The following is a 105,000-nucleotide window of genomic DNA, read 5'->3' as shown; positions in this document are numbered from 1 at the left end:
AAGGACGATTGATAAGTGTGATACCGGTTGCGAATGGTTACCCAGTAGAGATACAGCGGATAAGATGCACGTTATAGAATCAACTTTGCGTGAACATACATGCATACAAACATGTTCGGTGAAGTACATTCACATATTATTATAAGAGGAGAGGGACTTAGATCTTAGATGAAGCAGGAAACCTGTACCCAACCAAAGGTTCCAATTCCATCGCGGAGACTGATCACTACTATTTGCGACTAACACCAAGTACACAACGTGTTTACCTCTTTGTCGGCTATGGGTTCCATGCACTTACAGAGTACCTGAATATTGAGTATTACTGTTCAAAAGGCATGGAGTTGTTTTGAGAATGGTTCAAAATAGAAATACCTAAGCATCAGTTCATGCTTCACTTGTGTGTTGTCGGTGTAATGCTAAAAAATCATGCATTGTACATGTACATAGGAGAACATGGACTCGAATACTACCTAAAGTCTTCAGTTGCGATCTGCATGGGGATTGCTTTCGTCTTTGGAGGGATATCATAATGACCACTAAGCGAGACTTTCTGTATATAATTCTCTCGTGGTAAATACATGTATTTGAAACGCGAATGATGCATGAGAAAGTCGGAAGTTTGGTGTTGATCGAACGGCTTCATCTGCCCCTGTGTCATTCCAGTAACATAAGGAACAGATGAACACTGTGGGTATCATTCTCAAAACCATAATCTACGCACTCAGAAGGCACAACGCGACACGCAGAAAGTACAACGCGACACAATGCCCTTCTTTTTCCCTGGCCAAGACCATGTGTTTATTGATGCACGGAACTATTTTGAAACTTTACACAAAACTTTGGAAGCCTGACATTTCCGCATGAATTGATCTCCTGCAGTGCATGAATCTACCATGAATGTACTGAGGAAGTCTGGGACGCACGTGAAACGGGTGCCAGGACATCATTGTCAGTTGAGGTTGCAGATTCCCGAGAAATGCGTACCTCTTGAGAAAGGATGCACTGCTGCTGGATTGATAAACAACGAATCTGAACTTCAGGATGCGGAAAGAGTCTAATTGGTAACCTCTGCAGAATTCCGCATTCCTTCTTCAACATCTATTTTGGGATGTTTTGAAGACGGCAATTTGTTCTGCTACGGTGACATTAAGTGGTGGCAGACCCCTTGAATCATCAGTACCAGACTGGGACGAACACAATTGACACGACTGAACCCTTTTGCGGAATGTTGATAGCTTGGCGACGGATATTTGCTTCCAAACCTTCACAAGTAAACCATGCACAGACTTATACCGCCTTGCTTCTGCTGTGCCGATCTCGGTCCGCGTGCGTTTTTTGGCATGCCAGACAATTCATAAAATTAAGCTGGGCATTTCTCCTCCTCATGCTCTCTCCTGCCTAAACTGGTTTGTTCAATCTCAAGACATACGCACCAGAAACTCTCTCCGCTTCCCTATTGCGCGGTCTGCCTCTATGAAAACATCTCCTCTCTTCCTTGGTTACCGCCATTGGTCTCTCCTCCCTCAAAATCTAAAATACTGCCAATTTTACAATACATTCACACAGCTACTGCAGAATGCAAAATACTAGTTGATATCCAGCCCTGCCCTAGCTCCTCCGCGCTTCTCTTACTTTTCAGTTCCCCTTTCATTCTTTTTCTTTCTCCCCTCTAGCTCTATTACCGCCATGGCTGGCTATCGCCCACATCACCATTTCATTGGCTGGCGCCACGTGATTGTGAATAAATAATTAAATAATAATGCTGTGAAGATATTTTTGTTTAGCCAACCGTACCCTCATAGCACAATCCGTCCATGATGTCCGCCCAAATACTATCTATCTTTCCAGGATTGCGGCTAACAGTGTTTGCAGAAAGGGTTTACACTGTAGATCTACATATACGAACAGATGGTCAAATCGATTCTCTCCTCCATTCGGTACGTGACGCTTTGATAAACAATCATGTGCATGAACATGTGCATGGACATGTAAATTGACATGTAGTGCATAACATTACATGTACGAGTCTTGTACATTGCTTCTTTGCTTTGCTGTGTTTTCTTGTGCATAGCGCTCGGATTAGAATCCAGTCAAATTCTTTTAGTGGTCAAAGCCGCTCCTACCAATCTATACTGTACATGTACATGTATATTCCATCACTGCCTTTCTGCAATGTGCCAGTTTGTATGAAGTAACTGGTGTAAGACAAAAATATTGGAAGATACATGTACATGATTGTACTGTGGGAGGTTACTTAAAATGTTCCCACAGTTCAACTCGGCTCTTTTGCCTGTTGTAATCTTCTAGTATTACTCTGCTCAGGGTTAGTCACAAACAGGTTTCTGGCCTTGTTGGGTTCTCTCTCGAAATGAGTCTACTTTTTGCTCAACCCCGATTAAAACCCCGAGAAACCTACATCTGCATCTACATGTACATGTACATGTAGATGTACGTTAACAACGACATCTACATGTACATGTACGTTATTATTATTACGCACACACTCATGGCCAAGGCCAATCAAGAAGGAGGTGAGGGCGATTATAGCCAGCCATGGCAAAAGAAAGAAAGAAAAAAAGAAAGAAAAAAAGAAGAAGAAAGAAAAACAAGTGCAAATCAGAACAACAACAATAAAAGAAGAGAATGGGCTGCAAATCAAGTTGTATTATTAGGTAACAACGACATGTATATGTACATGTACATGTACATGTACGTTAACAACGACATCTAGAGCTCAGTTTGAGCCAAGACTGCAAGAATAGTACTATAGTAGTAGAATTGATATTTCGGAAAAGTACAAATTGTGATACAGCCTAAATCACGCCAGATACAATAATTTCCTGAATCCAGTAACCCCCCCCCCCCCCCGAAGAATATTAATTTTCAATCTGCAAGTAGTATGCATGGTATTAGAACACAGTGCCCTCCACCTTCTTTTCAAACTGCTGAGTGCTGTCAAACTACCAACACATTTATCGTATTCATGTACTTGTACAATCATGTACAGTACATGACTGTTTAATAATAATTTTATTATAATAATAAGACAGATACGCATACGCGTACAACATGCACAGCCGTGCAATACTAGTCTTGTACACGCTTCCGCTGCTGTTCTCTACTGTATGCTACTAATATCCCTTTTTACATGCCGCCCAACCCAACCCAGCCCAGGGCATTATTTTTCAATACACGGCGATAACACGTGTGAGTCACTTTAGCTAATCGACTAGTGAGGGTATCCCTGTGAAACCCTGAGCTTGTCGTCGTTAGCCATCAACCCCCAAAGCCCTTATGATCAATTTTCCTCCATTCTCCTACGAATCCCATACTGGTATGATGTAAGGCAATACCACGAAATACATGTACATGTACATGTATAAACAAAATGGTCTGTTGAGCTCGAAACAAGCCACCTTTGGCTTTGGTGAGAGCTGAGAACTGGGCAGACGAGTTTGTTTGTTGTTTGTTTGTATTCTTTATTTAGAGTGGGAAGTCCAAAACAGGCCCTATCCTAATAACAATGGTCCCACTAGTGTGGGAATGCTGCATATCTATGCATAAGGATCAGTGAGTGTAATAGCAGCTAGTAGGGAAAGAAAAAGAGAGAAGAAAAGCAACTCAAATCAGGAGTATTCTCAAATTCCCAGGGTTGGATCTGGTGTCAACGCAAATTAAACGCCTTCCGCATTGCTGGCATACACATGTACACTTTAGAGTTTGGCGGGTGCTTTTTGACATGCGATCTTCCACTTCCAACCGGTGGTGATTGCAACTGGAAATCACATACACACATGCCAACATTTGGTATCGGGGATACTGTGTTAGCTGCCGAGGTCTGGTCAGCAAGTCTGGTTCCTTTGCTAGTATCACGGTGATAAGACGGGAGTTGTTCACTGATGGGAGTTTCACCAGAGCGTCTCCGGATAACCAATGCAAAGGCACATTCGTGTTGCTGAAGTAACCAAAGTCAACTACGGTGCTGCTACCTGAAATTCCATAGTTGTGTAGTTTCTGAGGTCTGCGATAACCGAAGGGACATGAACCGTTTCCGTACTGACTGCCTGTTAGCTGATAATAGAAATGTCAAGCAAATAGTAGACGGGTAACTGTTCACCCAAAAACGTTTCACATTATTTCGGTACATGTATCGGGGAAGGAAGTGTATTGACTTGCAGAATGGTTCTCTCGCACAAGAATTCCTATCTTCCAATAATAATTGGAATCCTCGCAACTGGTGACATTTCACATCATCTATCAAAATATTATTGTACAGAAACATCCCAACTATCGATGCACAACAGATGAAGGATACGTAGGCGGAAGGTGGATGTGTGGAAGTTTCAAAATCGTCACAGCCTCCTGTTTTGCTGACGGCAGCAACACCTCCACCACCACCACCACCACCACTGCCACCACCGCCAAGTACCCAAGAAATCAACACACTAAGATTGTTGTGGTCTTGTAATCTGTCAAGCGGCTTGAATCCGGACACTCTGTGTCATGCTGCCAATGTTGTGCTGCACGTGGGCGTGCGTACTTTACTACCACTCAGAAGCGTAATTGCGTAATTGGCTTACCTTCGGTCATACACATTATGTAATTATGATATGGAGCTAGCTCTCGGCGGGCCTAGTGCTAGTGATCGATTGGACATCAGGTAGAGGCTGGCCTGTGTAGAGAGCTAGAGTCATTCGATGTGTTACTGTTATCGCTACTTGAAGTTAGGCAATTTGTCTGCATCTTCGGCGTGCCATCACTGGCATCAGCCACTTGAGAGAGGATCTTGCGAACTATCATACCCTTTAACCCTAGTCCAATGCTAGTGGCATGAAGTAATGCAGTGCACACCTATGAGGCTATGTGCTTGTAAATCATTGCTCGTCTCACCAAACAGTTAACTAGTCGTATGTCACGGTACGTGTGTGCTTGTGTGTGTGTGTGTGTTTGTGTGTGTGTTTGTGTGCATGTGTGTGCTTGGGTGCGTGTGTTGTTTTCTGATCACACGCTGCGCCTGCAGGTTTTACCAATCTGCTGTCACTGATGGGGTTTACGCCCACGCGCCAGAAGTAGGGGTGACAGCTAATGTCGTGTGTACACTGTACACTGTCTAGTAATGAGGTAGCAAAGACTTTAAGTGGACACAATTACATGCATGATTATGCACAACTTCTCCAGCGGTTTCTGCCCATCCACACAACAAGCCCTTGCGGTTGGCCGAGGTCACACTTAGAGGAACACATTCAGACACAATGTATATTATTCTATACACGCTGCTCAAACCGCATGTATGCACAGGTAGAGGTACAGGTACATTGTGTGCAAGCAGAACTTTTCCGCTGTTTACAATAATCACACACAAGAATAGAATGAAATATTTGGCGAATGCTCATGGTCATTCCCACAACAGAGCCGATCGCCGATCGGGGCAGCTCGAAGCAAAGTGCTCGATGCACACATGTGCAACGCAGTACAGTAATGTACAAACACATACACAAGTATTTAATTCCCGTAGCTATGCAGAAGACGTTACTTCAGTAACGTCTGGCGCTAGCCAGGGTCCACACAGCTTTAATTTGGTGTTTGTGTGTTTGTGTGTTTGTGTGTTTGTGTCACGCCTGGCGCTATCCCGTATCTGTCCCGTACCGTACCGTACCATCAAACACAGCTGGCGACATACCGTTGGCCGCAATATTCAAATAGGGCTTTCAAACGCAAGATCATAACGTGAAGCAACTTGGTAGAATGAGTATGAATGCGAAGTGTATGGGGGAATGCATGTAGGGCGATAGTGCGGGTTCTAATCCCAGGTTATGCTAAAAAAATAGGAGAATTGAAAAATTTACAACATCTCTATGCTTTTTTTGCCTAAGTCATCAAGGTGGTAGACGGTGTCGTATTACCCTCGACCGTACCTGTCCGGTACCTGTCCCGTACCTGTCCTGTATCTGTCCCGTACCGTACCGTGCTATCGAAGACGGCTGGCCACAATGCATATTCAAATAGGGCTTTCCAATGCAAGATCATAACGTGAAGCAACTTGGAAGAATTAGTTTGCATGCGAAGTGTATCGGGGGATGCATGCACGGCGATAGTGCGGGTTCGAATCCCAGGTTATGTCTTTAGAAAAAAAGGAAAAATTTATATGAATTTATAACATACGTATGCTTTTTTTGTCTAGGTCATCAAGGCAAAAAAGCATAGCGCAGGGCCCTGAGCTTCCAAGCTCTCTCGTTAATTTTAGAAGTGTGAAGCGTGTGCGAATGGTCAAAACAATGTCCAGTAGACGCCCTACTCTGAGTTTCCTCTTCGCAATAATCAGAAGGCTCATGGATCACTTTGACCAGCCCTCAAGGATAGTCCTGTACATTTTAACATGTCTCTTTCTTACTGTTGTTACTTTCCGAGTTTACCTGGCTCACTTCACGAAAACATGTACAGGTGTACTTGTAGCTTTCAAACGCCTGGTCTCAGCGTGGACTTCGGGGTTGAGAAGTACAGTTGCCGATATTTCTACAAGTGCTTCGAAAGTAAAAAAAAGCTGAGCTAGGTTCCCTGCACTGCGACCTCTTTAGACCACATTCCAACCTTAGACTGTAAACACAGGGTGGGGTGGCTTGCCTTGAATGCTTCGCCTGGTCCAAGTACGAAATTCCAGCCTTCCTTACAACGTATGGTCACAAGTCTGTCTACCTTTGCAGGCATGCATTAGTAAGCACACTATTATGACCTTCTGTTTGAAACTGCTTTGTGGAATGCGAACAGCGCACTCTAACTCTAAGCCAGGTTCTGAGTAAGTATGATGGAATGCGGAATTTGATAGACAGAAGGTCGCCTAATGAGTAAATGACACTGCCACGTGGCGATTTTTGATTTTCTTCAATGGCCAGTGATTACAGTGCGTATATGTAAATGTAATTCATTACATGATGTCGTCGATGAAATCGTCCTATGATCGACACTAGCATAGTCTGTTTGTTTCTTCGCATAATCGGCACGAGTAGCTGAAACTTTAACCATCGAAGGATTAGTAATTTATTCCACATCCCATACCATGCAGTTGGTACTAGTAGTCAAAGGCGAGGGGGTGGAAGCCAACCACCGCTGTGTATAAGTGTTTAATGGTGATGAAGCATGTTATAAAATTATTGATGACATCCCTCAGACTGCCTACTGTCCTGCACGCGCATGTGCTATGAGCATACGTGTACATTTACATAATACAGTGTACGTGATTTGTGAGTCTTCAGAGATTGCCTTTTCAGTGTTCTTGTTCGTCATTTTGGTTGGAGAAAAAAAATTTCACGGTTCGCGTGAGACTCGGCCAAAGGCCCAGTTTTCCGCATCCGCAGGAACGCCACCACCCTCTTGGATCAAGGCGCAGATGCAGCTCCTAAGCGGTGGGAGGTGATTTGTGAGAGAAAAAGACCATAATAAATTGAGGATCGATAAATCTTCTGACTGACTGTGTAAAAGAGACCTAAAAACTTATCAGTGTTGCCATACATGTACATGTACATGTACATGTATATCAATATTCTGTTAAAGATAACGCACAATAATCCAGACCACGGCAAAGTTGAGAATCCCCGGTCAAGACTTTACAGTGACAACAAGAACTCCACAGTAGAGAATCCACGGCAGAGAATGCAAATTGGATAAAACACACTAGAGATTTGGCAGTTCAGAATCAACAGTAGAGAATTCACACCAGAGAATCCAAACTAGAGAATTGACAGTACAGTCTCTACGGTGAGTAATCAACGGTAGGGAATCGAAAGAAGACGATTAACATGTCCCTCCATATGGCTCTGTTCTTGGTTAAAAATAAGATGGTGTCGTGTAGAGTTTTGTAGCCTTTCATAATACTTAACTCTCACTAACGTACATTGTATTTTCACACTAGTACACGAAACGTAGCAACCTTCCCAGTCACGCTAACCGTAACCCATTATAGTGGTCTATTCCTATCAGAGCACCTGGATCCTTGCTTCCATAAGAAGGACACTACATGCGTCTCGCATATCTTTTTGGCTTCATAATGATCAGTTCCCTGACTTAGACCTCACCTTTGTGGCATGTGGTATTGATCCGTGTGTCGCGCCAGCGGTTGATACCTCTCTGGGTAGGCAGTTTGCTCTTCCCACATATTCCCCATTGAGCCCCATTGTTGTGGACACTGTCAAGAGAAAACGTAATTAGTAATGACGACGTCATGTAAAGACGTCATAACTGGACACGCGAACTTGACGTTGGTGAAAAATTGCTCACGTAAAAACAAGGCGACATTCTGCTCGTGAGCAGGAATAGTGTTAGTAAGGCGATTCGGCGTCGTCTGCTACTTAACCCTCCAGCCCTGAAACGTAGTCATGTACATGTACTTGCACAATGTACTTGAAAAAGTCGCGAGAAAACCCTGTTTCCCTTCCTACCGTCTAGATTGTCATCGCAAACCTTAGTGTTAACATCCAAATGTCAACTTCTTAATTCGTGTTAAGTACAGTACCTGTGTGTACGCTGTATGTTCAAGTCAAAATACAGCATTCTTTTCTAGTTATTATGACTATTTCATGTCCGAACGCCAACCCCTCGTGCCAAAATGGGTATCCACGTCAATGCTCGTGTCACAGGAGAACGCGAACGCCAGGAAAGCACGGCACAGAAGATAACGTTAGTCTTTGGCAGACCTACATGTACAGTACATGTACATGTTCTTAATGCTAACTACATGTACATGATTGTACATCTACATCTACATTGTACATGATTGTAATAGTACTAATACCACTGAGAAAAAGGACACACTTCAGGCTCTTTTGGGATGATGTTGAAGAGCCTGAAGTGTGTCCTCTTTCTTAGTTGTATTGCATTCTTGTCTCCGAGGAAACTCTGCATGATTGTAGGCTACAAGCAGCGAATACATGGATGTACATTGTATACATGAACATCACGCGCGATTGGTTGAGAGACTCACCTCCTCTCCCCTGACTCACTTGTGAGGTCTGCATTCGCCACTAAGGCGAAAAGGCATAGCGGTGGCCTGCAGAAGCGAAGGCTGTATACCTTGTGTGTTTCTGAACATTCAAGTGATGCTAACGCGGATCCCGCGGATATCATTATACAGGTACATGTATGTGGGTCATAATGGAAGTGTTTCCAGTGAGGGGCACAGTACATGTATTAGTGATGTAGAGACATTAGTCCACTACACAGTCTATCCAATAATTGCAATGTTGGGGGATCGTGCTTTTCCTTTTCAGACCACTACAACACGTGTGGATATCACGGGCTAGGAACGGGTTGAAACCGATCACATGGTAACGCTTGACAATGATTGCAGGAACTTGGGTATAGCTTAGTAAACAATAAATTTAAGTCATCCTCAACTCTCTACTCTGAAGATGCAAGATAGTGAACGAGTAATCGTATTGACTTCGCGATTTAAATGTGCATGTATGTGAGTCAACATTGTATACAAAGTTTTAACTAGAGACTGGTTGTGTGCATAAACGTATTGATATCAGGACTCAGGATCCAAACAAGAAAATACCGTGCTATGACGAATACTATTACTACCGGTAGGAAGACAGAGGTTTCCCTTTTTCTCTCTAGCTCTTCTCTTGTACCTTCTTGCAATTATTCACCTAATGCGGGGCTTTGAATCAATCAAGTCACGTACTAGAAAGACAGAGGTGGAGGCCCGGGTGGAGGGAGAGGGGAGAGAGAAACAAAATAATAATGATTCCTTTTGAAAAGACTTCAAGACCTCCATACTGACTACCAATGTGATGCCAATGTTTACTAATGTGAGCCACTGCAAGGGTTAATGGCTGCAGGTGCTCAAGTAACACTACAAGCAGCAATTGTGTAAGAATGGCTGCATGAAAACAGGCCAATTGTGAATATTCATGTAAGTGTACGCGTAGCTACATGTACATGTACATACGCTCTTCAAGGTGCCTTTATTAGGCAGAGTTTTAAAAAAAGAGTCAAGCGAGAATGTGGAAATTTGCCTCTAAGCCAGTTAGGGGTCCTGCGGGATATCGTTTTAGACTCAAGGAGCACAGATGGATATACAATGTAGCTCCGGCACGTTCACTACATTGCACAACCATTTTGTTCCTCAACGGAGCGGTGACTGCATAAAGAGAAAAACGCACCATGTAGAAATTTGGTGTAGCAAGTTCGGTCCCTTTGCTCTGCTAGTGTTCATGCAGTGCCGATATGGGTACATGCAAGTTTGAACCAGCAAACCTAAGTCTGTTCTGATCTTGTGCAGATGAAGGTAAGTGCCCGTTTCTTGCAGCAATGGTGCGTTGCGCACTTGGTCAGGTTGAACACGTACATGTCGAGGGCAATGTCTACAGCTGATGGCCAGGAGTTTATTTCTGAAGCTTCATGCTCATTCCACGTCTCATCTTCCTGGGTCAATCGTCCGCAGTTCCCTAATATACGAATTCGCATGCAGCGAATACCAGGTGGGAAACGAGGTGACTCCAACGTACTTCACAAATTCACTCAAGTGAAAGAGGGCGAGAGAAGCGTTGCGGAATATCCTTGGTTCGCGTGCGACGAACTTCCAAATCAGCTCACTTAATCGGCACGCAAAAACGCGAACAGCCTTCTCAATGTATGCATGTACGTGTGTAGACAAGGAACAATAATAAATACACTGCCTAAAGAAATTGATCATTTTCAGCCTTCAGGAGAGTTCTACCATCTCAAATTACAACTTTTCTTCAAGAAGGCATTGGACAACAGCGTTAGGCATAAGAGTTAAATTCTAGTCGTCACAGATACCAAAAGAACGGGCACTGAGCAAGGTGAAGTACCACCGAGGAAATGAACAGCACCGAAACATGAGAATAACAGTCATGCAATTTGAATCTTGCTCATCATGTGACTATAACTACAGGGCAGGCACTAACTGATCATGTGGAGTGACACAGAGCCATCTCTTTTAGACGGCGGCGAAAGCTACTCTTCAGACAGAGGTACATGTAGTAGTCTCACATGATTGTGAGACACCCAGCAGCTTTGTCTGTGTGGTGCTCCTTTTCTCTTGAGCGCAAGTACTAGTGACTCAACATGGTAGCTGAAGTGTGCAATCATGTCATTTGAACGATCACTTGAATTATCAGTAAGGTTTTCTCAAGCTGCAGAAGAGCTCACGCATGCTATGGAATTACTTGAGTCTACAACTGTTGATTATGTCTGTTCGTTGAGGCTTTGCCAACCTTTTCCCCCCACCCACAGTCAAATCTAGGTAATAGTTGGACGAACTTCTTTTAAATATTGTCTCCGCATGCTTCTGTATCATGTTATGTTATACCTTTATTTTACTAGTACAGTGGTCCCTCTATAATCCGGCACCATTTGTGCCACGAAAATCTGCTGGATTAGGGAGGGTGCTGGATTAACAAATCTGATTTACTGCTGCAATGTGCATGAAGGGACATTTTGGCTACTGAAAATTGTGCTGGTTTATCGAGGGTGCTGGATTATAAAGTGCCGGATTAGAGAGGGACGACTGTACTTCACCATAGGTGCGGAGGGGTGTCTGGATGTGCGTTAGTGTGTGCGTTTTGTCTTCGCGTTTGGTCTCAACTACGATGCAGTACACTATGTGCGTACAGTACTGTCGGTCGCCTAAGAACTGGGGGGGACAGCCTCCTAGCCTAAACCGTTCTTATTTTCATGTAATACAGTCTATGCACAGTTGAGTTACCCTGTATACATTGGGATGCTGTGCTTGGTAAAATTCTAGCCTGATCGTTCTTCGGCGCTCTGTTCTTCGGCGTCCGACAGTACTGTAGTCAATGTCGCGTCCTTGCACTTGTAAACAGAGCATGTCACGATGCTGTGGTGTAGACGTTTGGCCGTTTGGGAAGTCTTCACCATTGACCATAAAGCTAGTGGAAAAACCAATATTCTAAAGCCAATGAGAAAGGCTAGTGGAAATGATCATGATAATTCTACGTCATCTTCTTCTTTCTTTTTTTTGCGGTGGAGAACTTGGAATACTATTTGTCTTCCTCATTTGGGAAACTTGCAGGAACAAAGTTAGCCCAAAGGTCTGTTGCACACCTGCTTGGTTTCTCGCAGAGCTATTGGCTTCATTGAGTCAGTGAGGGGATGACGGAGCATATCTGATTTCACACTTTAGCCGAAGGGTAAGGATCAGACTACCCTGCTAGGCCAATGGTACATCATACATGACAATAGAAAACCGATCTTGTGTACTGGTCATTAGATCAGCTAACCTGAGAACAAGAGCGGATCGCTAGGACTAGTTCCAGGTGATCACCTATTGCGTTGATTGCTCGTTTCCGCTGAGGGGACCAGGCCGATTTCTTTATCCTTTAGAAAGGTTCAGGAAGCAATTGCGGCGCAGAGCGGAAGGCGTCAGTTTGGACAATCAACAAACCATCGCTTCATCACAAATCCCTGCCAAGTCTTCTCTCTATTATGTTACACGTACTACTGTATTCGTGCTATCATGTTGTCCATCGTGCTGTGGCCAATCTGCGAGCTGTGTATCCACTCGTGTAGTACACGTCCTTATGTACAACAGGTGTAGAGCGCCACTGCACTGAAAGCAAAACGCAGCTTATCAGCGGAGGGCGCCGGCGTCAGCGGCCTCCTCGATGACTTGGAGCGACCAACCGATACATTCGCCGGTCAAGTAGAGAGGGAATTGTCCACACACACGCTGCTCAGGTAGCGAGCGCCATTACACTTCTCGGGTTTGAGCTAGGCCCGGGGCAAGCACACTGCATTGTGACTGGAACACAGTACTGTGGATTGTGCCCTCGGGCTGGTGTGTTCTCGTCAACAACTAAGTTACTTGCCAGCCAAGTCGCTCGTTGTTAGAACCTACATTATTATACCATGGTGAAACGGTACTGTACCTCAAACCGGTCGTGTATTTGCTGCACATCATACCAGCACACAATACCCAAACCTGCCCAAAACAAGCTCGACGCCATAGCGTCCCTCGCCTCACTAACTGCGATACGCTATGGGGCTAGCACCGCTATGCAAGCACTATCGGCCCTGGTTAACGCCATGGAAAACGACTTCAGCTATTTCTGGTCGGCGTGCCCGATGACCAAACCATCCCTGCTTGCAGAGTACAGGGGCACATCTCTACCGTTATTGGGTTGGGATTTGACAAGTAAGCTACAAACATCAACATCAGTAATGCCTCTGAGCGCATAGTTTTTAAACACACATCGTAGTGTCTCATACGGGTAGATAAATGCTGGCTGGTCGAAAGGTCCCATGAAGAACGGAATCCAACAAGTTTCACTTCACACGGTGAGAAACACTTGTAAAACCTGCCACAACGTTTTGTTCGCGGGTACGCTTCAGACTTCACTGTAACGACACTCCCTAGGCCCTATCCATGCACATGTACATGTAAGTTTAACATCAAGACCACTTCTACATTGTACATACTGAATGGAAATGTCCCTACTGAAACTGCAACACTTGCAGAAATAATTTCCTCACTATAATACGATTGGGTAGAGCGTCCTTCAAAGATTCGAAGAGATCGAGGCAACATGTACTGTACAATCAACATACAGTACTTTCAATTGCCATATTTGGAATTTCCCGCTGACCGACAAGTGCGACATTCTCCATTACATTAGTACCGCTGCCTATGCTGCTGCAAGTCGAAAAAGGGACTGCATACCAGACGATGTTGGAGAAGTCTACTAAACTTCGACTCCACAAACTATACTAGAATTATGATAACATCGCCTCCACTAATTTTATTTGCTCAACAAATTCACGGTTGTGATCAAAGTGGAGTCCTCAGCTAGGGATAACATTGTCTGTGTACTGGGCCACTCTGGGGCCGGGCAGTGGATTTATAATACAATCATGCTCTCTGCACTAAGCAAATCTCAACACAGGTGATGGCGGGTAATCACACCTGAGCTATCACACACACACAATATTCAGCGGAGAAATACGGCAGAATTTGTGTGCTATGCTCAAACATTGAAGTCCGCCATCGGATCCTATCATACCGGTATGTGCAAAATGGCAAGGACGAAGTGAAACATTTTCTTTCACTAAAATCATCCGGGAAACTACATGCACACGTACTATGATGTAGCTGATTTGATGGAAACGTATTCTATGCCGTTTGAAATGAAAAGTGCCCCCATATGATTCTGTGGGAAAGCGTTGAAATACGTACAATTACATGTACATGTACATGTACATGTAACTCCGGGGAGGATTCGCAACCCCTGCAACGTGATTATGTTTTGTCAAAGAAACACACAGATATTATTTGCACCAATTTAATCTACCAGTAACTACCGCCGATTACCGGTACCTACTGATAGATGTACAATGCCGTGAGCAATACTGGAGGTCATTTAGGACTCCCAGTACACCATGTCTTTCCCAGTAACTGAAATCCAATTGAAATTCAATCTGGTAACGGGATCACATTGTCAGTACTTCAAAGAATTCCCCTGAGCAGTTCAGTAGGTTGCATTCAAACATTCGCACAATATTTCCCACATGCGACGGCTCCAAACGTGACCTTGAAACCCTTGGACACCTTCCAAGCGCTCGTCTTGTTAAGCTCTTGCACGATTCTTTAAACTTAGAGACCGGAATTGAACATGCGGCGTTTCATCAGCGGATTAGTCGCCACTTCCTGGTTCCAACCAATTCCACCTCCCCTTGCTGGCATTGCAATGTGTACAGCACGGGTATATCAAGGAACGATAAGCGTTTCATCCCCAACCATCTGCAGCGAGCAAGACATGTGTTGCACTTGAATAAGCATTCATCTCTAAATTGTGTTACAAGTTTCGTTTTATACATTGTAGGCCCTGTATCTAAACCGTCCTCGGTTAAACGCTATGGTGAAATGTGGCTTCTGAAGTTCCGTGGAACTATCTGTAACTGGTTTCTTGAATTGATAGACTACGGATTCGGCTTCCGACCCACAATTTATATTGGCAACGGGACATGGTCAACAAGTCAACACTAATCGGCGGCATACAGGTAGTTTACAGCGAGCAAATTTCAAACAAAACATTTCAGCAACTTCCCAAGTTCGTTTTTACTGCCTGCAGCAACTCTAGGATACTCCCACTTGATGGTCAACAATTCAATTGATATTCGATCCCTTGACATGAAATTCGTGTGGATTACACAGAACTGGATGCATTAAACCCTGCTATGATTGTACTTTGGTAGGGGAAGGCGGAACGATAATGCGCTCCCAAATGACACAGAGGGGGACCGATCGCCAAAGTCTTAGAGGTCTATATTCAGCAAGAATGCCCTTTAACCTCCGGTCTTGGAACATTGTTATAGCTTGCACTCTTTTTAGAAGTCCAAGTTTTACCGGCAATGGCAGCCTCTCGAATCAGGAAGCCAGTCCTGAAGAGGTTGGCCGAAATAGACTTCGCAGGAACTGCCGAGTCCGAGAGAACATTTCCCCAAACGATAGTCCCCGTGGACGTCCCGTTCCAACTTTTGAGGGCTTGATTCAAAGGTGCTATGGTACGGCCCTAGGCTAGGAAGACAAAAAGCTAATTGATCGTTTTCCATTAGAACTGTCCGCTTTGGATGCTTCCTTGAACTAATTGTAGGCCGAATATGTTCAGTGCTCAGGCAGCACCAGCACCAGCACCAGTGCAAGTAAGTAGTTACTGCAGACCCTGGGCATGCAGTTTCACAGTAGCTACCACCACTGCACAAGTCCCAAGGTGATTTTTTTTATTTTGCCTGACAGTGCTGCCCGTCGATTGCCACCCACTTTGACACGTTGGCTGCTCGGATGTGTCGCCATTGCTTTACTCCCACGCACTCAAGTTGTTGCTGTCATCGATCGTCAGCATACATGTAGTGATGCCCTTTGGGCTGGCTTTGGAAAGGTGAGTTGCAAGCTGCACAGTGATGCCGCTTTGCTCGATCTACTTGAGTACTGTGCCAGTACAGTGGACTGTGCGTACCGAATACCAACTCTGTGACGTTTTCACTGCACTCAACTGGACTACATCAGTACATGTACATGACTGCAATGTATGTTTAGACTGCACTGGGCAACTACTAGTACTGGTGCACTGGAATAGTCAAGTCTACAGTTCATTGGTTGCCAGTTGGTTTGTACTGTCATGTACTGTACAGTGTACTTGCAACACAGGTAAAGACCGTCCAATGTCCGACTTTTCTAGCCCTACTGCGTAGCCCATCCCGCCGTTCTCAGTCCATGAAGTGGTGGCTCAAGTGGACACTTATTCCACGCTCTGCATACCCACGATGTGGGGAAAACCCCACAACGTCCATTGGGAGTTACTGGTATAATGCTGTCAGCACTGCCACACATGGTGGTTGCTCGTTTTCAGTGGAACTTTACGAAAGATGCGGGGGCTGACCCAAGACAAGAAGAAGTTTGAATGAGTCGCCAGAAGTCGAATTGCGCAGTAACTTCCACACGACTCAGGTACGCAGGCGCGTGAACATCTGCACGTTTTGCTTTGTTTTGCTTCGACCTTTGCCAGTTGTGGTGGTTGTAACTGGTGTGCGAAAGGCCCGTAGTGGATGTGGACACTGTGAGTGTCGCCATGCTTTACGCCTGAATGAAAGTCCCCCGTAGCAATCTCACATGCATTGGGACTTCTTGAAACTTAGCTTCCCACATTTTCACCACATTAGACAAGCGCGAACGTTGCGCCAATGCTGCGATGCTGCTGACTTCGCAGACTCTCGGATAATTAGATGGTGAAGCGTGGGCACTAGCTGAGGAAATTCATGATTCCTAACTGCCGTCACGACTTGCACATGACCTGAACAGAACCGCAAAGCAGCGGGCAGGAGAGTCTATGCTTCGCTTCAATTGAAACAAGAAGAGAGGTTTATCGGGCCACTGGCAACATAAAGCAAGAGAATGGAAGTGGTGGGAGGTAATGACGAAATTTCGAGCTTCACTGCCCTCGGCGTTGATGTAGCATGTCTTGGCTGGTGACTAGATTAATGTTACTGGGTGCAGGTGCGCAAGTAGCCGCCTGCCCACGCATCGCACACGATGTGCAATGATATTGCAACAAATGGAATGAAATCATCAACACTACCACACCAGCTTCGACGATACCATAGCGTCGGGAGAAAATACTTTATTTTTAGGTAGAATGTTTGCACTCGCATTTCTTCAGAATCACTACAGACAATTTACTGGAGATTACCAGTAATAATTGTCCCAGGGTTTTGCAGTTTGACACATGATCCAAACACAACACTATCGTATGTCCTTCTTTGCATTTCCACTTTTCTCAGTACGCCTCCTCTTGCCCCTAGGCACAGGCAGTTACTTGGGGCACGGGGCAGAAAACATCCTGCCGGAATGGACGTGCAGGAGCACAGCCTTTCTCCTCAACCAGTTTGCGCATTGGTCATACATCTACAATGGATGTGTGATTTAACCCACACAGGCCTCCTGGCATCAGGCTCGAAAAACGGAACAGTCTCGTTCACACTACCCTCAGATAATGCACTATCCAAATACATGTATTGTTCGCCGATTTGCTCTGCTACCTGGGTAGCGTGTCGACCTTCCCCCGCGCATTGAGAGACAGATCATATTGATGTTCGCAGTGTAGTACAATACATGCACACGATGCTAGTCTTTATCTCGCACACTCACCGGTCGTTGGCAGCTATCAACCGGTTCCTGTGACATGCAATACTACCATAGATCAGCATGTCAGAGATGCTGTTTTCCCCTCCAGGTATTGCCAAGTCGCGACGAACACCGTGTACATGTTGTTGCACTTCAGAGGTATCATGTCGAGAGGAGAGGAGTGATTCTTTCCACGTACGAAGAAAGCAGTAGGTGACCTCAATCATGGAGACGTTGAACGAAGAGAGATTTTGCTGCTGGCACCCAAAACATGAAGGCGAAAGGATACCTATAATTATGTGTAGATGTAATCTTTAATGTAACTACGTTATCGACGTTATAGATGTGTAGATACATTGGACGGGTTACTTGACGTTCACATACATGTTCATGTACATGTACATGTGCATGTACATGTATTTACATGCACGACTCGCTACAAAGTACAATACTAATATTGTCCATATTCACGGCAGGTGCACGAATTGTGTATTGCCACAGTACACCGCACAGCTAGTACAGCCTGTGCGACTGTGTTTCTGCAGAGGTCTAGTCGAAGGTCATTGCCGAACCGCGTGACGTTCTTCCGGCCTGATACTCGCTCTGCGCGCGCTCTTGACGCTCATGAGTGCAGTGATGCATCTCCCCCGTACTTGTCCAGTAGTTGAAATCCTGCAGCTGTTCCAGTCGGGCCAGGCCAGGGCTCAGATCGGAGGCTTCTGCAATCTCTTCAAGTCTTGTACAATGTACCTTGTACGGTCGTTGTGTCTTCCGCACGTCGAGAACTCATCGGAAGCTGGTGTGATTGCGTACGCTTGACCGATTATCTGACGTGAAAATTTACAAGAACTTTACTTGGACAGTAGTCAATCGGCACGTGAAGCAGATCAGGCAGGACACGGGTATGACCATTGGTATTTCACTTCAGATCTGATGATAGTAGTGCCCCTGCTAGACTAGTGTGCTCCACGCCTGCGATCATCGAAGGTTAGAACACTGTTCACAAGATCATGGTTTATCCCTTGATACCTCCTATACATGTACATGTACATGTAAATGTGCATAGCACATTTATCAACTTACGTTTTCAACCTTATGCACCCAGCACACCAAAGTGATGATGATTCATGACTCTTGTCAGCATTTGCAATGGATTGGTAACATTTCTTAACATTTCTTATCTATTTATACAATGTATTTCGAAGTACATGTATACTTGTAGGAAACAAACTCGCACTGCTTCCAAAATTTGGAAGCAGTGCGAGTTTGTTTCCATACGTACATGTATTTGGAATCCAAATACATGTAAAATGTACGTATACATGTACGTATTAGGCACTAATCCCTATTACATGTATACATGTACATGTATATGCAGGTTAGAAGTAACGTTAGTTGATCGAAGCCAAGTGGACCATGGCATTAGGGCGTACAGTGTACCTTTTCAGCTACGCCACATGCGAAGGCTACATTTTTACGCGAGGAAGTGGTCATGGACGGCAAAACGACAGCCAACAAGACGCGCTATGTTTCACAACGTGTCTAGTCATGTCCAATGTCTGGCCAGTGGCGGGCATCAAGCACACCGCCCGCAGCTACACTAGCCTACAGCGTGTCTCAGGACACACACCAGCACGACAGGCATAATTATGTAATACTGTATACAGCTGGCTGGTATGACCATCTAGGGTGCAGCTGCAAAGACTAAGTGGAGAGACTCTGAATTATTCCTGCCAAAACTAAAGTGCCCTTACTACGACCAACTGGATCCACTGTTGCTGTGCTCTAAGCGCCTACCGCAGAGTTGGTTTGTGCCACCTACATGTACATGACTTGAGAGGAGGGACGAAAAGCGTTTCTTCTGTGACTCAGAGTTTCACGGTTTTAACCGATCATCAGACAGCAACTTGACTACAATTTTCAGAAGATAATAATTATTATGATTGATATAGGCTGCAAGCTTGGATCACAGCGCCAATGGATGATCCGGGCTGATAGTGTAATTATAAAAAATTGATTGCATGAGTTGTACATGTACATGTAGATGTATGTCCCAGTCATACCCTTGTAACCCTAGTACCCTTGTAACCCTCCCTGCCATGCACTTCAAATTTCCAGTTTCTACCACACCTTTGTATTGCAGTACAGTATATTCCTAGGCACCTAGTACCTGGAGCATCTACTAAGCCTCTGATGATAACCCCCTTTGCCATGAAACTCTGCGAAACAACAAGGCGAAGTTTCCGTCCATTGTGAACTTCTGTCACAGGCTCCTCTTCGTGGATTGGGCACTTTCGCAAGTCAGCGACGACTCCGATTTGAGTTGTATTTGACACCTGGTTTATATCTGATTTTGGAAAGACAAGAGTAGTTTTCATTGCTCTAAGGTTCGGCTTCATTTTCACTCCGCATCGCTGACGATTCCACAAGTAGTTGTCCTAGTATATCCTATTCTCAGTACAATTGCCTTTCAGTCATCATACATGTACATGTACATAGAAGAATTCCAAATCTATTGGTTACTGCCTTCATTTCCTGGTCTCTGAATACTGGCACCAAGACAATCAGTGCTGGCAATTGGGCAGAACGATGATGCCCTGCATCCCGGTACATATACACGGGCGCCAGGGCCAAACTGGGCGCCAGTGATGAGTCATGCTATAAGCTCACACAGGAGACCACGTTTCAATATTTCAACGTCGACCTCATGGCTAGATCCTACATGTACATGTATAATGTGTAGGGACTACACGTACATGTTGGTACATACATGTGTATACTGTAGAATAGTTTACCTACATTCACATGTATGAACATGTTTGTTCGGTGACAGCACGTACCAAGGTGGACGACACCGTATTCGGAAACAGTGACCTTTCTGCAACCATCCAAAGTCATTTACCTGCATGCATGTCGCCGAGGTCAACCAGGAAACACAACTCGTTACGTAAATATACAATATTTATGTACATAACAAAAAAACATACATGTACATGTACAATGTACCTGAAATTCCGACATGGATGATGATGGTTGTGACCTTTTTAGTGACTACTGCTTTTTCTTGATCAGCCGCAATTGTGAAAGGTAATTCAGATTGATGAATTATTCGTCGTGAACGATAGATATCCGTTGTTGATACTTCAGAATTCAATACTTATACATGTGCAAACGTAATGTACGTGTACATTGTATCTGTATTGCTCCCACTTTCAAGGATGATGTGCAATGAATTGTTGTCAACGCCATACATTCATGGGCGAACAGAAACATGGAGAATTGATACCTGTGAGGCTGTAGCAATCACAGCACTGATGCGAATGTGGATGCGCTGGAAGAGGAAGGATTTCTCACTTTATGAAGTTAATCTTGGTCATCTAACGCCTTCCCATTATTCTATCAGCGCGCGTGGTGAGCGTGATTTCTGAGACTGAAGTTTCTAATGCGTACATTGTACATGTGTCAGCTCGTTGAACCTCTATGCTCAGGATGGAGTCTCTAATATTATAAAATGTGTCAGAACGTTGAACTTTCGTGACCAGGATAAAGTTTAGCTGTATAATGTCTCTAGAGGTACAGGCAGAAGAATGAAGCAGTTTGTGATCAAGGGCGATTAGGGACGGCTTGAACAAGGGCGGGCTGATGTGTCCCAAATCACGATGGGCCCAAATTCCCGTATCTACTGCCTGTCCTCCTTCTCAAATTATTTTAATCGTCGTGTAGATTGTGGAGTTCTGAAGAAACGTTGTGTACATACATGTACATGTACATGTATCTATACAAAAAACAAAACTACAGATAAAAATAATATGCAAGCGCGCATGTACAATGTACATTGTACATGTACATGTACATGTACATGTACATACACACACGTACGCACGCACACACTCGCACACTTGGAAAAGGCACCACGGATGGCACAAGTACGATTCGGCAACAGTGAAACATGAATTATGTACACTGTACATGCACATGTACGTGTAAGACAGAACGTAGACTGCGAGGAGCATAAGCGATTAAGCGTTGCTATTTTAGAGTGTGTAACGATTGAATGCTCATAACAATAGCTCAAAAATGCGATGATACGAAACGACTTTGGCAAGGACGGAGAGTGAGTAGAAACGATCAGGACGAGTGGAATAGCACGTCTTAGTCTTTCAGAAACAAAGGTCATCGCATAACAAAACCGAAAGCTACGCTTCCTTCCTTCACAGAACCCCACTGCATCAACTTGATCAAGTGCATGTGCGTAGATACATGACTACAGAGTACAGTACTTCATAGCTGCGTACGTGGGCGTATGGCAGTAGGGTAAATGCTAGAATTGCCTAGGTAATCCTCTTTCCAATCGAGAATTATTGTTATGATTTGAACAAGCCAGCTTGGTGCGTTGACCCCGTTCTCATCTCTCCTTTGCGCTTGATCGATCTAGTGACTCAGCGTTCACAATACATGATGGACAAGAAATTACACCATGCAGTCCTAGTAAGTAGTATCAGTAATGACTAATGCAGAACGCGTTACCGTGGCGGGGTGGGTGATGGTGTAGGAGGTGTTAATGCTATTGGCGGTTACCCTAGCCTTGCTCTTGCTGACCGATGTTGTTTTTGTTGTTGTTTTGGTTTGGGGTTGCTGTCTACAAGCAAGAACAGATGGCCGTGTGGGTGCTGGAAGATACGTGGACGTGATTAGAAACACAATGTTATCCACAGCATCAAACTCATAGCTGACTTCTCGTTTCTCAGGAACAACGTCTGCACTCTAAATTAATGCGAACATGATGTGGTGCTAAAAGTACATGAACATGTATGAGCACACACGTGACGTATTAACACCTTCCCATGCCCAGCGTAAACCCGACGAAAGGTCAGGCGCTGTTCAGCACGCAAGCTGTCATCAAGCGATAAGCTTGCTTCTTGGGTAGCCACTGACCTCGCCATCACCCCCCGAGTCTACCCTTCTCTCTCTATTCCTTTCTTCCCAGTATGCAATAATTCTGACACCGTCCGATGCTGTAATGCTGTAATGTGTAGCTTGTGGGTTAATTTTAGATAAAGTTATGTTATTGGTCAACAGTACAATGCCGTGATTTGTATGGTTTTCCTAGGAGTTGTTTGTCGGTGTTGATGGTAAAGCCATAGTCTAACCTGTGCCGTTCCTCAGGGTCACTAGCCTCTAACAGCATGATGGTGTCACCATCGCTGGTCTGTGTCTCGATGTGCCAGTGGTTACAAAATGTCACTTTGTCCGACCGGAAACCGAATGGTTGTGGCTACCCCGACTCTGCCCTGTCTTTCACCCCTTTACCCGAGCACGTTTTCTATTCCATGCGTCCCCACAGCTTACTTCGATTTAGGTCATACGCCCATCTCGCGCTTGCGTGCACCGCAAAACTTGCAACGGCTAATACGAAACGTTCTGTTCGTTCGGCGGATGTCGGTCAGCACCGCGAAGGGCGGCAGTGTGAATATGTGCGTGTCACATCTGCTCATTGCAGTGGATGGAGGCCCAGCAAGTCGTGCTGAACTATCGCCGATGCACGGTTCCTGACAGAGGAGCAGCTTACCTAACTCCACCATACATACAGCACACACCCAGTGAACGGGCACTTATCTAATTACTGCCAGTGTCACTGGTTTGTTGGTGCATCTAGCAATACAGAGCAATATCTTTTGGACACCCAATGGTAGTCCCTGTCACCTCTCTTATCTTTTCTGTGCTTCGCCAGGCAGAGGTCGCTATCGGTGTGTGAGTGACTACTTCCAAAGCCTGTCGCCTGAAATCAAGAGAGCGCATCACTGCCAGGCCGCCTTGGCCACTCGAAAACGCCGCTGATGTTCCACCAGCACGTTACACACCTATCGCTGGGGCCGATATTGAGTCATGTACCTTCAACTTCATGGTGGTATGCTGCAAACTCTGCATCACGCCTGTCTCCGTGAATCATGGTTCTGCAAACTCCTAACGTTACTCCAATACAACTACAGTGTAAAACTAAAAGCTTCTTGCCAGGCTTGCATCCTTATCTTCGGAATAACGGTTTCGGGATGCACTTTTCCATGATTGAGTGTCTTTGCAGCATAGTGTATGTATAGCCTAGGCTATAGTGTAGGCACATCGTGCTGTTTGAACTGGAGGTGCACCATACAGATTTCAGGGCCATACTCCATAGTACATGGTGGTATTCATGTACGTCTCCTAGACGCTCAATAGTGATCCGCACTGCAGTACATCAAGTCATCATACATGGGCATGGACCTAAATTCACGTGACTGGCGTTGTAGGGAAAATGGCAGGAGACAGTAAGATCGTTATCAGAAGTTCCTCCAAGTTGTCTTTAGCTGTGGCACGGGATTGCAGTGTTGCCCTTTGCCTGGCCGATAAGACCCTCGGCAGAATTCACGCTTGACCTACGCCACTCAAAACATGGGAGTGGCTGCTATGCTTCGTTATGTCAAATCAAACACTGCTCTAGAGATCCGTGCATACAGCGACTGGACATTTACGTTGTTTCCGTGTCCCTGCTGCCAGTTATGACCCGTAAAAAGTACCGTAATCTGGCGTAGAAGATGAAAGGGTTGCCATATCAGTTTGATATCAACAAATTATTGTATGAAGCTAACCAACCAGTCACAAGGCCGTCTTCCTAACACATTCGTTCTGCGTGCCTGCACTTCGCTCAGCCAAAACTGGGAACACTGCATCAGTGCGTGTACTGTGTAGCAGTACTAGCACGGCATGTACAGTCTACACTAGACCTGCATTGCACATGATTGTATGGGGAAATTCCCATTGTGTGTGTTTTACGCATGCATGATGCGCAACACAGTAGTACTGTAGTCTAGTAAGTGTAGCTTGATTCTAACAGCGTGTTGCGTTTCTGACGTCATATAATTTAGCGCTTCTGAAAGGCTCCAGAAATTTTCGGAATCTTTCACAGCAGTGCGGAAGAAGCCTAGAAAGTAACAGACATGATGAGAAAACGCACTAAACTTCGCATCCAGTGAACTCCAGATGTCCTGGCGTACGGGCGTGTTACGCAACACATTGGCATGCACTCTTGTGACACTAAACCAGTGCTGCACTACGTATCACAGTAGCATGCACAGGCAGTAGCGTGCAGTCAGACTCAGAGGTGAAATAGCTGTCGCAGTATGCAAGCCATGCCTCAAATTCTCCATGCTCTTTCCTCAAGCACATGTACTAGTGCCTGTGCAGGATAGCTGGTGCAAAACGGCAGCACCTGTCCAGAGCCAGGCTGCCACTAGCAGTACCCAAGGGTGAGTCTGTGTTCGAAGATCTCAGCAGGCTCGAGCCAGACATATCCTCATCTATCCAGTTCTGGGCACCGGAGTTCTCAAGGCACGGTTCGATGATGACAAATAAACAAAAATGTATATGGGGTAGAAATCCGAAGAGCCATTTAGGTATGCGCACTCCACGGTCCCCTGCTGATCGCTAATCAAGATACTACATGTGGAAGCAAAGCTGCAGTAGAACACACGTCTCCACAATACCTTCAAAGGTTTATCGCAAATAAGCGTATACAATCATGTACGCATTACTGATTAGGAAGGGCTGAGAGAAAACGTACGATGTACTTTTTATGATAATCAATGCGCCATTTATTGCTCAGTGATCCCAAACGTTGATTTACATGTTGAGGACACAGTCGTAGCTTGGCCAAATGCAAAATTGAATCCGATCATGACTTCTTTACCGTCATTATAGCACTGCAAATACCCAAATCAGCAAATAAGTCGAAGAGCCATCTCACAGTGTACCGCAAATTCAGTATGTACATTAGATCTCGAGCCAAACTACAGATAGGGTAACCATTATCAGGTTCTGTCTCCCAATGGAACATGTCAATTGACTAATTCCATTGCTCTACTTTTTTTCACTGTCTCGCTACACACACACACTCTCTCTCTCTCTCTCTCTCTCTCCCACCCATAGTCCGCATAGCTAGGTGGCCTTGAAGTCGAGAGCCTAGATCGGCGAAGCTCTCGCGAACCGATCATAATAATGTTATCCCGATCCACCTCCCGCTCGCCAAGCACGCAGAGCTGCAGGGGGCTAGTGCTCAGCATGATTTTCATGCTCGCGCAGTCACTGCATAATGAGTTTTGCGCTGGCTTTGTCACTGCCACTGGACTGCTACGTACGTACGAACGAACTGAGCAAGTGCTTCGTGCCTGGCTGCCCTGTCCGCACCAGGTCAGGAGTTGACTGGCTGCAACTGCCCAGATGCGCGTGCACACGACTTTTTGCGTCACCAGTGTGGGGGCGTCTTGCGGTTTTAGACATGAGCTAGCCTAGCCTAGACCTGTGGCTGTGCATCGGATCAAGTCCTGCACTCTGCGCGCGCAGCCTACACAACCGTATAGGGTTCGATAAGCTCAGTATTGCCAGTGCCAGTGGGCTGCTTGCGTACAGATCATCAAGTGGGCCACTACGGACTACTGCCTAGTACTGGTAGCGGGCCTGGCGCTGGCGCGAGCTAGCTGCTCCCCTGAGGATATTATGCAGGTCGACTTGCTGTGCGCTGTTTACGGCACGGGGGCCCGCTGACAGTATAAAAGGGGAATGAGCCGCGACATCTAGCAGCAGTAGAGCAATTACCAAAGATTGTCCAGTGCAGTGAGACTGAGAGAGTGATAACAGGTTTTATTCATCGCCATTTCCCTTTGCCAGCGTGTGCACTAAACTGTTCTGTGACTCAGACCAAGTACTGCAAATACAATCAGCCAGTATGTGTATCGGAAATGATGGAGGTCCTTGGCAAAACTGCCGCAAATGCCAAACGTCTACAACTGGCGACAGTGTGAAGACGATGGCGTTGACCAGTGTAGATTCCTCTAGCATCTTAGATGTAAAGCTGGAACGACCAATGACTACCGACTGCTTTGCTCCCAATGAATTTCTTACGACTTCTCCTCGGGCTTCGCCTGCTCCGATCAACAACGAAGAAGAGCAAGTGGATGCCGTCCAGAAGCCTAAGAATGTTCGCAAACGCAAGCGTGGTGACGATGATCGAGTCCGACGGCCCATGAATGCATTCATGGTCTGGTCAAAGGACGCAAGGAAAGAATTGGCTAAGCAAGATCCCAGTGTACATAACGCGGACCTGAGCAAGAAACTCGGTGAACTCTGGAAGTTGATGTCAGAGGAGGAGAAGCGTCCGTACGTGGAGAAATCCGAGTCGCTACGGGCCATCCACCGCCGTGAACATCCCGACTATAAGTATCAGCCACGTAAGCCGAGAAAGTCGGACTCCACATCTTCGCAAGACAGCAGTGCAACGGGTTTGGACGAGCCATCAGCCAAGCGCACCTGCTCATCACCGTCTGTTGCCTATTCGCAATCCCTGGGTATGTACGATCTGGCCCGACCTGGAAGCGCAGTGGTATCGCGTTCTGCAACACCAAGTCTGTCGGCATGCGGCTCTGTGACTGGTGGCAGCAGTGACGTGGATGTGGACTGGCTGCTGAAGGACACCATCCAGACATGTAAGGTATCGCCATCCATGTCACTGAACTCCGCATGGCCTATGCCAACACACAGCTCGCAGCGTAACATCTCATCTGCATCCTACATGGACGCTCCGCCATTGAGTCATCCTCCTCATCCAACGAAACCCATGTGGAGGGCAGACCTTGGCACGCAGCCATTCCAACCCGCTTGCCCAACGCAAGCACAGCCCCTCAGCTTGACGGCTAGCTCCAGTTCCATCGCATCATCGTCTCTGGTTTCACCAAGCAGTGACAACAGCGACGCATCGCTCGACTACATTCTCCTGGACAATGGCTACCTTCAGAAGTCTGCAGATTTCGCTCAATCCTTCAGCCTGTCCGCCAACAGCGCTAGCAGTGAAGAGTTCGGAGGCCTGTTGAGCCAGTATCTAAGCGGCAAGCCTGTTCAACACCATTGGCAATACGAATACCTACCAAGATATTCAAGCCCCTGATAGCACACTGGAGGACTACCAGCCATATTCCCAGTTCAGTTTTCCCCAACAGAGCCTGGAGCCACAGTACTCTGCGCTCTCAATGCTCTGAGACATCAATGACTGAGCAAACACTGCTTTAATGAAAATCAACCATATCCTGTGCTTTACTTGATTCCAAACTCCTATCAATTTTCTTTGCATCTCGCCTCGGCTTGTTGTTGTTCATATCGTTACCACTTTTGCAAGCGATTGTTGATGATACTTCTGCACAGTTGAAGCCTTGAATGTCAAATAATTATATTTACCAGTACATCTGTGGATGTGATCTTGTGATTCACTCCATAGCCTCGTTGAGAATTCGCCTCTTCCAGAACACCCCATTTGTCATCTTCTGGCAAGACCACTTGACTGCATTTTGTTGGAGAATATTTATCCACTGTATGTACAGTACAACCGAATATCCGTTGGTTATGTGATTGAATGGGTGCGAATGTCGGTGATGATCACCATGGGAGAGGGGGACTGGGAGAAGAGCATGCGGAGACTGAGTGGGTATCGGCGATAGTCAGGGGAAAGAAGCATGCTGGGAATAGTTATTGTGTTTGAATGGGTGCTGATGATCACCATGGGAGAGGGGGACAGGGAGAAGAGCATGCGGACACAGGAATACTGGTTCCCGTGTACGTGAGTGGATAGTGGCGATACATGTAGATAGGGGAAAGGAGCATGCTGGGAATGCACACAACCATCCGCTCGTGGGGTACAACTGTGTAGATCTACTAGGGATGGCGAGGGAGGGGTTCTTATACACACAGGCACGCACACGCGTCATAATATACTTTGATTTGATTGATTTTACTTGGATTCCCGAGACCAAACGAGCAGGAGTGCTCAATAACAGGGTAGCGAATGGGTGAGTTAATAATGATAGCTTTCCTACAGTTAGAGTATTACCGCTGCAAAAAATATCCTTCGGTTTACTCAGATAATCAGCCCCAGACTATTCTACTCAGATTAACGCCGGAACATGCCCGCTAGTTGACGCTCGGAGTGTAAGTGACGCTGGGAGTGTAACAACGCTCCTGGGCAAACCCATTCTGTTTCAGTATGCTGTTATACATACATGTACATGTACATGTATAGCTCCATCTCATTCCGTCCCACTCGCGACACGTAATTCTAATGTAGTTCAGGATTCTGGATCGGTTTCTTCACGTCGACGCACGGCCACTGTACACTCCATACATCAATGACCCAATTTGGCACTGCTGTTGAATGCTGCGGATACAACAAAAGGCGAAATCAAGCGAAGCGTGTTGACGGTCTGAGGGAGTTTCTCTCGTCTTTATCGCCTTGCGAACGCTTCATACTCCTTTCCCACCAAACACGGTAAATGTGTGGTTAGTGGTGTAGATGTGACTATTTCCACCCCTTTCTTGCAGGGAGCATAATTTTAGACGAAATTATCAATATTCATGGCTACAGACGTGCCAAGTGGTCTATTGTGTACATTGTATACATGTAGTTATTGTAGTCTATCCTGCAGACATTGCCATTTTTAGTCTGCTTATCTGAACTGGTGCTGTAGCTTGCTTGACAAAGGCAAGTATGCAAAACGCTAACACCGTCGGACCACGTGATTGCAGTTACTCCACCACTGCCCCGTGGTGATTGCATTTATGTATTAAAATTCTATTTGAATTTACAAGCACAAATGGGATACAAGCCCAATACAGGACAGCAAAATTACACTGATAGCCTGTTACTGCTCTAAAATGAACAGAAGTGATCGAAACTCAAAATGAACCGAATTGATGCCAGCAAGGAGGTGCAAGGAGGTTTGGGTGTTGGTTTGATTCCAGCCATTCTGGAGAATTCTCCCGCCCGTGCCGGGGCAAGTTCAAACACGTTCACTGAGGTTACTAGTGGTTTTTCTCCTTGCTTTTTGCCTTGGTCATGTACACTACACTGACAGCACGTTGTGAGCTGAGATGCTGTTCATGTACATGTACATGTATGTACATGATTGTATTCTATACGTACTCAGTATGGACCACGGACTAGAGCGAAGTGCAGAGATTACGGAATGCCTGGTGGGCCGAATTGCTGGTTCATTGTTTGCACAGTGACCGTTGATAGTCCTGGCAACCCTGGTATGGCACCGGATTGTGGAAGAACTTCAAGAAAAGTCTGTTGTAATCTGGGTGGTCCGATGAGAAGGGCATCCACACATTTCAAATTCCTTTCTATCTTTGTGTGTCCTGCCGACTTCCGAACACGGACTGAGAGCTTGGAGTGTGTTCGTGTTTCACGAATGCACATGTGCATGTACATGTATGATCGCAGTCGCAGTTTTAAAGGGGAAGTCCGGTGAAAAATTTAAATTTCACAGTCCGTAGAGTTCGGGGCGCTGAGTCGAATGGTCTTTGTCCGAGGAGGCTGCGGCCTATGGTTCGTCAGATACGCCCAATCGAACATGCGCGAATTTGAGCGCGCCTCACCCAAATCCAGGTGATGACGTCACAGCGTGCAGCCAGGTAGCCACACCATCTAGTTGTGTACAAAATGGCCAAATTCGGAGCGCGTTCGATTGGGGAACCGTTTGTCGCAGTTTCTTCGGACCAAGACCATTCGATTCAGTGTTACAAACACTACGTACCCTGTGATTTTCAGCTCGGTAAACCTCGAGGTTATACCGTATTTTAGCCGTTTCCGAGTTGGACTTTTTCCGTCAGCCTGCAATGCGAATGGCCTCTGTAGACTATGGGCATGGCTCTAGCAATGCGCTGCGTGCAGGCTAGCTGTAGTGCAGTCAACAAACTCATCACACACGGAACTACTCCCGCAGTGCCGTGCTGGGGTAGCTGCAACAAGACTCGAGTCACAAGACTCAGAAAACTAGTCAACACACAGACTTGTCATGTACTACACTCGTATCAGTTCATGTAGTCAGAGAACGTGCGTTTCTCCTTGCCGGTGCCGGTGGTTGTGCTTTGAGAAAGAAAATTTTAGTTTTCCACTCCAGTCCCACCTCATTATTTTATGCTACAGCGATGAGTGCACAACCGTGACAAGTGACAAAACAGCGAACAGCTCCCGGACCTAGAACTTTCAGATTCCATAGCGTTGCGAGCGAAGAGCCGTGCCCGTGGTTCAAAGAGCCTGCACTGTTCTCCAATTGAGTAGTCGGAAATATGCCAAGTTCGCACCAAAACATCACCATGTGCCAGGCTACTGGAGTCTAAGCGAATCGGTATGGAACAACATCTAGAGTACTCGCATCACTCTTCTCCATTTTGGCAACCCTGCTCTCCAGCGATCTGATAATTATATCAGCCTCGTCTGCAATAGCTGCTGCTTCTTCATCAGTCGGAAACTCAGTAGCGCTCACTCTTGACCGGCCGGCGCGGCCATTTCTTCAGCTGAATACCGAGGTTCTCAGCCCCAGACCAAACTCATGAAGGTCAGCCATGGCTGCATCCTCACTCTCACAAGGAGTTAGGTCTTCGGGGTCGCTTGCACCACCTAATATCAGTCGCCAAATCATTTGAAATAGCACTGACACTATTGCTTTCACGCACTCCTTTTGACCTAGCTGCACGCTATGACGTTGCGGAGGGTGTGGCGCGGCCGCATGACGTCATGGCGCAGCCCCCGAAACTCAGTTTTTCAAACGGAAATATCTCGAGAACGCTTTGTCAGAGACACGTGGGACCAACACCATTCGACTCAGCGCCCAAAACTCTACCGACACTGAAATTTAAATTTTTCACCGGACTTCCCCTTTAACGTGTTTTTGTTTTTGATCGAGCGATTGTTGTTGTTGACTACTGAGTACTGTTCGGGAGAAGGTGTCTTTTCTCTGCCTGTTTACGCTTTACCGTTGCGTGCATGCACAGTATGCATGGCAACCCATCCACACCGCCCCTATCAAACTAGGCTGGTCTACTAGCGTCTAGGAAATCAACAGTGCAAAAGTACGTACACAGGCATGAAAATGCATACCAAGCCCATGCGAATGTATCCGTACTTCGAGAGCATATGGGTCAGTGTGGGTTGATGTGATGCTGTTACGTGGGCTTCGCTCGGCTGATGCCTTGCAGCAAGCAACATGTTTGCGCCGCTAGCAACGAATCTGACGCGTGGCTGACACCGCGGACTTGTTGGTCGTTGCCGCAGTGTGAGTTGCCAACACAGCAATGCAGAGTGCCAGAGACTTGCTAACCTGAACCTGTTGATACTAATATTACTACTAGTATAAACGGATTCGTGTTACCATACTGATGCATACTAGTACTACTAGCATTCACAGAGATAGATATCCACACATACATGTACATTGCTGGCAACTGAAATCCGACCCCCTCGGATTTCAGTTGCCAGTACTGTACATTGTACAAGTAGCAAAGATCTAGAATCTAAAACTAGTACCGTTTAAACAATAGTAGTGGAAAAAGAGAACAGTGTCGATCGAAATAATAATTCGTCTGAAGTGTACATGTAAGTTGCAGTGCAAACCAACTAGTATCCGCCGTCCAACATGCCACTATAACTCTCTCTCTCTCTCTCTCTCTCTCTCTCTCTCTCTCTATCTCTCTCTCTCTCTCTTTCTCTCTCTCTTTCTCTCTCTCTCTCTCTCTCTCTCTCTCTCTCTCTCTCTCTCTCTCTCTGTCTCTCTCTCTCTCTCTCTCTCTCTCTCTCTCTCTCTCTCTCTCTCTCTCTCTCTCTCTCTCTCTCTCTCTCTCTCTCTCTCTCTCTCTCTCTCTCTCTCTCTCTCTCTCTCTCTCTCTCTCTCTCTCTCTCTCTCTCTCTCTCTCTCTCTCTCTCTCTCTCTCTCTCTCTCTCTCTCTCTCTCTCTCTCTCTCTCTGCACAGTCTATAATTATGTACAGTGTACCTCTGACTGTACATTGTAGGTACTCCTCGGTTCACTAGTAATAATTATTACTGTGCCAGGCATCGCTATGTCAGTATGTGTATCCCTGTGCGTTTTTGCCGCCGTTTGCACCATGATGGTTTGTGGCTATCTTGTAAAAAAAAAGAAATAGAAAAAAGAAGGTCATCGCAGTGTTCTTGTTTAGGCATACAATCCTACATGCATTAGTCCGGCGTTATCGGACTGGTGACATGGCATGAGCTTGGCACAATAGAAATGCGACGCGCTCCCTGTCACAGTCGCCTGCACCCAGTGACGCCTTTCCGCCGGAGCCCTGAAGGCAGTGAAGCAATGTGTCTGCTGACACAATCGACAGGTCTGGCGCTGGGAGAGAGCTAGAGCGTCGCCAGGGTGTCAACATCGCGTGACTACCAGCATTGTGGATGCTCCAGTTTATCGCCCTATACCTCAGCCTACCTGTCCACCTGTCCGTCCTGTTACTGCAGTCAACATCCCATGTTGTGAGTGCGCTTTATGTTCTAGATTTCACACGAATATGGCAAAGCGAACTGGACGACACGAGCACGACATGCGCTCGATTCTATCTCCTATCATCTTTGCAACTGGTCGCCCGTCGACCGTCTAGGAAAGCTGTCATTAGTACAATGCAGGTCTACGGTGCTTGGTTTGGAGGTTCAAGTCAGCACTGACTTGCACACTAGGTCACTAGGAAGGTCGTAAACCCGCTCGCTATGGCTTTCAGGCCAGTGCTCCTAAAGGCACCCGATGTTTGATCTCCATGTAAAGTTCGCTGGTTTACTGTCTAGTACCGGGGAGTCTGGGGTGCGGCTATCACATGTACGTATTCCTGAAATACAGATTGTATTATACATGTAGATTATCATAATATTATTATAATACGTATATAGCATCACGGAATACATGTACTTGGCTGACAAGTTACCCATTACTAAAGTGTATCTTACATGGTGTTGGTATGCAACGCTGAGCTCCATTATCGATATGGCGCTGTGATCGTGGAGTCCATGGTAATCGTTTTGCACTACACTACCCACAGGCCATTCCGGATGACGACCATGTAGATGTGCTTATTAGGCAGTGCTGTACTCATAATCTGCGAGACTATACACCTGCGCGGCTGCAGTAGTAACGCCCGTTCGCTTAGTCCAGTCAAATATGCACAGTACGCGGAGCAGGAAGGCATGGATAATAGTTGCATGTATGGCAAAGGGTTTCTCCACTCCGCACAATTTTAACCTTTCACACGCCACCAGAGCTACCTATGCATACTAGTGCATGTGCGTGTACATGTAGAATGATGTGGTGTTATACAAAATAGCAAAACCATGCTCTGCTCCCGTCTGCTTTGCTACAGCTTTGCATTCTGTTTTATGTACATGATTGTACATGTACATGTAAGTTGTGTCACGATGTAAGCAAGCCAAGGGGAAAGGGCTTCGATACTTTTAACGTGGTAACCTTGCTGAATCATTGTAGGAGATGGACACAGTCAGGAACGAGACCAAGTGGTAAACGAGTTTAGACAATGTAATGAACAAATGGCTGTGTCCAGTTAGGGAACAGTTAGACCCGCTTAACCAAGAAATCCTGAAATGCACTCACTGATCCTTGCAGTGTCCTAATCGCATGCGCTATAAGCTGCAGGAATGTGTTTCCTTTAAATGATCCCCACGAATACTGTTACACAAGAACAGACGCATTTCCCCGGAATCTGGACCTCTGCCGTCTTGGGAGTCTCTCCTGCGTTTCCGTTGGATCAGCATGGAAGCATCGTAAGCTAATCAACTGAATCACCTGAACCAACCATCTGACTCCATAATGCAAGCTACATGTACATTGTACATGTACCGGTGATCAATTCCAAATCATAGCGATGAATGAATCCGCTGGACGGGTTTGACTTCCGACTCCTTTCCTCACTACTGGTCGGTCATCTAAAGACAACATTGGCGTTCGACCTTTGCCCAGTTGCCGTCTCGTCTCGTGGTATAAATCGATTGTGGGCGTCGATAGGAAGCAAGATTGTGGTCATCCGAACAGATTCCACGATTGCCGGCTAAGTAAAGGTCAAAAATTCTCATTTCTGCTGATGCATCCTTCCCAGCCATACATGTATAGGCATGCCAAGCCTACCGATTAGATCAAGCCATAAGGCATAACACTAGCTGTACTGCAAGTGCGGACTGTGCTGAGAGTCCCAGCTCCCCTAGACTGAGCAACTCACGACAGTCATGGCTGTCAAGAATCACAGCCATGGGCATTGCGATGGCTGCACGATGACACCGCGTAGGCGTTATGCTGCCTCATGGGTAGGTTTCAAGACTGAGCTATCTCTGGCTGCTGCCACATAGCCTGTCATTAAATTAACGCCTCCAACACAACATGCTACACGCCGAATCCTAGGGTTACTCTCAACGGCCCATAGTGTTTGCAGGTTACCCATACCAATACTGCAATAGCTACGGAGGGAGGCCAGTACCATGTCCGCATACCAAGACTAAAGTCTATCCACGGGCTTGTCCGCGTGAACATCATCCCCCGACCCCAGCAGCATGCACTCGCATCATAACCTGTATGTATGCTTGCTGAAGATCCCTTAGCCGCAGATAACGTCACAAGCATATCAACATTCTGACACACTGACAATCATACGCAGCAAGGACTGACGCTGCAGAATGCAAAAGATCGGAACAGTAGGCAAACCCACATTATGCGTCAGCCTTTAGTACAGACATGAAGAGCTCAAAATGGAAGTCGGATTATTGGCGTGAATGAATTAGTTGCTGCTCTGATTGATATCCTAGATTTTTTCTCAGAAAATGTGGGCGAGATTCGATGTCACCAAAGCTCTCGATCTTGCTAGTAAAGTCTGCCCAATGTGTGGTGTATTTGTATAAGTGAGGGGAGTGTTGTGTTGTGCCTGGCGTCAGCACTCCCATAGTGTTCTCTTGGGATAAGCTTAGGAGACAGTCAAGAGCGAGGCTGACCTCTCTGGCCCGCGGAGTGGTATCAGGCACAAACATCATGGCAGGAACGGAATGAAACGCACTGGGGATGAGCTTGATTCCTCGACAGACATTGAAACGGGCGCCTCCATTTCAATCACACATTCGAGTTGCCGAAGAAATGTGTCTCTTATCCCCTATCTGCTGCAGTTTCTCCAACCGTCCATGCACCATTAATTGCCTTGGCCAACCACTATAATTGAAGAAAATTGAAGCTAATTTGCCTCGGACCAATTACATATTCGGAGTGACCGTGCACTGAGAATGTGATACGGTGCGCCTTTTGATGTCGGTATCACCCCCACAAGGTTGGAAATAACGAAGATGGTCCATTTTGACCGACACTCAAGTGTATACGCCGTCTCGACAAGGGACATAATGTATTGGCTGCTACTGCCATGCTTCGATTCGGACCCAAGCTAAAAATGAATACGAGTGTTTAAACTTGGGTCGTCGAATGTCGCAATATCTCTGTCAGTTGTGTGCTTTGTTGTCGTACGATCTGACTGTACTAGACCTCATTACCTTGGAGAACTGTTAGACTGTTAGTCATAAAAATTGCTCTGCTCAATACATGTACTCTAGAGTCTAGTTGTTCCTGGCGGCACATGTACATATCTCTCAACACATGAAACAACGCAGCAAGAGCACGGAGCAGCCCGATAGTGCAGCACTGTACAGTTCAGGAAGGCGTCTGATCCTGAGAACAGGCACTGAGGCAGTGACGCCGGAACGCGGCCCTGCCTGTAGGATGTGTGTCCAGCCATCTTGCTGCCAGGAGGTCAGTGAAGCATACCTACCTAAAAATGCACCTGTACAAGAGTACAATGACATGGACATTGTATACTGCAGGTCCTCAATCTGCTGTAACCTCACTACATAGTGGTCTACATGGTGTAGTAATCATATTTTAACGCTGCCAACATTGTGTCTTACATGTACTTGTGCAGACGGCATTAGTATAAACTAACTGCGACACACTGAGCTGTTGCCCATACCTCTGCCAACTATTGTCTTGCCCTACATTCAAGCATGACTGCGGGCACCAGCGGAGCCGACAATGTGGCGTCACAGGTATCTGTACACAAGACTTGAGATCCCAGCGGTTAGGTCACACACACACACACACACACACACACACACACACACACACACACACACACACACACACACACACACACACACACACACACACACACACACACACACATGCTCTTCTGATCACTGGTTGGTCTCCCATCTGTCAAGAGTTGATGTTTTCTTATCAAACCTGGCGCCGTAGGCAATCTGTCCGCAACGCCATCCCGACTGCGGGTGTCCGCAGTCTGACAGTATGTCCTGCGTCAACACAACCTGGAAATAGTCCAGGTCTCTGTCACGCGTGAATTACTTGATTGACATGTCTCTTCTGTGAGATAGTTCGCACGTGTGATCGTGTCCGCACGGGTCTTGACGGGACAAATCGCCGCGTGACCATTTCCCTAAGCCACCCAACTACTCGGAGCAATGACAGTAACATGACCTTCATAACATAGACAGTATCGAACAGGTCCCCTTCCGTTTTATGCTATCAATTAAAACCAAAAAAATGATCCAACACTATTGTTGAACTATTGCTGAACATCGTAGATTACAATCAGTACCCAGCAACAGTCTCTCAGCTTCAAGACTGCCCCAATCATTGCTTTGGTCCAAGCTCTTGACTGGAGCAAGACCGTCGAGGGAACAAGAGACGCCAATGTGTGCGTGGGCAGTGCAGCCTGCAGGATTGGATCCTGATTTTAGGGAAGATGCGTGTTCCCTACATGTACATGTGTGTTGATGTCCTTGTCAGGAAAATAATCGGGAAATTTATTTTTGGCTTTTCTCTTATGAGCTTTGCCTCGAAGCTTTATCTTGAAGCACCAATATTGTGTACTATATGTACTATATACATTATTGTATATGACTGTGCACATGTACAAAAATGTACATGAATATGCTCACAGATAAAAACTGGTAGCAAGTACTTTGCAACACTAACGGATTAGTCCCCTTTGTCGATTGATGGATCAATCGGTAGATTCGGCTCTGTTTTTCTTCCCTTTCTTTCTTGTTTTGAATTGTACGTTGAACTCATTGGATTTCTTTGTATTCTGTATCTCGTTATCGTTATATTTCCCTCTAGCCCTCTCGCTTAGGATGAGCTTTCTTTTTTATGGCAGCTTAAGCGAAGGCTATATACCTGCTTTATGCAGGTTGATGCCAACGCGAACAAGCAAAATAATAATAATAATAAATAATAATAAGCAAGTACATGTACGTACATGTATGTACTGTATGTGCTCTTCTTTCACCCGTGCACTGCACCGGCTCCCTGCATCCTTCCCTTGTGGCCAAGATGCACTCATTGTGACGCGTTGTGGTGGCGCTTTTCTCCCTATGATCAGAAAAAAACGTCGCCTCCATCTGCGCGGTCGTTCCTTCCATCCTTCCCGTTTGGCTAGATTCGAATACATGTCGCAGAAACGTTGACGCTTGATGGCGGTGCTACTTGGTTGTGCGTCGGACACCTAACCACCTGCCGCTACAGCAGGACAGGAAGAATATGGTGCGTTACAAAACACACTTGTACATGTACTTCCGAAACTGATGTCTGGGTCACAATTGCTCCAGTCATCGGGCCAGGAAAACTGTGTGAACGCGTGCATTTTACATTGGGTTTGGTCACTGCATCACCCTGATTGGGTTTCTCTAACCACAGACGCACTTTCTGCCGGACATTACAAGTGGTACAATTAGATACATGTATATGCAACATTCTGCGTTGGTCCACGCCTTGGTCAATACGCCAGAAAGAAACTTATACTTTCCCATCATCAGCGTACAGACACTCACATGAACAATTATCTCTGATGTCTGGAAAACATTCACGGTTCATACACGTACAAATGTACAATGTCATGTACATACATGTATGTACATGTAGAATCATGTATACATGTAACATCCTGTCCGATGTTGCGTGCTATGCTTATACGACCATTTCAATGTAAATCCCATCACTTGGAGAGTTCTCGTTGCACCAAGCGATGTACATCGTACCAAGAGTGCAAAGGAAGCTGTCTTGCTCTTTAAACACGTACATGTACATGTGAACGTATACATGTACATGTACATGTATACGTTCACATGTACATGTACATGTGGCGCGTAGCTTTGTTCAGCTATAGCTGTTGGGCCCACACCGGACCTTGGCGGATAATGCTCGAAAAATTGACAGATTCTACCAGAACAGCAGTGAAATTGGCAGAACCATACAAACATTATGTCAGGCACCTCCATTTCTTTATTCACATGACAGCATGCATGAAAAATTGCAGGATAGCAACAAATTTGACTATCTTCTTTGCCGGCATTATCCGCCATGGACTAATGCGCAACAGACATTCATCCAGGAAGGCAATGTGAAAATGGGAGTAACGTACGTTAATAGCCAAGTTTCTCTGATGGAAACATCCTCTCTGCACTATTGGAATGTGTAGAAATACAAGTTGTGGCCCTGTCACAAACCACATCCCAATGTTGTCCTGAATCTGAGAGTCTGATGACGCTGGGATCTCCAATGCCATGAGCAGGCACATGCATGTGTGACGTCGTGGATACGTTGCCGAAAGGTCTAGGGCAGCGACCACTTCCTGACATGTGGTGCAGTTCCTTCCTTTGAGGGTAGCAAGCGTACACACACCGTTCACATCTTGTAATGACGGGATCACCATGTGCACAATCCAGTAGTATACGTATAGATACATGAAACCAGACGGCAATCGAGTTTCCGCTCCGCATTCAAATACCGCCTGTATACTCTAACGTCTGCAAGACTTCCCTGAAACGTCTAATGTGCAGCTGTGACTACTCTGCTATGAAAAACGGACGGACATGTACGGGTTGTTGCAACTAGTTTGTGTTAATGATGGTCTGGATATAGAGGCTCTGGAATTAGCTACAAAAACGGCAGGCACTGGGGCAGGAATGTTTTTCGGAAACTCTGGACTAATGTGATCAAGACTACCATAAGAGTAGAAGTTGTCTGAATTTGATAACACTGGTGAGTTTACTGTAATCTGATAACACGGGTCAGTTTACTGTAATCCAGACGAAATCATCATGAAGGTCATTTCCTGTGCATGTGCACGACATGCATGATTTCTCGTTCAAGACGAAGGTCAAATTGCCTCCACTGCTTCGGCTGCCAGCGCTACATGTATGTGCATCTCTTTGTGTTTTTGCCGGCGTTTGCACCATGATGGTCTGTGGCTATCTTGGTCTTCACTTCTTCTTGTAAATTACCTACACGACCACACTTACATCCTAGATTACGAACAACTGAATGAGACAGTCAGGTTATAGCTGTCGAAGTAACACAACTACATGTACACGTGTACAAGTAGCTTCGGTAACTGCGAACAGTCACAGTCTCGGATGTTCTGGGCGCCTGCGTCAAATTCACCACTTCGGCGTATAGAAGCCGGCAGGGGGCACAAAAACAAAACTCCAAGCCAAAATGGAACTTTTCTCAAGGTGCTAAATAGAACTGATTCAAGTTACCAAGATGAGGTTGGATTTTAGTTGCATGAACATGTCTACGTCGTTGCTGCTAGGACTCCAGAATGATAACACACATTCCAGCAAACTCCAGTTGCTACATTGGATCCTATTGCATTTTCGATTTGACGTTGAATGTAAACTTTCCTTGGCGCTGGCTGCTGGATTGGATGTGTGGATAGAGCATCAACAGACAGCAGGAGACTTTTCCATTGTACCAACCAGCCGTCGCATGATCTCATCAGCGATGAATGGCATCAACGAGTATTTTGCAATGCGTTTTTGATAGACGCATGTGCATCACGACGTCATAATTTGAATTGTTTGGGATAAAACACCGAATAGGTTTGACATTTGCCTTCGAGGAGTCAACATGTAGAGCATTTTCGAAACCGCAGAACGCATTCTTTCGTCTTGCGTAACTGCCTACTAAACGGCGTTAGCTAGAGTACTGATTCTGTCTCACTGCTGTTTGGAATTCCCCATTTTCCCAGGCGGCTAAACTACCACGTACGTCATAACCAGACGAGTTCTGGAATCCGTGACGTCAGCCGACTTTGTCCATTGCGCGTCTGTCCATGTCTTCATCTGGGCTTGCACTCCCAAATTGGGCTGGGTGTGACCAGAGCGCACGGGGTTTGACAGTTGCATGAGAATCACGTGCTCTTCGACATGCGTTGTTGTTGGACCTGAGAAATCACTTCAAACAGTATGGGAAGAGTTCGAAGAGTTCAGGTATCATCTACTTGCTCAACTAGAACAGCAATCCAAACACTGCTGTACTACGCTGCTGCTGGTAGTTTGTACTTCGAAGTAAATTCGATTCCAGAATTCGTCTGATGATTCTTTTTTGAAACACGAAACTCGGAGTTACGAGACAGATTTTTGGTCTCTGTTGTTCTGCCCTGTGCGATGCCAGAATTCTACATCTCGGATTGTTGAGTACGCACTGGGAATAGAAGCGACTCTTGCTGAAAAAGTGATCGATGTGCTGAAATCCGAGAGCCGGTCGCGCAATATCATTTTGTTGGCTTATGATCACCAGTGTGGGTTGCTCCCTATGTGGCAGCTCGTGCTTTTCCTGCCCGCCTCAATGCTCACCTGACACACTCACTACAGTACTGCCATCCAGAGCACACGAAAAGTCCATCGAACCGTGTGATGATCATCATGGCATGAAACTCAGTCGTAGACGCACTAAAGTAGTCCTAATGACCTAACTACAGTAGGTAGTAGGTACATGTACGTTACGTTCGGAGTGCGGGAAACGTAGCATTTCTATCTTTTCATCAGACTGTGCCCAATGACTATGTGCCAGTCTTGCCGTGTGACTGTTCAACGCCTGAAGGCACCGGAACACCCGTTTACAGTTGCAGAAGCCACCTGCACCGTAGAAACAATGTGCCGAACAGTCCATGAAACTGGCAAGGATCCTAGGCCCTATGCACGTCTGTTCTATAATCCATTGCTCTCTCTCTCTCTTGGTGCACATGTATGCTGCGAGACCACATCAGACTTTCTGACAACAAATTTTACGTGAACGTAGTAGGTTTGAGGCATCCTGCAGCTTCGTAACGCAAAGAGAAATGGTGAGCATACATACTCATTCCCTGGGCACTCCATGTTCACAACTCATTTCATTTCACAGAATCATTTTCGACGTTTCAGCCATCGACGTTTTCTGGAAAGCACTGACACGGTCACATTCGTGTCTTAAGATTAATAGCGAGAAACCTGTTCAAACAATTCTCAAGTTATCTGGTGACATCTGCGCAGCGCTAACTTACGTGTTATTACCAACACCCATGGCCCAGGACATGAGTGAACGCTTGTGATGTTTTACTAGTTTTAGACATTATTCCTACCAAAGACGTAACATGTACAGTTATAAAACAGTCTGGCTGTCTGGCTGTCTGGCTGGCTGGCTGTCTGGTTGTCTGCATCATTGAGCATGTACAGTCATGGAAAATCATCAACACCTATAGCACCAAATCAATATTATAACTGTCCCTTGGCAGACTTTCACTTCATATTTCATCCTGATGATGGCAATTTGCCAAAACGTCGAGAATGATTCTGTGAAATGATTTGAGTTGTGAATTTGTAGGGAATGAGCATGCTCCAATGCACCAATTATCCTTGAATTTTTACCTGGTTGCCTTTGCTTAAACCACGCCAGTGTTTTCCTTTCTGACCTGATGTTCACGCTGCTATCTAGGCGCATAATACCAGAAGCATAATATCTTTCCTGCAGCGTTTTCACGCGACAATTTTGGCGTATGAACCGACATCGCACAAATCACTCCATGTCTGGCGGTCAATGGGCTACCCAGGAGTATTGCCATTGTCGCGGTTTCTTCTCCTTCTTTCTAGCAGGATTAGTACACGATTTAGATTAGCTTAGCTTAGCACATACGCCATGTACTTGTTTACCCAAGCCAATATTTTCACCAAGAAACAAAATTAGTAAAGATATGCATACAGCGTTGACAACGAAGATACGGACCAAAAGCATTTAGTTGTTCTAAATAAATAAAATTCTGTAAACAAGAGAAAGTAAGAAGAAAAAAGGCAACGCTCAGCTGTGAACAGTAGCTAAACAATCTAGAGTTGTGGGTGCAATCCACATAATTATCACTATGACAACTGAAATCAATGAACAGGATCGATAAGAAAAAATTACGAGATTTGACCAGAGCATTTCAAGGAACATTACCAGTGGACGACGATATCCCTGGATTCATGTTACTGATGCAGACAGACAATGGATACATAAACTGAATTGCAAAATGTGAATGGGCGGCAGTCATTAACTTCAAAAAGTAAGTATTTCTGATAATCAAACAGGCATACTCGCTTCTTCAAAGTTTATAATCATTACTGAAACCACACCGCCCCAAACCTAACCATTAGTATGATCAACAACAGTATACGGGAAGGTGTTTTACTTGTCTGCCTTACGGCTCTAGGGCGGTAAACAGGTGGTCGAGTTCCGACCTTTGCCTAGTTCAGTAACAATAAGTAGATTTTAATAGCATAAAAAAGGCCACTCCACAGTCACAGTTAAGGTCACTGCAATGATATACCGGTAGGCCACAGTCGTTCCCACTCACAGTCTTGATGCGTGTGTTTAACGCTGGCCCCAGGTACCCGGAAGCATCGGGGACAGACCAGCCTGCGTGGACTGGAATGGAGAGCATAACTCTTCCTTTACCTTGGCTTGCTCGGATTGACTGCTGCCGCCGGCTGCGAGATGATAGGCTAGACTGCCTTGCGGCATGCTATGGGTTCGGGAGTCGTACGCGCCAGTGCCTTGGCTTGGCAAGATCAAGCTCTCGATGCTACAGATATCATTTTGAGGTTGCTGCTGGTGAGGGTGGTAAAAGGGTGCTACAGGCTGTGGCTGCTGCTGGTGTAATGCCAGTGTAGGCATGGTGGTATCCTGCTCAGTGCTATAGTCACTAGTCGGGTAGTGGTACATCGACGACGTCGTGGAGTATGCACTTGCCGACTTCACGTCCGTCTCCACGCCAGCCGGACTTTGCGCGATCGGTGTGGAATGGCCTCTGCCGCCAAATGCGTTCTGAGCATGTAACGGCAGCGACGAAAATGGACTTGGTATGTTAGCGTTTTGACTTGGCGCACCAACCATGGGGGCTCCTCGTTGACGGCTTCTATTCGACGCTCCTTCCATTGAAAACTGGTTGGGAAGCTGGGCATGCAGACTGGACACTATACCTGAAGCAAGTGACTGAGAGCGTGCATTCGGTGAAGGATTGCTTTTAGCCGGACTGAGCAGTGACATTGGTGGACAGGCTTTCTGGGGCGTAAAAGGCGAGTGCGGTGTTGGAATTGCTGTGTGAGGTGAAGTCAGTGGGCTTTGCGGAGTGGGACCGTACTGGTAGAGGGATTGCGTTGAAATAGGCAGTTCCAACACTGGTCGCGAGTCTTTCGAGAAAATACCGGCGTTGTGAGCGGACACAAGTTGACTAGGTTGTGCAGCATTGGAGGGGTTGATCACATCTGGCATGCTGACTATTGCGTTGGCCGGGAAATCCTCACCAAGTATTGTCGACGTAGCTGCTGCTCTGGATGCTGGAGTACTCTCACTGTACAGCAAGCACTGTGAGAGGTGCTGACGGAGATTCTGCTGCTGATCCGCACGGAAGTTCTCGTGCTGCGCTAGATACTGAAGTGTGTCGGACATGCACTCCCGATAGCCTCGGGAATGGTAGTCTTGAGCGATAACTGTGCACCCACAGAACACACAGAGTGATGACAACGGGAGAAGAAGAAAGTTTGCTCAGCACGAAAACACCATTGTAGACATATCGACGACATAGCTGCAAACCCTACACAATCCTGAAAGCAAGTGGTCTCTTTGCTGAAGCCATCCAAATCTGATGTTTGATCAGGAGCCAATATCAGGGCCCTACAGTCCATTTCAAAACTATAGACGCGTAGGGTTTTTGAAATATTTCAAATTTGGCTGGAACTTTTTGAAAATAGTTTTCGGAATATGGCTCAGGTCCGCTCCGCAATTTCTCTCATAATAGTTCCTAAACGATTGGATAACAGACGCCCAATTTGGGAAAAATTACGCACAAAGTGATCACAGATTTTATGTTGTATAGATGCTGGCATAACGGTTTTTGCCTAGGTACGCGTCTATAGTTTTGAAATGGACTGTAATGATGGGGTGTTTTGAAGTGACTGCAGTGGAATTTGCAAACCCCAGTCTGTAGACTACCGGAAAACTACTGTACTATGCACACAGCACAAACAGAGAAAACGAATTTCTGTGGCAGCTTGGATTGGATGGGGTCAGCAGAATGTGCTCCTAATTCGCAACATTGCTAGTAGTTCAAAGCATAAACACCACCACCCCATTACCACCAACAACACCACCACCATTCTTCCCCTCTCCAAAGGAACGAAAATATGATAGCTTTCCCAGTTGGCATGCTGTCAGTATTCACGTACATGCAACTTCTACGAACAGACATATTACCGGTATATCTCAAATGATGTGCTTAGACACATAGTTAAAACAACACACAACCGGATCTTGGAGAGAGGGTTTATCAGCAAGGTCGCAAGATCTCTACGTACCCACAGCCCCCATAATAAATATGCAATCCAGCAATTATACAACATGAATTCTCAGTTTATAAAGTAATCGGCTAACCTTCATGAGGTGCCAGTCCCCTTGTTGTTGCTCTGAGGAACTCTACGGTCAGGGTGAGAATCTCTGCCTTCTCAACTTTTGTATTGCCTTTGCGACTCGCCTCCGGAATCAAGCTCTTCAGTTCTTCCAGGCAGTTGTTGATGCGGTCTCGGCGCTTTTTCTCGATCTCCTAGGCAAAAATCACACAAAGATGGGAAGAGGCAGATTGATTGTCTTGCGAAGTGAGCTCATGTATCATCCTGAGCACCTCTTTTCTTCTTTTTTTCAGCCCATCACGCGACATGGCCAAATTTCCGATTTCGCTCAAAGTTGGCTCCTTTTATCCCTAGGTGGACATCATTCACCCACTATGACAGTTTTGTCCAGAAACCCTCTGCTCTTTAGATATTGACCAAAATCAAAAAAACTGATACAATACGAACCGAAACACCTTCAAACAAGGTAAAAGAATGACGGTACAATGCTGCTCACAACAACGCAGCTCAGCACAACCAACTATGTTCGCACACCGATCCAAGTTACCTAGTAATGTTTAGCCATCCAAATTTCGATTGGCGACTTGCTGAATCCCTTAAACGAATCGATGAATTCAGCCTGTCTATTGGCGGCCATGCACTAGCCGAATCCAATTTCGTCACAGGAAAGCACACACAGAGCGTCTCCACATGCATTTTCGCTACGCTATCACCACTGTGATATCATTGGCATAATCACTTCCCTCGCCGAAACCCGAATGATGCCGCTACAAAGCGTCACTTGCTGTACAACTGCCCACCATGACGAGAAAGAAGAACTGCTCCACAACAAAAATCAGCACTAACTTCAACAGTTGATCGGGCCAGAATGATCTCTTGTGCTGGTCTGCTAGTGCACGTGAGTTTCACAGGCCTACCACGCTCTCATCAAAAAATTCAAAATTTCTCTCAGGTTGCTATGAGCCTATGTACTTTCGGTGCTTGCGCTGTTACATCCTGCATTTTTAGGTACAGGAGGGCCGTGGCTATGCCCCGAAGAGAACTTTTCAATGGATATCAATGAACACGTGAAACTCGCGTGCACGGGCTGCCCTGTATTTAATTTGGGCCATCTAGCGAAAAAGTATATGGAGGCTTTCCTGTGTGCTTTCCGAGGTTGGATTCGGCTAGTGCTTGCCCGTTGGCGAGTTCGAAATTTGAATATTTCCCCAAGACATTGACTTTTAGTGGATAACTTTATTGAAGACCACTTGTTGGCGCTTGGGGACATGTTGTAGCAGGCTATGGTGGTCTACTCCCAATTTCAGGGCATAGCCCAGCTGCTACTGGCCCTTGAAGATGGCCTTCGTAACGGCCGTCAATGGAGAGGCTGAATTGATCGATTCGTTCGAGGGAATCAGCAAGTCGCCGATCGAAAGGTGGATGCCTAAACTTTACTAGGTAACTAGTCGTGTTTATGTTGCCCAATATCCAAAGAACTTTGGTCTTTGGATCAAACTGTCATAGTGGGCGAACAAGGTCCACTCTGGGATTAAAGGAGGCAACTTTGAGCGAAATCGGAAATTTGGCCATGTCGGGTGATTTTTGGTCGTTAGAGACATTGATTTTTAACACAAATATCACCCGACATTGCCAAATTCTGATTTCACTCAAAGTTTGCACCTTTTATAGCTAGGTGGACCTCATTTGCCCACTACGACAGTTTGGTCCAGAAACCCTCCGCTCTTGAGATATTGACCAAAATCAAAAAATCGATAAAAACACGAATTTAAACACCTTCAACCGAGGTACAAGAACGAGGGGTCCCTGCTGGTCCCTGCTGGTCCCTGATGCGAGGGGTCCCTGCTGGTCCCTGATGTGAGGACTTCCTGCTGGTCCCTGATGCGAGGACTTCCTGCTGGTCCCTGGGTGCGAGGGGTCCCTGCTCCTTGCTTAAACAGGGAGTGGTGCTTTCTTGCAGGTTTGCCGAGTGGAAGGTGCGACTTGCTCCTTGTGTGCTCCAGATGGCAGTCGTGAGTCAATCAAATGTCAAGTTCGGCAAGAAGCGTGTGTTCCTCGTTGGAACAACCAACTTCATGACTAATACCGCCAAAGTCGCAACTTCTAAGTTCACTAGGAATCACATGGGAAAATATTCAAATTCCGAATTCTGCAACGGCCATGTACGAGCCGAATCCAACCTCAGAACAGAAAGGCGTACACAGCCGTTATAATTATACCTTTTCGCTATGCTGCCAGCAGTGAGACAACATAGGAGCAATCCTTGCCCTCGTAGAAACTCGAATGAAGCTGCCACTAAGCGTCACTTGGTGAACAACAGTGAAGAGAAGGAAGAACTGCTCCAGAACAAAACCAAGCAAGGACTGCAACAGTAACGCAAGGTGGCCAAACTTTTTCTCTTGCACTGGGCAGCTAGTGCACGCGTGTTTTACGTGTGCATAGACGCCTCGTTGTACTTCCAAGTAAAAGTAGAAAATCACGATGTAGCAGTTGAGCACTCGAGGATTTCAGGTACGCATTGCAATTGGAAAATCGAGAATAAAAAAAGTCCTCTTTAGTGCACAGCCGCGGCCCTCCTGTGCCTATAAAATGCATAGCGTAACCACGCATGCACCGGTAATACGCATGCACCGGTAATACGCATGCACCGGTAATACGCATGCACCGGTAATACGCATGCACCGGTAATACGCATGCACCGGTAATACGCATGCACCGGTAATACGCATGCACCGGTAATGCGCATGCACCGGTAATACGCATGCACCGGTAATACGCATGCACCGGTAATACGCATGCACCGGTAATACGCATGCACCGGTAATACGCATGCACCGGTAATACGCATGCACCGGTAATACGCATGCACCGGTAATACGCATGCACCGGTAATACGCATGCACCGGTAATACGCATGCACCGGTAATACGCATGCACCGGTAATACGCATGCACCGGTAATACGCATGCACCGGTAATACGCATGCACCGGTAATACGCATGCACCGGTAATACGCATGCACCGGTAATACGCATGCACCGGTAATACGCATGCACCGGTAATACGCATGCACCGGTAATACGCATGCACCGGTGATACGCATGCACCGGTGATACGCATGCACCGGTGATACGCATGCACCGGTGATACGCATGCACCGGTGATACGCATGCACCGGTGATACGCATGCACCGGTGATACGCATGCACCGGTGATACGCATGCACCGGTAATACGCATGCACCGGTAATACGCATGCACCGGTAATACGCATGCACCGGTAATACGCATGCACCGGTAATACGCATGCACCGGTAATACGCATGCACCGGTAATACGCATGCACCGGTAATACGCATGCACCGGTAATACGCATGCACCGGTAATACGCATGCACCGGTAATACGCATGCACCGGTAATACACATGCACCGGTAATACGCATGCACCGGTAATACGCATGCACCGGTAATACGCATGCACCGGTAATACGCATGCTACGGTAATACGCATGCACCGGTAATACGCATGCACCGGTAATACGCATGCACCGGTAATACGCATGCACCGGTAATACGCATGCACCGGTAATACGCATGCACCGGTAATACGCATGCACCGGTAATACGCATGCACCGGTAATACGCATGCACCGGTAATACGCATGCACCGGTAATACGCATGCACCGGTAATACGCATGCACCGGTAATACGCATGCACCGGTAATACGCATGCACCGGTAATACGCATGCACCGGTAATACGCATGCACCGGTGATACGCATGCACCGGTGATACGCATGCACCGGTGATACGCATGCACCGGTGATACGCATGCACCGGTGATACGCATGCACCGGTAATACGCATGCACCGGTAATACGCATGCACCGGTGATACGCATGCACCGGTAATACGCATGCACCGGTAATACCCATGCACCGGTAATACGCATGCACCGGTAATACGCATGCACCGGTAATACGCATGCACCGGTAATACGCATGCACCGGTAATACGCATGCACCGGTAATACGCATGCACCGGTGATACGCATGCACCGGTGATACGCATGCACCGGTGATACGCCTGCACCGGTGATACGCCTGCACCGGTGATACGCATGCACCGGTAATACGCATGCACCGGTAATACGCATGCACCGGTAATACGCATGCACCGGTAATACGCATGCACCGGTAATACGCATGCACCGGTAATACGCATGCACCGGTAATACGCATGCACCGGTAATACGCATGCACCGGTAATACGCATGCACCGGTAATACGCATGCACCGGTAATACGCATGCACCGGTAATACGCATGCACCGGTAATACGCATGCACCGGTAATACGCATGCACCGGTAATACGCATGCACCGGTAATACGCATGCACCGGTAATACGCATGCACCGGTAATACGCATGCACCGGTAATACGCATGCACCGGTAATACGCATGCACCGGTAATACGCATGCACCGGTAATACGCATGCACCGGTCATACGCATGCACCGGTGATACGCATGCACCGGTGATACGCATGCACCGGTGATACGCATGCACCGGTAATACGCATGCACCGGTAATACGCATGCACCGGTAATACGCATGCACCGGTAATACGCATGCACCGGTAATACGCATGCACCGGTAATACGCATGCACCGGTAATACGCATGCACCGGTAATACGCATGCACCGGTAATACGCATGCACCGGTAATACGCATGCACCGGTAATACGCATGCACCGGTAATACGCATGCACCGGTAATACGCATGCACCGGTAATACGCATGCACCGGTAATACGCATGCACCGGTAATACGCATGCACCGGTAATACGCATGCACCGGTAATACGCATGCACCGGTAATACGCATGCACCGGTAATACGCATGCACCGGTAATACGCATGCACCGGTAATACGCATGCACCGGTAATACGCATGCACCGGTAATACGCATGCACCGGTAATACGCATGCACCGGTAATACGCATGCACCGGTAATACGCATGCACCGGTAATACGCATGCACCGGTAATACGCATGCACCGGTAATACGCATGCACCGGTAATACGCATGCACCGGTAATACGCATGCACCGGTAATACGCATGCACCGGTAATACGCATGCACCGGTAATACGCATGCACCGGTAATACGCATGCACCGGTGATACGCATGCACCGGTGATACGCATGCACCGGTGATACGCATGCACCGGTGATACGCATGCACCGGTGATACGCATGCACCGGTGATACGCATGCACCGGTGATACGCATGCACCGGTGATACGCATGCACCGGTGATACGCATGCACCGGTGATACGCATGCACCGGTGATACGCATGCACCGGTAATACGCATGCACCGGTAATACGCATGCACCGGTAATACGCATGCACCGGTAATACGCATGCACCGGTAATACGCATGCACCGGTAATACGCATGCACCGGTAATACGCATGCACCGGTAATACGCATGCACCGGTAATACGCATGCACCGGTAATACGCATGCACCGGTAATACGCATGCACCGGTAATACGCATGCACCGGTAATACGCATGCACCGGTAATACGCATGCACCGGTAATACGCATGCACCGGTAATACGCATGCACCGGTAATACGCATTCACCGGTAATACGCATGCACCGGTAATACGCATGCACCGGTAATACGCATGCACCGGTAATACGCATGCACCGGTGATACGCATGCACCGGTGATACGCATGCACCGGTGATACGCATGCACCGGTAATACGCATGCACCGGTAATACGCATGCACCGGTAATACGCATGCACCGGTAATACGCATGCACCGGTAATACGCATGCACCGGTAATACGCATGCACCGGTAATACGCATGCACCGGTAATACGCATGCACCGGTAATACGCATGCACCGGTAATACGCATGCACCGGTAATACGCATGCACCGGTAATACGCATGCACCGGTAATACGCATGCACCGGTAATACGCATGCACCGGTAATACGCATGCACCGGTAATACGCATGCACCGGTAATACGCATGCACCGGTAATACGCATGCACCGGTAATACGCATGCACCGGTAATACGCATGCACCGGTAATACGCATGCACCGGTAATACGCATGCACCGGTAATACGCATGCACCGGTAATACGCATGCACCGGTAATACGCATGCACCGGTAATACGCATGCACCGGTAATACACATGCACCGGTAATACGCATGCACCGGTAATACGCATGCACCGGTAATACGCATGCACCGGTAATACGCATGCACCGGTAATACGCATGCACCGGTAATACATGAGCTCATAGCAACCTGAGAGAAATTTTTGAAAATTTTGATAGGAGTGTAGCACGCATGTGAAACTTGCGTGCTTTACAGTGCATTCATTGGAAACTGGCAGTCCAACTTTTTGGTGTCTCCCGCACATAGTCGTAGATATCATGAAAACAACAGTACCGCCTGCATTGTGTGACCAGTGCAATTACTTCTTGCCACATTTGAGGCCAGAAAAGTCCAAGAACAGGGAAATAGAAATTCAGCCAGATTTTACAAAATTAGAACAGGTATGCCATGGCAAAATGTATGGAGAAGCAGATCCCAAACCCAGATTTTTGAGATTTAAAGTGGGTTTTTGATCCTCAATTCGGCCTAAATCGGACTTTCAAAAGCCAGCGGGACTGTTTCCAATGAATGGACTGTAGCTGCCCAGCACAAGAGAACATTCTGCCCCAACCTTTCTGCGAGGCCAGGGATTACTCCCTTGATGTCTCACTACTGGTAGCGTAGCGAATAACGCATATGGAGACATATGCATGGTCGTTGGAGAGTTCGAAATTTGAATATTTCTTCAAGTGATTTTTAGTGGATAACTTGATTCAAGATCACTTGTTGGCGCTCGGGAACATGTTGTGCCAGACTATGGTGATGGTCTACCCAAAGTGTGGACTCATCAGCGCAGCACAGAGGAAATGAGGCCGAACCTGATAGCAATGAAAAATAAATTTTCCAAAGCCAGATTTAAGCCAGGCCCGAACATTCCTTGCCAGAGTATCCAAACTGACAAGTCAGTGAGCTCTGCGTAACGCAAACAGCAAAGGCACTACTCCACACAAGAGTGCTCAACTGCTACGAGAGCAGGAGCAAAATATGTATGTGTATGTATGTGTTTGTGTGTGTGTGTTGGGGGGGGGGAGGGATAGGGGGAGGGGTAGGGGGGGGGGGGGGTAGGGGATATTCTAAAAATTACAGTACTCACTCCTCGTCGTTTTCGCTGACTTTTGACCTGCTCATCATCACTAGCTCCAGAGTCCGACTCTTTCTCTCTCTCTTTCCTTGCTGCATCGTCACATGTCTCCAATAGCTCTGCAGATGATGAGGGATGCTGGCCGGTAGTGCTAGTACATGATGAGGGATGCTGGCTGGATGTGATAGTTGATGATGTTCTGCCTAGGACAAGCTCGGGTAACTCGCCAAACTCACTGATGACTCTATGGGTATCCACCATCCGAGACAGGAATGGATGTGATTCACAGACAGAATGCCGTATTGGTACACACACACACACACACACGAACGAAACAGAGCACATAGAAGATATCATTTTAATGTTCGATGTCTACAGTTGTAGATTGAGAAAATACAGTGGATTGGATATGACGACCTTGGATATAACGACAAATCGAGTTTAGCGACAAATTTCTGTTGCCCAAGTCATTTATCAAGTCCTTTCTGTACATTATAGATCAGGTGTAACGAACTCGAAAATTACAACAGATCGAATTTACTAACACTTTTTTGGTGCCAGAAAACCTGAGAATGCATCGAATACCGTACTGGCAGTATATGTTGCCGCAGTGAGGCCATGAAGCGTTACATTGGCACATGTTTGCCGCACGCAGGGCGTTACATGCAAAGTCGCACAGGAGCCGTTACACAGGTTTCTATATTGCCGCAGTCCTTTTTTTGCTATTGCCGCATCATTTTTTTTGCTTTTGCCGCATCATTTTTTCTTCACGCCGAAGGCGAATAGAGACTTCTGCATTGTCACAAGGAAACTGGTAAACACATCGCTCTTCTTCGCAAAACGACCTCGGGAAAGAAGAAACCATTGAGATCGCCAACCACTGAATGATGCTTGGGCGTGATTTTCTTCACGCCGAAGGCGAATAGAGACTTCTGCATTGTCACAGGGAAACTGGTAAACACATCGCTCTTCTTCGCAAAACGACCTCGGGAAAGAAGAAACCATTGAGATCGCCAACCACTGAATGATGCGCCTTCGAGTGTCAGGACTTCCTGCTGCGTCCAGTTTTGAACTTTTCACCACGCGGTACACGTGATTTCACAGTTTTAAGCTTTTTTTTGCAGTGCAAACTGCAATGAAAAGATCGCCGCACCCCGCCGGACGCGCGTTACGAACTCAACGAAAATTTGTCGCACTAGCCTGGTCGCGCGTTACGCCGCACCCCCCCCCCCCCCTGCGTTACGCGTTATGCGGCAACATATATTGCCAGTACGGTATAAGGACTTTCCTCCTGTATCAGGCGAAGTGGCATGCATAGGACATGTCTGTGTCACATGCCGGGACCTTTGGGTCACTCCACGCGTGCTGGTCATTGCACATTGTAGCCGCAGTGCAGCGGTGTAGTTGCTACCCATGACTTTTGGCTTTAACTATGGATGCAACACAAATGCACATTCGAAATCCAAGTGCATTATTATGCATACATTTCTGTCACTTAGATAATTATACATATTTTATACAATTGCATACTAAATCTGAAGATCGGGTTTAGTGACAGATTGAATATAGTGACATTTTGTTTTCTCCCGAAGGAGTATCGTTATAATTATCCAATCTCCACTGCACAGCAGGGATGAGAGGTGTCCAGAATGTTCTGCCTAGACCTCTGACCTTGCCAGGGGAAATCAAACATGTTGATTAATCCCAAACCATCTACCTCATTTTCCTTGGAGACAAGAATGCTATCATACTTAGAAGTAATGGACAAGTACAAAGTTTCTTTTGGAATGAACTTAGTGCGGGTCCCATTTCGAAAAAGAGTCGTATTTTAGAAGTTTCGTGGCAAGTAGGAGCTCACAATTATTTTAGAGCTGTTTCTGACTAAGTTGTGGCTGCTGAAGACGATAAAAGTATCGGCAAGTCTGTACAGTTCTCCGTTTGTTAGATATGGCGATCTTCCGCTGCATACGGAAATTGTACATGTACTCGAACCCAGTCATTCTAGGGTATAGTGGGTTTCTGCATACAGAGTCCGTCAAGAAGCATTTTGACGTTTGAAGAAAAGCTTGCTCTAGAGTGTTTTGGAGCCGAATCAAGCGGGCAGACCCGAAGCGGAACAGGCACGATCTGAGCAAGTGTATGGTGTGCCAGGATTATATACCTGACGCGCAGAACAGGCGCTTGGCAGAGAAATGTACTCAGTGCGCCACATACGAGGCAGAGTTTAGTCTGCTCGATGCTGCTCGTACACGCAGCCACGCTAGAATATTGAACTAACTTGAAAATCAGGATGGTATAGAGAATCAGATCAAGTATCACTGTAGCTGTTTTTCACTGTACGTAAACAAGAAGTCTTTGAAACGTCTTGCTAATGATGCAGTGGATTCTGATCTGGCCCAGAATGGCGATGTCGAGACGCAGGCATTCATGAAATTGTGTGAGTGGATTGAAATTAGTGTCCTGACTCAGAGTAACTCCGCAACAGATATGACTGAAGTGTGTAAACGTTACAGTCCTGGACGAACTAGGATTGATTGGTCATGTTCAGAGGTCCTTCGCGGTGAAGCAACGCCTCATGGAACACTTCGGCGACCGGTTGCAGTTCCATCAGCCGCTTGAGACAGATATGTAAATAGTTTGGTTGTCTTTTCACTTGTATTTAATTTTGTCGGCTCAGAGTCATTGCTACTGTATTCTAGTTGCTCCTGGGCTTGAGTACATGACACAGCCCATGTACTTTTCATTTTTTTGTAGCACCAATACAAAATTTGTATCAGGGATTGAGCGCCACATTACACAACTCGAAGTTTTTGACAGCCATGCCACAGATTCGCATGAAAATCAATTTGATTGTATTTGTACAGTTGCTCGCACTGACCTTGCAAGTCCACCTAAATATTACATTTTCCTTTTTTTTCAATGTATTCAGCTGAATGATGTTGTTATATATGCACTCTGATGTAATATATTATGTACTCTGTATGCATTTGTATATACTCATTGCGCATGCTCTGAATCAAGGTCTTACTCTACATGTATCCATGCCGGCTGGTAGACTCTGGTGAGCTGCGTGTGAGACTGCATGTAGGGTGTACGTGGATACACAACAAATGGCGACGAAGATGAAAATTTTGTTTTGAGATAATTTGTTTAGTTGAGTGCTTGCGAGAATTTGGTAAACCATGGCCTCTTCAGGGAAGGCCACCCTGGAGCAGTTTTCTGGCGGGGACTTTGCGGAGTACCGGGAACGGCTTGAGTTTTATTTTCTCGCAAATGACATCGGTGTTGTTTCAGCCAGTGCAAACTCATCGGAGAAAGAACGCGTACGTAAGAAGATGATTGCACATCTAATCTCTTCACTGTCGAAAGACGTCTACTCCACTTTGCGGAACCTCTGTCTGCCGGAGTCAATATCGGACAAGACCTTCGAGCAGATTTGTGACCTACTGAATGGATATTACAGAGTGGAGCGTTCCACGATGACTTCTTCTTTTCAATTTCGCGATTGCAACCAGAGACCAGCGGAAAAGCTGGTAGATTACGCAAATCGTTTGAAACGTGCGGCAGTAGCCTGCGACTTTGGGTCGCATTTAGACAGATCCCTAAAAGATCAATTTATGGCAGGAGTCTACAGTCAGGAGATCAAGCGGACGATTCTGACTAGTCCTGACAGCAAGACGAAGAAGTTTCAGGATGTGCTGGATATCGCTTTACGGGAGGAGCGCGCCATCATGTTTGCTGAGCAGCTTACTCCAGGTACTACTACTAGTACTAGATCAACATCTACGCCGTCCGAGTCAGTCAACAAGATGAGAGCTACCACTACCAGTAAATCCAAGTCAGCAAGTGCATCTAGAAAGCCAAATCACTCGCAGGACCAGAAAGGGTCAAAGTCGACGAAGGGCAAGGTTTGTTATCGTTGTACATCTGATTTGCATATGGCTGACAAGTGTCCTCATCGATCTACTACTTGTCGATACTGCAAGAAACGAGGACATCTCGAAAGAGCCTGCATCACCAAGCAGAAACGAGGTGAAATTCACCACGTGGATGACGAACCTGATGATCGAGGTGAGATCGTTTCTGATTGTGATGTTGATGATATGCCTATCTACAAGATTCGATCGGGTAGTGGAAAACACCCTCCGTATACTGTAATGGCGGAAATCAATGATGTTTGTTCACCAATTTGCATGGAAATCGATACAGGTAGTGCTGTATCCATCATCACCAAATCTGATTACGAGAAATTGGGTGCACCAGTGTCGTCTCTTGTAACTCAATCAGTCCAGCTCATTGGGTTTTCCGGTTCCATCATCCCCTGTTTAGGTGAAGGGAAATTTCCAGTGTCAATAAATGGGCAAAAGCACACTGTTCTCTTGCGCATTGTCGATACAAATGGTCCATCTCTGTTGGGCAGAGATCTTCTCTCACTTTTCAAACTAGAATGGAGGGAAATATTCTCGGTGAAGTCTGAAATTGATAATGCTCTTATACGCGCAAAGCTGCAGGAGGAAATGCTTCAGAAATTTGAGAGTTTGTTTGACACGTCAACTGTCGGCAAATTAAATTCAACTCAGGTCACTTTGCGTGTAAATGATTCAAAACCTGTGTACATGAAGGCTCGTTCAGTACCATTTGCAATCCGGGAGAAATACGAGCAAGGCCTCTCTAAACTGGAGGAGGAAGGTGTAATACGCAAAGTTGAATTTTCGAAATGGGCTTCACCTACGGTTCCGGTTCAAAAACCAGACGGAAATGTACGTATCTGTGCTGATTACTCGCGCACCATCAATGCTAATTCGGATTTAGAAAAATATCCGTTACCTACCATAGACGAAATTCGTGCCAAGTTGAATGGTGGGCAGAAGTTTACGAAGCTTGATTTATCTCAGGCGTACCACCAGCTAGAGCTTGATCCTAAGTCGAGGGGGTATACTACAATCAATACCCACCGTGGTCTGTTTGAATATGTACGTCTACCGTTTGGCATTCATTCAGCAGTCTCCATATTTCAGCGTACTATGGAGACTCTCCTGGCGGGTATCGATGGCTGCATTGTGTATGTAGATGATATTCTAGTCACAGGTCGAAATGATGCAGAGCACAAAAGAAATCTGGAAATGGTTTTGCAGCGGCTACAAGATGCGGGAATGCGTTTGAAAGCCACGAAAACCGAGTTCATGCTACCGCAAGTCTCGTACCTTGGTCATACTTTGAGTGCGAGTGGTATGGCGCCTTCGCCAGGAAGAATCGATGCTATGGTTAATGCCAATGCTCCTACGTCCGTCAGTGAGCTTCAATCGTTTATTGGGTCTGCGAATTATGTTCGCAAATTCATACCCAATTTTGCTCGGATTATGGCGCCACTTTACGCTCTGCTAAAGAAAGATACTGTTTGGAGATGGTCAGATTCTGAACAGACAGCGTTCCTTACGATAAAGAATGCTTTATGTTCCACGGAGGTTTTGGCGCACTATTCGGCGGGTCTGGAGCATGTCTTGCAATGCGACGCATCAGGAACGGGTCTTGGTGCGGTTCTTTTACAGAAAAACGAAAATGGTGATTACCAACCCATTTCGTATGCGTCTCGTCTGTTGAATAAAGCGGAGAGAAACTATTCAAATATTGAACGGGAGTCACTCGCTCTTGTGTTTGGTGCAACCAAATTTCGCCAATATCTCCTGGGAAAGAAATTTGTCCTTGAAACTGATCACAAACCTCTGGTGAAATTGTTCGGCATGCAGGAAGGTGTTCCGTTCCTGGTTTCTTCCAGATTAAAGAAATGGAAGTTATTACTTTCAGCGTATGACTACACCATCCAACACATTGCGGGAAAGGCAAATGTTCTGGCAGATTTCATGTCTAGAAAACCAATTTCTGGAAATCCTTCTACCCCGGAACTAGGTGAAACACGTGTACTTTTCATTGAGGACGAGCTCATTGATGCTCAAGTTGTATTGAATGCCACTGGAGATGATCCAGTTCTAGAGCGTGTTCGTCACTACACTTTGAATGGTTGGCCAGAGCATGTGAAAGAGGTGGAGTTACAGCCGTACTTTGTAAAGCGCTGGGAACTATCTATTGTAAATGATGTATTACTCTGGAATGAACGAGTGGTAATCCCCATGGCTTTGCGCGCGATGCTCTTGAGTGAATTGCACTCGGAACACACAGGCGCTGTACGAATGAAACGTATGGCACGTCGATATTTCTGGTGGCCAAAGATGGATGACGAAATTGAAGATACCACCAAAATGTGCGCTACGTGTCAAGAACAGGCACGCAAACCTAGTAAATCCTATGCTACCTGGTCATGGCCGTCGGGTCCATGGCGTCGTCTGCACATAGACTTTGCGGGTCCATTCATGGGCAAAATGTTTCTGGTGATTGTCGATGCGTATACGAAATATCTGGAAATTGTCCCGATGACACATGCCACATCAACGGGTACTATCAAAGCTTTGAGACGTTTGTTTGCCACATTCGGTCTACCCACTCACATCGTTAGTGATAATGGGACCCAGTTCACTAGTGCTGAATTTACCTCGTTTCTCCAGAAAAATGGAATCGCACACACTCGTTCAGCTCCCGGCCATCCGGAGACAAACGGTCTCGCTGAGCGATATGTCGGTCATTTTAAAGCTAAAATGAAAGCAATGGGAACAGAAGGTGACGACCTAGATACACGACTACAACGATTTCTAATGACATTTCGGTCAACTCCTACGGCGAATGGTAAATCACCGGCAGAAATGCTATTTAATCGCCAACCACGACTACGTTATGATGCTTTGAAAACAACACGGAATGCGGAGGCACAATCTTTCAATCAAAACCAGCATTTGCTACCAGAATACAAACCGGGTGATGCTGTGTTTGCGTTACGTTTTCAAAACCATGGTACAACCTGGGTCCCTGGTGTTGTTCTCTCTATCTGCAGTGCTATGAATTACTCTGTCCAGGTAAATGATGTGGTCTGGAAACGACACCGTAACCAACTCCGGCCACGTTCAATACCACTTTCTCAGTTAGCAGAACAGACACGTTCTGCACCACAACAGCAACAGCCTCAGCCGCAGCAGCAGCAGGTGCCACAGCAGTTGCCGCCTCAGAAGGCTCAACAGCCGACGACTTCACAGCAGAAAGAGCAGCCCATGCAACAGTCGCAGGATGAGCAGGGTCAACAGTCGTTAGCTTCTACAGCCCCAGCTGATGCTGTACCTGTTGACCGGCAGGTGACTCGATCTGGTCGGTCAGTCGTAAGACCAGCTCGGTATAACGGATGAGACATTTTATACATGTAGGATATGTAATTATTATATTATTTGCATGGATTGATTGAGATGATCGTGAATGCATGTACGTGGTTCTCTTGTTGCATTTGTATATATCAGTATAATGCTCTGTATAGTACATACCACACATAGAACATTGAACTTTGATAATTGGCACGTCAGACGATGGTACATTATTACATTGTCTGTTCTATGCTATTGTTCCTTGTCATGAAAATGTTTTGTTTTCGGTGTTACCTCTTTTTGCGAGGGGGATATTGTTATATATGCACTCTGATGTAATATATTATGTACTCTGTATGCATTTGTATATACTCATTGCGCATGCTCTGAATCAAGGTCTTACTCTACATGTATCCATGCCGGCTGGTTGACTCTGGTGAGCTGCGTGTGAGACTGCATGTAGGGTGTACGTGGATACACAACAGATGTTTTATTGCCACCAGGGAGTCGTACCCTCCTGATCCCTGACTGCCACCAACTGGAGTCTAAAACGGACTCTGTATGCAGAAACCCACTATACTCCAGAATGACTGGTTTCGAGTATATGTACAATTTCCGTATGCAGTGGAAGATCGCTATATCTAACAAACGGACGGTACAGACTTGCCGATACTTTTATCGTCTTCCACAGCCACAACTTAGTCAGAAAGAGCTCTAAAAAATTGTGATAATGCATGCGAATGGATTCATGAATCGATTCAAGTGCATAAGCGAACGCATGCAGCCACTGTACTCTAGAATGACTGGGTTAGAGTACATGTACAATTTCCGTATGTCGGAAGATCGCCATATCCAACACACGGACAACTGTACAGACTTGCCGATACTTTTATCGTCTTCAGCAGCCACAACTTAGTCAGAAACAGCTGTAAAAAAATGGTGAGCTCCTAAAGGTTACGAGTTTCTAGAAAATACCACCTTGGACCTTAGACTAACTTTTGCTAATATCCGTTAGGGGCATGAAATAACTATAGTTATTTTTTCTGAACGTTCGGGGTGACTGGCCTCGACCAAAAACGAAAATTAGCACGTAACGACCCTGCTGGTGGAGTGATCTAACGAATGATATCGTGAACGAAAATTTGTGCTTATACAGTTGGACACACATTTGAAAGTTTTCACTAGTTTACTTTCATGCCTTCTTCTTTTATTGATTGGTGTAGCCCAGAGACCATTTGGAGAGTGACGTAAAGATATGCGGGTAAGACCTGGAAAATGCATGGTGAAATCGCTCATGCACAAAAGTATGTGTGCTCTTGGCAACCTGAACAAAGTTTTGATTTGATTTGGTATGAGCGTGGAACGCATGTCAAACTCGCTTGCACTACCTGCCCAGTACATAAATTCCTTTCTGGACGATCTTGGAACAGGTGGACGCACCCCCTTTTGCAGCACAGTCAGTTCAACCAGCATAAATGTTTTCATACGAAAGTCCACTATAGTCCCGAATATGTGCGAGAAGTGGTGACATATCCTACAGGCCACAGATATACGGCTGCTAAGTGATAGCCTCTAAATATAAAAGTTCATGATAGACTCAAGTGAGGAGGAATGTATTACGGCTGTTAGCCCTCATTCCTCGACTACATATTTCCTACGACCCCAGCGCGACTGCTAAGTTGTTATTTTCTAGTTGCACGACATCACACAGATGCACATGTGAAATCAGTGTGCACTAAAAACCATGTAGCCAATATACGAGAACTTCCTGGGCGATGTCAGTGCGCTACTGTTGCAGTTCTTGCTAATTTGTCAAGTTGTTGTGAACCAGTTGTTCTTTCTCGTCATGTTGTGCTCTTGGTCAGCAAGTGACGCTTGATGTCAGCTTCATTCTAGTTTCTGCGAGGGAAGGGATTATTCCCATGGTGTCCCAGTACTGGTGGCTGCGCGAAAAGGCATATGGAGGCGCTCCATGTGTGCTTTCCGGCTACGAGGTTGGATTCGACTGGTGCATGGCCGTTGGAGAGTTCCAAATTTGACTACCCCCCCCCCCCCCACACACACACCCAGGGATTTTTAGTGGATAATATTATTCAAGACGACTTGTTGGCGCTTGGGGACATATTGTTCCAGTTTATGGTCATGGTCCACCCCAAATTTCAGGGTCCAACCTTGCTGCTACTGGCCCTTGAAGATGGCCGCCATTGCACTGACTGAATTGATCGAATAGTTCGACGGACTCCGAAAGTCGCCAGGCTAAAATTGTACGGCTGAACATTTACTAGGTAACGTGGATCAGTGTGCGAATATGATATTACAGTAAAACCTGTGACTAACGACCACCCCTTGGGGCCAGAGAAAGAGGTCTTTAGTGGCAGGTGGTCCTTAGTTAGAGGTGTCACCACACAACCATAATTGTATGTGAGACCGTCCGTGCCTGTCGCTAGTCACGGTGGTCTTTAGTTAAAGGTTTTTCTGCAGTTGGTTTGCCTGTGCTGTGTTGTTGTGCAGAACAGTGCCCCCCCCCCCTCCCCCCCCCCCCCTCACCCTGTTCTTGTACATTGTTTCTGTGCATGTTTAGTCGATTTCTCCCAATATCCAAGTAGACGGGTCTCTGGACCAAACTGTAACGTTAAGAGTAGATGAATGACTGAGGCTCACCCAGGGATAAATGGGGTCAGCTTTTGAGCGAAATCGGAGATTTGGGCATGTCTGGTGATATTTGCCTAGTACAAACATTGACTCTATAACTCTCCTCCCCCCCCCCCCTCCCCACCTGGTTCTATCTGTCTGTCTCTCTGTCTGTCTCTGTCTCTCTGATTCTGTCTCTCTCTCTGACTCTCTGTCTCTCTCTCTCTCTCTCTCTCTCTCTCTCACTCATTCTCACATAATCCTTCAGACAATACAGACTGCATGCAGCACCATACCTGGAAGCGGCCCGAGACCCAGCCTTATCAGCCCCAGAAGCAGTAGATGCGGTAGCAAAAACACGGCGGGATAGGGATGTTTGAACAACGTCTCTGCTAGACGAAACCTGCTCTGTGAGTGTTACTGCTGAAGCAGATGCTGTCCTTGAGGTGCTTATCGTCCCTGGGGAGGATGTGATGATGCTGTTTTGGGCCTGGCAACTGCGCTCAGGTGTTGCTGGAAACCCTTTGCGTGGCTGCTCATCCGTGCAAGTCATAGTCACTGTTGCGACGCCCTGGAGGTCTCTGTCTCCAGCTGCTGAAGGCGATGAAATTGTTTTCTCCGCAGCCATTGGCATTGGCTCGTTTCTTCGTGACCGCTTACTGACGTCATCATCTCCCCGATCACCGTCCACCTCCCGTCCGCGTTTCATGGTGAATCACTTACAATAGTCGCAATGTGACCGGCACACGTGTAGTTTTAGCTACTTCAAAAGTAGGTACGTCAGGAACCAGATCTCCGAGCCTGCTTCACAAACTCGTCCGGGACTTCGGAGCTCTCAGTTGTCCAGCAATCTCATTCAAGGGAACGAGTCGGAGCGTCTTCTATTCTGGCAAGTAGGTAATCCCAAGTCAAAACATCATAATGACCATGTTGGCTGATTATCTCACCAATTGAAACACCACTCATACAGTGATAAAATACTAGCTGTACACCACACTCAGCTCAACGCTGGCACTAGCAAGAAGAGCAGAGAAGTAATTAGTTGCAGGAGTAGAGTGTAGCAAAGCTAGAAACAAAAGCCGGCAGTACAAACACGAATGCAACATACAGCCTAACATAGCGTTCTTTGATAGCTAGCCAAAGCGCAGATATACGTTGCAAAGCACTCCACCTACCGTATCCAGCGTGTGCTGCGGATGCTGCTGAACGGAGCTAGCTGAGCCCGATGTCCTGGTCTACCCTCAACTAGTACCTCCACCCATTCTCAGGTGTGACAAGACTTGGAAATAATAAGCAGTGCACACGAGCACAATGCCCATTAGTAAGTTAGGCATGACTCACATGACTCGTCGAACAGCAGAGTCTGAGCAGTTGCACGGCTGTCAGTGTCCTCTTGGTGTCACTAGTCCTAGACTGTAGCTAGCCGTCTCTACCTAATACAACACGTCTTCCCTGATCACCTGATCATGTTCCCGTAGACCTCACAGTCTATTGTGCTACGCGCACTGACTACAGTTTACACCCAGTCTAGTCAGGACGAGAAGACGGTTACACTTCACTACTCGTCACCCGTCATCTTGTCATCGCCACTCTCTAGCAGTGTTTTCCTTCGCACGTTTGCAGCGTGATCGCGTGATGTCCAAGATCCAAACCATGAGTCGACTGGACTTGACTTGAAACGGGTGTGCTCAACTAGTAGAACAGCCAGAGCGACCACTAGTGGACCGAGGAATCGTCTTTACTCCGACTCCGAGGTAGAACGGCCTTGGCAACTCCTGCTGTTTTCTTGATCATGAGCAAGAACATGTGCATGTATTAGTACTTCAGTCCATTACAATTATTTTCATCTTTACAATAACTCTGCTTGTTGGTACAACCCATCCTTCGCGGACTCTGTGCTAAGGGCAGGAATCACGACGGTAATCTACTTGAAGTCTAGATTTGTGCAGGCTAGCCTACATTGTGCTGTCATCATTAGACAGGTTGGAGGGCATGGCGTTGATAACTGCCATGATGTTCGATGATTGAATTCGACAGGTCAGCTAGGGCGCCGTCCCGTTTGGCCCAGTGCATGCAGTGGATGATCATGTCATGGAGGGCTAGCTGTGTACGTGTGCGTGCGAACGCTACATGCATAGCCTGCAGCAGTGCACGAGGTGACCAACACGTCAATTTCGCACCATTGACCGGGATTTGACATGGTGACAATGCTTATGTGACATTGACAGATCCGTGCCTGCGCTAGCTGTGAAGACTACGGTCTTGATTGAACAAGTAAGGCTGTATGGCACTATGGCAGTATGGGTGCCTAACTCCACGCTTCTTGTAGGCAGTACGGTCAGGATTCACTCAGGAAGCGAGAGTCTGAATCCACCCTTCACGACCGGACGCTAGTGCCAGGCTGGATGATCGATTGGAGGTGGAGACTGGAGTGGATCTTCGCACTCGCAGTCATGAACACAGGGTAACGGTATTGTTAATTTGTTTTGTTTTGTACACTGCACATTTACATGTATCTACAGTTGTACTCCTCAGTACTACTACTCAACACACTCTTCCACTACTCAGTTGGGTTAATAATCTTCTCACACAGTTCAAACGAGGTCAGAGCTTCCTTGCAAACAGAGTGTTGTTCCACAAACATCGTGCTTGATGTGCCAGCAGTAAAGCTGTAACATTGAGCATGCCGGCTGCGCTATCATCCGGCGAAACATCATTCTCAGTGTAGCTCGACTTGTTTTATTCAATGCCCCGCATTTTTAAAAGTGAATAATACTAGCAAGAAGGCACAAGAGAAGAGCTAGAGAGAAAAGGGAAACCAAGGAGGAGTCCAGGTAGAAAAGGAAACGTCACTTGAAAGATTAGAACATTGCCTACTTTGCAGTTTCTAAATGTACATGTACATGTACATGTACATTGTATCTGCAGTGGATAGTGACAGGTGGGCACTGTTAATTTCACTTCAAGGTATGGTGTCCTGATCACATCTCACACGATAATGTTATAGTGGATACGGGACAATCAGTCTTTCACCAGGTGTGGACTTGATTTTTACTTCATCACAGACTGTACTATTACAAGTAATTTTTTTACATGTACAATGTACATGTAAGAGTCGGAGCAGTATCCACATGTACATGTACAGTTGACTGGATAATCAACTATTACTTGCTGCTGCTTACATACAATAACGTTATCATTTACAGTCATGTACTTAGTAGGTATGTCTGTATTATGCTGTTGTGGTTTGGGGGTTTTTAGAACTAAGAATTGAACTTTTGTGGAACACTAGGATCATTCAAGGTTTGGCTGTAAAAGAGACTGTAAAAATCACAAGTCAGTGTGTGTGTTTACGCGTGGTAACCACATGAGAAGGTCCGAGTTTGACTAGCCCTGCCCTAGCAGGTTGTGTGACACGACAAGCGTAGTCATGCACAGACTTGACAAGCTAACAAACAATGTACTGAGTCAGTGAACACTGTACCGGATCAGAGAGGAGGAGAAAACATGTATTATAGATGATTGTATTGTAGTTATTATTTATTTTGAATTCGGTATCTCAACAGTACAATGTGCAACTACACTGTACTTGGGAAGATCCGAATGACAAAATGACAATACATGTACTGTATACAATGTACATAAAATATAAAAGTGGGATATGAATATAATGTTGTAGGTGCTGCAGCTCGTCATCTTATCGCAAGTTTCGGGACTAAACTAATAATTATGCAAGCACACAAGAAGTACAAGCTGACTAAATACGACTGCATGACATTGGAGAAAAGCACCAAGACTAGCAGTAGCAATACAACGACGTACACGTACATGTACTTGCCACATTTCCCAAGAAATCGCCACATGTCCACGTAATGAAGGCAGGACGAAATGGTACGACACAAACTACTGACTGTCCCACACCAGTCATCAGTACAGTGCAGTCAAGGCAGGCGAATGTGCAATGTACATGTACATGTACAATGTACATGTACAATGTACAGTTTAGTTCGTGATAACAGAACAGCAACGTTTGCGAGTGACGAACTGTGTTTGAAGGATTCTGAAATGGTTTGGAGTGGAAGAGGACAGGAGGTCGTCAACACATACACATACATGATTGTACATGATATAACCTAACACTGTTGAGAGAAGGACGCCATGGGCAGAAGTTGGAAGAAAAAGAAAAAGAAGTCTTTATACAAGTTAAAGAAAACAAGACGACATCAGGAGTAGTCTCCTAACCCCCTAGCATAACGAGGGTCAGAACCGGGTGCGATACCCATAATTTTGGTTCAAATGGTCCGCAGGGACCGGGGCTCTGCCTACCGCGGAAGGTTGTACTGTAGTAAGGTCACTGTTTCCGAACTCCTCCACCTTTTTTCATGCTGTCAATCTAACAAATGATTGTTCATGTACATGTACATGAACATGATTGTATGTACATGTACTAGCAAACGAAACAAAAATGTACACTCAAACGCCTCTTATCCGGACGCCTCAGATACGGGCACGTCTCTCTACCGGGCACTTTTAGCTTGAGTTCCTATGGGAAAAATGCTTCGAATTTGGGGGTTTTGAACTTTTTCCGTATTCGGAAGTGCTTATTTTTCACTGCCAACCTATGTAATCCACACATTTTTACCAATGGGTTCCTTTTGTATCCTGAACATGTGCAATACGTTCCAAATAAACTTCTTCAAAAAGTGAAATGATACATGGTAGATGAGTTATTCTGAGATACGGGCAGTGCCCGGTCCCAAGGTGCCCGGATAAGAGACGTCCGAGTGTATAGTCATGTACAATCATGTTGACTATGTTCATGTACGGCCTGTAACGTTATTAGCCCTTGGTGGGTAACACTAATTAGTACCGGCAGAAAAATTGGCCTAATTTGGTACATGTATCTTTACTGGTATGCTCCATACATATTTTGGCATTTGGATAGAGAAATGGAGCAAAATTCAAGAACGTGTCTGCTAGAATCCATCAATTTGTCAAGCATTATCCGCCAAAGGCTATGCTGTGACTGAGTAGTAAAACTTGTCAAGGCGACGGACCACTCTAAAAATGGTGAACACAGCCATGTCCTACAGAACCAGTTCCCACTACAGCCAGCACCGAAGCCATAGCCACTGCCCATTGGCATAATAATTATATTCTTCTTCTCAGAGAGAACTGAAATGTCATGTATTTTGTCAGAATCACACAAGGTTATGGCGGGCCGTCTTCTTTGTATTCCATATACCAAACATGCATGGAGCCATATCACAAAAGATAATAAGGTTTGCTTGTGTGTATGCAAAATGCAACTCCCGTGCCTGACGAGCTGACGAGTGTCTCTCCGCGATAAACTTCATTTTGCTGATCGTTGCAGCGAGACCGCAGCGAGACTATGGCTGGGAAATACATGTCGTGAGTATACTCCCTCTGTTACATGATCGCTAAAACTTGTTGATTATTCTTGTTCTCTGTTTTTCGTCGTGCAAATGGTCGGAATGACCATCATGACTGCTGCCACCTGAGGAAACACCCACTGTGATAAGTGTTTTGTCGCCAGTTGATGTACTAATGCGCAAAAAAATGATGGTCATTCACGAGTGATTTCAAGTATTTTTCATGACTCGGAATTATTTGTGAAGATAATTCATAGTGACCATACTAGGCATAGGGCGTACGCGCGTGCGCAGTGGACCGCACATGGTATGACCTGTATCAAAAGTGACCTTGTACATTTACATCACAATCAGTCATTGTATTACATGTATTTATACAGTGCAAGTAGATGCAAATGAGAGTCCTCCGGCTCGGTAGAGTGCTCGATATTCGTTCCGAACGCCGCGAACGATTCGAATACAGGTATCTTACACACGGCACAGAGCACCAAGCATTGTTCGTTGTAACGATCAGTTGTCTGATGATTGCCTATGGCCAGGAGGCTATGGCCTATGGGCTATGCAGGCTATGGCCTATGGGCATGAAACTATTAGTTAGTGTACAACGAACGATGCTTGGTGCTCTGTGCCGTGTGTACAGGTACATAATATAATATATAGATAAGTATAGATTATAGACCGATTAGGAGGTCTATACAGGATATATAGACCGAGTAAAAGACCGAGGTCCCCCGAGTTTCTCTTCATATACGACATACCCTTGTAATTCTAGTATTATACTATAGCCTATACCGCATTGTACGGCATTGCAGGATGAAGGCCATTGTTTAAACTAGGTTCAGCATCGGTAGCACAGTGGCTGGGTGGTAAGGAAGAGTAACTGAGATTCACATGGTTGTGGGTTCAAATCCCATCTTGTGTATTTCTGCTTTCTTCAAAAATTTCTTTTTCTAAGTTGGAGAGAAATTTTCTAAGTCCAAGAAATTCTAAGGAGTCAAATATAAGTAGTCAAATATATTGTGTATTTGACTAAGCAGTCAAATACGCGATATATTTGACCGCTTAGGTATCAGGGAAATTAGTGGGGTCAAATACTAAGAAGGCGATAATATATAATATAATACATAATATGTATAGATTATAGACCGGTTAGGAGGTCTATACAGGATATATAGACCGAGTAAAAGACCGAGGTCCCCCGAGGTCTTTTACGAGGTCTATATATCCTGTATAGACCAACTATGAGGTCTATAATCTATTTATCGTGTTCTCCACGCAATCGTTTCTCTTCATATACGACATATCCTTGTAATTCTAGTATTATACTATAGCCTATACTGCATTGTACTGCATTGAAAGTCAAGATCATTGTTTAAACTAGGTTCAGCATCGGTAGCACAGTGGCTGGGTGGTAAGGAAGAGTGACTGAGATTCACAAGGTTGTGGGTTCAAATCCCATCTTGTGTATTTCTGCTTTCTTCAAAAATTTCTTTTTCTAAGTTGGAGAGAAAATTTCTAAGTCCAAGAAGTTCTAAGGAGTCAAATATAAGTAGTCAAATATATCGTGTATTTGACTAAGCAGTCAAATACGCGATATATTTGACCGCTTAGGTATCAGGGAAATTAGTGGGGTCAAATACTAAGAAGGCGATAAGTATCTATTATTGCACGATTAAAGAGGTCAATATATGAAATATAGAACGAGTAAAAGACCGAGGTCCCCCGAGGTCTTTTACGAGGTCTATATTTCATATATTGACCGATTATGAGGGCAATAATAGATTTATCACGACATAGCATACCTAAAACTGTTTTTGCTTTGCTATAGGAAGAAAGGAATACTATTGTAATACAGTAGTATAATAGTATGTACATATGCCGTTTACATTGGACATTACTTCTGTGTAAACCGAAGTTTTCAGTTGTCTCTTGTAGTATGTTCCCCAAGTTCTTTGACTGAGAATCTGACAGTTTGGGTTCAAATCCCAGCATTTGGCTTCAGATTTTTCTTCTTTCAGTTCTGATTTTTTCTAAGTTGAGGAAAAAGTTCTAAGTCCTCGGGCTAAGTGGTCAATAATAAGTGGTCAATATAAGCGGTCAATATATGCTGATATTTGACCGCTTAGAGATCACAAGTTTCTGTGGGGGTCATGACGTCAATAATAAGAGAGTGATAAATTATATTATCACTCTCTTATTATTGACCCCCACAGAAACTTGTGATCTCTAAGGGGCCATCCGTAAATATCGATGTTTTTTTAGAGACGATATTGGTGCGTCTGGGGGGGAGGGGGGTTGAGCCATGTGCGTCTTTTCGAGCATCAGAAAAATATCGATGTAAATATCTGAAGTTTCGCCGATCCCTGCACGCGGACGTCTAAATGGCTATACAAGAAATGTGAAACCAGCTTCCGTTCGCGGAGCTAAAACTCGCGACACAAGAACAAAATCAAAAATTGGAAGCTGTACGCCCATGGCGAATTTCAAGAGCAAAAGAATGAGCTATTGATTGTGGAAATAGGCCGAACGATGCCTGCAGGAGACCTTTTTCAAGACGTAGAGGCAGTGCGAACAAACACGGACGAACTCCACAAAGGCACAAGTCAAGAGTTTCCAGTCTTCACTGTCTGAGCATGAGTTGTACTGCACGGGTATTATTGACAAAAAAATGAGCATCCAAAAATATTGATTCCATGATCTAGATGTACATGTGCGTCTTCTGGGGGGAGGGAGGGGGGTCAAGGGAGAGAAGCACCAATATCGTCTCTAAAAAAACATCGATATTTACGGACGGCCCCTAAGCGGTCAAATGTCAGCATATACTAGGGACCTTTCGCATTTGCTACGAAACGAATGCGAAACGAAAGTTTGATTCGGCTCGTAATCGTTTCGTTGAAAACAGATTTCAGGTTTCGCAAGTCGTCATGCAAATGTGCATGGCAACTACGAATACGGCCGCGGGCGCCGGTAGCTTGGCGTACGGGTTTTTACACGCACACGTGCATGGATCATGGAATCAAGGGAAAAATGTGTACCTTGCAAAACATGTGTACCTATCCAAATAAATGTGTACCTGACGGATTCGGAGCGTGCCACGAATGAAGAGGCTTCCATTCGTGAAAACGAGTTCTCCGCAGGGACTCTGACGAATCCTCGAACCCAGGTGACGAATCAGCATTCGTTTCGTATCCGTACGCGGGGTGCGAAAGGTCCCTATTGACCGCTTATATTGACCACTTATTATTGACCACTTAGCCCGAGGACTTAGAACTTTTTCCTCAACTTAGAAAAAAATCAGAACTGAAAGAAGAAAAATCTGAAGCCAAATGCTGGGATTTGAACCCAAACTTTCAGATTCTCAGTCAAAGAACTTGGGGAACATACTACAAGAGACAACTGAAAACTTCGGTTTACACAGAAGTAATGTCCAATGTAAACGGCATATGTACCTACTATTATACTATTACAATAGTATTCCTTTCTTCCTATAGCAAAGCAAAAACAGTTTTAGGTATGCTATGTCGTGATAAATCTATTATTGCCCTCATAATCGGTCAATATATGAAATATACATGTAGACCTCGTAAAAGACCTCGGGGGACCTCGGTCTTTTACTCGTTCTATATTTCATATATTGACCTCTTTAATCGTGCAATAATAGATACATATAGTGCTGTCAATCCTAGCATCTACATATTATGTAGATTCTAGGATTGACTTGAGTTGAAACCAACACTGCTGCACGACTAAATGTACAATGTACATGAAGTAATGACGTACTGGATGTGGATATCCACTCTCTTGTAAGTATTGAAGTAGTTGAATTTGCAAACTATTGTGGTAGTATTTTGGCATCCTACGGATGCGGAAAACTCGGTTTCCAGCCGATTCTCACGAGAACCGTGATATTTTCATTTTTTCTTCTTTTTTGGTAGTTTGTTGAGTAGGTTCAGATGCCAATAATGTCCTGGCAATAAAGAAAGAAACTCCTGTTCAGACTTATGGACAGACAGTGCACATTGGTTAGCTCTGGGAGCATGTTCGCTCTCCCTCCCTCTCCTACCACTGCCAGTGGTGCGTGTGTGTGTTTATGTATTTGTCACAGGTGGCAGGTACACAATAATTATTACACCTTGAAGCAGCCAAGCCCGTTGGCAACAGACACAACACTATCTGGCATAAGTGTACCCACCGACCGAACTAGCTGACACACACACACACACACACACATACACACCTCAGACCACAGACCTGCCCATCGCGGAAGTGATGATAGCGAACATCTACAGGTACATGTCTGTTAGACATACATGTAGCAACTTGTGCTGGAATAACACCATTCAACAGCTTGCAAGGCTGATGAATTGACCGCCACTAATTTTTAGCCTGGTATCCACCACACAGCTGATTGAAGTGGCTTTTTCTGGCCAATGAATCTCTATTTTTCATTTTTTCATTTTTTCTCCATTTTTTTCATTCTTTTTTCTTTTTCGACACACACAACACACCACATATATCGCGTATCCTCCGGCATACACTGGCTGTTGGTAACCACCCAGGAGAATGAAAGAAGAGCTAGGAGAATGTTGAAGAGAAGAAAGACGTGTGCGACCATAGTCGCCGGGAATTTAACCCGCAACCTCTCGATTGGAAATCGACTGCACATACCACAGCACCATATGGGACACACACACACACACACACATACACACACACACACACACATACACACACAAACCGAGCCCTGAATCGAACACACTGATCCCAGTAGGCAAAAATGGAAACCAGACACCAGCTTGCAATACATGCCATGCATAACATTTTAACCTACAAAATAAAGTAAATTATCGTGTCTGTTCCCGAAGGGAACTCACGACAGCCGCTAACACCCGGTAAACCCTAGCGGCAGATGCAGCGCCTAACGGTGGGGGTGAGTGGATAAGTCTCACAACCACTGGCACAAGTGCCGAGAACGACCCCATTAGCTGCATCCATGTTTAACCTACATGTATCATAATAGTATCACGCTCAGGTCTGTTCCCATTCAGGAGTATCAAGTCAAATACTGTCATGACCTCGGTCATGCATCCATGGAACTTGTATCCTTGGTGACTACATGTACATCAGTGATTAAAACGGACATGACTGGCAATCATTGGCCTACAGCCAAGAATCTCACGCGTACCTCTTCGTCCACTGCTTGGCAGTTTTCTCAAATCCCTTACGGTTTGACGTGTAGATGAGGGCAATGTCTGGCTCTAGAGGATTGTCGTCTGGTTCGGGATGACGCAGTAAGTCTTGGATGGCAGCAAGGATGTTGCCAACCTTTAGAGCTGGATTCCATTTATTCTTTGCTGGGTCCACGATGTCCAGGCAAATGGATCCATTGCTCTTGATGTTCGGATGATAGATCTTTGTGGTGAATAACACTTTGGGCGGCTGGAACGGGTAGTCGTCTGAAAAGTCGATGCTCACGTAGAATAATCCGTCTTCGTACGGAGTGTCATCAGGGCCTGCGATCGTCGCCTGCCAATGCATCATGTTGTCGCCATCCGGGCCCGCGGAGCAGTCGTCCGGTGCGTTCTTACACAATTCCTGCAGCTCCCTTTGCACACGCTTCAACGCCGCCATCGTTGGACACAGGTAACTGGACTGTGCAGAGAAGAACGGAAAGAGATTTAGCGTAGGTGACTGCGGTGATCGCAAATCTATTCGTTTGAATGACACTGTCGTACCGCTTGCTCAAATGATTCCGCTATCTTCAACGTTTTGCGGCCCGCACAATGAACCTCAAGGTTGGCTACGGGAAAGAATTGACCAGTTAGCTGCCGCTCTACTAGTGGGTCGCAGCGCTGCACCTAGCCACAGTAACTGCTTTCTTTCTATCATCGTTCCTCTCAATCCATCGTCGCTCTTATCCAACTAACCGTAACTTTGCATTTCGATATGCAGCTCTTCTTTTACACTTTGAATGAGTAATGAGGAAACAGGAAAATAATTGTCCCGGAAAATCATTACATCATCGCGGAAAACCATGACATCACTGATTTCTTATAATGGTGATCACCATGCATGATCACTGATCAATAAAATCCGATCAAGAGAGTTGATACCAAGCCTGGCGCGGGGGAGCCCTACTGTAGGCCTATGCAGGCTATGGGCGCTGTGCACATGATGTGATATTCTAGAACTGGAGCAGCGGACAGACGCGACTTGACTCACATGATCGGATTTCAATGGCAATCAGTATGTCAAAATGCAGCGAATACAATTCCCCAGGACTTGCGCAATGCCATTCTTATTTTCAGATCAAACAACCTGGCCCCAAGGAGTGGTGGTTAGTCACAGGTTCTACTGTACATGAAAATGGTAGGGCAAGGCATGGCTTAGAGCATGACTGCATGACGACATGAGCTAACGTTATACACGATTCAGCAGAGTGTCCACAATCCGGACAAATTCACTATCCTCAGAATTGATCTTGGACATATCCATTATCCAGACTATCAATAATCTATGCATCAGTTATCCGGAGGTTGATCGTCCGGACATTGAATATCTGGACCACGACCATCCACCAACCGTATTTTCAGGTAGAAGAGTCCTATGGTAGCAGTTCCAAATCCAAATCAGCTGACACACACACGCACCACCCCCCCCCCCCCCCCCTCACACACACACACAAACCCATAAGCGCATGATGTCAGTCATACATACATGTAAGTGATCAGTTCTGGTTATAAATATATAACTCACAAACAGCTGGTTATAAATATATAACTCACAAACAGCTGGTTATAAATATATAACTCACGAACAGCTGTTGAAGAGGCCTATGTGTACATGGAGATACCAAACCAAGAACACTACCACTGTAGTGGACATGGAAATCCGGTCGCACGTCTAGCGGCCCCAGGGCGCTGGCCATGCAGCCGTGGGTAAGCTGTACACACATACAATGTACATGCCTTATGCGCTGCAGCACGCTGGTCACATCGGTCAACATGATTGTGCACTGCATGCAAGTTTGCAACGCTCTCTACACACTGAGGGTGCCGGCCCCGATCGTTTGACTGGAGTTCCCTGTCCACGACAGTAGTAAAATAAAGTACAGTCTGTATCGGCTATAGCGTACCCTTTTGATTTCCGTGATTTTATCACTATAACCGATGCATCACTATATGCGATATGATCGATTTTTTTCGAGCGACACATGAAAGGCAAGGGAATACTTCCAGCATGGCGTTTTGACAAATGAGCATGCTGCATAGTTGACAGTGCCCGCATTTCCATAAAAAATTCTGTTATGTACATGTACATGTGTCACTATCAAAATAAGCAACGTGAAGAAAGTAAAAAAAATAGGGCCTTTGATATTATTGCAACATGTATTTTAAAGTTATCACTATAGCCGATTATAATGTAGTGTGTTATGCATGTTTTGATTCTATGTTGCCATCATAATATCCGATATATCATTACATCCGATAATATTGGTTATAGTGATATTTGTACTGGATAAAATACGTTTTGCTTTTGATATTTCGTACCAATATCACTGTAGCCGATATATTCTTATATCCGGTCACTCTATAGCCGATACAGACTGTATAGAGGTTTTTCGAAAAGTGGTCACGTGCCGGTCCCGCGTGGGCTCAGGTGACCTTGAGTGGCAAAAAGACCGTGACCTGGTGACAGCTGCACTTTTTGGTTTGAGTTTGCACTATTCCAGTATTTCTTTGCTGATTTGACGATCAGATTCGTGCTTGTTTGTGCGTTCTTGAGAGGGTACCTGCTTGTTATGACTGCTGAAATGGAGCCTAGAGAATTTGGAAAAATCTACGGTGAGCTGGACGAAGTAGCCAAGAAGCGGTATCGCGAGAAGCTTGACCGAATTGTTTCAAATGTGTCCGATCCGTACGTCCTCTCCAAAAATTCTGCCGTGGAGTTTTTCCCGAGTATTGAGTGGCCTGATGTTTATAACTATCTTGTAAATACTCCTAGTCCGTACACCAAAGAGTCCTTGAAAGCCTACAAAAGTCTGGATGCTTATAATTTCGTAAAATCTGGCTGGGTTGGAGACGTCCTGTCGTTTCCTGCAAATGCTGACAGCACGAAATTTTTCGTGACAGCTTCGGTCAGGCATTCGCAGACTGTGTCTGCAGATAATCTGAGGCCTTGGGTAGCCGCGGAGAAGGACGGAATCGTGATTTGTGCGCATTGTAATTGCATGGCTGGCCTGGGCGAAGCGTGCTCGCACATCGCAGCTTTGCTCATGAGCTTGTCTGTCCGTACGTCCATGGCAGTAGAGCCTGCATGTACCTCCCTGCCTTGTCAGTGGATTGCCCCAAGCATGAAAACTGTGGAGTATGCTAGGGTCATTGACATTGATCTTGCTGTGCCCGACCCAAGGAAGGATAAGAATAAACAACCAAGAGCTACCAGCAGTTCCGCCAAGAGCAAGCCTGCTCCGTTTGACAATCCCACCGCTGAGGAAGTTGATGCCCTATGTGCCTCTCTGGATTCCGCCGGCTCTTGTGCGGTGCTGAGCAGTATGCCTGCCTTCTCTGACCGGTACGCTCCAAAGGATCAGGACGGCTGCCCACCATACCTGGTAGACGAGCTCTACAATGACGCACTGTTGACAGCCAACTTTGCCGATGTGCTGCAGCACTGTGAAAAAGTGTTCAGCGCAATAACTGTGACTGCGGAGGAGGCAAAGGCTGTGGAGAGGCTCACAAAGGACCAGGCTACCTCCAAGCAGTGGTTTCGCTACCGTGCTGGCAGGGTAACAGCATCCCGCTTCAAAGCTGCTACGCGCACCAATCCCAGCAATCCATCCGTGTCGCTCATCAAAGCCATTTGTTATCCGGAGGCGCAAGCGTTCACAACTTCAGCCACTAAATGGGGCTGTGAGCATGAGGCCAGTGCGCGTGAGCTGTATGTAAGGAAGCAGGGGGCTGTTCCCAAGGAGCTGTCTGTGACTGAGTGCGGTCTTTGCCTGTCTCCTGACTTCCCGTATCTTGGGGCAAGCCCAGATGGCTTTGTCAGTTGTGCATGCTGTGGGGCCGGTGTGCTTGAGATCAAGTGTCCCTATTCATGCCGGGACAAGGCATTCGCTGATGCTGCTGACGAGAGCAAATTCTGCTTGGAGAAGGACCCGTCTTCCTCCGGGTTGCTGCCACAGCTTCGCCTAAAGCACGACCATGCCTACTACTATCAGGTCCAGCTCCAGCTGAAGGTCTGCGCTGCCAGACACTGTGACTTCATAGTCTGGAACAAGGAAGAGCTGCACGTGGAGCGCATACTTCCTGATGCGCCGTTTATGGCTAAAGCCTTGGAGGCAGTTGTAGATTTCTACAAACTTGGAGTTCTACCGGAACTAGCCGCTAAATGGTATTCAAAGAACTTTGATAGCTTACCTGACGGACCACCAGCAGCAGCGGGCGCATCAGCCACAGTGGGTCTGCCACAGACTACATTGTCATCGCCAGGTGGTTGTTACTGTGACGGGAAAGAGGCCGGTGATGTAGCGAAGTGTGCTAATACTGATTGCACTCGCCGCTTCTTCCATGTGAAGTGCCTAGGCCTCAAGAAGAAGCCCGGTAAGAGCTGGCATTGTCCTGAATGCCGCAAGGCAGCTCGCCAGAAGAAGTCGAAAGCTTGAGGAGTGGTCCTGTTAGAATTATGTGCATGCATCCTGAAGATTGTGTTGGTGCTTCTCTCTGCTCAAGTAACTGTATCTGGCTGGACTTGTCCCCTTGTCTGTATTGTGTACGCATCACTTTGTCTGCACTGGTGTCGCGACAGTCGATTGCTTTGATTCATGCTGGCTGGCTCTTTATGATAATAGTTCCGGTGTACCAGCGCTGCAGCTAGCGTAGGCTGTGTGTGCAGCCATATGCACTTGCCTTTCACTTTTGTAAGCTCCTTCACTGCGTGTGAAAGGATGAGATTTGTTTTGTAGTTCGTGGAGTGAGTTAGCCTTTTCTCCCATGCAAGTAGCTTGCCGTGTTCTCGCTCCTTTTCCTTTGCTATAATGTATTTTGAAACTCGGGTACTGAGCAAATAATCAAAGTAGAAAGGAAAAGGACATACAGTGGTGGAGAGTTACTCTTAACTCGTTTCCATATGTCCTTTTCCTTTCTTCTTTTATAATTTATTTGTAATGTATTTCAGTTTGCTGATAACAAGATGAGTTTACAGTCTTCTCTCGAGTGGTAATTATTAACAGGTCCTACCTTTCAGGAATACTGATACTGAGGTATTGTGCAGCATTCACTGGTCATGCCTGTTCTTCATTTCACAGTCTGCCGTATGGTATGTACGTTGCTCAAGTCTACCCCTGACGATGCCGTCATCCTGCAACTTGTACAGTTACATTGTATACGCATGACGTCGCTGGATATCTTGTGTATGGAGTATGGCATAAACTAGTTTTCTAATTTTGAGGTATTCAAATCGTATGTCAGTAGCGATTACACTGTTGTACCTCATCAATCACATTCTGTATAATTATTGTGTGAACCAGTGTCTTCTTTTAAACCAAGATCCTCTCCATAGTGAAAGCCATTGGACCACCACTCAGACTTTGTTGTGCCTGTGAAAGGCAATTGCGGCAACAAGAGAGATACACTAAACTCCCAATTTGGCTGAGTTTGACTCCTGGGAAAGGGAATGGAACCCCAGCATTGAAGTGGATTTACACCCAAAGCTCATCCACAACCGAACAAGTTCAACTTGTCTGGGTGCCGATAGTGTTAGTTTATATGCAAATATTGAAGTTCACATTGCCGAACACAAAGACAGTTTCATTAATCATGGTGTACAGCAATTTTCCATTTGATGCTATTAAAAAAATTAAACAATACATTCACAGTTCATCGCATAGCCGGCCAGTTCAGGCATCCAATGGACATTGAAACAGGGTGCCACCAGACATAGGCAAAATAACTGACACTCGTTGATATGGCAAGCAGAGCTGACATTGCACGACCATGGTGGCATGATGAGTTTCATGACCAAGATAATAACGGCAACGTGAATAATGAGCAGAGTACCACAATGCATAAACCCGTTGCAGCAAATCACAATCATCTACAAACTACTATCACAGTGCTCAGTTGAGCGGCACAACAGATTTGCAGCAATTGCACAAAGCACAGCACACACTAACAATACGATCAATCATGGACTCCTTCTCATCCGTATCATGCTTCAATAGGGTGATAGGTAGGGTTGACTGCAAGATGGTATACTTCTGCCGAAGCAGGCCGATCACCCTCTCAACGTGGATACGCACATTCGCGATTTGGCGTGACTGCTCGAGCTCCTGCCTTCTCAGCTGCTTCTTCCCCCTGGTGAAGGAAGGGATGACTAGTTTGGCACAGTACATGCCAACGCTGTCTTCGATAGTAAATCCACGATCCGCCATGACTTGATCTCCCGGATTGAGGAGCTTCAATAGGCCACAGTTCTCCGTCAAATGCTTGTCAGGTGTTCGTCCGCCCCAAGCCTTGGAGATGAAGGATATGGAGCCTTGGGGTGTGACAGCAACCAAAAACTTGACAGTGTTGTGGGATTTGTAATGTGAAAAGGTGAGAGCTCTAGCCATAAGATTACGTGGCCTCTCCATAAATACCTCAAAACAGTCGATTATGCAGACGCAGCGACCGAACTGTCCGCGGAAGCTCCTTGGCATGGTCTTCTCCAGGTCACCATGGTTTGGCCAGCGGATAAGTGGGCGTAGCCGGACGAACATCACTTGAATCCACTTCTCAAATATCTTTGTGACAGTGGCCGGACTGATGCCAAAGCGGTAAGCCAAGTCCTGATGCGCGAGGTTCAGTCTAAGTTTCATGAGCACGAGGATGAATTGTTGGAAGAGGGACAACTTGCTATGACCATGGGCAGAGAGAGGCTTTGACACATAAGAGAAGACAGTTGACAGGATTTTCACATCAGGCAGGCCAGTGTAGTAATGGACTTTGGCAGGGTCATTTTTGAAATTATCTTCAGTGTACCCATAAGACGGCTGCTTCAGCTTCAAGGTGGCGTTCTCCAGCTCCAACTCCGTCACTCGGGCCTGCAGTTTCGCTACTGATGCCTTCAACTGCTCCTTTTCACTCTCCAAATCGTGAAGCTTGCCCATGGTGAGATCTGTTTGGCAAGATTTTGAAGTGGACGCGGATTCAGCAGGATCAGGAGTAGGAGTTGCTGCAGTCGATTCCACAGCCTTTGTAGCGATTTGATCAGCAAACAAACGAGTCCGCTTTGCACGCCGGTGGTAAGCCTCCAACTCCTCCTGCATTTTCCTCTTGACTGGGGACCGTACAAACGTAAACACACGTGGCACATAGTCTGGTGACAAAGGCTCATCACTCTTCGCCCCGCCGATAAAATGCGCTCCACATAACCAGCTGTGCTTTCCTGGTGTCCAGTTCTCCCTTCGCAGAGCAGTTATCCACTTTTCCCTGCGCTCAGGTTCACTTTCTTCAGAGGGCAATCTTGTCCAACCTTTGTCGCCCTTTTTGAATCGTCTCGTACAGCCAACAGCCGAGCAGCTCTTCCCCATTTCGACCTTGATCAATGTCGGTTACACAAACAAAGCGCTAAAGATAAACCTGAAGATCAAGCGTAAAGCGAAAATGGCCAGTGTGGACTGAGTGGATAGCAAAGAAAGACGACAAGCCGTCAACAAAATAAATAAATTGTATTTGGCGGCCAATCTCGATCTCACTCGATCTCATCTTTTGCCACTCAACACGCCAGCAGCTGCGCCGCGTGGGGGCGTGTGACGTCATTCGAAAAACCTCTATAGGTGCACTCAAGACTTCCGTAAACGAACAAGAGTGGGTTAAAATTAATAGTGATAGGCATAATGAGCTCCCAAAACCACAGGTCTCAGATCCGCAGCCGTATTACACACACCAAAGCCAACACAACTTATTAGAACAGTTGAGTACGAAAGTAAGAAAGTCCATGCGTAGAAGTAAGGGCTGTCTCTATCGATCATATACGCACATAGAGATGGAGTTGGGAGGAATAACTGAACCGTGAAATGTCAAAACTTTGACGGCGCGCCAGAATGCGGGTGGATCGACAAGTAGTATGTACATGGCCCGTCTCCAATAGGAGAAGGTGTTCGTTCATGTGGTGTTCAAAGTTCTGAAATTGTTTGTGAATTGAGACGGTCTCTGGTAAGGATGGCGGCAGAGGTTTGCCTGTGAGCTGTGATCATTGCAAAAAAAAGGAAAAAAAGAGTTCCATTGCTGCGTGGCACGATACAACTAACAGCGGAGAATAGGCTGCTTGATGCTGTAGGGAGTGTCTTAGCTGATGACTGTGGCCAGTGGTCGCATCGAGATGATATCGGGTGCGATTTGCGTCATGCGGCTGCAGCCATGGTGGAAGCACTGCGAGCAGTTGAGTCCGCCGGTGAGAAAGTGCAGCTCGTAGATGTACAAATGCTGCAATTGTTCGTCCCTAGGAATCACCGTCTTGATGAATCGCACCCCTTTCACCAGCCATGTTTAATGCCTTTGCAATGGCCTTGAAGAGCTCACTGAACCCGATTAGACGTGATGTTTGCACAAGAAACTAGAACTCATAGTTGTCTCCCAACTTGCCTTCTGTGGCACGTATGTCCTCCAGACAATGTGCTCGGTCAAACGTCAGTAGACTCTCACGCTTAACGACGAGCTTCAACTCACCTGCATGCAGACTGCAGAGCTATGGATGACCGCTGGGCATATAGCTGACAGACAGGAACTCTGTTTGATCTACAGGGCAGAGATACGGAGACAAAGGGACAGAGAGAAAATGAAAGACAAACTAAGACAGACAGAGGGAGAGAGAAGGAGAACAACAACAACAACAAGGAGCTATAGTTGTGTGAGATTCGATCCGAAGGAAGCACAAATCAAGTTGTTAATTAATCTCCCCCTGCCCCTTGCCTGTGGAGTGAGGTGAAGTCTCCGCAACAGAATCCTTTCTCCCCCCGTCACCAAGTGGAGTCTTGGCAACACTAGCCAACACTAGTATGGAGTTTTGCCAAGTCTCTGCAACAACAGCCCCCCCCCCCCCCCCCCCCCTCCTACACAACCCTGTGAGTCAAGCTCCGTATGAAGACATCCAAGAAGAAGATTGCCTGATGAGTCCAGCGGGGACGAAAGGTACGTCGCAATCAAGCTATGACGCTGCTGTGTCATCTTCTATGTGCCATGCGCTACTTGATGTACCAGCCTGCTATGTCGAATACCGCCAACCATGCATCGACTAGGCGCCAAGCGCGAACTGATGGTGGTGGTGGTGAGAAGGAGAGCTCTGTGCCAGAACTTTGCAGCATGGAGAGCGTGTGTGGGCAGGCGTGTGTTTACCGCCACATTGCCAGGTGTGTCTTTACCACCATATTTATCAACCATAAGTACAGTTTCAGTGGCATCTTCAACTTCATTCTCCCGAGTGTTCTTCCTAACGAGATTTCACTGTACTGTGCATAAATTTCAATGTATGGCACAGAAAGGGTTTAATCGACAAAAGTGCAGCTCTCGCTTCTAAACCTCTAAGACCTTTTTTGTCTCCAAACAAGATTTGCATTCGTGTTGCTACACGTCCCTGATAACACAACACAAAGCTGAGCATTTGAAGCCACATTGATGCATTGGGCGCACCTGACACAACAAAGTGACGAAAATTGCATACTTTCAAGAACAAGATATCCAGCTCAGGACGCGAGCGCACACCCCCGCCCCCCCCCCCCCCCTCACACACACGCACTCTCTCTCTCTCTCGCGCGCGCGCTCGTGCGCTCTCTTTCTATGGTTGGGTGACGATGCCCGCCACCCACAGCTACATGCCCTAAAGTTGTTGGTTGCTAACGACATCAGTCATGTGATCGGTCATGTGTGACGACAGCAAGTCTGTCATGTCATGACTGCAGGCCCGTACGTACAACACGTACGCACACACACACGCACACACCTTCCCTCCTTCCTTCTTCTACTGTCATGACTGGCTATGTGGCCCCATACGGGGCAGACCAGGAGACGTGTCGTACACATGGCGGGGAGCGCCAGACTCAGCGCACGCGGGCTGCGCGAACAGCGTTACATTTGTGCCTCACACTATCCTGTGGCCGACGAAAACTGCGTGCACAAGTACCACAGATGAGGGGCTTCGCCACAGGCTCCATGTGGGACTGGACAATAGCGTCGACAGCGTCACGGAAGACAAACACACACACACACACACCATACACCATGTACCATGTATCGTCCGTCGCAAGAGAAGCATGCACATATGAAAATGCACTGGATGTGCACCCTTAGATTTTTTCTTATAGCAACGATAGCGGACAAGATCTGAATGAGACAGATCAGGACTTGCACCAGATAACTATCCAATCCACAAAACCTGCGAAGCCATGTGAATCAACCACCAATGCACACCTGGTCTACACCAGATGACTGTCCAATCCACACAACCTGCGAAGCCATGTGAATCGACCACCAATGCACACCTGGTCTACACCAGATGACTGTCCAATCCACACAACCTGCGAAGCCATGTGAATCGACCACCAATGCACACCTGGTCTACAGAACACGGAGTACATCTGCATAAAACGGACAAGACCTATGCACACCCTACACTTGCTTGGGTAACCAGTATAGACAGCATGCTGCTTTGATAGAAGCAGACACTAGATGGACCGGTACCTTGAAACACACACACACACACACGCGCGCACACACACACACACACACACACACACACACGCACCATTGACGATTTGACGCCCATCTCCGGAGGCCATGATAGCGATGCTACCACAGACGCCATAGCAACTTGTGCTGGGATTGCACCATTCAACAGCTTGCAAGGCTGAAGAATTGACCGCCACTATTTAGCCTGGTCTACACCACACAGCTATGAAGTGGCTTTTTCTGGCCAATGAATCCCTTCTCTTTGCTGTTTTTCATTTTTTTCCCGCACACACATCACACCACATACATGCATGTACTCCGGTATACACTGGCTGTTGGTAACCACCCAGGAGAACGAAAGAAAAGTCAGGAGGAGTCTGAGAAAGAGAAGAGAGACACGTGTGGCCACAATCGGGATTCGAACACACACACACGCACACACACACACACACACACACACACACACACACACACACACACACACACACACACACACACACACATACGCATACGCACTCACAGATATAGGAAATAACTGACCAAGAGAAGTATCGGAAAGACGGAAACACAGCTCTACCCGCCAGCCCCAAGCTCACGTCCAGAGGCAACTGCCACACCTGTATACCAAACAAGAATGGAAAAATACAACAAAACCAACAAAAATTGTCAACGAGCGACCCTGAGATTACGTGCAAACCGTCACCCAGTTCACATAGTTCTGCACACGTCATGCTTGTGATACGAGTGCGCATTTGATATTGTTCATCAGTGAATCATCACTATATCACCGTTTTAGGAGCTGCATCTGCGCCTTGACCCTTGAAGGGCGGTGGCGTTCCTATGGATGCGGAGAACTCAGCCTCTAGCCAAGTCTGACGCAAACTGTGAAATTTTAAATTATTTTTATTACCCCGCCATTTTACAGAAAATGAGTAACGAATATTCGTAAACGTGTGAAGTTTTTCGTAGTACGCATTCCGGTACGACAAAGGTCAAGACAGGGAGCTGTAAAATTTTACTAGTAGTAGTAGTAGTAGTAGTAGATTTTATTATTTTACTAGGGGAGTCCCAACAGGCGTTGCCTTTTTACTGGGAACCCTAGGTGAATTTTTACCATGTTTACATACAGAGTAAGAGACGGGGCCTGACGGCAGTCAGTGGGAAGAGCATTCCATCTGTCTGCCGCCAGGAAAGAAATAGAACGCATGCCATATTGCGTAGAAACAGGCGGAAGAACTAATGCGCGCTGTGCCTGGCCGCGCGTGCGAGCCTGGTGTCCAGGCACAGCAGCCCTAAGCTGGAACAAGGATTGGAGAAGGGGACTAGCAAGATGTGGGGTCAAGCAGCGGTACACGAAAACATAGAGTTTAAGATTTGTGCGCTGTTCAAAAGAATAGAGATGATATTTGCGGAGAACAATTTCAGTAGACATCATACGGTCAAACCCAAAAACTTTCTTCATTGCTATGTGACTAGCACATGCAACTATTTTTTCGTAGATCTGCTCCGTTCCATCGCCATTGGACGAACCTTCGTAGCAACTTCAGCCCTCACCATCGTCTACACGGATTTCAAAAGCGTCGACCTCCATTTTGAAAACATGGTGGCTGGCGGCGCTACCCGTAGGCGCACGTGCCCCCCCCCCTCCCCCTGCGTGTCTTAGCGCGAGCTTCGAGCTAAAGATCATGTCGCCCACTCATTTTCCTGTGTTTCCCCATTTCTTCGAACACGCTCAGCTTTTTGCTTCGCTCGTGCTTCAGCTCCACGCTGTAGTCTGAGTTTAGTTCTCTTGTCTTCTTCCAGCAGAACACCGCAAACTCTACAGCGCATCGAGCTTCTCCTAGAAGAGTTTCTTTTGCGTCGAGACAGACTTACGATCGTTTCAGTCCTACATGTATCTTACCGTCGTCTCATGAGCGCCCGAAAGCAACAGTATCTATTTTCTTGTCGTTCCATTTTCTGGCGAACTCATTCACCTACTACTTCTTCCTTTATGAAAGCTTCAGGTGGCTGAGTTCTCCCACTAGCGACAATCGTGTCTTGGAAAAGAACAGGATATTACTAAGGTACACTGTATGTACAGCCAGTGCAGTGATAACAGTGTACTGCACTGCAAAAAGCACCTGCATGCACTGCGCGTAGTTGTTGTTTGTTTTGTCGAGAAAGAATCCCTTTGATCCCTTTCGCACTCGCGCGGGCCGCGAGGGCGCAGCACGGAAACGGGTCTATTGAATTCATTTCTTGGTCGATTTTGACAACCAATACGTCGTTGTTTTTCTTTTTCACTGGCTATCCTTTCTCCGCTTCCGAATTGCGATGCCGTCCACCTGGAAAGCCTTGAAGTGAAACGAGTGGAGGCCGGTTTCGGAGGTAATTTTCGGCCAAACGGCAATCAAATCGAAAAATTCGAAGCGGACGATCTGTTGGTATCTATCGAAAGAAGACGTTAGTCCATAAAAAATCGTTGGAAACTGCACCGTATGAACCAAGGAATTGCGGTAAGTTTGAGAATTTTGGTACGTTAGCTGTACGCTGATTGATCGACTAGCGCGACCGTTGAGAAATGGGCCAGTGACGTTTTGTACAGCGTTGGTGAGGGCTGAACTTCCGTTACTCGAACCTGGATGGCCTAGACCTTTTGGATTCTAGTTGTGCGCAACCCCTCTATTATCATACTGTCAGCGCGAGTGAGCAGACTGTGTTATCCCCATGGTTACAGGGTGAGTGTGCAGACCGTGCTATTACCATGGTTACCCAGACTGTGCTATTAGAGAGGTTGTGCACAACGAAAATCTGTAGCGCAGTAACGAGTATTTTTAAGGAAAGAAGCTAACGAATATTCGTAAACCGTGAGGTTGCGCACACAATGTGAACTTTATCGTAGTGGGTCGACGCGGCGCACTCGCGGGTGAGGAGGGTCAAGACAGGGAGTTGTAAAGTATCAGCATTTTAGTACTCCGCGTTACGAAAAATATTTTCATAGATCTGGTCTGTTTCGGTCGCGTTTGGACGGATCTTCGTAGCAACTTCCGTTACTTGAACCCGGACGGTCGAAATCTTACGGATTTCCTTTGTGCGCAACCACTCCACATACCATGATTACAGGATGAGCGTGCAGATTGTGTTATCACCATGGTTACAGGGTGCTATCACCATGGTTACAGGGTGTTATTGCCATGGTTTGAATTCTTACCCATGGGCATTGCGTAGTTGTTGGTCCACTTCCAAGCTGAGCAGAACATAGCAGCGCAGACGCTGCTTAGAGCAGTGGAGAAATCAGACTTAGTCTTCTCCACACATGGAACTTGTTACTGGTTAGAACTAACAATTCCAATAACAACATAGTCACCGCTACAGCGCTAGCTGCTAGCGTCACCATGGTCACCTGGTCACTGGAACACTTCGTTGGACGATAGTAACTTCGTTGGACGATAGGAACATTTGTTACTCAGCCGGGAACACTGCCATGACTACTTACGACAACGTCATTCGAAGTTCGAACTGAGTGCTTCTCCGAAAAAAAGACATTTAGTACAGTATTCGCGTATACGTACGGAGCATCAGCAAATTGAATATTCGAATTAAATTCGAGAATCGTCACGAAAAGCACTCAATCAGTCGAAACTAGGGCTTTGTTCGACTGAAAAATGCCCGCAAACAGAAAAGCTTTTCGAATACTTTTCGAATGCTCCGCGCGTGCTCTAGTACACGGCGCACTACGAGTACTCATTCTTGCGCATCTAGCTACTAGTTCTTACTCAAGTACTAGTCCGGACTTCTTGTCAATCTTGACGCTTTCCTCTCTCTCGAACTGTGAAAAGTTTTATCAAGTGTGCATTTTGTTTCATTTCAAGTATCATGGCTTTGTCACCAACTACCAGCCCCGGTATGCCTCCTGCTCCCAGTACTGCAGTAGCCCTGCTGAGTGCTGGCGTTGTCTCGGCATCTGCGTCTATGGTGAGTTCCCCGCAGGGAGAGGGCAACTCAAAGTGTGCCAAATATTTGAGGGTCGACCTTACCATGGATCTCATTCTGCTGAGGCAGTGTAGGGCCCACCCTCACCTATTCGTCCGCGGGTCTCCTGATATGCAAGGGATAGCGGAGGAGCTCGGCCGAGATCCGCCTTTTCAAGGGGTCTCCAAGAGAGATCCTATCGCCAATAGCCTGAATCGGATGAAGCATCCGCCGCTTCGCGTCATCCCCAAAGGCAATGAGAAACAACAGCAACTCCGTTCATTGCACATCTCAAAATCCCAGTCCTCAACCCGCGATATTCATGTTAAAACAAAATGGCGTCACGATTTATTGAAAGTGGTATAGTTGGTGGTACGAGTGTTCAAAACCATTTGAACTTCATACTGTTCGTCTTCTCTTTGACATGCTCTCTTTCCATCGTCCTTAGCTTTTGTTTGTTGAGAGCTGTTTTGGCTTTCTCCTATACCTCTGGGGGATGCCAAGTGATGGTTTTGAGAGGCTGGTGATGGCTGTGAGCGAGAGTTTGCCGATCGGCGTCGTCCTCGCTATAGCGATGAAAATACTAGTTACTGCGCACCTGGCAGATATCACAACACGTCGGAGCGTCCAGGAGCAAAGGAATCTTGGGTTTTCACTGGAATCTAGTTCCTCCAGCATCGTGTAGCCCACCGTCGGTGAATGGCGGTCCAGAAAGGTCGAACCTGGTCTTCTGCAGCATCTCGCAGTCCTGCGAGGCACACTGAATACGCCTGTCATGTATTCTACAAATAAAAATCACGAAGTAGTGGACTTTACAGTGATGAGTCTATCCTGTATGCTGCAAAAGACGCAGGAAATGTGACTGGTGTCCGTACACTGGACGCCAATATCATCCCAGTCTTCTCCTGCAGGATCTGTTTGACATTGACATTATGCAGTAGGTCGGCATTGACCTGGTTTGGCAGCTATCGTAATAGTATCTGCCTGGTTGGATGTAGCAGGTTGGTGTTTGCTCGTCGTCCAGTCCGGAATTTTCTTGTAACTCACGGTGGAGTACGCGCAGGGTTTGTGATCATCCCTGTTCACTTCAATATTATCAAACACAACGTTCCCTTTGTCACTCATCTTATCCTGAGTACTGAATTTGCTGACAATATTGCACCACACTTGTCACAACCTACCGCCACTGCTGGCAGTGGCGACTGGTTCGTCAATGGCGGTGACCTGGCTGACTGACTAGCTTCGAGACAGCGGCCTCGTTGTCAACCCCGCGGCAGCCTAAAGCCGGGTTGATTTTATCGATCCAGCCTCAGCGCCATGTTGACGATGCCCTAGTGACTGTGTGTCGTGGATTGCCTTGCCATCAGCGGTCATTGCCGTCCACCTTGGTGCAGCCCTCAACAACTGGCTCACCCATGGGAGTCTCAAGTGGACAAAGTTGTTGCCAAAGTAGCTCAGAAGATTGGTGCATCGTGGTGTAGGTGAGCACATAACTAGGACTTCCCAGCGCCTATTTGTCCAGGCTGCGATACTATGTGACATGCTGTACTGCACATTCTTTTCAGCACTGCAAGGCCGGCAGCTGGACCGACTGCAGGGGCCGCGCACATGCAGGCCGCCTGTTGCCAGAGCAGCATTCTGGAACGTTCCTTCCTTCTGAGATCCGTGGAATAATAACTTTCTTTGCTTCAAAGCAAGTTGCTTACCTTTCTGTTGTGCTCCCAGTGTCCTTACAACAATAACCTACAGCAATGTTCTATTTTCCATTCCCCAACCAATGAATACTACGATGTTGATTATATTTCTGAATACTTTAGCCTGTGCCCGCGCACGCACGTGTGTGTGTCACGGTATACCTCACTCGCCACTCGAAGTTCTGTTCCCCATCACTGGAACACTGCCTGTTCGTTCAGGACCTGCCATCATCTGCGGATGGGCATTCAATGATTGTATTGTGTGTGTGTTTCATTCAGAATCAGATCCGCTATCGTTGCTATAAGAGAAAATCTGTGGGTTCACATCCAGTGCATTTGTAGATTTGCGTGATGTTCTCGCCACGAGCGCATACATGGGACATTGTGTGTGTGTGTGTGTGTGTGTGTGTGTGTGTGTGTGTGTGCGTCTGTGTGTATGGGGATATTGTCTGTATCGGCTTTTGGTACTAATGTTCAGGTCTGTGCTTGCATGTGTGAACATGAAATTGTTCGGTTCTGTGCATGCTATTGCTATGTTGTATATTATTGTATGTATGTGTGCATTTCCACGAACAGTGTAGATGAGCGTGGAGAGTGCATTCATCCCTCATCAACCACTTCCCCTTGGGCTTACGAGAGTTTTTTCTGCGTACCTCTCATTTTTGTTTGTTTATCTCTGATACTGTATTGATGCCGGTACCTGTAACTCGATGTGTTCCTCTATCTGCAGTAGCCTTTAACCTGCGGTCAAGTTAACGTTTATTGTGCTCTATTTATCGTGTGAATCAAAATAAACAATAATAACACAAGTCGTGCTAGAGTGACGACATGTGCGTGTAGTAGGGTTGATGCGATGGGGCGTTATAATTATGTGGAACAGAACACACATTGGGCAGATTGATTGGGCATCATTGATTGTGCTCAGTCTAAACAGTGAACATAATAATTATCTCCAGTGACAGACTGTAGCGGCTAGCCCCCAATAGGTAGCTGGCACTAGTCGCTACTGCTTGTTTGACAGGTGCCGCCAGAACCCCTGTTGTGTCATGCTATAGAAGTATAGATGCACATGCCCTATTCTGGAGCATACTAAGGTACTTTGATTTTGATGACTGCATGTAGACAGCATCCAATAGTAGTATTCGTAGACCTTGGCTCTTTGTAGGTCAACCACCATCGCATGGATCGATCGGTGACTATGCACTTGGAGGTTGGAATAGCCCGCGCTGAACAGATCTTGCCATGGCCCAGGGAGTGAACTCGCTTACTCGACTATCCCGGTTTTAGTTAACCAGCATGAGTGGTGCAATTTGTCCATACCATGTTGCGAGCTCACAGTTGTTTGGGCAGGTTTTGAGCTGCACCACGGAACAAAGCGAAATAACGGCGTGACTGTAGAGCAAGGAAGCGGCGAGACGGCACTTCCAGGACGAGACAGGCAGTAGAGATGTGTTCACAGCACGAGCAACCTCTCAAACCCTGCCGGTACTCCACAGTAACAAGAAGAAGTCGGACTGGACGACGCGCCAATGCAAACCTGCTACATCCACCCAGGCAGATAGCTGCCCAACCAGGCCAATGTCGACCCACTGCATACCGGTATGTCAATGTCAAACAGATCCTGCAGGAGAAGACTGGGATGATATTGGCGTCCAGTGTACGGACACCAGTCACATTTCCTGCGTCTTTTGCAGCATACAGGAGAGACTCATCACTGTAAAGTCCACTACTTCGTGATTTTTATTTGTAGAATACATGACAGGCGTATTCAGTGTGCCTCGCAGGACTGCGAGATGCTGCAGAAGACCAGGTTCGACCTTTCTGGACCGCCATTCACCGACGGTGGGCTACACGATGCTGGAGGAACTAGATTCCAGTGAAAACCCAAGATTCCTTTGCTCCTGGACGCTCCGACGTGTTGTGATATCTGCCAGGTGCGCAGTAACTAGTATTTTCATCGCTATAGCGAGGACGGCGCCGATCGGCAAACTCTCGCTCACAGCCATCACCAGCCTCTCAAAACCATCACTTGGCATCCCCCAGAGGTATAGGAGAAAGCCAAAACAGCTCTCAACAAACAAAAGCTAAGGACGAGGGAAAGAGAGCATGTCAAAAAGAAGACGAACAGTATGAAGTTCAAATGGGTTTGAACACTCGTACCACCAACTATACCACTTTCAATAAATCGTGACGCCATTTTGTTTTAACACGCATACGGTCCACTGCTCAAGCTAAAAAAAACTCGATTCGAAAATACTGGACTGCGCTACATGCTGAACCTCTTTTTCATTCGAATTTTCTCTCTGATTTTCTTTTTGCCATTCGAATAATCAAATCGAAAATTCGATTTGCTGATGCTCCGTATTATTATGTATCTAGTCTTGGCTTGGCGCGCCGCGAGCAAGAGCTAGGCCACTGGCACTGGGTACCATGGTCATCATGGTCATGGCCATGTGTTGCTCTGTTTCCATGCCAATACAAAAATTAATAGCAACTCCTGGCCAACTCCTGGCCATACCATGTATAGGGAGTTCAGTTCCGGTCACTGAAAAGCGAAAAGTGAAGTCACAGCTCGCCTACAAAGTGAATGGGCGCCTCGTGGCTGCAGTTCGAGACGCATTTCGCGGCCCGAGTATCTTCTCCCGCGGCGCGGCCTTTTCGGCCTTGTCGATGCTATTAAAGGGGAAGTTAAGGCAAAAATTAAAATTTCACCAGTTGTAGTCTTCGGGGTGCTGAGTCGAATGGTCGTGGTCCGAGGAAGCTGAGACGCTCCCTTCCTACTTGAATCCCAATCGAACTCGCGCACTTCCACCGAAACTGGGTGACTGCGCCCTACGAGATGGGGATTTGTATGCAAAATGTCACTAAAAGCGCCATTTCGTTCTTATAAAAGCACGGATGACCGCGATTGGCCCATATGTTGTAGTCTTTTGGACGCTGAGTCGACTGGTTTTGGTCCGAAAAGGCTGCGATACAGCGTTCCGCCTTTATTCCCAATCGAACATGGTTGAACAAGCGGTCACGTGCTCCTGCGTACGCCAGTCACCTGGTCACCGTGCCTGTAGGGTACAACTTACTAGCCTGTTTGACCTTTTTTGGGTGCAATCCTGTCACTCGAGTTAAACCTTGGTGTGAAAGTTCTCGCCTGCTGGCGTGGTGACCAGGTGATTTGGGCACCCAGGAGCACGTGACCGCTTCTTCAACCATGTTCGATTGGGAATAAAGGAGGAACGCTGCATCGCAGCCTTTTCGGACCAAAACCAGTCGACTGAGCGTCCAAAAGACTACAACATATGGGCCAATCGCGGTCATCCGTGCTTTTATAAGAACGAAATGGCGCTTTTAGTGACATTTTGCATACAAATCCCCATCTAGTAGGGCGCAGTCACCCAGTTTCGGTGGAAGTGCGCGAGTTCGATTGGGATTCAAGTAGGAAGGGAGCGTCTCAGCTTCCTCGGACCACGACCATTCGACTTAGCACCCCGAAGACTACAACTGGTGAAATTTAAATTTTTGCCTTAACTTCCCCTTTAAGGTGGCTCACACCCTCTGCGCGCGCATCGTTTGAAAAGTGTAGATTTTCAGTAAATTTTTCGGTAGCGATGATTTTTGTGCGATCAATCGTTGTAGGAAACGTCTTCTCGCTTTTCTGCAATTCTGGCGACCTAGCTAGAACCTTCTGCTAGTGTCCCTCTTCACTCGTTCTTTCTATGAAAGGGGAAGGCAGCACTCGCAGAAGATTTTCCAAGAATGCAATGTCGACTGGTGCTCGTACTATAAGAAGGGAGAAATCAAAGTCCGCTCTTGAATCATGCCTGAGTCTTAGAAAATTATTTCAGAATACGCTTGTGTAAATTTCCTGCCAGTGCCACTGACATCTCGCGACCTTCAAATATAACTTGCTCGATCATCTCCCGCACTGACTGGTAAATTCGTCGGGTAGCTGTGGATGGATCGATTCAGGGAGGTCGAAGGTAAATACATCGAAGCACTTCAAACACGTTTCAAGACGCACTTCAAATTTTGTAATTGTGTCTTGAAAATTGTTTACAACAATTCGTACTTCAATACGCTGTTGAATTGTATCCTCTGGTTGGGAGTCTCGACTGTTTTATTGCTGCATGGCTTTCCTCAACACCGTTCACTGTACATGTATCGCGGAACGCAGATTGTATGGCATTGGAGGTGAATTTGATAATTTGTGACTGTGTCATCAACCAAGTGAGGACATCAAATATCAACAGGGACGTTCCGAAAATCACAAACGCTGCGAAATAGGTATGAAATGGTCTTACACACTGGTGGGTATTCCACATTCATTGTGTCATATCTTTAGACTGTTCGAAAGTTTGTCGTGCCGTGCAACTTTCACAGACTAATCCGATAATTGGCATGTGGCCCTATCGGCACACACTCATGCGTATGCCGCTGAGTCTATCTATATGGGCACGCACATGTGTGTATACTTACACAATTTTATTACGTATGCAAAATTAGGCAATCTACATGTATATATATATATATATAGGTGTGTGCACTCACTCCTATGACATAGAACGACAGTGCAGGCTATGTAGAGTCGCACGAATGTGTGTTACCCGGGTGTGTATATGCATGCGCACTCGCGCGGGCGTTTTGTGTGCGCGCCTGGCATGGTATAACGCCGTTCAATATGACTAGTGTTGAACCGTGGTAATTTGTCCCACCCCTTCTTTTTCATTGGCGTTGGATATGCAACTAATGACATAAACTCGGCTGTTGAAAACGAGTGCCATGCACCACAATGGATTGACAATAATATAATACAAGTAGCGCTGTAAAAGCGCTGGTAATACTCATGTTGCAGCCATGGCAGTTGTGATTAGCTTTCCAAGTCAAGCCTGCTGCAGAAATTATTGCACTCTGACCAGCTGGAGTGGCCCAGGACTGCAGGTTGTGGAGAACAGGAGTGATGCTTGTATATACGCTTGTATTTACATGATGGACTCCGAAGTAACGTTAGGTGTATTACTTGTATGTTCTTCTGCCTGTGCACGTGTACATGTGCTGGTCAGTGTGGAACCGCCATCCATATCAGATCATATAGCTCAGCTGCTATCAGTCTCAACAGCTTATATCTGGCAAATAGGGTTTTAGTGACTCAATTTTGCTTACTGTGTTCAACAGAGTGGCATTGCACACAGCTACTTTATGTAATAGTAGCATCTTGGAAATTTTACATTTTTGGTAGTTAGCTTCAGTAGAAACTTCTCCAGTGTGGCTCTTAGCTTCATTACCATGGAGACTAAGCATTCAAGTAATGCACGAAGAACAGTGGCTAGATGCGAAGTGAAAAGCCATTGGACCGTACCCAATGGAATACGCATTTAGTATAGCAGTATTGCTTGCTATGTTGGCAGCAAACACTGTATAATAATAATTGCATTACCAGTAGAAAGTGCCCAATGTGCATTGCTTCAGCACTGTGTTGTGGACAAAGCAGTCAAAAAATTCCACATCAGTATTGGCTTCATGTTGGAGAAAGTTGTGAAAAACACTAGAGCGTACATGTACACTCAATGCACATGCTCAGCTACATGTATGGCAATTGGCATTTAGTATGTGGGCGACTTCAAAGTTCTATTTTGGTAGTTAGCTTCGGTAGAAACTGTCTAAACTTGATCCAAAGCTCTACTACTATGTTCTGAAGATGTTGCAATCAAGTAATGTAAGACACGTATCTGCCGCATTGGAGCTAGTTGTAAAACCTTTAGACCATACACTCAATGCACATGCTCAGCTATTGCATTTAGTATGTGGGCGACTTCAAAGTTTTATTTTGGTAGTTAGCTTCGGTGGAAACTGCTAAAACTTGATCCAAAGCTCTACTACTATGTTCGGAAGATGTTGCAATCAATTATTGCAAGATACGTATCTGTCATATGGTGGAGTCAGGGGTTCTAAGGCGTTGGACAATGTCCCAGTGCAATGTGCTGATTCTTGAAAATATGGCATCACTTGACACTTCAAAGTTTTATTTCAAGAGTTACCTTCGGTAGAACCTGCTCAAACTTGCTACACAGTACCATTTTTAGGGTATGATAGCATAACCATCGAATACAGGGCAAGTCCAGTGTCAAATACTTGTGGGCGGGGCTAATATGTGGGACGTGTGCGCTGAAATGGGATGATTCCGAAAAGAGAAAAAGGTCACCTTCTAGCAGAATTCTACCCACTTCTAAAGCTTATGCTGGTATTTAGCAAGTATACTACTGTCCTGATGTTGGACATCAAGAAAAATGGGGTAACTACGAGTGCTACGGCCAAAAAAGTGGTTTTCCGGTGTTTTTTGGCCTAAATTGGCAATTGTGAGTATGCTATGTTTGGCCCCTCCCCCGAGTGAAACCGGCCGGTAGAACTTGATAAAATTTTATGTCCGTACACTAGATATCCTACGGAACAAAGTACAATCGTTTGTAGCCACGTTTCAAACAAAAAAAAATTGGACCCGAGGGGTAGGAGCCACCTTAATTTTTTTGGTAGCTGAGGTCATTACCTTTCCAATGGTGCCGCAGCCACACATCAGTGACACATGCCATGCTTCCAAAAATAATGCCTCCGCGCTTGGCGCGGGTGCACTTCGATCCGTACTCGGCCTCGCGAGGAACACCCGATTTTCGTGTTCAGCGGCCTCGAATTAGCCTAAACCAAGAGGATTCTACAACATTGAGGTTCGCGCTTTATCGCATGCAGAGTGAACTACGCGCACACTGTGTCACTGGTAGAAGCAGTGACCAGGTGACGGTGAAAACGTGTGACTTGTGCAAGTCGGCGCGCACGGCATGCGTGCACACTGCACACATCCTGTATCGCCATATGCACCAGATAGTGCAGTGCTGGACGGAAACCACACGGCTCCCATACATACATGTACTTGCATACTTCTGTGACTACTTTCTCCCCCGTTTTCCGATCTTCAATCGACTATAACTCTAGATTGCCTTGGAATTTTGGGTTCAAATTTTCACAGGTTGTTTCTCGATTCTTCCCGGTTTAGAAAAACTAGCGTTTTATGCAAAACTCGCGAATTTGATTTTTCAATTGAAGTCCCTACCATGTATATGTACGCTGTTGGGACATTCTTCCAAAACATGACGTCACAGAATTCGTAAAAAAAAGACAACTTTTGTCGCGAGCGGCTAGCCTGTCGCGCTCGCGAGACTCATCACATGGGCGCGCTCGAGCTGCGAAGCGCGACACACGAGCGCGACCCAAACTGTGTCACGTGTGTGTCGAATCTGACCGTCATTATGATCGCCTTCGATTATTTATTTTCGTTCTACTCGACAATTCCAAAAATCAGTGCCATTGGCTTTAGCTTTGCCCTTGAACTTGAAATCTCGTGCCTTATTCTTTCTTGGGGACTGGTGTTGGATATTGAACGGGCGGAGTGACCGCCGGGATGATGGATGAAGGAGATGATGGCCTAATCTTGGCTGCGCGCATTCTCATTTTCGCGTGGCCTGCCACTAGTAGAGAGGTTTCGCTTCACGTTGTTCTGCACTACACCGTGAAATTTCACGTCGGTGTGGCAAATTTTGGCGTCGAAACTCCCGTTCATGACGTGAGTTGAGGTCAACTCACGTTCGACGTGAACGCGAGTTTTTGCAAATTTAGCCTTGCTATCAGGTTGGGATTATTGACTCGATTTGTCGATTTTGCCTAAACTAGCTATAAATAATATTTGTGCGACTTCGGCCTCACCAAAAATCACTTTTTTCACTTTTTGAAGTTTTCGCTCCCAGTTTTCGCTCCTGTCGTCAGCGACACGACGTGCTTCACAAGCAACGTGAAACGAAAGCTCTTTCTGAGCTCGCGTCGACGCAAAAAATTGACGTTCACGTAAGAGCACAAATCACGCGGGTCGAAACCTCTCAAGTGTTTGATTCACAAAGGGTGTCACAGGCATAGCTGGAGGAAGAAAGGTGATGTGAACTTCAGAAGTTCTGCCATCGCAGCACTGTATAGAGGGCCATTAGAGGCTGTGTAGGCTGTATGTTTGATTTAGTTTGATTTAGCTCAGTGCTGAGCTTGCACCACACCACAGGTAGCATATTGAGTATTATTTACATTATCCATATAACTTGAACCGCTCTGTGAGCGGTTCTGAAAAACCTTTACTGGCGCTGCCCCGTCGTAAAAGTAAGAAATTAAAACTGGCTCATTGTACCCCCAAATGTGAACTGATCCACCTAAATCGCAAATGACGTGACCCGAACGCAGCAGTAGCACGAGGGTGCACTTGTGGTGTGCCGCAGGGCTCTGTACTAGGACCCGTGCTGTTCTTCATATACACCAGAGATATCCCCTCGGAATCTGCGCCGGCATCATCACTGCAGTTTGCGGATGACATCGCCCTGACATGTGCAAGACGGACAGCGCAAGAGGTGTCTGATGTGCTCAGCTTGGCGGTTACCTCCCTCTCAAGTTGGCTGGACGCTCGTGGTCTTGTATTAAATGCAAAGAAGAGTAATGTATTGGTTTTTACCAGCAGCAGTGGGCAGCAGCCGGACGTGGGTGTACGCTGTCGAAATGATGTGCTTCCGCACACCACCAGCGCGAAATACCTCGGCGTCTTAATCGATGAACGAATGACCTGGCAACCGCAAGTTGACCGGTGCATCTCACGCACTGCTAGGAAGATCGGTAGTCTGTGGCGGGCGCGACGCTGCCTCACTCTAGCTAGTCAAAGCAAGTACTTCCTATCTGTCATCATGCCGGATTTGATATATGGATCGTCAGCATATGGCTCCGGCTTGACCCACAACCAGCTAAACCGCTTGCAGGTGGCCCAAAACCGCGCAGCAAGGGCGGTGTTCAGACGACCACGATTTACCAGGGCCCGTGACCTCTTGGAGAGGCTCTCTGTTTATCGCGTGGACGAGTTATATCGCCAGAAACTGCTCGTGCTGGTATGGCGGTTCGTTCATAACCGTGCCAGTCCTGCTCTGCAGGCACTGTTTGTTCGCAACTGCGGAGCAACTCGCCTTCAGCGCAGTCTGGGCCTACAACAACCAATAGCCAGAAGCCGAGCAGGCCAATGCCGACCGGCATCTCGCGGTTGCCTGTTATGGAACCATATACCTGACACGGTGCGAGCTATGGGCAACATCCCAGCATTCCGCCAAGCTGCCATTCCCTACACGTAAGTCGTTGTAGACTGCTATACAGTTGGCCATACCATGGTATTCAGTACCCACGAACTTTGCAAAGCCGATAATGTGATAATGTACCGTAGTGCATGCACCGGTGGTACCACCACTTCGTAGACTGCCTCCCGTTCATTTCTGTGCTCCTGTCTTTATTCTCGTCAGCTGTGTACTTCAGCAGTTCAATTCTGTGCTCCAGTCCTCTTTATTCTTGTGAGTTGTGTACTCGTTTTGCTGTTTGTCTGGTTTATTTGAATTCGCACAGTAAATGTGTACTTCAGTTATTCTCTCCTCCCTCTTCTGAGTTTGACTCTCCGCTAGCCTTCTCTCCTCCCATCCCCTTACATCGTATTGGGCCTGCGCACACACTACATTGTCACATAGCACAACTCAACCATTCGCTACCCTGTTATTGAGCACTCCTGCTCGTTTGGTCTCGCAAATCCAAATAAAATCAATCAATCAATCAGGTTCCTACCTGTGGATGCAGATGGGGACGCTGGTCCACAGGCCATGGTCGTCGATGAACTCCCATGTTGGATATCCGATGGAAGTAACTATGTGTACTAGCAAAGTTACACTGCCACTGATACCATGTACTAGTGATGGTGTTACCCCGGCCACCAAGGCAGGATCATTCAACCTTCCTCTCTGGCTTGCGTGAGTCCATCTCTTCCATTACGGACACTACGGCTTCCATTATCATCCTCGGTGACTTTAATGCTCGGCACAACGAATGGTATAGGCAGGACCCGAACACTGCTGCTGGAAGATGCCTTGTCGAACTGCTGGATGATACTGGTTTTACACAACTTGTACGCGACCGCCCAACACGTTTCTCCGCCGCAGGTCAGAGCTCTTCTCTCCTTGACCTTGTTCTTTGTAACCAACCATTCCTCATCCACAACCTCACCACACTTCCCCCTGTTTCTGATCACTGTCCTGTGGTATTTGATCTCGCAATACAGACTCGTTCCCAGCAACCAGTGCACTCTGATTTGCTCGTGAACAACTATGCAGCCACAGACTGGCCCGCACTTAATAACCACCTTTGGAGCCTCCCTCTTCTCGCTGCTGTACAAGAAGCCAGTAGTACAGATGAAGCATGGGTCTCCTGGCGAACACTAGTTGACACAGCCATATTATCTTTTGTTCCGAAGGTTCGAAAACGAACGAATCGTTATGGAAAGCCTTGGTTCACCTCTGTGCACCATCGCCTCCGTCAACGTCGAGATCGACTATTTGCTGCAGCAAAACGTGTCAATACCCCTGAGTGCTGGGCTGCTTATCGCATTTCAAGGAACTGCCTCGTCGCTGCCATCCGTAAAGCTAAACGTCACTTCTACGACCAGATGTCAGAAGGCCTTCATGCAGATCGAGGATCTTATGACTGGTGGAAGAGAGTCAAGAAAATGTGCCACATCACACCGCTATACCTGATATACAAGGAGTCGATACCTTAGCGGTTACCGACCCTGAGAAAGCGAACATCTTCTGTCAACAGTTCGCCAAGAATAGTCAAGCTACACCGTCGTCGGATGCAGATCATCGTGATCTCGCCATGCCTTCTTCTTCGGAAACATTTGCCATCCGCCCTCTGTCTATCGTGGAAGTATTCAAGGCACTGTCGACCCTAAGTGTGCGAAAGTCTACAGCTGGCAGTCTTCCTAACAGGATCCTACGAGAGACAGCAGAAGTGCTCGCCCAATCCCTCACTGCTCTCTTTAACCGCTGCACCACTTACTGATCCCAACCCCTTGAGTGGAAAGTTGCAATCGTTACCCCAATTTACAAGGGTAAGGGAAGTCGCAATGACCCTGCTAACTACCGGCCGATATCTCTGCTGAATGGTGTGGCAAAATGCTACGAAGTGTTAATCAGCCGCCAGGTGTACGTGTTTGTAGCGAAACACAAACTACTGTCGCCGAAACAGTTCGGGTTTCGCCACCACCGAAGCACGGTTGACCAACTTGTGCATATCACATCAACTGTCAGCTCTGCATTTGATAATCGGGCCCAGTGTGATGCTGTCTTTCTCGATTTCTCGAAGGCATTTGATCGTACCAGCCATCGCCTCCTAGCCTCATGTCTGTCCGGTTGGTGTGCACCTGACTCATTCGCGTGGCTGATGGACTTCCTGGAAGGCCGATCGATGTCTGTGCGGGTCGGAACCTCCTTATCAACCCATATTTTTTCAGCTCCGTAGTGTTTGACAGCCCAGCCGGCAACAGGCCGGTCTGGAAGTAGGACAGTAGTATTAGTGTGAATAGTGGCAGTGTAGGGTAGCATAGGGTAGTAGGGTAGCGTAGTGTAGGGGTGTAAGCAGTCAAAATCAGGGAGAACCTCTTCGCCATGGGCGAGCTCGCAGGAGAGCCTGCGATGAAACTGCTCTGCTCCCTCCCGGGCATAGAGCAGACTCTGCTCAGCGTGCTGCAGACCCTGACGTCTCATATCAGCGAGTCGAGGGATCGTGAGGGTCGTCTCCATCAGCGTGTGGACGATCTCTCCACGCATCTCCTAGCCCTACGTGAGGAATTTTGTTCACTGCAGAAATCCGCCATTGTTGTTCCCGACAAGGCCCCTGCACGATCTACTCAGCACCAAGTCCAAGGCGACAAATCTCGTACCCGTACGAAACCTCGTAACCGTCCTCCCCAGCAGGGCCAGCCTGACCCAGCTGCAGCAGCAAACCAGCTCGACCCAGCCGATGCAGATGCTGGACAACAGTCAGGGCAGATCGACGTGGCCTCTGGCTCTGCACAGCACGAAACCCGTACCCGTACGGACGACCCCGGCTTTGTCGATCCTGAGCCTGTGCAATCAGACTGCGAGAAGAGCCACCCTATCATGGCCGTCATCAAGGATGACAGTTGGAAATTAGTTGCGGCGGGCCCGCCAAGAAAGAAGCGATCTGTGTTCTTTGTGGGCAACTTGAGCCACGACTGCACAGTGGACAGTCTCACTGAGTTTGTACACCGTAGGTCGGAAAGCGTAGGGACGCCTGTCAAAGCCCACCAATGCAGCCTACATACAGCCGGAAACGGGCAAGTGTCAGCCAGGATATCGGTTGATGCCACCTCCAAGCTGACAGTGACGTCCGCCAATTTCTGGCCAAGGCCACTCTACTGCAGGCCGTGGAGATTCCACACCTCCACAAATGCGAATGCAGCCAACAGCACCAGCAGCAGCAAGAGCAGCCGCCACAACAAGAACAACAACAGCACCAGCAGCAGCACCAGCAGTCGCCGCAGCAGCACCAGTAGTCACCGCAGCAGCACCAGCAGTCGCCGCAGCAGCAGCAGCACCAGTAGTCACCGCAGCAGCACCAGCAGTCGCCGCAGCAGCAGTAGCGACAGTAGCACCAACCAGCTGGAAGCACAGCAGCATGATCAAGAGCAACAGCAACTTGGGATTGCCGCCACGATAAATGACTTCCTGAGCGCGAGTCGTGGCCTGTCCGCTGCCGCTGCCGGCACACCTGTAACCACGCCACACAGCCACAAACGTTCTTCTGCCGAGCGGTCACCTGATTCGCTGTCGCATGATGCGAAGCGTCCTGCCCAGCCTGGTGCGCAGCCACCCCGGCAGGATAACCAATCCTCACAATGATGGCTCCAACACGTGCACGGCAACCACCTAGAATGCTCCGCCTCATGCTGACAAATGCTTTCGGTATCTTGTCAAAACTTGGGGAGTTCCAAGCTTCTCTCAATGCCCACCACCCAGACATTGTCATCGTCACGGAGACAAAAGTCACGGAGGACAAGGCCACGCCTGCTGACCTCACATTCCCTGGATACTTCCCACCAGTTCGAAGGGACCGTACGGCCCAGGGGGGCGGTGTTGCTATCTGGATTCGGGCCGACCTGGCTTTCACAGAACTAGAATGTATTGATACTGGTGGAAATGAAATCCTGTGGGTTCGCCTCAAGACAGCAGCTGGCCCATCCATTGGAGTATGTGCTGTGTATCGCTCAGGTTCATCCGCTGATGGAGACATCTCTGCCCTAAACAGCATCAGCTCTGGCATAGATGATGCTAGGCAATGCTGCCAGAATATCATCGTTGCAGGTGACCTAAATGTACACAACCGGGAATGGCTAGGCAGCAGTAGAACTTCCCCTGCTGGTGAAGCTGCTGAAGATCTGTGTTACCACCATTGCCTCGATCAGCATGTCCATGAGCCAACACGTGGCAATAATATCCTCGACCTCATAATGTCGGATATCCCTGGAAGCGTCATCTCAACTCTCCATCCACCTCTAGGGAAATCTGACCACGCAGTTGTGGTAACTGACTTTGAAGTTGCCCCCTCCTGTGACCGTCCCAGTAAGCGAACCGTGTGGCGCTACCAGCATGCTGACTGGCCTCGGCTACGGGCTTTCTTTCGGTCCACAAACTGGGTGTTGACTGATGACAACAGCATTGACGTCTCTTGTGTGAAACTCACACAGAAGATCAAAGAGGGCATGCAGATATTCATCCCATCCAAAACCCTGAAGCTACGCCAGGGAGACCCAGCCTGGTGGTCACCTGAGTGCCAGGAAGCTGTTGACAGGAAGCAACGTGCCTGGCGACGTCACCGATCTTCGCCCAACAATGCACACCTGCGGCTGGCCTACTCTATGGCAACAGGTGAAGCAACAAACTGTCTGCACAGAGCCAAGCAAGCGCACACTACCAGTATCTGCCGAAAGATAAGAGAAGGTGCCCTTTCCAGCCGACAATGGTGGACAACCGTCAAGCGAGCAGGTGGGCAAGGACACCGCTCTGCAGACATACCTGTTCTGCGTGCGTCGAACGGAACTGAGCACACCACCTGCAGCGAAAAGGCCGAAGCATTCGGGCAGTATTTCTCCGCAAAGTGCAGTCTTGGTGACAACGACTTGCAAGCCAACAGCCTCCCTCCAGTCCGCCCCCGATCTCAAGCCCAACTCCGCAATGTCCACTTTCGGCCAAGCACGGTTGAGCGGAAGCTGAGGCAACTCCACCCCGCCAAAGCCACGGGTCCAGATGGCATCCCCGGGCGTGTACTCCGGCAATGCAGCAAAGAGCTGGCTGCACCAGTGTCGCGGCTCTTTTCGCAGGCCTTCCACCAAGGTCGGCAACCTACAATGTGGAAGACGGCAATGGTTGTGCCGGTGCACAAGAAAAAATCCAAGTCTGATGTTAAGAACTACCGCCCGATCTCCCTCCTCTCTATTCTGTCAAAAGTCATGGAGGCCATTATTAACCACTCAATCCGACAGTTCCTGGAGGCACACAACATCTTATCGAAAAGTCAGTATGGCTTCCGCAGCCAACTCGGCACCCAGGACATACTCACGCTACTCAACTACCAATGGAGTCGCGTTGCAGCCAGAGGTGGTGTAGTTCGAGTCATTGCAGTTGATGTGGCTGGCGCATTTGACCGCGTCTCTCATGTAGGCGTTTTGCACAAGGCACAATGCTATGGTGTAACTGGTCCACTTCTCGCTTGGCTGAGGGATTACCTGACTGATCGTCACTTGAGGGTTGCAGTTGGAGGTGAACTTTCCAGTCCGTACCCGACCAAAGCTGGCGTGCCGCAGGGCAGTATCCTTGGCCCCACCCTGTTCATCCTCTACACCAATGATGGCGAGGACCACCTCCCACCAGGTATGGAGCTAGCAGCCTACGCTGACGACACCACTCTCTTCCACTGCCTCACATCAAGAGCTGACATTGACTGTGGCTCCGAGCTCCTCCAGCAGGGCATTGATGCGTTTTCCCGTTGGGGACATAAGTGGAGGATCAAATTTGAGCCCTCCAAGACGCAGGCTATGTCTATAGGCCACCATCGCCAGCCCTGGGAGCTCCCTCGAGCAACATTTGACGGCACACCGGTCAGTGAAGAGAGTCGGCTGAAACTCCTGGGAGTCACCTTTGACGACACCCTGAGCTACTCCTTCCACCTCCGCTCCCTAGCTTCCCGTGCTAACCAGCGGATTGGCTTCCTGAAGCGAGCGTCTCCCATTCTGGACGCCGAGAGCCGCCAACGCGTCTACAACGGCTTTGTGCGACCCACACTCGAGTATTGCCCCTTAGTGTGGATGGGCTCACCCTCGTCCCATCTTAAGAAGCTGGACCAGATCCAGCGAAGGGCCCTCCACATCATCGGAGCAGGTACTTGGCTCCCTAGCCTGGCACTCCGTCGCCTGGTAGCTGCACTTGCCTATACCTACAAGCTCTGCTATCTAGATGCATCCAGCCCTCTGAAGCAGATGCTGCCTAAACCAGCCACTCACCGTGCCCCCGAGACAAGACCTACCCGTCAGTCTCTCCAGCTGCAGGATTCCCATCCATACCAGATGACAACTGGCCTGCCTGCCAACACCCGGAATAGCTGTCTCCAAGGATTCCCTGCTTGCACCGTTGCAACATGGAATGCCCTGCCACCAGACCTGTTCCACCACCCACCCGCCCAGCCTCACATGCAAAGCTTTAAGAAAAAGGTGTACCGTCACCTTCTTGCTCAGGACTGGCTCTCTGCTACTGATGCACTTTGAATCTGCTCGCCAACGCTTTCCCTGTTCTTATTAGTGTTCAACTGCTTACCTTATAACCCTGCTGTCATCATCACCAATATTCTGATTCTCATGCACATATCCCAGA

The 105,000-nt window shown here is 46.8% G+C and overlaps 4 protein-coding genes and 1 long non-coding RNA gene across 7 annotated transcripts; 1 reads left to right on the top strand and 4 right to left on the bottom strand.

Annotated features, from left to right (window-relative positions):
- Window positions 1-26,255: 26,255 nt before the first annotated feature.
- Window positions 26,256-28,072, top strand: LOC135819960 (transcription factor SOX-1-like). Its single transcript, XM_065333259.1, is given in 2 exon segments — window positions 26,256-27,574; window positions 27,576-28,072. Coding segments are annotated over 2 exon segments (1,305 nt in total). The 5' UTR covers window positions 26,256-26,417; the 3' UTR covers window positions 27,724-28,072.
- Window positions 28,073-42,542: 14,470 nt separating this feature from the next.
- On the bottom strand, window positions 42,543-63,702 carry LOC135819958 (uncharacterized). Of its 3 annotated transcripts, XM_065333257.1 has the most exons (5): window positions 63,607-63,702; window positions 62,728-63,317; window positions 52,572-52,803; window positions 45,309-45,477; window positions 42,543-44,368 (listed from the first exon to the last, which is right to left on the bottom strand). In XM_065333257.1, exons 2-5 carry the CDS (start codon window positions 63,138-63,140, stop codon window positions 43,251-43,253), a joined length of 1,932 nt encoding a protein of 643 aa, XP_065189329.1. In that variant the 5' UTR covers window positions 63,141-63,317; window positions 63,607-63,702; the 3' UTR covers window positions 42,543-43,250. The 3 variants fall into 3 exon arrangements, with proteins under 3 accessions (XP_065189329.1, XP_065189328.1, XP_065189330.1); XM_065333256.1 differs by lacking the exon at window positions 63,607-63,702 and having other exon boundaries at window positions 62,728-63,581; XM_065333258.1 differs by lacking the exon at window positions 63,607-63,702 and having other exon boundaries at window positions 45,309-45,474; window positions 62,728-63,581.
- Window positions 63,703-72,999: 9,297 nt separating this feature from the next.
- On the bottom strand, window positions 73,000-73,455 carry LOC135820271 (uncharacterized). The gene has a single exon (XM_065333588.1). It carries the CDS (start codon window positions 73,453-73,455, stop codon window positions 73,000-73,002), a length of 456 nt encoding a protein of 151 aa, XP_065189660.1.
- Window positions 73,456-78,943: 5,488 nt separating this feature from the next.
- Window positions 78,944-80,398, bottom strand: LOC135820270 (uncharacterized). The gene has a single exon (XM_065333587.1). The coding sequence runs from the start codon at window positions 80,396-80,398 to the stop codon at window positions 78,944-78,946; it is 1,455 nt and encodes a 484-aa protein (XP_065189659.1).
- Window positions 80,399-81,384: 986 nt separating this feature from the next.
- LOC135819957 (uncharacterized) lies at window positions 81,385-86,754 on the bottom strand. Its single transcript, XR_010554022.1, has 3 exons — window positions 86,725-86,754; window positions 84,072-84,148; window positions 81,385-81,605 (listed from the first exon to the last, which is right to left on the bottom strand). It is a non-coding gene; the product is annotated as an uncharacterized LOC135819957 (long non-coding RNA).
- Between the last annotated feature and the right edge of the window lie 18,246 nt (window positions 86,755-105,000).

The sequence above is a fragment of the Sycon ciliatum genome, chromosome 6 (genome assembly GCF_964019385.1).
Source record: "Sycon ciliatum chromosome 6, ocSycCili1.1, whole genome shotgun sequence".
Lineage (NCBI taxonomy): Eukaryota > Metazoa > Porifera > Calcarea > Leucosolenida > Sycettidae > Sycon > Sycon ciliatum.
The sequence above is the reverse complement of the archived record's forward strand: the minus strand, read 5'-3'. Positions and strand labels throughout refer to the sequence as shown.

Coding starts and splice junctions, on each gene's coding strand:
- LOC135820271 (XM_065333588.1), bottom strand. CDS start 73,455: ATGGCGGCGTTGAAGCGTGTGCAAAGGGAGCTGCAGGAATTGTGTAAG.
- LOC135819958 (XM_065333257.1), bottom strand. CDS start 63,140: ATGAAACGCGGACGGGAGGTGGACGGTGATCGGGGAGATGATGACGTC. Junction 45,478..52,571: donor GTCAGCGAAAACGACGAGGA/GTGAGTACTGTA, acceptor ATTTTTGCCTAG/GAGATCGAGAAAAAGCGCCG. Junction 44,369..45,308: donor GGGACTGGCACCTCATGAAG/GTTAGCCGATTA, acceptor GTGGGTGCACAG/TTATCGCTCAAGACTACCAT.
- LOC135820270 (XM_065333587.1), bottom strand. CDS start 80,398: ATGGGGAAGAGCTGCTCGGCTGTTGGCTGTACGAGACGATTCAAAAAG.